This window comes from Trachurus japonicus, chromosome 4 (assembly GCF_045865225.1).
Source record: "Trachurus japonicus isolate A0001 chromosome 4, Traja_1.0".
Classification (NCBI taxonomy): domain Eukaryota; kingdom Metazoa; phylum Chordata; class Actinopteri; order Carangiformes; family Carangidae; genus Trachurus; species Trachurus japonicus.
In genome coordinates this window covers 14076008-14193741 of record NC_140910.1, presented here as the reverse complement: position 1 = coordinate 14193741, position 117734 = coordinate 14076008, and the positions used below count along the sequence as shown (strand labels likewise).

Genomic DNA, 117734 nt, shown 5'->3' with positions numbered 1-117734 from the left:
TGTTCATTTTAAGAACAATGTCACCAATAATACAGAGCCTGGAGGGCAGGTGGCATACGTATGCAGCTCTGGCAAGTCATACTTCTGTTTTGTTTGGATTTCAGCAGAGTCTTTCCCAAAGATGTATATGAACAATTCTTCACATGTTGACATGTGCTTCCTCCTCAGTGGGATTACATTTATCTCTGTCTCCCTCTGTTTAACCACCCTGCAGCAGTATGTAGTATTTGAGCATGTGAGGGTCACACGTGATTAATGGTCACAAATAAACAAGTCCGAGTAAAGACAACTGTGAGAAGTGCTTTATTTATTTTCAGCCCGGCTCTCCTCTTAAGATGTGCTGATGTGGAGCAGGCGGATCTGAAATAAACGCTCATGATGAGAGAAAGTGGCCCCCTCTCTGTGCAGGCCGCCATGTCAGCGCTCCACTACTCAGCTATGACCTCAGTTATTGTCCAAGTGGCAGACAGTGTGACAGAGTCAAGTAGTGGGAAATTTATCATGGAGACCCCTCAAACAAGTGGCACCGGGGCCCCTCCCTGCAGGCCAGAGGCAGACAGACCTTGGACAAGCAACTCTTTGTCCTCGGTCATGTTCTCCCCTCCTCTCCACTCCTCTTCTCACCACTCGGCGCTCACTTCTGTTACTGGGCAGCTCTGTTAGCGGCCCACTGTCCCTGTGCGCTCATTGTGTTTTCCATTCAGATTGGGCAGTTTGCACTGAGTGTCTTTGATCAGTGTGTGTTTTTAACACAGTTCCACGTTGTAAAACTCTGACACCTCTGCCCTTTCACCCTTGACCCTGGCTGCCATTCATCAAGAAGAGTCAATATTTCTTTGTTTTATGCATCTACACAACTTCAGTTCAGCCTCAGATGCTTTTTAATTCATGTAGGCATAGGGGAATAACACAATAGAACCATGTTGATGTAATCTAATCTTTTTATCCTTGCTGCTCTGTTTCTCCCCTTTGTGGCGCTTGCTCTGAGACAGGTGTGGGATTTCAGTTAGCGGTTTCATCTGCACTAATATGGCCACCTGTGGACTCAGGTACCAGCTTTAACCACACCTTGCAGAAGGCTTCTCTTTGAAGGAGCTTTTCACATTCTTGGCCGGTAAGAAGCCCGCTTATGAGCGGCTGGCCGCAGGAGATTCCTGGACTGGGGCCAGCGCTTACAGCATAGCGCACATATAGCTGGGGACGAAAGAAGACTTTAAAGTTAATGTTCTGTTAGGAGACCACAGAAACGCTCACTTGCAGAACGCACATCTGGGGAGGCATTAGAAAGAGAGAGACAGAAGGGGGGATGTAGGTATAGGAGAATGGAGAGGAGGTTGGTTGAAAGAAGAGGGTATTTTTGAAATGTTAAACAAAGTCTATCTGCAATATCGCCCTCCACCTCTTTCTCTGACTTTGCATATTTTTGCTTCAATGTGTCCATTATACAGAGTATGCATCCCTTACAGACAAGACAAAGGGCACAGAAAGAGAGGGTGCAATGGAAAAGAGAGAGTGAAGAGAGCTTGCTAATGTTTGTGGCCCCTGCAGCTCTGAGGATCCTGTGTCTACTTGTCCTTGTGGCTCCTTGTGCTTGTCTATCTGACGGTGTGCAGAAGTCCTGCCGCAAAACCCCAGCATTAACTCATAGCTGGTATCACCGGTATCATTACTTGTGAATCAGTATGTAATGACAGAGGTACTGCTTCTATTACAACTATTACCACTGCTACCGCACCACATGAAAAGGAAATATTCTTATACATCCACTGAGCTATTACTGTCAAGGGAAGGTAGTGGCTGGGGCTAGGAATACAATATGTGCATTTGTTTATTATGTACACAGGGACCCCTAGTGGTGTGAAGAAGAATTAAGATTATGCACGGTGTGGACAAAAGGTAAGAAGGGCTGAGAGAGATGGTTGACTTGAGGGCAGGAAGATAATGCTTCAAAGAAAATGTGAGTTTGATGGATATGAAGGAGTGGCTCATAGCTTCAGGCTGCCATACTTCACAGACGGACTGCGAAGGCCACTCTGAACGCTCTCCTTTCTCTATCTCTCCCTCTCTCTCACTCTCTTTCCCTGCCTCTGTCTGTTGTCTCTGCTCTCAGCTGGACTACACACACACACACACCCCCTCCACTATCTCCACCCGTCTCTTGTGCAGGCTCCAATATCCTTTGTCCCACTTTGAAGATATCGAGGAATAATATTGACTGAGTCTCTGGTGAAATGTTATTGTGGTTTCCCTTTCCGGATGTCCTGGGAAAAAAGAGGTAAAAGGAAAGTTTGGGAAGTGGTAGAGGAGGAGGAGGGGAAGGAGAATAATGATTGGAGGTGGAATATGTCAAAGAATGCCAGAATGGGGGGCCAACATGAATCTGTTAAACCCAGTCACATAAAACCACTGCAGATGGAACTGAGCTTTTCAGCCAGTGTTTTTTTGGGGAACACATGCACACTGATTTAAATGGTGTTTACTCACAACAACAGGTCTGTATTATTAAGTTCTCTTCTCCGTGGTCTCCACAGTGATGTCATCCCTGTGGCATGTCAACACACGCAGTGGATCGCTATCTGTCTATCTTCATCATCCAGAATGAGAAAAGCAAGTGGGGAAAGATGAGAGGAAGAGATAAAGTGACAGCGATAACAGTCAGGGTTTGTTTTTCTGGAAGCACCGTCTCATGGTGAGTTTTTTTTTTTTTTTGGCTGAACCACAACAACCCTATACTGCTGAATATCCAATTATGACTGAGTGATTTCCACATTTCCACCACTGGTCAGCCGAATGTCACGTGACTTAGCTGAAGTTTCCCCGTTTGATTTTACTCCTTCAAAATGAATTGGTGCTGGATTTTATTAGGGAGTGTTTACAGCCTGCACTGTGGCTAAATTAGAGAATTGTTGCTAAATTTATTGACGACATAAATACGTAGCACATGTTGTGTTAGATGCCTCGAATACTATAGCTGCACTGGGGGAAAAAGCCTCTGTTCTGAGCTAAAAAAAAAATCAAATACTTCTCAGTGAGCGATCATTTTACATTTACCATTATTTTGTTGATTTCGTCAGATGACAATGTGGTTATAAAATCATGATCAAATCAGATGCACTTTATTGTTTTTAAAGAGGAAAATTTTAACTGTTAAAGACAGCAATACATCCAGCCAATAATTTTGTCTGTGGAGTAGCAGCTGCAAGATTTTTATTGAGAACAAATTAAACAGCAGCAGGTGGTTTCTGAAGTCTTCCCATTTTAATGACATTATTTTCCCAGATACCCCAACCAGTTACTGTGTATTGCATACATGACATGTCTGTTAACCGTTATGGCAAAGTTGAAATGTCAATCGCACGGTTTGCTCAAGGGAGTAGAGTGTATTCATAATCCAGCTGTGTTCCATATAAAATGTAAAGGATTGGTGCGCCTTGGTCACCTGTCTGTGATCACAGCAGATCCCAGACAGGATGACAAATTAAGAAAATAGGTCGACATTTTGGGAAGCACACGTCATGAGTTATTTATTTATTTGATATATCAGCCACCTGTAGATTCAGACTTTCTATTTAAATATACAGGAAGCTCGTCTTGTTAGTCACAGATATACAGTCCTGATATGGGCTTTGTTTTGATGTGGTTTCTGTCCTGAGATTTTAGTCAAGCAACAATTTTGATCATAATGTTTATTTAGTTATTTTTGCCCAAATACACACATACTTACCGAGCCTCTTCACAGAGAGCCATGTTTGTTTTCTAGAGCCTATAATGCTCTCACATCAAAGGCTTGGCTGGCAGAGTCATCCCATGATACACCGTCCTCTCTCCTACTGATCATTGGCATTGCGAGTAATTGTATTATCCATATTGGGAATCCCCCTGCTATCTTCTCTCTCATTCTGCCCCATTTACCCCTGAGAGCCAAAGCAGGAGAGCTGGAGGAATGAAAAGGCATCTCCTGCTGTTAAGCAGATCTACCTTTTTGGCTATTCGAATGGTAAAAGAATAAGAAATGGAGAAATAATGATGTTTCCCCCTCTTGTCATTTCAACAACCACGGTGGTGCTGTTACAAATCTTAGCACTGGACAATGGATGTAATCACAGCATAATATTATGGAGATACAACAGATACATCTATACCTAATGTTAGTCTGTATAATACTGTTGATGTTCATTGTCAATCTCCTGTTTGTGGTCTATCCATGCAGGGGTTCAGCACAGACTGACAGTGCCAAATAAGGTCTTTTGCGCCGACTGGGGAACACGGCATAAACAGCATGAGTTATGATGATACCATTAAATCAAAGCCTCTGGTCTTCACTGGTGTGCAGGAACCACACATGAATTCCAGCCTCAAGGATCAGATGAGCTCTTCTTTAAGTCCACAAAAATTGGGATTTGGACTTGACCTTCTTTTGAAGACGGTCATCTGCTCTAATGAGGTTCTTTGAAGATTATCTTATTGTCCATGGCGGCTTTTATGCCACATGTATAGTAAATTCATGGCATCAAAGCTTGCCTTGGTAAAAAAGATATCATGCTTAAAGATCAACAGAGATGTGGAAGCATTTCTTTAACCACTGTCTGGCAACATTGTTTTCCTACACTGGTTCTGGCTTCTCTAATGTGAGTTTGTAGGACAGACTAGAGAAAGCAAAGTCTGGCCTCATGTCTGAGTCAGCCCAGACTCTGTTGGCTTGGATGTGTAGAGTTCACTTTGGTGACACTGAAACTTTAACTATGTTTATCCTGCGTTTGTCCGTTTATTTGATGAACGTCTAGCACATCATGTCTGTGGCGGTGTTGTACCTCAGCCTCTGTGGCGTTTGTTGGATCTAATTGTGTTTGAGGAGGCAGGTTTAGTCATCGGTTTGAGCTTTGCTTCACCCACATCTGTGAAGCCAGGTGTCCGAAATACCAAACATTGTGTACCTGTGTTTCACCACTAAAGATCGGCCGCAGTCTCTGGATTTAAATCAGCTGCTTTTTTGGAGAGACATGTGGCTTGAACATGTGTTTAGAAGTATAAAAACACTTGAGATGCCTGACCTGTTGATTGGTTTCCTTTGGGGTCACAGTGGAATCCAGTACTGTTGTTGAAACTCACAGAACGAGGCACAAAAGGGCAAAACATCTTGACTCAGCTGGCCTGTCAAAGAGAACCATATGATGAATTCGCTGATAAAAGCTCTTCGATCTCTGAGATTAATAAAACTGGACTTGAGCGGTGAGGTCAGAACCAGTGTAAAGCCGTGGGAGAGAGAGGGGCTGAATAATGCGAAAGCCTCCTTTTTCGCCCCCGACTATGCATGTACTGTTGTTTTGGTAACACAATATGACATTTCATGCTTCCTCTCCATCATCTGCTCTTTTCTGAGTCTCTGTGTCTTTTTCCTCCACATCGCCTTCGGTTTTCAGCTCTGTTTATTTTCAAGATCAATGTGCGGTTCTCTAACACTTGGCTGGTCTGCTCCCACAAAACCCAAAGACTCGAGTTCATGTGTCAGTGTGGATATACATTCATCTAAACATGAGACGTGCGGTGAGGTGGGGGGGCAGGACAGTGAGCAGAGAGAAGAGGGAAATTAAAAGAAACATAAAAGGAAAAGGTGGTGAGGGAAAGCACTTGACATGAACAGACATAGGAATGTCAGAGAGGGAGAAGATTAGGTTTGAGTAGTGAGTCTGACATAATTTATTGCTTTAAAGGGCGTTTTTCAAGTGTCTACAATTAATGGTTTGTAGACAAGGGGCACAGGAGGAAGCGGTACTGTAGAAGCTCTCAGGATCTGTCTCTGTAATAACAACCTGGCTGTGGAGTCTTATAAACACAGAGGGAAAGACAGTGATACACCCACACACACAGCTCTCTGGGCATTGTTCCTACAACTACTCTTCACTCACACATAGAGCTGTTCTCATGCTTGACAGGGAGCAGAGGAACTGTCAACAGGCCCAGAGGCTGTCAAGAAGCAGGCTGTGCTACCACGCTACACTGCTACACACACATGCACACACACTGATATAAACACAGATCTATCCATGCACACGCAGTTGAGACATGTCAAACATTATGGCCTCTATATGACAAAATACACACAAACATGCATAGTAGGTCAAGAGACACGCATTAAGCAGTACAGCTTGTATGACTGAGATGTAAAGCACTCACACACACACAAAGAGCAAAAACACATTAAACAGCATGACCTTTATGACTGAATACACAAACACACACACACACACACACACACACACACAGAGAGAGAGAGAGACAAATACACGAACACTCCACCAGGAAAGGTCTGAGAGGTAATTTTCTGCTTCTTCAGCTGATCCTGAACATGTGTCAGGGTTTATACTGTAATCTACTGTAAGGGACTGAGAAAAGAAAATACACTGACTCCGCCACTCCTTTCATTTCTAGATTTATTTATGCTCTTGCCTGGAGCTTGCTTGGGCTGCCACGAGACATGTGCGTGTGTATAATGATATCACTAACTACTTACGCTGGCATTAACTACTTCAGTCCGTCAGGCATGGTTTGACATTGTCTTAGGTTGGTTCTTGCGTAATTATTTAATGGAGCGAGCACTGGCCCGGTGTAAATGTGTTTTGTTTTAGCATACCAGGCTGAGAGTACAGCTCAGTTCCTTGTGGTTTGAGCGCAACCCATCAATAACATCACGATGACAGCCTCCAGTCTCCACCTGGCCTCATAGAAGATGAATTACAGCCTGAATCTGACTGAGCTCTGATGCTCAGGTCTGAGTTCAGGGTAAACTGGAGGCTTAATGCTTCACCAGGGAAGCCAAAAAATATGGGGGGGAGGCAGGGAGCAATACAGATGAATATACAAACTGTATCAGTAGACACATACACAGTGTAACCTGTGAGCATTTACCCGTATACATTTTTCACATATAGTACCAAAACATGAGTGCTGAAGTTTGAATAAATTGTGACAGCAAAATTGGCCATGATTCAGTGGTTCAATTGGAGCTGCTATAGTTCTTCAATGTCAGCTCTGAATCTAAAGTTTTTTTTCTAAATCCAAATATTATATAATTTCTTCAATATAGCAAGAGCAGTGACTCTAGTGTTTCTGTGTGGTGCACAAAAGCATATTGTGTGTTGAGCTCAGCGTTAAAATGAGCCGACATGACCTCATTGAAAATACTGATATGCTGATGTGCATGTTATGCGCAATCCATCCAATAGTTGTTGAAACATTTCACTCAACTACAAATGTGAACCTTGTGAAAAAGAAAAAAGTAGCAGGAGCACCAGAGTCAATAGGACACAATGTCTGGGAACCAGTGGTTGTTGACATATTTTAGTCTCTAACAAATATTTCCATCCCTAGAGCAATAAAAAGAAAATAATCCACTTATTTATATAAAAGCACTTCAGGGCATGTTTGTTTGAGACGCAATAGTTCATTCAGTCAATGAATCAGTCAAACAATGTGAATTTCTCTGCCACTGATAATTTAGTTTCCGTAGCTATATTTATTAAATACTCCAGAACTTAATATGTTTTATTTTTCTGAAAACAGAAGAGTACAGAATGTTAAAGTTCTTCCACTCAGCTGTGATCCATCTTTTGGCCACTGAAAACACCAGTCACGTACAGTACTGGCGTGAGGCCCGTGGTGGTGGTGACCCCTCTGACCACTGTGGCTGCAGAGGCCTGACGGGAGCAGCCTGGTCTGACTGCAGAGGGTTAAAGCATACATTACACTCCAGGGAGTTCAGATCTCTGCAGTCGACTAAGTGAGACAGTCAGTTGATTTATGAGCCGGAGCTGAGCCTAGCGCAGTCTACTGGGTCGAGGCACGCCACCATGATTGAAAGTCACATCCGAGCCAATGCAGCGGCCACTCACTCAACACGCTGCACACGCCCAGCGATGACTGTGTTCTGTTTTGATATCGGAGGCTCTCAAATGAAGTTGACAGAGTACCATTTACAAAGTAATTTGAGCACACAGGATACAGAGTCTACTGTTCTTGTGAAGTGGTGTTTGGATTTAGTCCCCAGTTAAGCCTCTCCTTCCCTTCTCCATGTTTGTGGCCATTTTATCTTTGACTCCCCCTCATCTATGCACCATCTCAACCATGCATCTACATATACTTACATGCATCTAGATATGAAGTGACTTTTCTGAGTATTCAAAATTTAATGATGGAGAGGTACCACTTACTAGGCACCTTCTTTATGATATCGTTAGATGGATTGGGCTCACACTGAAATCATATTTTCATATTGTTTTTTGGTTTGAAATCAAGACAGACATGCAGTGGTGTTTCGCTGCCAGTCTGAAACTCCTGGAGATCAGATATCCATATCAGACAATATGTCTTGATACCAACCCTCATCTCCCGGCCTCGTCTTGTGGAACATTGTGTTTGGATGTAGAGAGGGGGCAGGTCGTAACTGGAGTCCGCCAGCAGTGTGTTATCCAGCCATCTAGTTGCATAGAGTGATAATGTCTCAGAAGATGCTAAATGGGGCATGGCATGCTGTCAGCCGTGTGGTTTTGCAGACAGGGGAGGAAGATAACAATAGCTGGGTGATGCAGACTTGAGCAAACCACTTATTCTGCAAACGGACCGATCCAAAACCAAATATTTTGCAACACCAGTGACCAAAATGAGCCTCGTGCTGTTTAGTCAGTGGTTAGAACCCCACGACAGATATTGTAACTACAGTATAATTACTGTTTTGTGGCGATGTCTGATTCAATTCCAACGTTTTCACTGATTTTTTTTTCACTAAAGCAAGAATTACAGAACAATTTCCTGAATGAGGAGCTGATTAGAGATGACTGTTCAGCTGTGAGTTACAGACCGTTTACATGCAGAAAATCCATTTGGATAAACAACAATAAAACTCATTCACAAGGGAAAATATAATCACCATCATTAATCATTCTGTAGTCCAAAGTGTTGTGTTTTGTCTTCAGTTCCGCCCAATAAAAAAAATATCTGAAGGTAATTAAATACACTTTTGTCGACCAGCTGGCCTTCTTCTACAATAGCTATTTATTGCCTGTACTGGTACTAACTATTGTTTTCAAATATCATTTCACATTTTCCCCTCTGTTCTCACAGAGATCATTAGTTTTATCCTACTGTATCTTATACTACTACTTCCTTCTCTTAGGGATCATTCAGTGGAACATACAGCACATCTTTGCTTTTGCCTGTGCTCTTGCCTTTCACATCTTCTATGTGTTGTTACATCAAACGTTACACATAAAAGCCTCATGGCTGGAAAGAGTTTCTCCCCTGAAATGTGTTTCTCATTTCATGCTATTATCATATCACTGGACATGTCCACGTGCAACTTTTGTTTTGAAGACCGTGGATTCAGAGAGTAAATGAGCCACAGAGTCGGTAATTTGAGCTCTAATCCCGCCGTAAGCCCTGACGGAGACTCGACTGTTTAGTGGAAACATTTCCGAAGCCAGACATCATTCTGGGGGAAAGAAAGTGAAGAAGATATTGATAAAAAAGACTGAATGATCCTGGAGTTCCTGTTTGTCTTGGCTTTGTTGGTTGCCATGTGACTGTGTGAAAGAGAGAGAGAGATTCTGGTTTAAGAGGGAAGTGATAGCGTTAAAGAAATAAAGTTTGTTTATGCTTATGTTAGCTCCATTAAAATACTGGGGAAGGAAAAACTGCTTAAAAAATGGAAGGATGTGAGCATGACTCTACTATAGCAGGTTATTATAATTATACAGCACTATTTTAGACAAATATAAGGGCAACCAAAAAGATAGATACATATTTTCACATTCATCAAAAATAAAGTTAAGCAAATATGAAATAGGATATAATTATTTTACCAAATCTATTCTTTGAATTATGGTCACAAAATTCAAACATCCTTTTTTCAAACTAGCAGAAAAAGAAATGGAATTATTCACCAAATAACTGTAAATTACTGTAAGGGGTAAGCTCCATTTTGTCTTGATTAATGATTATGTATTTTAAACAGAGGTAAGAGACTAATGGAAACTTGCAAAGCTAATTTAGCTGCATTTGGATGCAATGCAAGTAATTCAGGCCATTGGCAGTTTGTCCTGTTTCAAAGGAAGCAAGATTTTAAGATTAAATATTACATTTGAAGAACTTGATGCTTTTTGGATTGCAGTATATCCTCAGAGACAACTTTCTATAAAAGGCTTCACTTCCTTTACAGATGAATGGAAAGGACTGACTGAGGCAGCAGGATTATAAAAATGAAGAAGTATTCTTTATGACGAAAGTAATGCGGTGGTTTTGAATTACTGCACACCAAATCATTTTTATGCAAAGAAGTAACTCCAGCTCCATCATCACGTAGCTATGGAGGAGCCCTAGGCTCAGACAAGGGCTTATGATTGCATGTTAATGGGTTTAGTGGGAACAGGGTGTCACAGAAAGTACTGGAGGATTAGTGATTAGAAAAATGTCTCCTCTGATCCAAAGATTTGGAGCAAGCCACTAATGTACCATTCAGTGAGGCAAACCTGAGTCCTCTCAGCCCAATTTAAATGGATGTTCTGTCAAACACACCAGAGCTGAGGTGCTGGAAAATGGACACCTGTTAATGAAATTACTATAAAAACTAAGTGGAGTCGCCAGGATGACATTTGCGTGTGTGAGTGTGTTTCACTATTAAATCCATTACGATGCAATTATAGGCATTTCTCTCCTTCCCTCCCTCTGTGTGCCTGTATGTATGTATGTGTGTGTGTGTGTGTGTGTGTCTGTTTGTTTTGCTGCCTCCTTTGCCACAGAGTTTCTCAGTGTTTTCCAGCAGGCCTGTTGGAGATTTGACTAGAGGCCGGTCTTGTGGCCTCCCCCAGCAGTGGCTGTGATTTATCAACTGGCCTGCCCTGATCTGTTCCTCTCAGGGATTCCCAGCCCTCCACAAACCTCCTTGAGTTTGTCTAAACCCAGGAGGCCATTCAGCTCTCAGGCAACAGGGCTGCATTGCGGTTAACCATCACGCTTTAAAACAAATCTCATAATGATCCATGCTGTGGCCACTACAGAGGCGGTGGATCTGGCTTAGGGCCACATCCCAAACTGGCCCTGTCCCAGTCCCAGGCACTCTGTTGAGTGTCTGACCCCTGGTCCAGGCCTGAGCCAAAAGCTACTGCCATCTACCATGCAAACAATGTAAGGAACCTACAGACATCCAAGTCTGAACAATTTCAACCTCCACTCCAGTGTCAAATTCCCATTCATATCCCACTTTTAACCATTGAGAAAGCCCACTCTGAAGCTCAGCTTTTTAAAATCGGTATCCTGTGATCTCGAGAAACTCTGCCAAATCATTACAGTCTTGCCCACCATACGAAACATGTTCAAACAATTACAAGAGGGGTTTAATTTTCTCAAAGAGCTCCATCGATCGCAACAATTGGTTGCCCGAACATCTCACAGACTGTACCGCTCTGGCACACTAGCGTACAACCACACATGGACACTATGAAGAGGCATAATGAAACCATCTATCTTCTTGACACTAAAGGCTAGCATACAGAAGGAGCTCACTGTCTTATAAATCTTTCTCATAACCTCAACTAGTTTGGCCTGTGCTGTTATTAGGATCCAGATAAACTGCACCATGCTCTCTTTCTCCTTGACTTTCTCCTTGCTTTTCCATGTTGAGCACAGAGGTCCAACTGAGAGATCTGGCAGGAGATGTAAGGGAGATGAGACAAAGACGTGCAGTGGACGAACAGGAGATGAAGTGTTTTGAAGTTGAACCTCCCATAGCGTCCCCCTCAGGAACTGACTCCATTTAACTGATAGAACTGGAGACCTCAAGTTCACTTGGTTAAGGATCAGCGAGCGCACAGAGGAGGCAGTGATGCTCACACAGATATGCTTTGTGTCAACCAAACCCAAGAAGAGCATAGTTTTCTTGATGGTGCGTGTGTGTGTGTGTGTATGGGAGAGAAAAAGACAGAGAGAAAAGATGGAGAGAGAGATGGATAGAAAGAGAAATGTAAAAAGAAACGGAGACCAAATTCATAAATAGCATTTATGTTTATGTGTGGTCATATGTTTTGCATCTCTGCGTTTGTGTGTGTGTGAGATCATGTTGACCACAGACATGTGTCCATGTGTATGTGCATGTGTGAAGCTATTTGTATTCATGTGTTTTTGTGCAGAACTGGGTTGACTAAACCCAAGACAGCACAAATAGAAAATCCATAAATAGCATTTACAAGTTTGTCGCATCTCACTGTGTGTGTGTGTGTGTGTGTGTGTGTGTGTGCATTCATACTGTATGGCTGTGCTGGAGAGTGTGAGATAGCATGGAGCACTCAGTGTTCGGCCAAGGACAACAAGAGGTTGCTTTTGGACAGAGGAGCCAGTCATGAATCAGGTGTGATACCTGCACTCAGCATCAGCAGAACGCCAAAACAAACACACCCAAAAGTGGAGCCACCAGCTCAACTTTTCTCTGTGTGGAAGTAATTTCTGAGGTGTTGAAGTTGTCACTTTTCCTTTGCTCTTAAAATCACATTAATTTGAACTCTCACACAGAAACACTTCTATTTCATGTAGGCATTTGCCCAGCTCACATGTGTGGAGCACTGAAAGTACATGTACATGTTTGGCCATTGATGATGGATACACAAGCTCCTCCCTGTTCAGATGACTTTGGTTCTTCGCATAATGTTTTAATTTTCTGGTTGTTCAAGTCACAGCAAACTTCTGGTCTCGCCTCTGCCAGCTGACAGCTGTTAAGCTTTATGATGAGAGGGTATGGCAGCTTCTCTAAGGGTTATAAAGTAGCTCAAATATTCAGCAAACAAGTTCAAATTAATCATTTCCCACATAATTTCCAGTCATATTGGAGCACTCCCAGCTGCTATAGTCATGACAATGAACTCACCATGTTACTAAAGAAAGACATTATCCTCAAATAATCTGTAATCATGACACGGAGGGTTTATATAAAAGGTAAAATCACTGGCTGCTATATCTATATAAAATCAAAGATTACTAAAAGACCGATAGGCATTTCAGCTCCTTTAGAAAGTCAGTCATGATATTAATATGAAACTGCAAAATTAGAACAATTCAAATGATAAACCAGAGAGATATTTCTGCCAACAGCCAAATGGACTCAAACTTTTTAAAAGTTTTGTGGATTGATCTACTGTACCACACCAACCAGTTACAGATCTACAGTACCAGTTATATTTTACAAAAGATGTGCCTTATTTGATGAGTACATATCAGATATCTTCAATGTTTGTGAATCATACATTGTCCGTATATCTACTTTAACTTATATCTCTAACAGATGAAGAGACCTGTTAAGTTCATTACTAGATGGAAATAATGTTACAGTAACCTGATCCATCCATGTTTTATTTAGCTGTGATTTCACATTGTCAGGACTGATTTGCAACTGGGGCTGTCTCCAGCTGGCATTTCAATGTGTGTCTGTGTGTAAGCAAATTCACTGATTAATGGGTCAGTCTGTGCATATAGGACCTATCTGACAGTTATTGGTTCAATGCAGATGTTAGCTGCTGGGTTTACAGGGCAGGGCAGGGCCAGCCAGGTGTGACCCACAGTGGGGCTGTGCGACTTAGGACAGGCCGCCCCACGGTCTCAATCAGGGGTGGCCTAACAGACACAGCCTTTTTACAGGAGAGGACCTAAGTGTTGGGTTTCAGTGTCACACAGGGGTAACTCTTGCAACTACACTTCTCAACCCCTGCCCTCCTCACCCTGCCTCCCTTAGCACCAGTATCCATTATGTCCCAATATACTCCTCACTCCCTTTCCCTCCCCCGTTGAGGTCTAGCTGCCATCTCATGGCCCAGTGCGCTCCCAGACTGTTCGTACTCTGTTTCACTGCTGTAAATGTCACCTGAGTTACACTCTCTCTGCTTTCCACAGACGGCCCTTTATTCGCCACCCTTTTAAAAAGACCCCTGCTCACATTTCATGTTTTCTCATTTTTACTGCGTGCCAGAGAACGCTTTTCCTCCCTGTTCACTCAGCCGTGCGATAACACTCATATTTTTCTGGGAATGCCAGAATGTCTTTCCATGCATCACAATTTTGTTTTTTACATTTCTGTTTGAGGCTTCGTATAGCTCTGGTCTTGTGTGTTTTTCAGTGAATACACTGGACAGCTAGGTTGAGTGCGTCTAAGATTTTCACAAGTCATAGTTGAGGCTAGCCGCTAGTTTATGGCTCTTTGATGCCATTACTAGGAAAGACAGTATTAAACAAGTATTCCCACTCATAAGACATTTTTGGCAGCCAGGTCTACTCATAATAACATGCAGTTGTCACAGTGAATGGTGCAGAAAGAAAAAAATAAAATATAAGAATGAACATATCAGTCCTTGAGCCATGTGATGATGTGGAATTTTACAGCTGTGTAACATGCCAAGGTGTCAGATCAGATCCAAGTCGATGTTCCTCTGTGAACGGTTTATGCTGGAGAGTTCACTTCCTCTTGTATCTCATAACACAAAATGCAAATCTCTCATGCGTGTTTAAACATATCTAACATTTAACATCACAGTATGTCTTTGAGTCCAGTAGGAATTTGGGCACAAGGCCCTCAGATCATTAAACACTTACGATCTTGGATCTTGACTGAACGCAATACATTCACACTTGTTCCATGATGCAAGGTCCATATTCTGCGGAGGCCATGAAAGGCCTGGTCTGACAGTGATGACAGCGTGATTAATGGCTACCTCCGTTCTCACTTACACACTAACTTCACACAGCAAGTCTAAGTGGTTTGAAGAAAAGCTGAGGAAAGCTGCCAACAGGGCCAACAAAAAGTAGCCAGTGTTCATCAGATGATAAGATACTGTTTGATGAGATACAGTTTGACTTGACAGAGGTCAATACTGAGAAAATGTAGGCAAGGTTTGGGTATCTTTATTATTATTATTTCTGTGATGATAAAGGAGCTATTTGTAAGTTTTAACAGCAGCATCCACGGCTGTTTATGTACCCATCTTGCCATGCGCTTCAGCATGTTGCATTTAAAGAGGTATTATGTCCTCTAAGCAGGGCTACTTCCTCAAGGTGTCCTGGGTGTTATACACTGACTTGTACTGTATAATGACAAGACAGGCTGAATAGACTGCTAGCTGGTTAGTGTCCTGATGTCAGTGCAAAAGAAGTGATAGAAGTACAAGCAAATAAGGGGGTTGTTTTCCACCATTGCTCTTGGTGAGTAAAGGATTGAAGTTTGATGGTAGGGGGAGGTTTGTGGAGGGCTAGACCACACAACCTTCTTGCTAGACCAATCATTAAACAGCTTTTAATACTAACATGTAGCAAAATGTACAGATTTAATAAAAATCACACTTTATGTCCTAATCAACCTCATTTCCTTCTTACTACAATCGGAGATTTCTTATGAATACCAATACCAATACAAATATACTTTATTAATCCCCAAAGGGAAATTAATTTGTCTTTCAGCTCATCTACCATTTGTCATTACTCCATTGTAGCACATCTTTGTTGTGATTTCCTAAATTGGTTGTCTCAGTTTCCAGAGATGTGAAACTTCTCAGAATAGGTAATCAGTCGACAATATATTATCTATCATGATGTGTTGTATAATACCAGAATTTTTATTTTATTTTTTGTATATTTTGGAGACTTTATTGAGACAGGAAATGGGGAGACAGAGAGAGGGGGAATGACATACAGTAAAGGGCCGCCCGATGCGGGATTCAAACCGGGGGCCAACTGCAGCGAGGACTATAGCCTCTGCATATGGGGCGCCTGCTCAACCCACTACTCCACACGGTGCCCCGATACCAGAAATGTTAAACTTGGCCTCTGAAAAAGAATCATAAAAGGGACCATCTATGTAGTGATGCAAAGGGATTGTGAATTTTGTAGCTCCATTCTGCTTGAGCTGGATTTAAGAGCTTGTTGCACAATTCATGCAATCTGGAAAATGTAATTTGTATTTGGTGTATTGGTGTATTTTGGTTTCTATAGGTTGCTGGAGAACTGACAACAAGTATCTCATCCTGACTTCATTGTCCACTGTTAGTTATTAAGTGAGAATGAACAAAATTATGTCAGGCAACAACAAAACCTGCCCAGACATGGAATCACCAAAAATCATTTTTCTACAGGACTTTGTGGTTGATTCATCCCTCAAGACTCAGCGTGAGCTGCATGCTGAAGAGATCCACTGATGCAAAGGAACTCCTCACCCCTGAAACCACCTTTGTTCACCTCCCCACCTCCATTAATCTTCCACATGGCTGCAATAAAGGAGCCTGTGTGGAGAATCCAGAGGTTGTCTGGATCCAGTGCAAGGGGCCAAATGGTCAGTCAGAGTAAGAGGAGACTCAGGTTGGCATGCTGATGCCAGTCCAGTCCAGCTTCATGCCAATACAAGCTATCAGGCCACATAGACAAGCCCCTTGACAAACTGCTCCCTATTGCCAGAGTATCTCTGCTCTGCCAAGTCTTACAGCAAAGTGAGGAGAGCTTAATGGAAACCATGGATTAAACCTGCACCTCTGTGTTTTTCTTTCTCCGTTTATAAATTTTATGTGATCACGATGTATGAAATCCCATAAAATTTAGACCAAGTGTCAGCACACCTTTTAGACCCTTCCAAAGTTCACATGCGTAAAACATTTCTACAATATTTTTATCATGAGAAAAGGTATTTTCCTTGTGTTTTACACCCATGTCATTAATTATGTTACAATGGCAGTATTTTTCCTTGATTCTTGATTTATTGGTAATTGACATCACACTTACTATGTACTCTAAAATGTGTCATTAATCACATAAGGATCCAGTGGGGAACTGTCAGGGTCATTGATCCCTTCAACATTATATCACGTTGGGCTCATCTTCTATCAAATTTGCTTCAAAAATAAATGGGTTATTGTTCCAAAAACCATAAAGATAATCAACTTTCACTGTGAGCTGGCTCACACGTGGGTTAGAACTTGATATAAGTTATAACTGAGACAGAAGGTCTGGTGACCCCACAATGACATGTGTTCATTTTTAGAGTGGCAAGAGAATCAACCAAATTACATTTTGATTTGAAGCAGATAGCAGAAATCACTGCCTTCACCTTCCCAAGGGCTGAGGCCCAAAGCTCTTTCACTGGGTTTGTCTATGACTTCACCCTGTCAGTCAGACAGCAGCCACAATACAGATGGCAAAATTTGCAATAGACTTCACATGACAAGATTCACATCTTGCAGTAGATTTATGAAAAATCTATTTGATTGATGGACCCTTAGAAACTAAAAGAATATAAATTATTCACGAATAGAATTACCGCCTCATTGTTGTATGCCTCTGCAAGCCAACCAACTTGGAAAAATATGATCCCAGTCTCTTCTTCTGTTCAAATACAATGTAGAGCAATGGACTTAAGTATTTTTGCAGAACCTTACAGCACATATGCATATGATGTGATAACCTTTTGTATCCAAAAGGTCAACTTCAACCTTCTGGATGATTACTGAAGTCCAGGAGCCTATTAGCCTATGTGTCATATGAATGATTTTGACCCTTGATTACCAAATTCCAATACTGCAAATTTTGTACTAATTCTGAAAGAATTAGCTTCACCACTGCGTATCACTTCAAATGTCATATATCTCAGTCAGCCATGAAATACTAAAAAAATGAAAGTTTATTGCTCATCTGTACCAATGCAAATACAGTCCTGTTATGTAATCTAAGGGTACAGTGCTTACTTAATCTTAATTTTGCTTTAATATTATGTGGAAATGATAAGGTCAACAGTGACAGTGATGCAAGACTTGATTTCTTTTTCCTTAGCATTATTTGTGCGTCATGTCTCACACAAAGAGTTTATTAAAGCATGCTGAGCAGTATGGTTTCCCTTTTTGCTCCTTGAAGATGCCTTGGCTGAGCTGCCGCAGACAGAAGGCGCACACAAAGTGCTCAGGGTGGAACTTGCGATCGAGAGCAGAGATGCAACGGCCCGTGATGGGCTCACCACAGCCGCCGCACAGAGTGCCCTGCCTGGAGTGGTAGTGCACTGAGCAGAGGGGTCGACCATCCAGCTCCATGAAACAGCCATCAGTGAAGGGCTTCAGACAGTCCTGGATATCAAGAGGAAGAAGGTGGAGAGTATGATGTGGGCAAAGTCGAAGGACAGGGAGAGGATAAAAGGATTTTAAAAAAAGGTTAGAGATGGTAACAGAGCAGGTAATAGTTTGTTTCCAAAAGACCAAACCAGTCATTTTCATGATATAGCCACATGCACTGTAATATTACTGTTTGTATTATATTTATATTCCAAAGCATACCATGGCTTTACCCAGTAAGTGGGCCTGTTTAACAGGGTTGTATCTGTAACCCTGTTCCCTGCAAAAAGGTCAGCAGTAATGTAAAGTATAGTTACATAATCTAAAGTAATGACGTGGACTTGTCTAAATATTTAACTAAAGGAAAACGATTTAAAGAAAATTGAAGTTATGTCTCTCTTAACAATCCATTGATAACTGCTAGAATAGAAACTAAATGGGTCTGTACAAGCGTGAAGCTGCATATGATTCTCTCTTGGCAGACATTTTGACTTATCAGAGCAACAGAAACACAGGTGTAACTCTTAACATGGGCTCTGTTCCGCTCATATGAGCCAGTAAGCCATGACAGTGAGCCAGCATGTTCAATACCACAGCCTTGGATTACCTGAATGGAACAATCCCTTAATTACATCAGTGTGTTCAACAAATCAAAAATGCTGCCAGTAAGAATTTAGGGCCTGTTTTGTTGAATTTTGGTGACAACTGTTTCTTAAAGTTTAACTTAGTTCAAACTATGATGAGTCAAAGTGGTTCAAAAGTCAAAGGTTTGATGAGAAGACCACTGCAGTCTGCAACAACTACTTCCACAGGAACTTCAGCTCATTTGGGGATTGTAGGAAGCTAATGACCCTCTTCTAAACCATGCTGGTTTAAGTGTGGTTTAGAAGAATAATCATATTGAAACATTTCACGGTATGGTTCTTCTGTTGACAAGACAAGGCCACAGAAGAGCTCATAGAGTGACCAAGAAGATCAAACAAGCAAGAGTTGTATGATCTGCCTCATTTATTTTAAGAAGGACAATGATTAAAAAGCCACTTTGGAGTGCCCACTTCTTTATGGAGAGTTTGACCTCCTGACCTTTGGAGATATATTTAGTTTGATGAGGACAATGGGGTTCTTGCTGTTAATGACTGCTCTATAAAACAATGTTAAGGTTCTGTGCTAATGGTTTGGCATATGACTATGCAGTAATGATTGTGTTAGGCTGTCATAGATGGATCTATTTCATTTCAGATTTATGTGCACTTTATTTCTGTGAAAATAACTTTTTAGGAATCATAATGGTAAACTGAAGTTGCTGCCCAATACCAGAACATATCATCTGAGTGCATCTGATGGTAACAATTGCACAAGTAAAGCAGAAGTAGAGCTGCACACTGAAACATTTTTGACCAGATGCTGCATACAGAAGTGGGTTTGAAGAGAATGTAACAGATCCCCACACTGAGGAATATGGTTTCCTTGATTTATTTGCATCATTTCAACCGCATCGTATTCATCAGGCATACGGTTTTCATCAGCCTTGTGGTCAAAATGTTGCAAATAAAGCAAATGTGTGGGTATCTTTCTCATTTATACTCAGGCTTGTATGCGAGCCAGAGGAGTGTGTGTGGTCTGAGGTAAGAGGCTTACTGCGCAGACGAAGCACTCTGTATGCCAGGTGCCATTGGCTGCAGTCAGGTAGTTCTCCTTCACTGACTCCCCACAGCCTGAGCACTTTGGAGCAAAAAGGTGGTAGAAGTCCTTGCAACAATATGGCTTCCCATCCTTCTCCAGGAAACCTAAGATATGGAGGAGACCATGGAAGTCACCGTTAAATAATTAGCACTTATTTTTTATTGAAGTTGTGGTTTCCAATGGAGAGACATTAATGCACAAGCCTGTCACCTTCTGGTCCAAACAGGCCTCCACAGTGTGTACAGAAGAAGTGCTCAGGGTGCCAGGTCTGGTCCAGGGCTGACAGAATGTTCTGGTAAAGTAGCCAGATATAGAAATATTACATCATGCTTTGAGGATTAGTAAGGTTTTTCTCATCTCACATGTTCAGATGTCAGGAAGCAAAAAAGTGAATCATGGGAGAAGCTGTATTAGTTTCTGATTAATGACTTGCTCTGCAGCATGTGGTAATCTCCGTCTGCAGAACTCCAGTATGGTTTTGTGTTTTACTTATTAGGATGACATGTAGGATATGTCTAGAGAAATTGCCTACATACTACTGTATGTCATCATCCAATCTTCAATGGATTATTGTGTAAATTAATGGAGGTAATAAATGACAGAACAAATTAGTGGATGAATCAAAAAACAAAAGGAAAACTTAAGTTAAACTGGTGAGGAGTTCAGGTATAGACATTCTTAATAGTATTTTGTTTTACCTAATATTTGCCTCGTTATACTTAGCATTCAGCAATTAAACGTTTTACTTAACATGATATTAACATTTTGTTTTTTATGTTAGTTCTGTCTCTCCATAACTGTGATATGATGATGTGATGCAAATGAATGGTTCCTTTCCCACCTGCAAAATGGGCCCCTTGCAATAAGCACAACGAGGGGAGAAGAGGTGATGGTAGTCTTTGTCACAGTACGGCCGGCCCTCTCTCTCAAAGAAGCCTGTGGTGCTCAGCTCATTCTTACAAACCACACACACAAAGTGTTCAGGGTGCCACACCTCACCCAGTGCTGTGATCATCTGGAGAACAGGAAGAAAAATGAAAGGAAGTGAGATAAGGTTTTACAAAAAACACAACACAAAAAACAAAACATAATTTTCTGTTGAGCAGATTTCTAAATTCATAACACATTCATATAAAATTCTTGCCTATTGGTTTATATGACTTACTGTACCTTTCCCACAATGACTTTGTTGCAGGAAGCACAGTGGCCCTTGGCTGTGGTGCGTACGCCAATTTTCTCCAAGTCAGAACTCAGCCCTCCGAGCAGGTCATCAATACTATCTGTTTTCTTGCTTGTAGCTGAGGCCTTTGCATCTGAACCTGCTGTGCTGCTGCTGCTGCTGCTGCTGTTGCTGCTCTTGTTCTCCGGTTGCCCTCCTTCTGTTTTCTTCTTCACAGACTGCTTTTGGGCAAGTGGCGGTGGGGTTGGTGCCGATGGTGGAATCTAAACAATGATACAAATAAGCTGAAGCAGTTATGGTTTTTATCTGACAAATTTGCGTTTCAAAGGTAGGTGCACAACAACACTCGTAGTGCACGAGGCTGCAATGTAGAGGTTAGTACAACAGTGCCCTCTGCTGCTGAAGCTGGTTTATGTCACTCATGTTTGAAACATTTCTGAATGACCATTTTCCTCAGGATTTCCTGAGAATTATCCCATAACATGCAGATATTTTATGAGAGATCACTGTGAGATTAGAGTTAACCACTAGTTTCAGTCATTTTGGGACAATGTACTAACCCCTTCTCCTTCTCCCAGTCCCATCAGATCTTGCAAGATGGAGTCCAGCTCCTTGGTGGGTGTGTCAGGGTCCGAGGAAGCAGCCACAGGAGCTGGCAGATCACTAAAACCCAGAAAAAAGCTAATTAGACATTAGCAAATCATCAAATCAGCCTGCATTAACAGTGGCTACCCCTGTGACTACTGTTAAGTCACATGTGCATGTATGGCATTGTTCAGTGTCTCTGAGCATAATCTATTACAATAACATTGTATAATTTGGTATACTACTTTTAGGGAAAACCATTCAAACTGTAATACAAATCTGCAAAGGCCATAAAAACTTGGTAAGTGGTGATGTGTCAAAAGCAGTTTTTAAAGCTGTTCTTATATCAGATCTGTCAAATATCTTGGTAAAAACAGTGAGTGCATAAGACTTTTCTGTATGCTAATTTCAGACATGTTTCTGTTTCCTCTACATTATTTACATATGGGTCACCTGTAGACATTTGAGCGGGCTGAGTTTTTTTCTTTCTTGATGAGTCCAGCATAGCTCGCTCCTGCTGCCTGTAGACATACAAGCAAAATGCAGTTTCAGTGATTGAAGTGCTAAATTATATTTGAGTTTAAACTGGAACTGAAATCATTCATGACCTATAGTAAATGTGCAGTGTTTATTTATAATGTTTGTGGTTTTGTGTTCACCTCTCCATCAGGTGCATCTCTGCTGCTTTCTGAACCTGCTGGATTCAGGGCAAGCTCTTCCAACAGCAAATCTGTGGCAGGATATAGGCCATAAATCTTCCAACCCCACATATAAACATAGATACAGGAATTTACATAAAGTATTTACATGACCACTAGACATTGTTCTCTTTACTGTATGTGTTAAACCAGGCCATGTTTAGCACAGTGCAGAGTGAAATATTTCCTGTAAACTATGGCAGAGTGCACCAGCACCTTAATACATCAAGGCTTGAGGTTGCTTCATGCAAGGCAGCTTCCTCAGGAAGTGATGGTGTGACATGTTGCAGAAGTGAAACTTGAAATAATGTTGTAACACTCAGAAGTGTGGACCCAGATTCAAGTCTTCTCCACACAATATAAACCCATACATACAAGAAAACGGGAAGATATTTGTGTGAATAAAGTATTTTCTGGGGAATCAGACAGTAGCCTATGACTGAACTTCTACACTATTCTTTTTACAAATCCAATTGGGTTTTTGTATCCCCCAAGTCTTCACATCTCAGAAAAACTTCCTCCTACAGAATTTTGTAATTAAAACAATTTTGTCTTGCAAGACAAGTTAGATTAGCAACAAGGTCCTATCTTTTATCTGATTTAATTAGTTTAAGCTTTACTTTGCCACATTAGTCTGTTCAGATCTAAAATGTCAATAGAGATTGTAAAGAAAAAAACAAAGTAAGAGATAATACATGTAATGAAAAATAATAATGAATTGCTTTCTGAATACAATCTACAACATGAAATACAATAATTTCTAGGAGACTCACAGAACACAGAAGGAATCGTTCAGTTCAATTTCACTTCTAGTTTTCTATGTCCGCTGTAAATTGTAGCACACTGGTGAAATTACACTGTACACAACAGTGTACAAACTCCAACTGATAGAAAGTTGTCTTACCGAGCTCTTCCATGCTGTCCTGGTCTCAGCACAAAACCTGCTTGAGTGACAGTGTGTGTGTTTTTTGTCGCTGGTTAGTTACTAAGGTAACAATTTCTCATCTTGTCAAGACGCCACTTCCTCTGACAAAGGTTGTGTTGCTTTGTCATTATAACATTTACATGTTTTTCAAAGGAAATGAAGCTCACTTCTGGTGAAGAGGAAATCAAGAGTGAGATGAGAGGATGGTTTTTTAAATCAGATAACAGATTACATAAGAGATAATTTTGTGCTCAAACAGTGCATCTGCATATTTACTGGTGTAGACTTGTGTAATACTTTTTAAAGCATTGTTATATGGTTGTAGAGAAATAGATATGTTGATAAGTGTGTGTGTGTGTGTGTGTGTGTGTGTGTGTGTGTGTGTGTGTGTGTGTGTGTGTGTGTGTGTCCCAGTCAGTAATCCAACCATGCCTTCATCTCAAATATTCCCCTATTTTAGGCCTAAATATAATTATTTGTCATTGCAGAATTAGAAGTGTCATTTAGACACCAGGGGTTAAGGGCTCAGACAAGTGTCTTTATCTTTTGTTTTGTTTGTTTCTCCATTTATCATGTTGCTGTAAAATACCTTCCTGTCACAGTGAGCACAGACAGACTGTCGGTGGGTTAACTTAGCCTGATCCGGACAGTTTCATTTCCATTTCAGCTCTGGGCTCGCACCACTTTGGTTGCAACCATTAGCTTTCAGAGCGGGGGTGGGGATGATATGGTTTTATAAGATTTTAAATGCAAAGTGGTGCCGCTTAATGTAACATGTCGTGTTCAAATGCATTAAAACTGGTATGTTGTAGCGATACTTTTCCAAACGTGTGAGCACATCAGCTTCAGTGGCTCGGTTTAAACTCCTTTTTAAGTAATGGTGTCCCCTACTTTGTGGTGTCGTCTCATACCGGAAAGGTCCGTGTTTACAGAACAGCTTTTGCTCCACGTTAGCTTCGTTGGTTTGACGAGCAGTGAATAGCATAAAAGTCGTGCATAACCTTTTCATAAATTCATTTTTTTTAACACTAGGTTCATTTGTGCCACTGTGCGATTAGCATGAGCGTTTGGAGGTGGAAGGGCGAGCGACAAGCCAAGCAATGACCAGGTGGCTAACGTAGCGCCGAGGTTAGCCATCCAGGCACCCAGCTGCAGCTAACTTGTCTCAAGGCGGCGGCACGTCCAGTCAGGCAAAACAGGTATTCACTGGTTATAAACTACCTCTTACAAATGCACGTGTAACAGCTTACGACCGTGGACCGCATTATACCACGGTTGGCTGTGTTTCACGTCCCTCCTCCTCCCCTGTCTCCCCGCAAACTGCCCCACAGGTCCAGAAACAAGCGCGGCCATGGGAGCGGAGAGCAGCGCGGTGCGGAGCTGCATCCTGGAGGAACCGCTCCTTACTTTGCCCTCCGGGCTAACTATGTACTCAGCGATGCTCCAGGATGGAAAGCCTGCTTCTGTGTTTGTACACAAGCGAGGGAATGAGGACAAAGTCAACAAAGCTGCGAAGGTAGTTATGCAAAAGCCTCTCCCTTTCAATCACATCACACTGGCCGGAGCTGCCTTACAGTAGTTATAGTAGTTGTGGTAGTAGCAGTAGTAGTGGATTTGTCTTTCATATTAGTGCCCTGTCCCAATGGACACCATCACACCACTCCAGAAGTAAAGCAATATTTATAAGGAGCATCTTACACTACATTGCAAACCAAGAGGCCGATCTTACTCATACAGGTGAGGCACTATAACAACAAAGTCGAGAGATAGAGATAGCTTCCTACTTTACAATGACTGGCACTGAAGCTGCATAATCAGTTTCTCTTCATGGAGCCTCCACCTACTGCCTAACATTCACCTCTGTACAAGTATGAAATGAATAAATGCTTTCCTTTCCTGCAGCACCTGAAGACCTTGAGGCACCCTTGTCTGCTACGATTCCTGTCGTGCTCGGTGCAGGACGGTGGCATCCACCTAGTGACAGAGCGTGTGCAGCCCCTGGAGCTGCTGCTTCACAGCCTCTCACCAGAGGAAATCTGTGCAGGCATCTACGATCTCTTGCAGGCACTTGTCTTTCTGCATGAGAGGGTGAGCAAAAAAAAAAAACACATGAAGCAGTAGCTTTGGTTGCTGAATGATTCTGCATGGTTAACCAGTGAATAAATGGTCAGAGAAACAATTAGCTGGCATTACAATGAAGTGACTGCTAAGATGTGCTGTTCATCTGATATGGCCTCTAACATGTCTTCCTCTTCCACCAGGGCAAATCAAGTCACAACAATGTCTGTATTTCATCTGTCTATGTCAGTGAGGATGGTCATTGGAAACTTGGGGGGATGGAGACTGTGTGCAAGTTCTCTGAAGCAACTCCAGAGGTAAAATATCAAATTAAAACATTTGCTAAGCATCTCTTTTTTTTTAATCCCCTTTTGCTTAAAAAAAAAACCTTTATTAAGCCACATATCAACGTTTTCTTTTCAGTTCCTCACAAGCATTCAGAGTGTGAGAGAGACCAGCTGTGTTCCTCCAGAAGAGCAGGTAAGCACAGAAGAAGTCAGGGTTGAAAAATGAAATTGCTTCCCCTTTAATTTTCATTACTCATGAAAATGTTGTTGATAGGTTGAGGGCTTTAAAATGCTTCTGGATAAACACGCTCACTCTCGGGACTGTTACTCTTTTGGAATGATGGTGGAGAGCCTTATCCCTCTCCTCGATGGCTATGGTGAGTAGAGATTATCTCTAATTTGCATTTTGTTAAATGTTGCCTGTGTGTGTGAACTGTACATCAGGCACATCTTTAAAACCAGGTACATCTTTCAGTGCTGTGGCAGATCGGTGTATTGTCTCAATTCTTCACATTCTCTTTCCTTTATTGTTTCCAGTATCCCAAGAGCTGGCTGACAGCCTGAAGAAGACTCTGCAGGCGGGCCTGCTGAACTCTGACCCTTTGTCTCGACCACCGCTGAGCTCCCTGCTGACACATGACTTTTTCAGGTTTGTGTGGTCATATTTACTGTTGTTGTTGCTGGTACATACTGAAAATGATTTGTTTTCAAACAGTGTTTTTCTTTGAACAGGAATGATTTCCTGGAAGTGATGAATTTTCTCAAGAGCCTGACATTGAAGACGGAAGAGGAAAAGAATGAATTCTTTAAGTAAGAGACAATTTCTTGTTGTTAGTGTGTTGTTTTCATGCAGAACATGGTATAATACACTACTCACAAAAAGTTAGGGATATTCGACTTTTGGGTGAAATTTATGGCAAATATAAAAAGTTTGTGCTACAGTGATATTATATCATGAAAGTAGGGCATTTACGTAGAATTATGGGATAGTAATTTCTTCATCTCAAGCAGTTTATTGAAACAAAGGCTCAATAACTTGTCATGTGTCCTTGAGTATCAATTACAGCTTGACAATGACGAGTAATGATGTTATTCAGATAGTATTAGCTTGTCAGTACCATTCACAAGGTGTTGGGCAGTTCTGTGTTGACTTGATGCACCTGCCCAGACTGTAACACCATTACCTCCAAAAGCTCGTCTGGTGACAGTGGCTGATGCATAGCGTTCTCCTTGACGTCTACAATAGCATTGGCGTCGCCCATCATCTCTGCTCAGCGTGAATCGACTTTTTATCAGAGAACAGCACTTAGGCTCACTGGTTCCTTGTCCAGCACAAGAACTCTCTGGCCCATTCAAGACGATGACACCTGTGCCTGGTGGTGTGGTCAGTCACCCTTGCAGGTCGTCTAACACATAGACCATGCTGAGGTAAGTGGTTTTGAATGGTCTGATGTGAGACTCGAGTACCTAAAAGTGGCGTTTGAAGCTTTGCGATGGCCAGGTACTGTTGATGAATTGTTAGGTGTCGTCTTAGTCTCATATGGTGTCAAAATGTGAACAGCATGATGAAGAGTACTGTTAAAATACAAACTGTCATTGAACCAGAACATTTAGCGGTCGATTCATGGATCAGATACTTGTGATTTTTGCGGTTAATCACCTTGTTGGAAAACAGCATGTTACATTATGTATTATTCATTATTATTAAAGCAGAAGTAAGTGATATATTTGTGTTAATATAAGTCTTAAATAGTTATATCTTCCGACAGCAATCACTTACATAGAGTGTTTGGTCTGAAACACGGGTCTCTCAGTCCCTCTGCTCTGCTCTGAGCCGAGGAGAAAACATTTATCGTATCCTACAGTTTTTATCCAATGAGGAGAGAGAACGGCATGCAGGGCTGTGTGTGCAGCCAAGGGACGCCGTGAATGTGGCGACGTAGGGACGAGGACTGTTATGGTGCGTTCAAGGAAACTCGTATTTTTCCGACCGTGAAGTGGTACCAGTTCGATCTGGTACGAGTTCACCGGTCGGAAGTTACGAGTGGCCGTTATAGTGACTTTCACCGGTAAAACAGGTCGGAAAAACACGAGTGGGTTGCCTGGAACGCTACAAAGTCGTAAGTTGTGACTTGAAGCTGTAATTTACGATTTCAAAAGCCTGCCTGGAACGCAGCATTAGCGAAAACGACCGGACCACTTACTTCTGCTTTAAGTACTGAAACATTGAACAGTTGGACATGTGCATTCAAAACTTTAGAAAATGTCAAAATAAGTTCACCTGTAATGGTTATATAGTGCATTTTAGGGGCATTCTGAAATTTCATCCAAAGGCTGAATATCCCTAACTTTTTGTGAGTAGTCTCATTTGTTTACCAAGGTAGTCCACAGTTACAGAAATATATATTCTAACCAGGTCTAAATGTAACAAGGATCCCTTAACATGCTGTTTGTGTATTGTTTGTGTAGGTTTCTTTTAGACCGGGTCCAGAGTCTTCCTGAGGAGCTGATAGCAGCACGCCTCGTCCCCAAACTCCTCAACTCTCTTGTTTTTGCAGAACCCATGGCTGTCAAAAGCTTTCTTCCTCATCTTCTAAGGCCAAAGAAGGGTAAGATGACATTTCATTCTCTTCTACTTCATGCTAACAACAACTAATGAGAAAGAGGTGTGTTGTGTAAAACTGAAAGTGGATGTTGCTTTTTATTTTATTTGTGTCAACAGATGGTGGTGGTGGTTGTAGTGGTGAAGAATGCCTGCTGTCTGTGACCCTATACCGTAAGCATGTGATCCCTCAGCTTCTCAAGCTCTTCAAGGTCAATGAGGAACACGTGCGGATCGTGCTACTGGCTCACATCCACATCTATGCGGAGTTCTTCTCCCAAGATGAGCTCAAAAACCAGATCCTGCCTCAGGTGGAGTGTTTTCAAAGCAGCACATCTATGAGTTTGATATCAGTGGTGAACACTTCGTTTAAAGGGGTTTGACATTTGGAAACTTGTTTATTCGCTTTATTTACTTGGATTAGACAGAGGATCGATACTACGCTCTGTGTCAACACTACACAAAAGCCTGAAGGAAATTAAGTCACGTTAGCACAAACCCTGAAAGCAGGGAGAAACCTGTAGCCCAGCACACAAGGATTTTGATCCATTGCTTCAATTTTTAGAAATCGGTGGTTTAGTATAAATCTGGGAATTTGCCAGCCAAAAAAAAAAAAGTAGGGTAGACAGTATTTTCTTCTAGTTGCATAATATCTTTTTTTTGTCTGTGGCTGCAGGTTTTATTGGGAATGAGAGACACCAATGATTCACTGGTTGCCATGACGCTGCAGAGTCTGGCGGTGTTGGTTCCTCTGCTCGGAGCTCAGGTGGTGGTCGGAGGAGAGAGAACCAAGGTCTTTAAACGCACCACGCCCAACTTCACCAAGTCTACAGAGGTCACGCCTGAAAGTGGGTAACTGTGTTACTTAAATATTGGTTTGGCAGTTTCATATTGTTATGCTGCCACAGCACATATTGCACTTATAAGCAATGTGTGCACTTTTCTTTTGCTCTTACACATGCTCTGCTACTGTTTTATGCAATGAAGGTTTAGGCCAGATGTTTTGTTCAGAGGCAGCTGCAGAGGCGGTGAGAGGATAACTTAATCATTTTCCCCACCCATGGTTTCCCAGCTGGTCTAGGGAGTTTAGACTGGCAACGAGAGGCCGACTAGTTATAGTACAGCGGTTAAGCCCTCAAATCAAGGGGAATTGTGCACTTTTTGAAAGAAACATGAAACTTCTACCATAGTTAGTTTATACCATGAGGTTTATTTTAAGATCGGGAGGGAAGTCAGATTTGACCTCTGAGGCCCGGGAGAGGTCAAATCCAAGATGGCCGCCAATAATATTCAAAAATGCCTATCGCTGGAACCAAACACAGTAGAAAAACACTTAAGGTGTGATTTCCCACTACCTTTTGGGTGCCCATTCTGTTGGTGATACCTTTGAGACCAATAGAATTCAAGAAAATGCATTTAGATCAATGTGGAGGTCAAATAATGCAGACATAGGGAGGTGAACGGTGCAAAAAGGTAGTTTATTTCCAAAATAATAGCCTAACAGTGATGATGATGTTAATAATGATGATAATAGTGCCAATAATAATAATCATTATCATAATAAGTTCTTTTTTTTAACTGATTTATTATTAACTCATTGGCTGCCAGCCATTTTCAGAGCAGAGAGCTGCATACTGCCAGCCGTTTTAGAGCATTTTTTACAGACCCTTTCAAGACCCACAGAATATTGTGTTCATGTAAACATGTAAACACCAAAACTACCAAGAGTAAGAGTAGACTCTCTTCTTTCATTAGGAAAAAAAAGTTTGTTTCTACCTTTTTCCATTCTTTAGTAAACGGCAGTAGAACATTGGCTGGTTTCGCCAAAAACACCTGTTTTTGACCAAAACACATTCAAGAAAATGCATTTATGTAAAGGTGCAAATCTGCAATTTAATAATACTGTCGCCCTCCTCTTTCCGCGGAGAGAGGGGTGGTGTCCGACTGCCAGCCGTTTTAGAGCATTTTTTACAGATCTTTCAAGACCCACAGAATATTGTGTTCATGTAAACACCAAAACTACCAAGAGAAAGAATAGACTCTATTCTTTCATTAGGAAAAAAAGTTTGTTTCTACCTTTTTCCATTCTTTAGTAAACGGCAGTAGAACATTGGCTGGTTTCGCCAAAAACACCTGTTTTTGACCAGAACACTGAGAAAACAAGCTTTTTGTGGAAAGAAACATGTCAAGCAGAACAGTGACTTTGAAGTTAATATACAACAGAAACAACATGTCTATAGACATCAATGGCAGCCAATGAGTTAAAGAGACACTAGCCATGTTTCCATCCAAAGTGATTCGAATTACTGGGAAATGCGCATTAAAAGAAATTCGAATCATGTGTGTTTCCATCTACGGACTTTGCACGCCCCCCCCCCCCTCCCGGCCGGCCGGCCGGACGGTCTGATTTGAACACATTAGCGCGATTTAGCGCATATGTTTATTACCGTCATAACGCGACCCGTGTGTGTGTGGGAGAGAGAGAGAGAGAGAGAGAGAGAGAGAGAGAGAGAGAGAGAGAGAGAGAGAGAGAGAGAGAGAGAGAGAGAGAGAGAGGAGAGAGAGAGAGAGAGAGAGAGAGAGGAGAGAGAGAGAGAGAGAGAGAGAGAGAGAGAGAGAGAGAGAGAGAGAGAGAGAGAGAGAGAGAGAGAGAGAGAGAGAGAGAGAGAGAGAGAGAGAGATGGAGAGAGAGAGAGAGAGAGAGAGAGAGAGAGAGAGAGAGAGAGAGAGAGAGAGAGAGAGAGAGAGAGAGAGAGAGAGAGAGAGAGAGAGAGAGAGAGAGAGAGAGTTGCGCCGCCCCATACTTTATTAATGATAAACGCTGGATTCGCTGGTTGATAAGTTTGGTTTTTACTGAGGAGGAACTATGAAGAACTGTGCAGTAATCACATATGAAGGTGTGTGGGGGCTTTTATTTTGCCGTGGCGATGCGCCACAATTAATTAATTGTTGTGTGACAGCGGAAACCCTGATGTTGTCTTGTGAGTGAACTGCAAACATGGGAGCAGATGGGGTGAAAGTGCGCTACATCACACTTGATTCGCATACAGCTGTTTCCATCCCATTCGAATCAACCAAAACCCGGCCATAGCGAGCGTATTTCATTTTGTGCGAATCAGAGGATTTTAATGCGAATCACGGCGTTTCCATCATCATTTTCCGATGCGATACATCTCGATGCGCATCTAAACAGCTGATGGAAACGCACCTACTGTCTCTCGGCTCTGTTCGTGGCACTAGTACACCACAGCCGCTTGTTACTCTCTCCCTGGCTCTCAGGCTCCGGTCCACTTGGTGCTCCTCCTCCTCTATCCTTGCCTGACTGAGGGCTGCCACCGTGCCCCTGGTCCACCGGTGAGGGATGAGGGGGACTGCCAACTGGGGGCCCACGCCCTCAGACCGACAAAAGCTTGGATCATGGGCTGACTTTCAAGAGATCGCAGCGAGGGAGCTGCTCTGCTACGTACAAAACCCTGACCCAGAATCAGGTTGTCTGCAAGTGATTTAGCACCAGGTTCTCCACAAACATGCGGTGCGAGATTGGAGAGGACCGGCGGACCACCATCCGGCCACGCGCCAACCCTGTCACCAATGGCTCTACTCGCTGTAATCAAAACCCGGTTGTCAGGGGGTTTCGCTAGATAGTAGGTAGGGACAGTGGGAATCTCGTTCATCCATTCATGTGTGTCACTAATTCGATGACGAGGCATTTGGCTACTGGGTCATACGGTTTTCCGTGTTTACCTGCACGTCAGGCGCCATCGTGAGTACTACGACATGATACAGCCCATACGGACCCATTTCTGCATCAGCAGCTGGTCCGCCACCTTCTATAATCATTACGAGCCCAAACTGCCCCCAGCTGACCGCCAGCCGGTGGGATGCAGCCAGGCGGGGTTCCCGTTATAGAGGGCCAGCCAGCGTCGTGTAGAGGTCCCCTCAGGGCACCAGCCACCCTTGCGGCCGTCCCTCATCCCTTTGAGGACCAGCTTGGCTCCTGGAGAGGGCCGTAGTCCTCAATCCTGGAACGGCCATACCTAAAACGTGACGTCAGCCGACTGCCTTCCACTGATTGGGCAGAGCGTTGTCACTGGAAGAGTCGTGAGCGCGATGTCCGACATGAGAATTCATCTGTACCGAGACCGTTGTTATTCCTTCACCCGAGTTAAATGATGCTGTGTGGAAAACCACGCTGTGGTCCGTAATCGAGGAACAGACAAGTGAGTTTGGAGCTGACGAGAAGATCGAAAATAGAGAGAGAAACAGTGTGGCCTTGCGATCCCCCCACCCCTGCTGAGGAGGAACTAGAGAACTCAGCTGTAATGGAAAAGCACCTTTACTGAGCCGTGCCGTGACTGTGTAGTGGAAAAGTGCCAATAGTTACTCCGTTTACCTGCACTTCATTAAATTTCTTCACTTTGACATTCAAAGTAGAGTTCTCAACGGGCCTGAAAATTACAACCCGACCTGACTCGGCCCGTGGGTTTTAAGCCCGGACCCGACAGAGCTCGATACACCAGCATTAGTTGTCTGGCCAAACCCAGCCCAGCCCAACAAAAAAAAAGAAAACTAAACTAAAAAAGTGAAATGCTTTCTTTGCAGCGAGAGCAGATGGTGCTGGTGACGCAGCAGCACCTTATCAGTGGGTGAAACTGATTCAATTTCGGCCACAAAAACATTGTGGTTTTTTGGAGATACACACAGCATCTCGTGCCAAACCAACCCGACCCATCGGCCTTACTCGGGTTTGGGTTGAAATTGAGAACTCTAATTCAGAGTACTGGGCGAAAGCACATTGTGTCAACTCCCCTCCATGGGCCTTCGCAATGCTTCCACACAGCGTCGGACACCACCCCTCTCTCCGCGGAAAGAGGAGGGCGACAGTATTATTAAATTGCAGATTTGCACCTTTACATAAATGCATTTTCTTGAATGTGTTTTGGTCAAAAACAGGTGTTTTTGGCGAAACCAGCCAATGTTCTACTGCCGTTTACTAAAGAATGGAAAAAGGTAGAAACAAACTTTTTTTTCCTAATGAAAGAAGAGAGTCTACTCTTAATCTTGGTAGTTTTGGTGTTTACATGTTTACATGAACACAATATTCTGTGGGTCTTGAAAGGGTCTGTAAAAAATGCTCTAAAACGGCTGGCAGTATGCAGCTCTCTGCTCTGAAAATGGCTGGCAGCCAATGAGTTAATAATAAATCAGTTAAAAAAAAGAACTTATTATGATAATGATTATTATTATTGGCACTATTATCATCATTATTAACATCATCATCACTGTTAGGCTATTATTTTGGAAATAAACTACCTTTTTGCACTGTTCACCTCCCTATGTCTGCATTATTTGACCTCCACATTGATCTAAATGCATTTTTTGGAATTCTATTGGTCTCAAAGGTATCACCAACAGAATGGGCACCCAAACATTAGTGGGAAATGACACCTTAAGTGTTTTTCTACCGTGTTTGGTTCCAGCGATAGGCATTTTTGAATATTATTGGCGGCCATCTTGGATTTGACCTCTCCCGGGCCTCAGAGGTCAAATCTGACTTCCCTCCCGATCTTAAAATAAACCTCATGGCATAAACTAACTATGGTAGAAGTTTCATGTTTCTTTCAAAAAGTGCACAATTTTCATGCTTAGCCGCTGTACTATTATAGCTGTGTGACCCAACAACTCAACCATGTACAGGGTGTTAAGAAAAGTTGGCAGTAGTCAAACTATCTATAGCAGTAGTATTTTGAATAAGTAAATATGTAAATGTAAATTCTACTCAAGTAGAAAATCTGGATTAGAAAAATTGGACATCACACATGAATAGGAGTAAGAGTGTTTCTGAAAAAGATATACATACTTGGCACATAATTAATGGACTGGGGAAAGTTTTTTCTACAGCAACATATGATCAACTCTGAACTTAAACTCTCTTTTTACCTTTTAGCTTCACCTGTCCATATTGTTGGAGGTTCCCACCCTCAGTTGGCCCAGCCTTCCAAAATCTTGAATTTATTCCCAAGACCCTCTGGGACTGAGGGTTTGGTCCTGGGTAATATGAATAGCTTAGCAGGGAGCAGGGAAACTCCAAAAAGTTACCATGTGGCACCAAAATCAGGTATGGCAACAGCCTTCATACTACTTTTAATTGAACAGTTTGGGCATTATTGTGTCTAAGACCATGTCTGTCTTCTCTGTTGTGTTTCAGACATGAGTAGACAGATGTCTCTTCCTTTGAACGGCCTTCATCAGGACAGTCAGATGGGCCCACTGACATACAGCCCAGGACAGCCAGACGGACTAGAAGGCCCAACGGAAGACTGGCCTGATTGGAGCGACTCTGAAGAAAACCAGAACAGAGACGGACAGTCAGTCCAGATCCACATTCAGGCCTCGGAGAGAGTCGATCCAGTCAGCAGCAGACGGCCAAACCTACAGCAGAACATGGAGGAGGAGCCGTGGGACGACTTTGAGGACACTGAACCTACCTCGGATCTCTCCCCTACTGCTCCTTTGCCAGACCGAGCTATACACACACCATCTAGAGGGGACATCACTACTTCACCTGTCACACATGCCCCCGAAGCGCTGAGATCAGGATCCTCCAAACCCCTGAAACTGACTTCAACACTGCGACAATCCACACACAGCAAGGTCACTTCCTCATGGGACAATGGCTGGGCTCAAGAGGAGAGGGACTCCGAGAAGTCACACAGTCCATTTGACCCCAATCCCAAACCTAGAGTGCCACAAAAGAATGGTGGGATAGGTTTAGGGGAGGAGTTCACCATTAAGGTGAAGAAAAAGGTAGAACAAGACCCAGAGCTGGATTTGTTTGCTGACATGGTGCCGGACATCAAGCTGTCTTCTCCAGCTCTGCTGCCACTGGAGGACAGCAGTGTGAGCGATGTAAACACTACATCTCTGCAGGTTGACTCATCCATCGATACTATCACACTCGCTGCCAAGTTCGCTGCTGCCAACCTGTCAGAGGTGAGTGTGTGTGATGTGGTCGGGTTTTGTTCTGTGGGATATTGAAGGGATCTGATTTTGAAGGTGGAAGAAGAGCGAATGAATGCATCTTAAAGTATTTACATACAATATAAGGAATCCTAAAACAAGAGGTTTTGGCATTTTCTTTCGTTCAGATCCTTAAATATGAAGCAGTGTCACCTTGCAACTGCTCAATCTAATTCAATTACATATCTAGGATAATCATCAGCATAGTGGAATTTTACCTTCATCTTATTCCCTAGCCCAGTTATAATCGTACAACCCAACTTGTTTGTTTGCTTAGTCAGGAAGAGCTCCTTTGTCTGAGTGTGATACCTTTGAGTATAAAAGGTGTGGTATAATAGATTTCCATTTTCAGATAAGATTTTCATTTTTAGATGTTTTATTAAAGAAAATGTTTGACATTCATTACCACAATAGTATGTCCTGTCATTGTGTTGGAATTAAATGAAAATAAATTCTTCCCTTTTGATGGGATGCTCATCAAGGACCCCATCCTGAGAACTTCTTCTGTAAATGACTGAATAGGCATCCAAGACCTCCCCCCTATTTACAAATTTACCTGATTGTTCTTTGTTGACTTGTCCCCCCTCTTTCTTTCAAAGATGGAAACAGATGGCTGGGGAGACGGAGATGACCTGAACTGGGAGGATGAGAACGCCTGGTGATGACAACCGATCCGTCTGGTTCATGTGGGACAATAGACTTGATCACTGGAAAAAATCTCCACCTCTGAAAGCTCGACATTAGAGCCAGCTGGTTGGTGCTCCAGTTCTCATTTTGCAACATGAGGCAGAACGAATAATAACAGGGATGTGCTAAAACATTTTAAATCCCATTCTCTCGGTCCGTGGACATTTCTAATCAGTATGTTCATACAGGTAACTGGAAGGACTGACTGCTTATAAGATAGTGACAGACTTTGATAAATGAAGTTGTTTTTAATCGTCTGCCAACTGATTTAAGTCGTCTCAAAATGAATGAGAATCTTAATCAGAGGTGAATGTCATCCTGTTTTCATCTGCTTTTCCAGTTTTTTTTTTTTTTGGGATGTGCCAACTTCACTACTGGCATTAAGATCAAGAGACACTTTTTGGTGAGATACAACTTGTCCAAAATGTGTTAAGTTTGATTTACAGAAGGTTTGCACTTTGAATGAATGTGGAATAGGAATGACATAATTTATTAGTAGCGTTTGGTTGCTGGTGAAATAAAGATTTTACTGTATCAAAAATTACCCTGTTCTATTGGTTGAGATTTTTCATAGCTATAAAACGATTTCATTTACCGGTAGTCGGTGCTACAGTACAGTAGTACCTTCTCAAGGTAGTTGGACCTCTGCAGTCTGACTTGGCATGGGTGCCAAACAGACATTTCCTACCCAAATTCTGCTGTAACACCCGCTGACCTATTCCCAGGAAGTGAACACAGTTAAACTTTCTTCCAAGTAAGAAATAAATCAATCCTTTGTATTCCAACAAGTTTAATAAACAGTTGCATAAATCAAGAGTGACAGTTAAAAAAGAAGTAAAAAAAACTATTTTCGGTAGCAGCAATGAGTATTACAGACTTCCACAATCCCAGACTGATTAAATAGGTTCATAGACAAAGTAAATCTGGGTCTGGAAAACAAACTGGGGCCACTAGAGTGAGTGTCTGGCCGTACAGATGTTGGTTATGAGGGTCTGCAGCTCATGCAGTCTGGACTCCAGCCACTGTGGTGGTGCTTTCGTGTGGGCTTCGCCCTCAGTGAGAGCCTGGAGGGCTTTTAAAGCACTCTCAGCTGTGTGGATGTAGCGGCTGTACTCCTCCTCTGCACTGGTCTCCTGCCGAGCTCTCTTTGGACATGGCTGAGAGGCAGGAAAATATCATATTTTTATGAATCAAATCCTCATTCACACAGCATACATTTTATTTTTCATAAAACTGCATATTTTACAATATTGTATGACTACTTTATAGTACTAATGTAATTGCTCAGTAAAGTTTTTACTGAGCTACTAAAATATTTTACATTGGGATCACAAACACAGACATCTCATCAACTGACATTAAAATATCACATCTTGTAAATGGAAACCTCCATTAAAGGGACAACGAGGAGTTTCTATTCGGTTGTAAAAAAGTCTCACGTTAATGTGGATGAATCTACGCTACCCACACTTGTTAATGGGCCCATTTTCGATAAATATATCGTTCTGTCTCTATCGTTATTTTGTTATTATTAGTGGTGGCGGAAATGCTGGTCGAACCGACCAGCGTTTCCTCCGTGGCGAGTCATGAGAATAACGCCGCAGAATCGCCGTTTATGGTCGGAACTACGACGGTATGTGAACCTCTTTGAACCTCTGACTTTAATTATTGATGAATGAAAACATGAGTCCGTCTTGCACCGGTCAAAGAATTTTGCGGTGCGCGCGGAGGCTCATCAATGTAGTGTGAAAACACTTCGCTTTTCCAAAACTCCTCGTTGTCCCTTTAAGTGGCTTCCAGCTGAGAGCCAGTGCAAATTTAAACCTCAGTAGTAACCATGATGAAGCCACTGTCAGATTTCACTTTTCACCTTCTTTAGTTATGTTTGTCAACTATCAAAATAACAGTGCACTACTCACCAAGACTCCAATTGGGTAGCTTTATCATACCAATACTTGACAGTTGTTTCTCATCAGCATACACATTTAAAAACCCTGTGAATGCATTTTAATTTAATGATGCGACTAACCTCTGAATCTGCCACCACTTCAGTCGGCTGTTCTGCCACCACTTCAGTCGGCTGTTCATTAGATACGTTTTCTGTGTTACTTTCCAGCTTGTCATTGTGTTGCTCTATCTCTGTTGTCTCCATCTTGAGCCTCTGTAGTCGTGACTCCACATCTTCCTTTACACTCACAGTCTACAACAAAACATAGTCTCATTCAACATGTATCCGTTTTATTTCAAATAGACTTTTAACACAATTATCATCACTTACCTTACTGAGATAACTGACCACCTTGGTCTTTGTTTCCTCGACACACAGGCTCTGGGAAATGACTTCCTCGTGGTTTGTAACCTTAAACACCAAAAGGACACATTAAACAGAATGCTTCAACAGTACCCAGCACTGCATCTGAAACAACAGTCGTAGTTGCTACCTCTGCAAAATGAGAGAAGGCTTCCAGGGCGTGCTGATGTAGCAGCCAGGATCTGTCATCAGCCAGCAGCTCCCCAAACAGGCTGCTCAGCCTCGGCAGAATCTGACTCTATTTGGACCAAAGGAGTTTGTATGGATGAGAAACTTTAAAAATATATTTACATTGTAGTCTTCTGATGTAAGCTCATTCATAGTACAAATCTTTTATGTACATTTGCAACTGATAATCATCGACTTTTTCATATAATAAGTTGTTCCTCTAGTCAATGAACTGTGAAGAATGACAGATGCACATCACTAGACGCTTGAACCCAAAGTGGTGTTTCAAGCTGCATACTTAACTCCATGAAGAAATGAACACAAACACACATTATTTAAGACCAAATGAGTGGTATTTTTGTTTGGCAAATAACGTTGAACAATCTGAGACATTTTAATTTACCTCTTAAAACCTGATTATTTATTTTTCAGATGGATAACAATGGTAAGAGCGACTTCCAGAAACAGCATAATAGTTTTCCAAGAGCAACTATTAGTAAGGTGTCAGGAACTAAGCAGTAAAATCCTCATTTGTGAAGTGTGATTTATGTACCTGGCTGTCAGGAGGGACAAAGATCTTCCCCAGAGAGGCCAGGAACTCCAAAGCAGCCAGCAGCAGCTGATCTGCACACTTCTGAGATACCAAAGCATCCACACAAAACAGAGCCTGAGACACACACACACACAGTCAGTCAACAGAAGTATTGTCCATTTTTCCATCTTTTTAAAGTCCGAGGAACAAACAGCAAACCTGGCAAATGACTTGAGGTTCCATGTTTTTCACTAATACGGCTGATAGGGACAGGAGCAGCTGCAGGGTACACTGGAGCACAGGGTGCTTCTCCGTCTGGAGGGTGACAGGTTACAACAATATCACTTTAACAGCATTAACATTACATCCTCTTGTGTGTGTGTGTGTGTGTGTGTGTGTCTGTGTCTGTGTCTGTGTGTTTTGGGGGCTTACCTGATCTGCAGTCATGCGTAACCACAGCTGCATGACTATCCTTGCTGCAGACAACACACACTGTTCTTCAGGAGACGACTTCCCTTGAACCACCACTAGGAGGGATAAGAGCACCACATTCTGGAGAGAAGGGGGAACTTTGTAAATACCGGTACAACATTTTTTGGCTGGTTTTAGATTTTCATTTCCCCCACCCTGTTCCCTTGCATTGCCAGTTTAACTGTGAAATACATTTGAACACCCTGAAGCTGGGACCTACAAGCCAGTGGGTTTTAGGGGTGAAATAAGATTTATTAACAGCTGGGTATAGCGTCAGATCATTTGTCATGTATAAATATAATAAGGACAATTAAAAGGCATATTCTATAACCAGCAGGTTAAACAAAAAGTCTGACTTTTATGGTAAACCAACTAAATATTCTGCACATACCTGCTCAAAACTACAGCTGGTCAATTTAAATAACACACTGAATATATTTTATATCTTCATTTTCAATTGCCAAATTTCTACTCATGTCTCTTGAGTAGCAATGTTTATCTTTTCTTTTTACTCAACCATTTTTACTCTTTACAGTGCACCAAAACACCAAGGCAAAAGTGTTTCTGATCTATAAACGCTGAACTGCTGCCCATTTGTAAAAGGTGAACAGAAATGCACATTGTGATAAAAAACAATTATGAACTGATGACTCTGCAATAGGTTTGTTACACAATGCGTAAGCAAAAAATGTTTCGGTGGGAAAGTGGCTCTCAGACACACCAGACAAGCAAATAACTAATAACAATCTTATCTGCTTTTAAATGTGGGCAAAGGTTATCGTACTCTTGACATCACTTGTAGTGGTCATTAGTCATCTTTCCACTTTCTCTTCAGTGCACATCGCCAGAAACTGCTAGCATGCACTTGATGTTTGTATTGCCTCTTTCTTCCATATATTCAATTTCATAGTCACTACACTTCTGCCGTTACATTCAGAGGTATAATAGAGGAAGATCAATATTTCATATCTGAAGTAGTCCTCACCACTTTGTCCACTTGTCCCAATTTGTACCCCCCATTCTGCCAGTCACTCAGAGCTTTCTGGGTAATGCCGATGATGTCTGACTCTACACGGTGACGGGCATCTAGAGAAAGAGCTCTGAGGAGGACATGGCGCCAGACTGGTAGATTTTCCACATAAGAGGGTGGGAAATGTGTCACTAGCTCCATCTGGTAAAACAAAGACTTTAGATTAGATGAATAAAAAATAGATTTAACCCATGGGGGTTATCATCTTTACAGTCCAGTGTTTCTTTTGTTTTTCTTCCAGGGTTAGACTTATACAGCAAAGATCGGGAACTGTAGTGTTTATTCCTATTACTGTCATTTAAAAAAAAAAAAAAGTATTTGTGCAAGAAAAACCATAAGCCCTAATATTAATGTTAACGTCATGCTTCCATATCCCCCTACTACTGCAGTCTGTAACATGAGTGACTGTACAGTTATTACAGGTGGCACTGTAATAATCAAGTTTACATTTGGAATCACAAATCTGGAAGAGTGTGGCCTAAAGTCGAAATTTCTTTCTTTGTGTCAATCTCTCAATTGAAGTGCATCCTTCCTAACTCAGCTGGTCTTCTACTCTAAATCATCATCATAAAACTCAATCAAGATCATCTATGGGTTTTGCCAATCTTAATTTAAGGAAATTAAAACACGTCAATCTGTTCTGATTTTACATTAGGATACCTAACCAACATATTGTTTGATTCTAGTGAAATCAAATACTGTATGTTGGGTATCAACAACATTTCTTGAGGCCCCCAAGTTTCATATAAACAGACTAGGAAGTGCTATATTTAAAAAGTGCATGGTTCGTCTCCAACTATAATCACGAATGTTCATGACTGAATAACTGATCACCTTTCCACCAGCTGAGTTGAAGTTTTGTCACCGGCAATAGCCTGCCACACTGCGAACTAACGTGACTAAACGCACTAAATGTGGTTTTGAAACTCTAGAGTAATTCATGAGGTCATTAAAACAATCATTTCTGTTCATGGGGTTTCTAACCTGGTGGTTTGGTGTCATAAGGAAGACCATGCGTTTGAGCAGCAGGCCCATGTGGAATAACTGGTAACTCTCACTGCTGCACGTCTTCACCTAAGGGAGAAGAGGGAGAAACAGAGGAGATAAGGGACATTGTATGTGTTGGTGTGAAGACTCGGGGGGAATAAAATCACCATGACATCATGACAGAAGAAAGGTGAAGATCTGAAGCAGAGGGAAGTGTATGGAAAACAGTGGGATCCAGGTTAATCTGGTTATGAGAAAACAAGTTACGGAGAGGTGTCATTCCCTAAGGGCCAACAACACCAATTGTCACCTCTGTTGGGGTGCCACACGAGACAGTGAGGCCACCATACTAATCCATAACCCTACAGAGAGGGATTAAGGATTCAGAGTTTGAGTTTAGAAACTGTTCAGGACGATGACAGTGATGTCAGCAACATGGGAAAATATCCAAGTTTTCCATGTTTATACTATCTACCCATGAGGATAGAAGCCAAGATTTAAAAAGTTGTGGTGTGATCATATAGCCCATCATTTACAGTTATGTTCATAATAATAGCAGTGTGTTTAAAAAGGTGAGTAAACCTCAAAATTCTTCATATAAATTGTATTTTAAGGAACACAACTGCATTGGGGACACTGCACATTCTATTTCAAACCAAGAAAATTGGAAAAAGTAATTTAATTTGATAATATTTTACAGAAAGTCAAGAAATATAATGTTCAAAAAAATAGCAGTGTTGACATCTTTTTTTACAGGCTTGCTGGTGTGTTTGGGGTCATTGTCTTGTTTGGGGTCATTTCCTCTTCAGTATACGGCAACATGACTACTTCCAGTATTCTGGTGTACTCAAACTGATCCATGATCCCTGGTATGCGATAAATAGGACCAACACCATAGTACGAGAAACATCCTCATATCATGATGCTTGCACCACCATGCTTCACCGTCTTCACTGTGTACTGTGGCTTGAATTCAGTGTTTGCAGGACGTCTGACAAACTGTCTGTGGCCCTTGGACCCAAAAAGAACAATCTTACTCTCATCAGTCCACAAAATATTACGCCATTTCTTTTTAGGCCAGTCAATGTGTTATTTGGCAAATTGTAACCGCTTCATTACATGTATTTTTTTTAACAATGGGACTTTGCGGGGGCTTCTTGGTGGTAGCTTGGCTTCACATAGACTTTGTCTGATTGTTACAGTACTCACAGGCAATCTTAGATCTTCTTTGATACTCCTGGAGCTGATCATTGGCTGAGCCTTTGCCATTTTGGTTATTCTCCGATCCCTTCAAATAGTCGTTTTTCTTTTTCTTCCTCGCCTTTCTGGTTTTGGCTGCCATTTTAAAGCGTTTGATATCATTTTAGCTGAACAGCCTATCATTTTCTGCACTTCTTTATAGGTTTTCCCCTCTTTTATTAATTTCTTAATCAAAGAATGCTCTTCTTCTTAACAGTGTCTTGAACAACCCATTTTACTCTGTTTTTCAAGGACAAATGCACAGCCAGCATATGCAGCATCAGTTGCCTTGATCCTTGAATAAGGGCCACCTGTTTAACACCTATTTTTTTTCACATAATCAATGACCTCAATAATTGAACCTGGCACTGCTATTTTTTTGAACACGCCCCTTTCAGTAAATGATTCAGTTTCACAGAATCAGCAGCATGCACGTCATGCCTGTTGGGTCTGTTGGTTTTCTATACCTTTACTAAACCTTCTAGAAAAAGTTGAAAAAAAAAAAAGTTGAAATTCTAACAAAATCAGTGATTTATCTTGCAAGTGATGTCGGACTGCTATTATTTTGAACACAACTGTATATTTAATATGAAGTTTTACTGAGCATCTTTAGAAAAGAAAATATGTTGATTAGTGCCATTTGCTGTCTCTTTCATGTTGAAAATAAAATGAGCCCGCAAAATACATTCTCTCATCTGCAATGTGTATGTATTTAATTTTACCAACCATCTGAGCAATGAGGAGGACATGATGTAGACAAAGTTCTGCTGATCCATATCTGTAAAAAAAAAAAAAAAAGATAAAACAAATGAAGTAGGGGATTCAGTACAGTACAGAAAAATGTGTTGAGATGCTTACAACCATACTTTTGCTAAGAAGGCTAAAGGGACCTGGCATGTAGACCTTGTGATGACACACTTGGGTGCCCAGAAGCATGCACAGATGAAAATATGATGTCCAAGTGTACACATTTATTTTGCGGACAAGTTATATATGTGACCCGGCTAAATGAACTGTCCAAAAAACACTGACCACTGATACTATTAAAAGCAAAATCCAGTTATAAATGGTCAATACTGCATTAATCCTCTGTCTCACCGTGCTGTAAAGCACCACACATCTGTTGCCAGTAAAGCTGTCTGTGTATCAGCCTGCAGGACAGCATCAACCAAACAACGCTCCTGAAAAAGAGAGATAACAGAGATGGGAAGTTATACATGAGAGGAGGGGGTACACAGAGGAAAGTACAGTTGCCAAAGAAAACCAGGCTCTACAAACAAGAAATTTAACAAAAAACAAAGAAAACAAAACTGAAAGAATAATTTGCCTTGAATGTTGGGAAATTCTCCACCAGAAAGCTAAAGCAAAGTCTAGTGTACTGTGTATAGTAGTATATTCTGCATATACACATAGAACAAGTATATATATATAGTGGCTGGACCACAACATATTTACAGCTACTGATGTACAGTGTTTCAGTATAACTGAATTCCCCAAAAAAGAGAAGATTTACATGTATTGTGACACAGCATGGTCCAAATTTAAGACATCAGTTCTGTTATCAACAGGGTAAAATTACTGTTTAGAGAGTTAGCTAACAGTTCGTTCACATCAATGCCAGCTGCTGTTTGGTTTGCAAGAGCTATGCCTACAGAGGGAAGGCTCCACCTGGCAACTGTCTTTATCACTAGATGCTTCAAAAAAGTTGGAAGAGTTGTTGTTTGTGTGCAAATATTCTTGATTATTTGAATGATGGCTTGCTAATCAGGTTCCTCTGACCACAAGATATGTCCCACTAATTGATAATTGTTGAGTTTTATCTACTCATACTATGTCTTTTAAAGAACATTTATTTCTGTAGGTGCTACTACAGGGTTCTGTCATCATTGTTTATCAATCAATCAAACTTTATTTCTACAGCACTTTTCATACAGTTAAAATGCAACACGAAGTGCTTTCCATAATAACAATGCCCTATCCCGCACACCACATTCATACACCATGGAATATATAAATGCACTGAACTGAACTGAGGAAATTACAATAATAACATTACTCAGAATTAAATAGTAGTGCGTGTGGACCTCACCAGCACAGGAAAGTACACTGGAGGAAGCGCAGCCACACTGGCACAGAGCTGCACACACATGTGGTGGTGGAGAGTGACCTGAACTTGGGCCTGACCCTTCATCATCACCCCTGGCAAGCGCACCGGCACCGTGCGCTCAGTATAGCAACGACGGAAACTAGTGAACAAGGCTTTGTAGAGAGGAAGCCTGGAGATAAAGGGGATGGAAAACAGTTTAAGAGATTAAGATAGTTAAAAATTGGCACACAACTTTTTTTTTTTACACATTACCTAAATAGGCGTTTACATGATATATAGTCCTTGGGCCAAGACCCAAAATTTCACATATCGGTATCACCTGGGAGGGCAAATTCTAGTTGTGATTTTTTTATTCCTACACACCCCTAGATTAAGTTTTGATATGATAGACCTTGCTGACTGGCAGCTTTATAGTATTTATCACCTCTTAAAGTAATAGACTGTTGCTGTTCAAAAACGAAAAAAGTGCTTTCCCTGGAACTCATCTTTCTTTCATCATATCCTCTCCTTTGGGTGTGTTTGAACTATTGGCCAGCCATAGAGACTTGTAATAAACCGTTAAGTAGTGTTTCAAGTAATTTATCTACAGTAATATAGGTGTAAATAAGCTTCAATTATTCGATGGTCAGGTCTAAATCATTGCAATGTATCTTCTAATTAAGGATACTTTTTGACAAATTTTATTTCTTCCCAATACCTTATTCCAGATAGATAGATAGATAGATAGATAGATAGATAGATAGATAGATAGATAGATAGATAGATAGATAGATAGATAGATAGATAGATAGATAGATAGATAGATAGATAGATAGATAGATAGATAGATAGATAGATAGATAGATAGATAGATAGATACCTTTATTGACAATGAAAAAACTATGCTGGGTGGGGTGGTGGTGGTGGTGCCAGCTCACAGAACAACCATGTGGTGTACTGTGTACATTAAAACATTGGATCAGTTCTTTATTTTGGTAACTGAACAATGATGAACGCAGATCAACAAAATGTGAACAAAAGGTGGTGGATGTGAAAGCCCTGTCAATTAAGCTTGAGGCAGCGGATAATCTAAGGTCCTTCCTTCAAGTTTCTCGGTCTGTTGCCTCACTGTACTGTACGAAGCTCAAGTTGCTCAGGCTCTCCCTCCAAGCACAGATATTCTGCTGTTCCAGGTAACAACATTGTGCACTCAGATCCATCATCTAAGATGGCATAGGTATCAAAGGTTTTGTCCTTGTTACTTTAACAACGTTAAATTCTCAATACCAAGAATGCAAAGAACAATGAATTTGGGAGATCACAGGTACACAGAATGCTGAGACGATGCGTTCTCTTGATCATAGTGATTGTAACATTCCCACCAATGATCTCACTCTGACTGCAAAATTCTGAAAGCCTGCATCATCTCCAGAAATTACTCTAGGAAGATTTAAAATGGTCTGCATCTCTCTCATGGCCAGCTGGTGTGGTTGACCATACTGTCACTCTAAGGCTGCTAATGCCATAGTGAATGGTTGTGGATCATGTGCATAGGAAAGGGCAATATGGCGGGCAGAGAGGAGCTGTAACTGATCTAATATGAAATTTTTACAGTTCAGGTTCCTCTGTTGGCAACAAGTAAGTCAGAGCCATCTTCAGCAGTACCCATGAGGGTCATCATGGCTGAAATATGGGAATGAAGATCCCTCTACTCATGTTGAAAACCTGGAGGCTATCATATTTTACTTATTACTTACTTATTACTTTACTTATATTGACCCTAAAAACAATTTAGTATAGGTAAGGTTTTGCCCACTTAAGTGATACCGATATCTGGTCTGGCCCAAGGACTAATATAGATCTTAATACATATTTCTCAGTCTGTATACTGCCATTTGTCATAAAATGATTAATTATTATGATTAAATAGTTAAACAATGGGCTATAATAAAGTATTAAATCAGGCTGGAGATGAATTTATTGTGTATGACACAAAAACTAAAATTTACACAGTGAATAAGAGTAAGAGAAAAAAATGTGTAATCCATCAACATCAACTGATGTCAGACAAAAGGTTTAACTGGTTGCCAGCTTGGCGACTGGTTTGAAGCACCAAACATTTAAAATATTTTGCGACACCAACCCAAAACAGCTTTTATTACCTGGGTGTCTCTTCTGAGAACTGGCTGCCGGTGTGCCAAAGCTGCTGCACTTCCTCTGGTTGGTTGGCCAGCTGACCCAGAACGCTCACCAGCAGAAGACACTGAGGAAGTTCATGCTCAGGACTTAACCCTGCAGACGAACAATACAAGGGTCATTTCAAGACTGTTCTGCATTATGTTGTTGCACACATGTCAGTCTGCAGCTGTCCACATTCTATTATGGAAAAACATGCAATCAACATTTTTCCAAAGATGCTACAATTACCTATAATGCAATATGCAGATGTCAGTCTGCATTAAATTGAAAATGTTCTGAATGCAATAGTGATGATACTGATCAAATGTAGTAGAATAAACCCAAGAACTAGAAACCCCAAAATAGATTTGATAAAATATAGACTAAAATCACTCTTTGGATGTGGCTTTGTTGGATGTGGCTTTGTTGGAAATTAACCTGGCAATTTCTATTTGTGTGCCAAGACACCTTATTTTAACAGTCACTCTAATAGGAGTCGACGTTAACACAGTGCTGTTTCCAACCCACAGGTTGATGAGATGACCTCAATTCCTCTCTGTTAACATAACAATAAACACCAATTTCTTGTTGTTTTTACATACTGTATACTTGATAGGATAAGCACGGGGAATAGAATTCGCATACAGTTGGCCACTGAGTTTATATAATTGATCCCCATCTCAAGGGAAACAGGAAAGCATCCATCAACCCAGGCACAGTATCTCAGGAAAGAGGGAAACAGAGGACAAGCTTCACACTCACGCATGTCCTGCTGGAGGACTACTTCAGCAAAGGGCCTTAGGGGCAACAGCTGGAGCAGCAGGGCATCCATGGGAACCAGAGCTGCTGCATTCAACTCCTCGGACAGAGCTGTGGTCAGTGTCGGAGCACACAAGCTGGGTGGGAATTTACTGGGGGGCAAAAGGCACAACAGATATTAGTTTATCATCTTTCAATATCATCAACTCAAATGATAAATTGTAGCCTAAAACCACAGCAAAACGACACATACCTGGTGACCTGGAGGTAGAGTTTGTGAAAGCAGCTACAATTCTTGGTGAGAAAAAATTTGAATTCCTGAGAATAGAATAAAGAATAAGGAGGTGTAAGTTACACTGCTTTGTATTTTGAAGTAGATCTTAATGGTTTTAGACTATAAAATGACACAGTGTTTTTGTCCCCAAGGGGCTGCAAGGAGATCCTAACTTGTACCTTTATGTAATGAACCAGTGTGTTGGCAAAAAATCTGCACATCTTTGCAGTTTTCTGGAACAACTTGTATTCGGGGCTTTGTGCTGCCTCCTTGAAAAGGGACAAAAGTACATTGACACAAAAGGTGAAAGGTGACAAAGATGAAGTCTTTAACCCTACATTGATAAACTCGAGACATTTTTTGTACAGCACAAAGGGGCAAAGCACAGGAAATATATACACCATTCATTCTATGAAGAGGATGAAATAAATCCTAACACAGAAATACCTCCCATTGTAGTGATACTAGCTGGAATCTGGTGAGTGAAGACCAAAGATATATTGTACTGTACATAGTTCATCACATTCACATGTATTTGTCATTTATTTTATTGCCTTGTAAAGCAATTTGTAACATTGTTGTGATAAGTGCTTTATAAATAAAAGCAATTCACATTCATCAGTAAAAACTAGACATGCCATGACGGATCAGTTAGCAAATCATTATCTCCCAATGTTCATTTAAGCAGCTTAGAGAAGCATTGTGTGCTGCATAGTGTAGTCCTACCTCCCACCTTTTTAATGCACCAGTATGTTCCATATCCCACAATTTTTTGGTCACGTGGACCTTTTACAAAGTGTGTGCGACTGATATTAAGTACTCAATCTGCAATGCATGACCACATCAGTCATTATAAATGATTATTGGGTGGGGGTGAAATGTAATCAGGACAATCAGGACATCCATGGTAAAAACCCTTTGACTGCTGTTACAGGAGCAACACACACTGTTTCATCAAACCAGAGCTTTCCTACCTGAAGACCACCATGTTTGATGTGTTCAGCCAGCTCCACACAGTTGTGGAAGGAGGTCAACAGATTTTCACAAAGGCTGGTGCTGATGTCACTGTGATGTAGATGTTCCTCCACCAGTGACTGGTACTTCAGACTCTGTCTGAAGTGAGTAATGACCATTTAAACAAGTCACGCTATTATCACAAATAACATGACATTTACAAAAGAATGGTGTTTTATCTACTGACTTGATGAGGAATTTCCATGTGTTTGCATGAAGTGCTATGTCCAAGTTGGAGATAATAGAGCTCATATCCAGTAGGCTGTGAATCACTGAGGAACATTAAAAATACATGTATTTAGTGAATTTCCAACTGCAAGAGAGATATAACTGTGCAATAAAAGAAAGGCTTGATGACAAAAGTGTGGCCTTTGTGCTATATAAAACAGGGAGGGACTCATGCACACACCTGTAACGATGTCAGAGACTTCCTCCTCTGAGGCGCTGCTGTCAAGGGAAATCCTGTCCAACAGCTCCAATAGACCCTTCTGGAGCGAATACGCTTCCTTGAAGAGTCCCTGAAGCAGGTCAGCAACCAGGGACATACGGCCACAGTAAAGCACCTCGCTCTCCTGTAGACAGCATGCAGAGTCTGCTTTACCTTGTTTTAACTGTTTTGGTTTTCACTAGAGATGCAGATCTGTTTAAACTGCATTGTGAGTGAATTTTCTGGTTCCTTTGCATCCCTAAGTGGTTTCCTGCTGCATTAAGATGCTTATCACACTAGCTTCCAGTCAGTGACGTCTTGTTTTACTCTGGATACCCCGGATCACAGTTTTTTAATATGGAAAAGACAAGAAAGGTAAAACAAAAAAACTGAACCATCACTTTGTAATTACTTTTTAGTAGTCAGAAATGTTTTATATATTATCAGATTATTGTTTTGAATCACTTCTCAAAATGATGAGTATCCAAAAACACCTCATCATTTAAGGTCATAGCTATATATGTAGCTGCATGTACCTTTGAATTTAATCAAATGGTGTAAATAATCACAAAAAATATACCGTTCATTTCATATATCATAGCGGCTTATCTAGGGATATGTGAATATTCTGGGTATCTTTTGAATTTATTCTGAAAAATAAACATTATCATCAAATCAAATAACAATATCAATCAAACCATTCAGCCATAATTACAAAAAATACTGCATGACATACAACACATTACAGCCACCATTGAAGTGAACAGACTGACCTTGCAGTGCTGAAAGGTTTCCCTCAGGATTTTCAGGATACAAGTAGGTATTGAGCGGATGGCAACCAGGTCAGGAGCTTCATCGAATGAGCCAGCGTGACGCACACAAGTGGAAAGTGCATCAATAATCTGCATCATTGCCTGAAGGAGGAGGTCAAAATATTGGTTATGGGCAGAGCAACACCAGTCTTTTTTTAGACAACATACTGAGTTTCATACTTAGATTAAACCTTTAAGGTACTAATTGTATCATTCTGAAATACACTTATATCATATAGACTTTTAGACCTTTATTGTCCCTCTAGGGAAAAATTTAGCAATAATGATAATAGTCACCTGCAGAATCTTCCTTATTAAGGCACGCAGCTCGGTGTTTTGACTAGACAGCCCTCCAACTTGGTCTGAGATTTCTTTCATCATGCTTTCAAACACCGTCACAGCCTGCAGATGTTTAAGCAAGAGGCAGGAATATTAACAAAGACATAGCTACAGATTTTAGACAAAAGTAATCAAATTAAATAGTAATTCCCAACAGTAATGCCTATTAAAAATCCTTGGAAAAGAAAAAGCGCAAATTTAGTGTGACTTGTTCTACAGAGAAGCCGCTGTCTGATAAATACTAGGGAAGGAATTCACATCATAGATAACTAAAGAAAAGCAATCATCCAGTTGTTTACCTTTGGCAAGATCTTGGAGAAGCACTCATCTTCCAGCTCAGACAGACCAATGTGAGGAAGGAACATGTCTGTAATTATCTTCAGTACACCTGTAGGCATAATTATGTTGTTGTTGTTTTTAAGACATGTCAGACTTTATCTCAAAGAATGTAGTTTGCAATGACAAACTGTGCAATCATGAAACTTACGTATATGATCATCCCAGCTCTCAGACTGGTGCTGCAGAGAGTACCAACTGTCAAGGAAAACTCTTTCACAGTAAACTCATTTTCAATTGTCAGGAGGGCCACAATAATGATACAAAAAATGTGGAAAGATGAGCGTGACAGCACAAGTTTTGTCCAGTTTTCATCAACAAATATTTAGGCTAAATCAAATGTTTAAGAAACTTGGGAGAGTTTCAGTATTTTGGTGGTCAACAAATAAATAAGTCAGCCAATCAGTCAGTCAGCAAATAAATAAATACATGGCAGACTGCTAGCACTTGCCTCATTAAATATAAAACTGTACAGATAATACACCATGTTATGTATTCAACTACTCGCTAAGATCATATCCGTGTATTTCCAATCTTTCTTAATTCAAAAATTTCACAAGAACGGGATAGCTCTGGACTTTCCTCATTAAGATGTTTTGTATGAAGCTATGAACCACCAGACAGGAATGAAGACAACAAAGTCGGCTCTGGGAGGATATAGTGAGTTTGGGCAGGACAGACTTCAGCTCCTGGCGACACGTTTCCTGACTCCACTGCACCACCTCGTCCAGGAGAGAAGTGTTGCTCTGGGACATGATGACAGCATCAGCCGGAGGAGGAGGACTGCTGCCTAAACGACTGAAAGTTTCACAAACAACATTGCCGTGTGTGTCTCTTACTTCAACGTTAATGCGATAGCTTCACAAGCTGGTGTTATTTAAAGAGTCGCTTCCAGTTTCGAGCCCCGGGAGCTGAGCTGAGACTGCCGTTAGCTTGTGTGTTTGCTACAACATTTAACGCTAACATGGTAGTTTAGTTTGGGATATCTTCTTACCATAAATGCAAGACGGCGCACAGAACATACCACAACGACCTTACGCGTTAACTTCTCCAAAATTCACCATTATTCACTTGTAAATGACTAAAATACAGGGAGGACGGCAGAGAGTTTACCTAACTGTGGAAAAACATACCGCGCGCCGTTGTTTGAGTCGGATGTGACGTTGGGACCAAACGTCTCATCAGCTCTTCCTCTGATTGGTTGAAACGTTAAAGTCTTCGGATTTGAACCAATAGGAGAACGTATTGATTGCAAAGCGCTGAAAATAACAACTGACAGGCTACTGGGCGCTAGAGGCACTCGACTGGGAGCCAATGAAAGATGGACAGGCTAAAGAACTAGGCTGCAGATTGTGTATGAAGCCTCCAGTGGTTACAAATAGGCTACTACTCTGTAAACAATATGGTTAGGACTATTTTGGGACATTTTAGTTTACCGGTGAAAAGAGGGTTTATATTTATCCATGCCCCATTTATTGAAAATTAAATTAAACACTGCTTTTAATTAGATGTATATTTGATTACTCTCATAGGGTATTCACATAACAAATATGATAATGATGATGAGGAAACAATTAAACTACAGGCCAAAGTCACAATACATTATGCTGCTGTCGGAATATTTTTTAACTACAATGGTGTTAAACACTATAAATATGTAGTGACTGGCCTCCATAAATGTGTGTGGAGCATATACGGTTTCATTAATAAACAAAGAGATTTATTCATGGGGGTTGAAGAGGGAAAAATGCACTTATACTCTGGTAATAACAATATGACATTTAATAAAATAAAGACAATTCTATATGCCTATAATGACATTAATATATAGCCACCTGAGGCTGAGGTTAATAGCCTTATTGCAAAGTTCTGCAGTTGGAAGTGTTTAAGCTTTTCTCAACTCATGCTCCCCCTTGGTGAGAAAAGCGCGTCTTTTACTGAGAAATTCCACACGAAGATGCTCATCCATTCTGACCAGATGACTCACACTGTCTTAAATCGATAAGAAGTGATCAAATGGATCATCATTTCCCAGTTCTATGGTTTGTACAATAGCTTGAAGTTAATCAAGCATATTCACTGTCAGACATGGAGAAAGAAAAGCTTCTGTCTTTTTCTGAGGTGTATGTTAACTTCTGATTGCATACCTTACAGTAAATGACTGAGATGTCAGGAATGTTTAGATGGTAAATAGAGAAGTTACGGGAAGGGGAATATCTGCAGTTTCTATTGACTGACCTGACCTACTCCATAAAGTGTCTGAGTCTATTCAGTATTGTTTTACTGATAAGATCTTGTGCACTGAAGTAAAGCATCACGCTTCTGCTACGGTGCCTTTGTTTTCCAACAGCTTTAGGTGTTAGCTGCTGCCGCTGCAGGAAACGACCAACTTCTTGTTTAGAAAACAGGACTCCACACTGATACTTATCTCTATTTAGATCCTTAAATATTTGTACTTGACAAAAAATACACAACACACTGTAAATTCTGGATTAAAGTTTTGTACAAATTAAAGACAAGGTTATTTGATAGACTATGATCGGAGGGATTGTAAAGTTTGCAGTGAAGGCCTCATTATGAAACAGACAAATGTTTGGTCATGGGCGCGTCTAATGTTTCTAATGAAAAAGATAGACATCATTAAGCACTAACTGTAAATGATGCACATTACAAGAAGTGGGTTGAGTCTAATACAGTTTAACACTTCTCCCCCTCCATGCTGACCTCACTGATTACAGATAATTAAAGGTTATCTGCTATCAGGAAACTGGCTCCGCACTTGGAGGAGGGAAAATGATTTCTGTTTTTTGCAGCTACAGAGTAACTGCCAAGTTTTCAGTCAGCAACAGTGTCTATGTTAAGTCTGCTGAGGAGGTCAAGGCTAACAGAGTTCTCCTGTGTGTCAGCGGCTGCAGCTAATTATGTTCCGTTTGCAGACGTGTGTGCCAGTCTTCCTCTAACCGTTTTCTTTGTAACTCATCAGGATGGTGAGTCAAAAGATAAAATGAAACTAAGAGCAAGTTTATTTAAAGAGTCAGCCTCAAGCGGGAAAATCCATAGGAAAAGGATGTAGATACTGTAGATACTTTCATGGGAATACTAGAACGCAACACACTGTGCAAGAGTTTTAGGATCTCAATGTAAAGCAATTCACTGATAATGTCCAAGTGTTAGGGTTTTTTTAATCATCAAACTTTATGCAAAGTGAAGTAAATAAATCAAGTCAGTTTTTGTTGTCACCACCCTGCTAATTTCTAACAGCACCATTTCTCCACTTTGGGACAGTTTTTAAAGGAATTTAGCAAGTTAGTTATTCATACAGTTCATTTTGCCTCAGTTCCTGTGTGGATTTAGACTGTTGTGATGTCTTCATGTAATCCCAGACTGACTCTTATAAAAGGAAGCAAATCACTGTCTGAGGTATCAGCATACTGACAACACAGATGACAGTGCAGTAGGGATGTCACGATTACTTGTTTTCACAATTAATCGCGGTATTAAACACCACAATTAATTAATTGTAAAGACTCATACCGTCACTTTCCAAAAATAATTGTGTTGGAACCATATCGGCAGTAAAGGTAAATGCACAGATACCAGTCCATTTACCTAACGTAACACTGAATTGGTAGGTATTTAAATGTTTGCGTGTCAGTTGTAATAAAAAAAAACCGATTAAAATAAAGTTCAACATTTGGTATAGATGACAATTAACGACTTGAATATTTCAAACACTTCCCCTTGGGGATTAATAATTGGTCCTATATTAAAACAAACAATACGTAAACAATACGACATCGCCATGGCAACATATTGTCACGTGTATTGTTTTGCCTCGTGCTGACGGACTACTTGTTTACATAGAGGCTTGTTTATGCCGTTATGTGCAGCAGCTGTTGTCCGTCTGCCGTCTGCCCAATTTCACATTCTGCTGCACGAAAAATATGATTGAGTTGCTTACGATATACAACCGCAACGCTAGATGGGAGTAATCCCTATACAATGTCCCTTTAATAGATAGGCTACTTAAATATTTTGTGTAAATATTTTGACTATATTTGATTTTACATATTCATAGTGTTGTGAAATTAATTGCATAACAATCATGATAATCGTAATACCGTGATTATTTCTCTGACAATAATCATACCAAGAAAATCTATAATCGTGACATCCCTACAGTGCAGGCTTTCTGATTTGTGATTATCACACTTTTGGAAAAAGTGAAAATATAGTGTGAATATGATCTTTCTCATGACATTTGCATTTTAGGAGAATTGATTATTCCATTCACTTCCCAATCCCAACAACTGTTATGGTATTAAATTACAGATAAATATTAATGGTGCCTAGAGGATGAATCCTACATTTGTTGCTTTGTCTTCTCCTCTGCAGACATTCATGGTTCCCATGTGACAGTTCTTAATAATTTTAGAGATACTTACTATACTCAAATGTCTCAAAAACAACTGCTAAATGCAAACATGTTTTCATGGTCAAAGCACCCAAGTACAGTCACATAAAGCCACAATATTGGCTTTGGCTTGTTTTCTCATGAGATAGTGAAAGTTCAGCATTTTTTTTTTTTTTTTGCGCTACATCTCACGTTCCAGGGGATTTTTATGCAGTACAAAAAATGGAAAGTTTGTTTCAACAGCCTGGAGCATTGTTTTAATTTCTACATTGGCCTTAATCATTCTGTAGCTAATATCGTTTTCATTATATTGTCTCTGATTTCAAGGTCCTTGGCTTTTATTTATTATTCTATCGTTTTTATCGGTGGAGAGCAGTGAAATTTTGTGAGTTTGTCGTGGAACAAGTGGAAGTCCTTATCAGTCTACATCCACAAGAGACTTTCCCTCATGGTAACAGGAAATGTTCATGATTCCAACTGACTCACCCGTTCCGGTATGGACTTTACGCTTGGCACTCGGCCGCTAATTCTTATAAAACCCATTTATAAAACTAAAAGTAAAACTGACTCATTCAGTCCCAAATTCAAGGAATCCAAACACAGAAAGTTAAATGCAGACTGGTGTATTTGAATGGTTGTACAGAGGCTGAGTCAAATAAGTCAAAACATTACTGTGTTTTTCTTATTGTTCTTTTTTAGAAGTGATAAATAACAGCAGGCATGATGCAGCTTTAAACTCTATTTTTTGTCATCAGAACAGGTGATTTCATAGTTGCTGTAGGCACTCTTCAACTTCTCTACAGACACAGAGTGGTCTGCTTTGCCAAAGCCCTGAAAATGAGGTAGAAACCATGAGTAGTGTATAATCACATACTTTTATCACTATTTTCATTTCTCTTAATGTCCTGCCAAAAAGGAATGCACTTACAGTTGACTCTCCAAACACCCTCAGTTTTTTCTCTTGGCTGTTGTGCTCTATCTTCCCACCTCCAAGACATTTACACTCCATCCCCAAAGCCTCCACAGCTGGGCTGACCTTCTCAAATATGTGATCTGCAGATAATTCAAGTCAGAAGATACAATCTTGTTTATTTTCAGTAGGACGGTTTTGTTCAAAGTTCAAAGTTACTTTGTCATCACAGCCTTCAGGGTTGTTTGGTTTTTTTTTAATGCAATGAGCAGATCAAGGAAGACATGAAGATTAGCAAGTCTTACATCTGCCTGGTCTGTGCAGCATTTATGGATGTTTGCAAGGAGCGCATATAAGTGGTTGGGTCAAATCAGCCCACACTGCTGCAGACTGCGCAAATATATAAGTTCTGGCTTGCACACTGAACTGACGCACCTGACGCTGCTCAGTAGCAAACTGCAGTTACAAACTTACTGTGATACTCTGCACTTTTTGTGCCTCGGACAATATCTTTGTGGGCATCGCCATCTTTCACTTTCACTCTGACCAGTATGTACTTAAATGTTCCCTCTGGATCAATCTCCACGTCGGGGATTTTTGCCAGAGCGTCTGCCATTGTAGCTTTAGTCAGCACACCGGAGACCGTCCGTCTGAGACCATAGACGGCTAGACGACCTGTACCGACGACAGACAACAACATGGTGCGATCAGGACGTCTATTTCCTGTCTTAAAGGGACAGATCATTTGCAGCTTGTTCGCACGCTCGCGTCTCCTAGTGGCAGCGACACGAAACTGTTTGAATTTGTCCTCAAACCCTGAAATATGCCTGAAATTAAGCAGTCGATTGCACTGCAGTTTATACCCAGTTTATGCAAAAGAGAGAAGAGACCAGCAATGTTGTCATATCATTTTTATTCAACTTTCAGAGTTTTTTTTTTATTCTTTTATTTGATTTGACATCTAGGCACGCAGAAAAACGGGTGTTTATAGGTCAGAGTTGGTTCTGACGCAGTTTTTAGTCCAACACTAGCCTACTTCAGAAGACAGCCGGATGGATGTTTTGCCGTAAGTGCTTGAACCCTTAGTCGCTGAATGATCTCTGGAGCCTGTAATCCTTCCTGCAGCCTTTAATGTGGAGCCAAAAAACATAACAAAAACCCTCCAAAGTTCACTGGATTGTCACAAACCACTCCACAGGAAAGAGTTTCTTCCTTTAAAATGGCAAATAAGACAGTGGAGACAGAGTTAGTGAATGGTTTATGATTGTAAATGGAAACAAACAGTGCTCAAACAGTGCTCATGCAAAAATGGATTAGCCTACCCAGTTTTTTATATTATTCTGTAGCCTACACAAATACTTTTTGTCTTGTCGTAATGTCATAGTTGTAGTAGCCTATCATCCATACTACTTCTGCAGATCTACCAATTGCTTAATTAATGTTAGGAGGAGGGTGTGGGTTAAATTCACTAAACCTGGAATTGAGTCTTTCCCTTGAGTCTTGTTCTGTACGAGTTAATTATAGAGTTTGTATTATTTTTCAGGGAAAGGGTGGAGGTTAAGAGGTGTCACACAGCAGCAGTTGTGTCTTGTGCTTGTGCAGGTCAAAAAGGAAGGATATGAACTATCACTTCTAGAAACTGATGCAGCCGGCAGGCGCCTCTGCTCTCGCACCACACATTTCCTGTCTCTGGACACTCATAAAAAAGACCAGTAAAAAATGTTGTTAGCAGCCTCAGCATTGTGTTTTTCCTACCTCTCGTCTTTTGATGAGCACATCCTTTGACACGACATGTCAATTGGTTTTATTTTTCAGAACTGTCAAAAGTAAGTTCCAGTCTTTTCATTGTCTGTTGGAACAACATGTACATCTAACACATCCAGACTGAATCATTCTCACTGAATCACACTCCAAATTAATTTACAGACACAATAGAGTCCCATTAGCTGTGAAAAAGAAAACACTCTGTAAGTTTAAAACCTAAATAGAGAGACACAGTGTGAATAATTTTGGAGGTAGTTCTCAAGCACTTTATCAGCTCACAGGATTTCACAGTTTCCAAGACTGCAACTTCCCCCCCTTAATTACTTTTCATTTGACACATATATGTGTGTTTTGTGATATGATCCTTCCCAGAAAATGTGAGCTCTTAATTGGGCATTTATTTATTTTGTCTGTGCTTCATGTGCTAAATTTTGCAGTAATAGACTGTCAGCACATTGCCATATTTGCCATGTATATTTTTTTGCCTAAGTAAAGGGACTAATTATAACTACCAGGAAAAAGTAATAGTAAATACATTGAACGTGTAGTGAAAGTATTAGCAGTAGCCAAAAAAAGAAATACTCAAGTAAAACTCAAAGTTTACTTAAATGCAGCACTCATTTTCCACTAGAGACAGTGATGATGATAATAGTATTATAAGCAGGAAATTCCATCTAAAACAAAGGATTATTGGCTTTATAGTAAGGACATCAAAACCAAGAGGGAAAGTGTCCAAGCCCCCCTTGTGGGGTGTAGGTGTAGTGAAGCGGCTGTGGGAATTTCCAAAGAAAAACCCTATTGTTATGTGAACCTCCCCTGCTCTCTGAGATGCTTTAAAAGTGGCTCCCTCAGCACACCAAGCTCAGAATTGTCTCATCCTCTGATACACGCAGACTATACTAAGATTCTTCTCTAGGTTATTACACAGACAACTAAAAATGGTGAGTATGAAGGCATCACTGTAAATGCAGTTGCATTTCATGTAAATTACTGTATTCTTTAGTTTTAGTCCATGATGATCAATGTATCAATTTATCCTTTTTCACATCATTTTTGTAGGAGTTCTGCTCTGGATTACCTCAGACCCGTGGATCTAAGAACTCATGGATCAACTTGACACTTCTTTTCTCAAGTATGTGACTGCAACGAGCCTTTAGTTTCCCACTTTAAAGATTTTCTTTATCAAATGTTACTTTTCCCAAACTCTTCCTTCCTCTTATATATATGATCTGTCCTCTATCCTCAGTGCTGTGCATGTGGACCAGTGTAGAGTGCTGGTCTTACTACAACTCTAGCAACACCATGACCTGGCAGGACGCTAGAGCCTGGTGCCAGAAGCACTACACGGACATGGTTGCCATCCAGAACCAGGATGAGATTCAGCATCTCAACACCTTTCTACTAAAGAAAGCCGGCTACTACTGGATCGGGATCCGCAAGATAAATAACATCTGGACCTGGGTCGGCACCAACAAGGCTCTGACAGCAGAAGCAACCAACTGGGCAAGGGGTGAACCAAACAATGGCAAGAATGGACAAAACACAGGAGTTAGTGAAGACTGCGTGGAAATGTACATCAAAAGGGATACGGAGCCTGGCAAGTGGAACGATGAATGGTGCAACAAGTTGAAGACAGCTCTCTGCTACACAGGTGAGCTAAAGTTTCAGCAGCTGCTGATTTAAGATGCCTTAGTTTTTAGAAGTCTTGCTCAGAATTAGGAAGTCCAGAGATTAAATTGTTTCAAATTATGTTCTAATGGTGTTCCTGAAAAGTTAGAAAGAAAGAATCTCTTCTTCTCTCCCCCAGCTGCCTGTAAGAGTGACTCATGCGTCTATGGAGAATGTGTCGAAACCATCAACAGCCACATGTGTTCTTGTTTTGAAGGCTTTTATGGAGAGAGGTGTGAGCATGGTAAGAAACGCTATGATCATTACTTGTTCACCTCACTGTAAGTCACATACAGACAGGACTTGACATCTAATCCTCTTGTTTTCTTTGCTTGCAGTTGTTAAGTGCGACAAAGATGAGGTGACTGAGCCAGTTAATGGAAATTTCACTTGCACTCATCAGTATGGTGATTTTTCCTACAACTCTTCGTGCAAGTATTCCTGTGAGAAAGGATACAAGCTGAGTGAGCCAACACCCCTGAGATGCACAGCCTCAAAAGAGTGGTCAGCACAGCCTCCCACATGTGAACGTGAGTTGAGACAAATTGAGAAACTTTGATTTCAAGTAGCTAAAATCAGAAGAACAGTTTTATGTTCTCAGTGATGGGACATACCTATAATGTGTTTTTGATGGTCCTTTCTTCCACAGTGGTTCAGTGTCCAGAGTTGTCACGTCCAGCAAGAGGATCCATGAACTCCACTGATCCTCTGGGTCCCTCCAGCTACCAGTCCACTCGTGTATTTTCTTGTGATGAAGGCTTTGAACTAACTGGGTCTCCATCTAACACTCTGCAATGTGAAGAGTCGGGGAGCTGGAATGCCCCACAGCCAACTTGTGTTGGTACGCACAAATGTTTTATGTTTTTACCTTGTAGCATCTTTGTCTACATTCCACTTCAGCTGTTGACCTCTACTGTTCCCCCTCTGTTTTGCAGCCGTCCAGTGCGCTCCTATTGAGGAACTAGAACATGGCTCTGTCAACTGCGGAGATGAGGGTATGAGGTTCATCTACGGAAACACCTGCAGCTTCAGCTGTGCCTCAGGCTACCGGCTGGTGGGAGAGAGCGATGTGACATGCACATCAGCAGCTGAGTGGAGTGGGAGAATGCCACACTGTGAAGGTGAGGGCAAACTTTAAATACAATGGAAACCATCTTTATGCCTATAAGGTTTTCTCATTCTGTGCCTTTCTGACAAACATGCTAAATGTTACTTGTTTTGTGTCCCCCCCCCCCCCCTGTGATAGCCATCACTTGCCAAAATCCAAAGGGAAATGCTTACCTGATCTCCAAGTGCAGCACATCATCTACTGATCATAGCCCAGGCTCCACCTGCAGCTTCAGCTGTGAAGCAGGTTTTGAACTGCAGGGAGAGCACACCATTCAGTGCTCTGAGGATGGGCAGTGGAATACATCCACACCTACCTGCAAAGGTATGCAAGCATATCACATGTATTCCAATGGTTTGATTTCAAGTAGCTAAATTCAGAGGAACAGTTTTATGTTCTCAGTGGTGGGACATACTTTAATGTGTTTTTGATGGTCCTTTCATCCACAGTGGTTCAGTGTCCAGAGTTGTCACGTCCAGCAAGAGGATCCATGGAGCCATCTGATCCTCTGGGTCCCTCCAGCTACCAGTCCACCCGTGTATTTTCTTGTGATGAAGGCTTTGAACTAACTGGGTCTCCATCTAACACTCTGCAATGTGAAGCATCAGGAAGCTGGAATGCCCCACAGCCAACTTGTGTTGGTACGCACAAATGTTTTATGTCTTTACCTTGCAGCATTTATAGTCCCCATTCCACTACAGGTGTTGACCTCTACTGTTCCCCCTCTATTTTGCAGCTGTCCAGTGCACTCCTATTGAGGTACTAGAACATGGTTCTGTCAACTGTGGAGATGAGGATATGAGGTTCATCTATGGAAACACCTGCAGCTTCAGCTGTGCCTCAGGCTACCGGCTGGTGGGAGAGAGCGATGTGACATGCACATCAGCAGCTGAGTGGAGTGGGAGAATGCCACACTGTGAAGGTGAGGGCACACTTTGAATATAATGAAAACCATCTTAATCCTTATAATACTTTTCTCATTCTGTGCTTTTGTGATAATACCACATTCTCACAAATCTGTAAATACAAAACTACATAATAGCTTTGTCATAGCCTATTCACACTCTGATTTTGTTTCTCATGATTTATATGTGATGTTTAAGATCTACATTCTTGCTCTCTTTTCAGCTGTACGTTGCCCATTGCTTGAAGCTCCTGAAAACGGTCACATCAACTGCTCAGACAATCAGCCAGAATTCAGCTCTCAGTGCTCCTTCACATGCAGTCAAGATTACTCATTAGATGGGCATGAGCTGCTGACTTGTGATCATCACGGCAACTGGACGGAAGAGAGACCCATCTGCCAAGGTAAAACAAAGAAAACAAGAAATGTTATAAGAAATTTGGATGATTCAAATATTTAAATGCAACTTTGCCTTTTAAGTGTCAAATAATTGACATTTGATTATGTTTCCACAGTGTCCCCGTCTGAGGCTACTGCCATCGTGTCTGGTGTGGCCACAGGAGGCGCTTTGTTAAGTGGTCTGTCTGTTGCCATGTGGGTCCTGAGAAAACTGAAGAACAAGGCAAACAAGTTTGAGCTGAATAGGTGAGATAAGCTTTCACTTTTCTTCAATCATAGATTATTTTGAAAAACATTTTGAATTTCAGTGCTCATTCTCTTTTTTTTCTTTCCTTACAGCAACTCTGACATAGAGGCTCCACCACAGGTCTACAAAAACAGCACTGACAGCCTCATATAAAACTGTGATAATCTCCAGAAGCAACTATATATAGTAAATCTAAAACATAAGTGTGTGGCTAGACAATGACTTCTTGTTGATAGGAAAACCCAGTATGTCAGCAATGTCAATGATGTAAGAAAATGTTTTCTTTTACACCTTTGCATTTAATGGCTGCATCATGCTTTTGTTGAATTTTCATCTAGAAATATCATTTATTTTCAGTTTAATGTTGTTCAAGCATATATATTTCCTCCCTGAGGGAGTTTGATATGGAACATATTGTTCAACAGGTTTATGAAAATGCTGGAAAGGTGCATGGCTCTATCCAATGTAAATACCGCATAATATTGTGGGTGGAAGCCATGTTATTGCAGAACTGTGAAAAAATTCAATATATTAATTTCTGTATTTATATGCTATTTATTTACTTGATGTTTAATGCATTTGAAATGTTCACTGGTATTTATGTATGTTTGAAGCAGTGCTGACGTTTATTCATAATAAAACTTCAAACCATCATTTGCTTTTGGTTGTTTCATGCATCTTCCAGTGTGATGACATATATATCCTGTTCAGAAAGATATATTTAAGATAGGTTATTGCTGTGTAACAATGCTGGTTCACAAAGGTCAAGCCATGAAGTCCACACACAATTCAAACAATGTTCTCACACTTTGAGCAGTGACATTAACCCTGATAATGCAGGGCATCATGTGTTTATTCAGGAGACCAGGAAGACCCATTTACAAATACAACACGACCTCTTGTCATTCCATTATAGGGCCCAGGACAGAGCAGAATAGTGCAAGATATGCAAGGCGTCAGATCATCACCATTGTTTGCCTCAATGAGTTTAGAGACTTCTGTGTCAGCACTTAAGTGAGAACAGAAATAAATCTGATATCTTACATCAGACTGGAGGCGACAGTGTGGGCCCTCTGTTTCTATGTTAACTTGGATTCATCACCGGTCCGGATGCAAAGTAGCTGTATCACTAAAAAACATCTGTGTAGGATACTGAAAATGCTCATTTCAGGGTTTTCTCCATCATTATAAGACTTTGGCTTGCTGCCTAAGTGTTTTTGCCCACTGCCAAAGCTGAATGAGTGGGAAGTATAGAAAAACAATCTCTCCTCCCCGATCCTTGAAGTGGCAATTATTGTGAATTTGGGTGATTTTGCACATCTACCTTCATATTCTTGACTGGCGACTGACTCCAGTCAGACCCACGTAGGCTATTCTAAAATTTGCACTCACACATCTGGACAGCTGTCTGCTACGAACACTTGGAGTTTAGCTGAGAGAGGAGTGACTGAGCCCAAGGTGAGCCAACCTGTTAGTGTGAATGCTGGAGGCATTCAACACACTAATTAAAACTTTATTCTTCTCTTTCATCATTCTGACGTACACTCTTTCAGAGTCTAACTACTTCTACATTCTTTGTATGATCAAAACAATTCATATCAAAACCTTATGATTATTTCATATTATATTATTAATTGTTACAATAGCCCCCATTTTCTGCATCTTTTTTTTTTTTTCTTTTTTTACAATAGATTCCAATGGAGAAGATGTTCAAACTTGTCAAAACTTAATCCTCCTGCAACTTCAACTAGGCTATACTTAAAAATTCAACTATTCATTTTCTGTTCAACTTTTTCATATCTTCTACCATTGTTTTTTTTTGTTTTTTTTTAATCATTGTTCAGTTCATAATCATTTCAGACAAATTTTGATTTCATAATGGACATTCTGTATTGGAGAATATTCGGGAGTGGGTGATATCATTGCTAGAGTACGAGAAAGTCTAAATCTTATCTGAAAAAAATCTCTGTAGCTCCTCCTTAACACCTCACAATACATTTCCCAGCAAAAAAAATCTGATTACCATGTGGACAATCTTATCGTCTCAGAAAATGTGCTTAAAAAAGCAGAGAGACTTACAGAATTTGAACTTTGAGCCTCTGGGTGATGCTACCGTAGTCCCACCCAGCTGCCCATTATTTTTAACTCGCTAACATTTCCACAATTTTCTTTTTTCGTCACTCTAGAAACACCAAAATGACATGTAGCCTACATGTTCAGTAAGGTCTACAGTTCCATATAAAGATTTTGCCAATATCAGGTACAGTTTTGTCTTAAATGGAAGGAGTTTGCAGGGTTGGTACAGTAGACCCCTTTCTCCCATACAAATGTATCCCTCATGTACAGTATGTCGCATAGTAAAAAACTAAGCACGGCCACGGTAACGTCAGTGGGCAGGCTGAGGTTTTGCAGGTAATTTGAAACATCTGAAACTAGGATGTTAGGATGTTTATTGTCAAAGTCCAACACACACACACACACACACACACACACTACACCACGTTACTGTAGATGACAGCTCATTAATCTAAGTGTCCAGAGAGAGATGATTATGTTTCTCTCTTTGTCTGCACAATTGTGAGTCTTGACCTGAAGGACTTGAATTTGATCCTGTAGCTATGACCAAGCGACAGGTTGAAGCCTCGGTTTTTTGTTCTCTTAGCTGTTCTTGTGTGTGTAAAGCAGCCCTTCATGTCATACATTTAAGAGGGTCTTTCCATAAATACATGTCAGTTCATTCACACAATGAGGATTTCAGGATTTTACAGGTCCTGTATTTTTCAAATTACAGTAATAAGAATAAAATAAGTTCCATCTAAATAGTTTTCTGGGTTTTTTTGGTTCATATTCCCTTTCATAGATATTTTTTTTTTCATGCATGAGTGAGTAATCTTTCCCTGATCCCACCTTTACCAAAAGAAAGTAGCATTTCCCCCAAAATTGGTTTCTGTATAATAACTCATTAAACCAGTCCTTCATCACATACATTCACTCTGTACAGTAAACATCCAGGGATTGTATGATAATGTGGGATTGTACCGCCAGAACAGAAATATAAAAGCCTGACACTGATCCCTGGTCGGGCCACTAACACTTTGTACCACTGTGGTGTAGTGATTTTCGTTTCTAATGAGAAAGATTATGTTAAATGTTTAGTAACATTTTGTTAACATATCAGGCTACAATATCAACCCTGTGTTCGTAAATCTTTTCTTATTCAATATTTTTTTACATTGTGGTATTCATTTTCTTTTTCTTTTTTCTTCAAGCAAACAACTGATATCTGTAGGTCACTGAAATGAAGTGGACACTATTCCTCCTCCTTGGTGAGTTTAAATTTTAATACTATGGCAGAATATAGAGTTGCTAAATTGGCATTAAGCCTTTCACTTCTGATGGTGAATTGTCATCTTGTTCCCCTCTCAGGTAGCTCACTGGTTGGAACTACTATGTGCTGGACATATCATTACTCAAATACAACTATGAACTGGACCAAGGCCAGGCAGTTTTGCCAGGACAATCACACAGACATGGTGGTAATCCAGAGCCAGTGCGAGAATGACGATCTGGTCAAATTCCTGCCGGAGAAAAACCAAAGTCCATATTATTGGATTGGAATCACCAAAAAACACAAGAATGAAACATGGACCTGGGTTGGGAATAACAGCACATGGGTTGGTAATGAGTCATGGGCAGAAAATGAGCCAAATAACAACGACATCACAGAGTTTTGTGTGGAAATCTATGTCAATGCAGGAAAAAACAGAGGGAAGTGGAATGATGAGAAATGTTCCAATAAAAAATACCCTGTTTGTTATGAAGGTAAGTTAAGCTGTTTTTAAAACTTGTTAGAGTTTAATGAACAATAGTGATTTCAGTACTATACTTTCTCTTGACAGCCCAATGTAATGCAACATCATGTGGCAGAGGAACATGCAAGGAGATCATAAATAACATAACATGTGACTGTGAAGATGGCTTCACGGGAGACAGATGCCAAATGGGTGAGACGAAAAATGAAAAAGCTTTTGGTGGCTGTGACTGTTTGCCATTTTAAAATACAATTATTTCAGAGTGCATAACTCTTTCAATGTATATGCATATAAAAAATGTTCTGAAATTATCTTTAAAAAATCTATAGCCTACCTATTTTAGAATAATCTTACTGCTACTACACCTGTCAAGCTTTCTTTTCTTGCACAGCAAAGATAATGATAATAATGGAAAATTTACATACTTAAACAACATCTACCAGTGCTAACATATTAAACCTTATATGTACATGCAACCATATGCGCTTGAACAATGAGCAAATAGTCAATTTCCTCCAAACTCAGCAAATCCTCTCAAATCTGCAGATTAATTAGTTAATCTCAGCTCTTAATTGTTGATGTTGTTTTTGTTGTTCCACTCGTGAGTTTCTGGACTGTTCTGTTTTTCATTTTGAAAGTTATTGTCTGCCTGAGTCCGCTGCCTCTGCCCCCTGTAGCCTCGCTCACTCACTGACTCACACTGCTCTTCTTCACTACATTACTTCTCATTACTTTGTTACTTATTTGGACTCACCCACTCTCCCTTCACCCCTCAGCTAAAAGATGTCCCACTCTGAACTCTACTGCCCATGGCTCCTTATTTTGCATTCATCCACATGGAGACTTCAGTGTTGGTTCCCGCTGCACGTCAACGTGCGAGGAGGGTTTTCTGCTGAAAGGGACAGCTGACACAGAGTGCACCTCTCAGGGCACATGGAGTGCAGGCCTCCCACACTGCTTGGGTAAAAGAAAAAAACATGTGTTTTTAGCACAGTCATAAGCAACTCCATCTGTTTCCTTTGTATCCCGAGGCCAGGATGAGGATCATGTTCAGAATACTGATCAAAATTACTTACCTCAGCTTTTATGTAGTCTAGAAAATGTGTCCTCTTCACAATAGAAAGTATATGTAAGACATTACATAACTGTACCCCTGTTAACCTCTAACCCTCTAACCTCCGTTAACTGTTTGTACCCACAGCTGTGGAATGCCCCCATCTGCCTCCGCCTGATAATGGAGACGTTAGCTGCTCTGGAAGAAAATTGGCATTTAACTCAACCTGCCAACTGAAATGCCACCAAGGCTTCCTGCTGATAGGCTCACAGAGTGTTACCTGTGGTCCCACTGGGGACTGGAGCGGCCCAAGACCCACTTGTACAAGTAAACATTTAAAGTTGTATGAAAGTTTGTTTCATGCTTTTTTTAAGGTAACCATTGCACTGTTATTGCTGCTTTTAATATTAAAATGGGCAACAGTAGCACTGGTACTGAGTTGTTTTAGAAAGAATTATTATTCCATTCAATTTGATTTGTACAGGGCCAAATCATAATACACATTATCCCCAGGCACTTTACAGGGTAAAACTTTACTTTTTGACTTTATGAAACCCAACAGTAAAATGTTAGATTAGATAAAATTAGATTAGATTATAATGTATTGCCATTTACAATACAAGTACACAACAAATAGTGTGTGTTTCCCTAAGTCAAAGAAGTCCTCTGAAAAAAAAGAAAATACAAAAGATAAAAGAAAGGACATGAGAGCCAGCCCAATCATACATACAGATTAAACAGGAGAGACAAGAGCAAGGAGGGGGGGGACTAAATAATAATTGGAGGGACTGCTTTTTATTTTTTTCTCAGGCTACAAACAGGCTCTGTTGGCCATGGCTGGGTGTGGGGCCTTGTCGACCTTCTGCTGCATCTGTTTTTGCTGGATGAAACGTAGAAAAAGTAACTATTTCTCAATTATGCCCCACAGAACCTAAAGATACAATGCAATCCTATTGCAACACTAGTGATCTCTTTGTCCGTTCATTTCTCACAGGAAAAAAACTTACACAAAGGTCAGTGTTGAAATTGCTTGTCCAAAGCACCTCCACCCATTTATGCAGCACAAGGGATCTTCAAGTTTTATGATGTTGACTTTAAAAAAAAAAGTGGAGTCAAAATGTCAGTTTCAAAATGCTTGTCTCTCACAGGGAGCCTGAAGAAGTGACGAGTCCATCCAGTGAGGTGAACGGATAAAGGAGGACTGGAACCTAATTTATGACTTATTAGAATAGATCTATATTTATCCAAATGTAGTTATTCATATTATTTGTAGTACACAGTCCATAAATAAACCTTTATAACTGCCTGCACAGTGCATATGCCAAGATGACATGTTAATCATTTCCTCTAATACATGTTGAAGTGTGTGTGTATGTTATGTATTATTATTAGAACATGTGCGTAATCTCAAAACACGCATTTACAGTAATTCTGCTACTTCTATATCAGAACAAAATTTAATAAATGTCATGGAATTATGCCTGTGTGTGTGTGTGTTTGTGTGTGTGTGTGTGTGTGTGTGTGTGTGTGTGTGTATGCATGTGCGGTAGTGGTGCCCTTCCTGAAAGGAAGTTATGGTAAGTGATATTACAAAATTAGTCATTAGCTTACAGTAAGCCACACTCATTGGAGGACAATTTATGCCGTTTTGCCATTCATCGCAAGCAAAGTGGAGTACATGCAACAACAGTGAGTGGCTGAAGACAGACCTAATGGTAAGCTGTAAACTTCGAGTGTAAAATCTGTGAATTCACATCCCTATACAATTATGTTTAAAAAATTAAAAAAATACATTTTTCATTTCAGATGTCTCAAGAATCAAGTTTGCATCACATGGTGCTGATAGTTGCGCTGATTGTTTTTACTCAAGGTAAGTCTTCTTAATCCATGAACAGCACATGCTTCACAAGTTCACTTTAAACTCATTGTCCTTAAATTTCATCTAAGACCTGAACTGTGGTGGAGGAGCAAAGGCATGGACCTACAACTACAGCACCAGCCCAAGACGAGAATGGTGTGATGCCCGTAAGTGGTGCCAGGAGCACTACACAGACATAGTGGCCATTCAGTCCCAGGAGGAGAATGACTTCATCGACAACCTGCTGCCACGTTATTCAAAATATTACTGGATAGGTTTTCACAGAGAGGCTGGAGTGTGGACCTGGGAAGGAACTAATAAGGTCGTGCCTAACGAATTTCAAAACTGGGCGACAGGCGAGCCAGATGACTTAGCAGATCGGGACTGTGTGGAGATTTACATTAAGAGGAACGAAGACAGAGCCAAGTGGAACAATGAGAAATGCCAAAGTAAAAAGGGAGCAATATGCTACTCTGGTAAAGCACTCACAATTTTGTTTTGTTTGGACATGCATACTCAGTCCTATAGTCTTATTCTAGCATTTAAAATCTCTGTCTGTATGTATGTAGAAACTTGCACAAAGGATTCCTGCAGTGTCCATGCAGACTGTGTGGAAACCGTGGGGAGCTATGCTTGTCAGTGTCATCCTGGTTTCTTTGGACAGCGCTGTGAGGAGGGTGAGTGAAACAGTCATCATTTTGTTGAGACCAGCCATGACCTCTGAAATGAGATTTTTAAAAAAACATGATTTTTGTGTTATTTATCTTTAGCAATCACATGCAATCCCTTGCCAGAACCAGAGAAAGGTTCTCATGACTGTTCCCATCCCCATGGGTCCTATCGTTTCAACTCTTCCTGTGGTTTCCACTGTGAACTTGGCTTTCGCTTGTTAGGCTCGCCCCAACTGTTGTGCCAGAGCAGTGGGCACTGGGACCACCCAGTTCCTCTGTGTCAAGGTATGGCCACTGTATAACAACACTGTGAAAATAATTGTTATTTCAGGTGACAAAGTTACAAGGAAAACATTATTTTTTATTTATTTATTCCTCTTGTAGTTGAACAGTGTCCAGCTCTGAAGCACACTAACATCAGTGGAGGTGCAATGAAATGCAGCCACCCCATTGCACCTTACAGCTACAACTCCACCTGTGAGATCAGGTGTGATGAAGGATATGAGCTGAGTGGAGAGAGCCAGATGCGTTGTGACAACACTGGGCAGTGGAGCGCCAGTGTCCCAGCATGTACATGTAAAGTGATCATCTTTACCTTGAAATAGGAAATTTTGACCAAAAAAACCTGATTAGAAATGTAAAATATTGAACATTCATATTTTTTGTGTATTGCTTGACGCCTGGTAATAGATTGTCACTGCTACCTTTTGCACATAATTTACTGAACTCAGAGTGCAGCTACATCCTGTCCAGACAGTACAGCAGATCAGAGGCAGGTCACACCTGTCACCACTTTACTTCACACCTATTTATGTCTGCGTTGGGGAAACAATATCATGTTTTAATGTAGGTTGGCAGTTCCTGTTTTCTCTGACTATAAATTATGTCAGCGTTATTATTCACACCAACACATGCTATGTGTTTGAAAGCAGACACAATGCACAGTGGTTCAAACTGGTATGTTACACAAGGATGTTGATTTGCATTGAGTGTGACTGTGTGATATCTGTCTCACACCACAGTGAAAAAGTGCTCCCCCATTCTCTTTCTTGATGCTGGCAACGTGACATGTGTGGACACTGTGGAGCCTTTCTCCTTTGGCTCCCGGTGTGACTTCACCTGTCAGGACGGCTACTACCTGACTGGGGACAGTACACTCACCTGTCTGGCTTCAGGGAAATGGAGCAAACCTTCACCTACATGCACAGGTTTGGGACTTATTTGTGATTCTCATGGTGACTGAGAATTCATTTGTTCCCTGAAAGCAACACAAGTTTTCTGAAAAAAAAAGACAAAACTACCCACTGCTCTGGTGAGTAATAGTGTTTCTTCTTACTTCAGTGGTACAATGCAACCGTCTAGAGGCCCCACCCCATGCCTCTGTGCAATGCCAAGGACCTTTGGGAGAGTACAACTATGGCTCAATATGCACTGTGCAATGTGAAAAAGGATTTGATGTGATCGGCACAAACATGACAAAATGTTCTTCACATGGCAACTGGAGTCATGCACTTCCTGTCTGCCAGGGTAGGGCCACTGATGACTAAATGATGAATTGTATTCCACACATTCTGTTCCCATCACTCACAATTTCTCTGAAATAAACACTTGTTTTTCAACAATTGTGTATATAAAATGTGCACCTTACTGGAATTTCCTCTTCTGTTGTCCCTCAAGCTAAGAGGTGCTATCCCATAGATTCTCCCCTTTATGGCTCCATATCCTGCTCTCGCCCGAATGGTCCCTTCAGTTTTGGTTCTCAGTGCACGTCAACCTGTGATGAGGGTTTCCTCTTGAATGGGACCATCACCACTGAGTGCACCTCTCTGGGCACCTGGAGCGCAAACATCTCACACTGCTTTGGTAAAGAAAAATGCAAAATTTTGGCATCCTGACTGTTAACTGTGATGTTAACTTAGATGCTGGCACCACTTAATCATATAACATAAGAATATCTTGTTGGACTCTTTCTGTTGCCCCTCAGCAAAAAGATGTCCCACTCTGAACTCTACTGCCCATGGCTCTTTATTTTGCGTCGATCCACATGGAGAGTTCAGTTTTCGTTCCCGGTGCACGTCAGCCTGTCAGGAGGGTTTTCTCCTGAATGGTACAGGTGACACTGACTGCACCTCTCTGGGCACGTGGAGTGCAGACATCCCACATTGTTTGGGTAAAAAATCAATAAAAAATCTTTGTATCGTAATTTGCTCATTAGATATCAACAGAACAGTTCTCAATGTAGTTGTTGTGATAGTATGACTACATTTGAATAAACTCTTTGTCTATTTGTTCCCCAGCTAAGAGATGCCCCACTCTCAACTCTCCCCGTCATGGCTCCTTTTCCTGCTCAGATCCGCATGGAAAGTTCAGCTTTGGTTCTCAGTGCACATCAACCTGTGATGAGGGTTTCCTGCTAAATGGGACAGCTGAGACAAACTGCACATCAGTGGGCAAATGGAGCAGAGATGTCCCACTTTGTTTGGGTAATAAATGATCATGGTCTAGGACATAATCAAGCAAATGTAACTGAAAGACCTTGTCATGTCCTCTTCTAGTTCACTTTGGCCACATGCAGCTCTAAAATGTCTGTCTTTCATGTCTATTCCAGCTAAGAGATGTCCTACCTGGAACACTCTCCCTCACGGTTCTTTATCCTGCCGTGGTCCTCATGGAAATTTCACTTTTGGTTCTCGGTGTACATCAACCTGTGAGGAGGGTTTTGTCCTGAAGGGCCCAGCTGACTCAGAGTGCACCTCTCAGGGCACATGGAGCACTGACACCCCACAGTGCTTGGGTAAAAAAAAAAAAAAACACAAAACAAAACATAGATCCCGGTTTTATTATTTGTTGATTAGAAATCAATATTAGAGCTCTTAAGATCATGGCTCAGATTCTGCATTCCAGTGTGTCCAATAAAGCCCTAATATATCTTGTTGATCTCTCCTTCTGTCTGTTGCAGCCAAGAGATGTCCTTCTCTGAGCTCTCCCCCGCACAGCTCTGTATCCTGTTCTGGCCCTCATGGAGAGTTCAGTTTCGGTTCTCGGTGCACGTTTACCTGTGCGGACGGTTTTGTCCTGAATGGTACAGGTGACACTGAATGCACCTCTGTAGGCACATGGAGCAGAGAAACAGCCCACTGTCTGGGTAATAAATCAAATTCTGAACAATTGGCATTTATTCCCTGCTGCATGCTTGTGTTTTAGGATGTGGGTTCCTATGTGCATTTATAGATGTATTTACATGCTGCAACAGAAAAGCTATGTCATTAACTTCCATTATGTGGAATTAGTGGTTAGGTCTGTAAAATATTCTTTGTTTGAGACAATGGGGTTTGTTCAGTGGCTGGTGGTTATGGTTTAATTTTATCTGCAGCACGTCCATGCCCCCTACTGGCCAAAGCTCCACAACAAGGAAGAATGAACTGTAGCCATCCACACTCTCCATTCAGCTATAACTCCCGCTGTGGTTTTGAATGTAATGAGGGTTTCTGGCTGAGGGGAACACCGACTGTGACATGCAACCACTCAGGCGACTGGAGTCAGGATCTACCCACTTGCCAGCGTGAGTGCTCAGCATTATCTTAAATGCACCACTTTGGTCTTGCTGTTCTGGTTTTCAAACAGCTGGTCTAATTACAGTTTCTGTCCTTTCCAGCGGTACAGTGTGAGGCCGTCCCTACCTTGTCTCTGCCCCTCTCTGTGAACTGCTCCCACCCTCTGGGGAATTTCAGCTTTGGCTCGGAGTGTCTTTTTACATGTACAGGTGGATTCTCCTTGAATGGCACTGAGGCACTGCTATGCTCCTCCTCTGGGCTTTGGAGTGATAGTCTGCCAAACTGCACAGGTAAAATGTTCATTAAAACTGATTCTCTGGGATAGGAGTGTATTGCCAGTGTTTGCTTGGTAGTTCTTTATTAACTGAAAGACTGACATCATAGACATCATAAAATAATTAAAGGTAAAGTGAGAACAAGACAGAAAAGTTTAAGACTCATATTAATGAACATTTCTCTGTTTCCTGTACAAGCTCTTCCAAGTGGGACTGCCATGCTGATGAATAGCCCAGTCGGGGTGGCCTCTGTTGTTGTGCCACTTGCCCTGATAGGACTGGCCGGTTTGGCTTTGTTTCTTTTGAAACGACCTAAAAATCGAGGTGAAAGCTACAATAATGCTGCACATACACATCATACTCACACAATTTGAAAACATTTTGTTGTGACACACACAGATTATTTTTCCCCATCCCATCTCTTGATCTTTACAGGAAAAGCGATTATATCGGATGTGGCATCATGGGAGGAAAGAGAGAATCCAGCATTTGAGTCTTGATCTTTTTTTCTTTGATCTCTTTTGAAGCTTTTGATTTTTGAAGCAACACATTTCAAAATACTGAAAGAAATTTGCTTGCTGTTATTAATGATATTATTATCTGAAGCTTGATAATTTGATACTGGTAACTGATAACTTTGTTCAAGTGTGATTTAAATTTGCAAGTGCCATACATTACAGAGTTTGTGTGCAGCTTTTACTTAATTGCCAGCTTGTGTCTTGTGTCTGCTTGTATCTTGTCACTTAAATTGCCAATAAATTTTAAAGATCCTTGAAATGTTGCATTTATTTATTCATTTTCTTAGCTGACTCACCCACTCCTTCACATTAAGCATTTGATCAGCGCTGGCATACTTTCAGCAATGTCCACTGTGATGTGGTACATTCCCTCCTTTGCAGCCTGGTTTACCCACATTTGACCTCCTCCATAGGATCCAATAATGTGGGGTCAGGTGGTGGAGGACCTATGAGGTTGCCAAACTGGCTCAAAGTGTCAATTTAGCACATTTAATGGCCAGAAAGCTCCTGTCACTGAGTGGCGAAGAGGTGATCTATTATCAGTCGCAGCTCAATGTGTCACACTGGGAATGGATCCAACATTGTGGGGCAACTTACTGCAATCAGAGTAGCTACAGAATACTGAACTGTCTTGATCCGAGACTGACATGATATAATATATCAGGGATGATACATATTTTCTACTACACATTTAGTCCTAAATTAATTATATGTATTGTATAATGTTAACTGTATACATTTAAGTTGCTGCTGTGCCAGAATTGCAGCAGAAATATGTGCAGCAAATGGCCAACGGAGCATCTTCAGCAAAGCGTGTGCATCTGTCTTGGCGCTGCAACAGCATGAAGCCAATTATAGCGGTTAAAAGACAGAGGGTTTGTGGCCTATGGCTGGCATTAGGGGTGCAATAAATAACCAAACTGTTGACAGGGAACTGTTTGGCTACCGTCAGAATAATAATGAGGTTATTGCTACCCGCTGCGACCGTATGATCACGTTTTGATTATTTTTCTCATCCCACCCACTGCTGCTGGCAGCCATATATATACATGCCAACTGTGCACAGACTCGCGCACAAGACGGGAAAAGGCCCTGCAGGTGACCACGTTGGCTTCATTCCCTGTTATTCAAGTCTGGCTTTTCTCTCCTCATCTACCTCTGAAGAAACAAGGAAATGCATTATGATACTTGGGTCCCTCCAACAAAGAGTGTTGTAGTCCTCCTAACACATGAGCACGCACACATGCACATGCCAGTGGACACTTAGAACAGATACAGACACAGATACAAAGACAGACTCAAAGAAACACACACACAGTATAGTCTGCTGCACACTTCTTTAGCTCTGGTTGGCAGTAGCATACCACGGTGACAGACAGTTAGATTGTTCCTGACCATTGACTTGCGCTCTCTGCTCTGCAAGGTCTGATTTCATAGTGGGATATATGAGATGGGTCCAGGAGCGGGTTCATGGCTGGGGCAAGGAGGCACTCCATACAGTGGGGCTTCATATCTCTGTGTCACCCTGGGCATTCTCCCCTGACACAGCTTTCAGCCCCTCCGTTGTCTGGAACCCCCTCCCTGGGTTTTCTCAACCTCTCTTTCCCCAGGATTGGTGCATTCCAGCTGGGCACAGTGCCTGGGTGGTCGCCTCCCCTCCACCCTTTCCCCTTCCAGTCCGCTTTGACTGGAGGAAGGAAAAGGCAGAAAAATGCAGCGAGGGCCTTTGACCGTGAGGAGCACAATGTGAGCGTTGATGATGGCGGCGTGGATGTGATGCTTACCTGCCACTGACCCATACTGCTGTCATAGCCCAGTATTTTACAATCTGATGATCCACCTAACAGCCAGGGGAAGATGCCTCGCTGACCTGTCACCTAGATCGGACCGATAAGCACTGAGGATGGACTGACCCGGCTCTAACCCTCAGCATGAATACCCCATCTTCATCCAAACAGATGAGCCTGTGCTTCATACTCACTGAGCCACACTTTGCACAGTATTTGAACATTATTTATTGATCATTGTTGGTTCATTCAAGGTGAACAGCATACACACATATTGTGAGAATAAATACAAATACACACCCAAAGAGCTATTTACATTAGTAGATACAGTTATAATCTCATAATCTAACATTCAAACATAGCAAGAGAGAGGTCTGACAGTGTCATGCATACACAGGAGAGTTTAAAGAGCCTGTTTTGTACAGTGGGATTGTAAAGCATAAGAGGCAGTTGTGGAATTATGTTTATATGGAGGTGTACACGATACTGTATATCCACTCTCTAATAGCCTGATAACCACTGATTTAGAGTATATTGCATGGTGTCACAGTGTACCCACGTCCCATTCGCGGTATTTTTTACGGCCACCTTCCTGTGCATTGTCCAGTGAGATAAATGATGAGACCAGAGAGCAATGCAGGATGAGGGAGACAAACTATTCTTTACTGAGTCCAATCTTCACTCTCAGGAGGTGAAGTAAGAGTCCTGCATGGAGTAGAGGCGATCAATGGGAGTAAGTAAAGAGGAATCACCCAGGGAGAGACAGTCGGTGTCGGCCACATGACACAGAGGGTCTCTGTCCACGTCACCATACAGGCCCTTAAAGCCTAAAAAAGAGACAACAGCACTTTTAAAAAAAATATAAACAACTTGTATATAATCTAATCATTTATTTGTCTTTTTTAGTTTTTTTCAGGATTGGAGGGGAGTTTGAAAGAATAACGCTAGTTCCCTTCACAATTATTATTGTTGTTTTGAGTGACAGCTCGACTCAGCAACATTCCCCAAGTCAACCAAGCATGTTTTTTTTCTCATGGAGTCCCTTCTTACTGAGGTGTGAAGGGTCTTCAAGTGTCCCATAGCTTTACTTTAACTCCAGTCGGCTAAACAAAAGCACCACTCTCTCTTATTTTTCAGAACAGTTGTTCTGAAAATTGCCTGAAAATTGCCTGAAAATTGCCTGACAAATTCATAAAAATGAAATATCTGCTATATCACAAATCTTAAAGTTGTAAAATATTTTTAGGAATGTTTGCTGCCGCCATTCAGAGCAAAATTAGATGCATGTAAACATGTAAAAATCAGTTAAAACACTGCCGTAAAAGTAGCAGTATGAGGATGAAGAGCAGCACATATTGCCACAATGCTGAAACTGACTGGGATCCAATCTTTCTTTAAAGGTATTATAAAAAATAAAGGGACTATTATGCATTTTTAAAATAAAACATCTCACGACCTGGGTCAGACTATTACAATAAAACCATGTGATTTTTTTTTTGTTTGGTTTCTCTTATCTCATTTATCAGTGCTGTGAATATGTAGCTCTCCGCTGACAGCAACATTAGAGGACTTTACCGTAGGGGTGCATGTGATCCCCTGGCATCTGAGGTGGGGTCAGACCCTGTCTGAAGGGGTCCATGTCATAATCCTGCTGCTCCAGTGTGGTGAGCCCCATCTGCTGCTGCTGCTGCTGCTGCTGAATGTGGGAATAAGAGGACCCCAGCCGCTCCATCTCAGAGGTCAAACCACCACGGGAGGGTGCTGTGGGACACACAAGCAGACAGGCCTACAGTTCACTGTTTGTAAGTCTATGACTTCTGATGAGCTTCTCCTGTCACTATCAATGAACTTTTGTGGCTTTAAGAGGTACTTGTCGGATGTCTGTCAGAAATCTTTTACAGCTTGTTTTATTGATTTTGTTACACACATAAAGAGCCTTTGTCATGGCTGCCCAAACCCTCTGGAAGGCCCTCCCTTAAAAATCCATAACTCAGACTCACTGACTCATTTAAAAATCAGCTCAAAACCCACATTTTCAAGAATTCTTACAAGTCCTGAGACATACTGCATCTCAATTGGAGTTATTTGTACTTATTATTTGTAAAAAAAAAATGTATTATGTAAAGCCTCTTTGAGTGCCTTAGAAAAACACTATATAAATCTTATCAAATGAATCTGTTACAAGAAAGACCACCTATATTATCTAATATCTTGAAACAATTTTAATGCCTATGTTGCATTTTTTTCACTTCATAAATCAATTCCTAAGCACTGAGAATGATGAAGTACATCAAGTGTAACTTTTTAACCTAACATTAACACTATCACAAATAATGTTTTGGTATTGAAACACATATTTCAGCAATTTAATACCTGTATGATGTGATGGGTGATCACGGTGTTCCTGAGTCTGCTGCTGCTCCTGTTGCTGCTGCTGTCTTCTGGCCAGTTTCTTCATCTAAAAACACGCATCATAGACATTACAGCTAACTGTGCAACCAGGTCTATTGTAAAATTCTCTCTCTCTCTCTGCAGTCCCTCTGCCACCCAGGCATACGAGTGTGTTCGCGCAATTGCAAAGTATTAACAGCGAGGTAAGAGACATCTTTCAGTGAAGGAGGGAAACCACACATGAGCCCACTTTGTGAGGAAATATGGGGTTTAATCTACAGCAATCTCGCAGTGAGATGTCATCAGTTTCCTGTATGAGGAGATAACCAGGCTGATTTCCAATCTGGCATACAAATACAGTGCAGAAAGAGTCCTTTTATTAGTAGCGCATATGACCGTGTGTGTGTGTGTGTCTGTGTGTGTGTGTCTGTGTGTGTACTTTGTATTACTTTGGCTCTTTGGTTCTGGAACCAGACCTGCACAACCCGGACACTCAGGCCGGTCTCTGCTGCCAAGGTCTCCCTTACCTTGGATTAAGATTCAGGGAGGGGGAGAGAGAAAGGAAGAGAAGATTTAAAAAGGAAAATAGAAAGAGAAAGGAGGTCAGTTGAAGGTTATAAACATCAGTATGACATCACCTGTCAACCATAAACAAGGATAAAACATTTAAAGGGACAACGAGGAGTTTTGGAAAAGCGAAGCGTTTTCACACTACATTTATGAGCCTCCGCGCGCACTGTGAAATTCTTTGACCGGCGCAAGACAGACTCATGTTTTCATTCATCAATAATTAAAGTCAGAGGTTCAAAGAGGTTCACATACCGTCGTAGTTCCGACCATAAACGGCGATTCAGCTGCGTTATTCTCATGACTCGCCACAAAACCGAAAGTAAAGAAACGCTGGTCGGCTCGACCAGCATTTCCACCACCACTAATAATAACAAAATAACGATAGAGACAAAACTATATATTTATCGAAAATGGGCCCATTAACAAGTGTGGGTAGCGGAGATTCATCCACATTAATGTGAGACTTTTTTATAACTGAATAGAAACTCCTTGTTGTCCCTTTAAGGAAATTTATTGTTTGAAAAAAAATGGGGTAACTTGTGCAATTTCTGAACTTCATAAAAATAGATGAATCAATAATTCTTGTTTAACTAAAAAAAAAGAAAAAAAAAGGACACCTCCTGTGAAGTTTCCATTCCTTCTATGCTCATTTCTAAGATTTGTCCACATTTTGCACTCAATAAAATCACAAATTTCTCTTTGAATCCACAGTAGCTCTAGATGCACTGGATAAACACAGAGTAATAACTTTACCTTTCGGCAAGGCTTAGATGACACCTCAAAAGAGGCTTTAAACGTCCGTCTTTGTTGAGTGGTCAAGATAGTGCGAGGTCTTTTAGGACGTTTGCTTTCCAGGTCTTCTGATCTAATTCGTCTGCCAGTAACTCTCCCAGTCTCCTCTTCCTCTTCTTCTTCTTCCTCCTCATCCTCACTTTTACCTAATGGAATCACATGATGAAGATGTTCATTTTACTACAAGTAAGTCACATTAAAAAAATACAAATATTGAGAGAGGTTTAAAGGAAATATAAGATGAACAATACATTATTAGCACACAAACCACGTTCACTATATTTTTCTATATATTTGCCTAATCTGTGCTTCAGTTGGTTTCCTACATTTCCTGGAGTAAATTCAATAACCTTGAATATCCTTAAACAAATTGCATTCTTAATAAATAGATAGGAAAATGCATAGTATTAGTTACAGTTTACAGTATTATTAAAAGCATATTCATATTTATATAAAGAGTCTTTAAATAGCACAAAAACTATGTATGTGTGTGTGTGTGTGTGTGTGTGTGTGTGTGTGTCGTGGTGCCCTTCCTGAAAGGAAGTTATATGGTAAGTGATAAAACAGTCTATTTACTTCATTTTACCTTTTTTACTTCACTGCCACACCATTTTAATTTAAATAATCCAAATGTAATATGAAAAAAACAACGGCAAGCACACATACTAACACTGCTACAATGAAAGCCATGGTCTTGCAAGTCTCCAATATTGTATTGGCACTGAATTTGTTCTGTATTGTACGTACGCACGCATACACACACACACACACAAACACACACAAACACATACTGCCTGTACCTGTGTCGGAGGAGGTTGGGCTGGCCAGACACTGGTGGTAGTCCTCTCTGGCACACAGTAACTGTCCCTCCCTGAGGACGCAGTGGTCTCCTGTCTGCAGGCGACAGGAACAAACACTGCAGGTGAAGCAGCGCAGGTGGAACACAGCGGCCCCTGCGCGCATCACCAGCTCAGCAGGCGAGATGGCCTCAGCGCAGCCCCCACAACGCACTGCAAACAGACTGGAGAGACGGGAAAGGGGGTGAGAGCGGGGGTGTAACTATTGGAGGAAACAGAGAGAACTGTGAGAGCTTGGTAAATAAGAGAGAGTGGTGCTTTTGTTTAGCCGACTGGAGTTAAAGTAAAGCTATGGGACACTTGAAGACCCTTCACACCTCAGTAAGAAGGGACTCCATGAGAAAAAAAACATGCTTGGTTGACTTGGGGAATGTTGCTGAGTCGAGCTGTCACTCAAAACAACTGCCAGGCTGACTTCTCCCCTCTCCCCTCTCCCCTTCCTCCCCCTGCCCCTGCCCCGGACACTCAGACACATACCCTTAGCATGGCGGGTGTGCATCTTAGCGCCTGGCAACCAGGACCAGTGAGCTTAGCCTCAGAGACTGTTGCCGTGGCTCCGGCTGCCATGTCCGAGGCTGTGCTCCTGGGGAGGCAAGAGAAAAGCACTCTGCAGGCCATGGCTCCAGGCTGAGGGGGGGAATCAGCTCTCCCGGTGGGAGAGGCTGAGCCGCCGGTCCCAGGAATTATCTGCGGAATTATCCCTAAGTCTGCTTAACCAGAGTGGGACAAAGACAGAGCCAGCCCCCAAGCAGCAGGACCATTGTCCTCTGGCTGGCACCGCCGCATTTTGGGTCTGTCACGCAGGATGATGCGTCATCATTCTGGAGCTGGCGTTTGTCTCCAGACCTGACTGGGTCACCAGACCAGTCAGCACAGAGGCATGAGAAAGTGACAGCTTTTTTTCTCCATGTTTTTGTTTTCAGTTGAAAATTCAAGAATTCAAGTTTTTTCTTGCTACTGCGTATTGGGAAAAAACTTGCAGCAGAGGTGATTAGTGTAGGCTAAAGAAAAATGAAGCCCAACTTAATGTGCAACTTCATGCAAATATCTAACATAAGGAATACAGTAATATCGGCCTATTATTTCTTTTAAAAGCCACCTATGGTCCACTTTAGATACAATGAACCACAGTTATTGTGAGTGAAAATATTCAAGTAAAAGAAAAACTTTGGAATAAACATATTAGCGAAACAGTTTCATGTTACATAAAACTAATATGGCATTTGACCTTCTTTTATCTAAAACTGGAATTCAGTGAGAAAACAAAGACTCAGACTACACATAAAGCAAACACCCAGGTTGAGACATCCCTGTCAAAAGCTCAGGAGCTGCAACATCCTGAAGCCAAACATTGCTGGGACCTCTTACTGTTGCTGTGGGGTCGCTAGGGAAACGGTAAAGCCCATTCCCAGAAGCTCAGGAGGGTCAGTCGGGCTGCTTGACCCATCCGAGCCGTCTGCCCCACGGCCTCAATGGTATGCACTTTAATATGGCCAACATACCGTCTGTGGTATGTGGATGCCTGTGGCAACAAAAGATGCAAGGAAATATTTTGTAAAGGAAGCGTGGCAGAGGAAACACTCAGAATATTTCTGAGTGACACTACTTGATTTAATTCCTCAATATGATGCTAATGGTGGATGTCAGCGAAGAAGAAGCTACGGGCATTAATGTTGTGAGATCATTGGTGTTTCGAGAATCGCTTTTCCATTATACTCCTTGACCAGTTTGTCTTATTATCCCTCCAACTTTTAAGCGTTGTTAATGCAAAGGTAAGAGTACCTCCAATACTTATGGAGCAGCTCAAGGTGTTTAATATTTCAGAGTTTCCGCTGACATGATTGGGCCAGAGGCCCTGCCAGCAGAGCGGGAACACTCAGTCACGCTGGATTTAGACACGGTAATTAGTGACAAGATCATTACAAAGAAGTCAGCAAAATCCTGTGCTTCTCCATACTGACACAGTCACTCTCAAGGTATATGCACTTCACAGCATGCTGAGTGTTTTCGCAGAAATACACACACACACAACACACAGACACTTTTCCTCAAAACGCTCCTCTCTCATTGTTCCTGCCTTGACTTCAGCACTGACCTTTGGCAGTCAGACACACAGACTGCTGGTCTGCTGGACAAGCAGAGCAACAGATCCTGTTTCTGGATCAGGTTAACCTGGATCCTTTGCTGAGCACACACGCCGACAGAAGCTGTGTATCAGATACAGATCCGCGGGTCAAGTGCACCGCCAGTCACACCGCTGATCTGACGACCAAGCTGCTGTCCAGTGCACCAGTCCACTGAACCGTTCAGCCAATCTGAATCCACTGACAGTCTAACCAACCTAAACATCACATTGTCGGACAGGAATTTGCATACTGCTTCATTAAATTACACTAATGGCTTGTGTACAGTACATATTATGTGTCCTGTGGGCTGCTACAGGTCAGACTAACTAACCATATAAATTATATGTACGACACAATGATGTCAGGGGGAAAATAGTGCCAGCAGTTAATTACAATAATCAGCAATCACCATCACTATCGGAACACAAATATTGAAAGACCTTTGTATTAAGTCACTAGAAAATAAATTTGCTCCAGTAGTTGTCCACAAACATCATGGTTTTAATTAAACTGTTGTCATCTATCACTGAGATTCATCTAATGTCAATAAATCATAAGTTCATATAATAATAATAATCATCATCATCATATAATCACAAGATCATAAAATAAGATTACAAGAGAATCTAAATTCTGCATTGTGATGTGGTCAAGAAAATCATTTACTTTGAATACCTGTACATATTCTATCAGTTGTTGGTGTTTATCTTTTAATACGTCAACTAAGTTTTTTTCCTTCCTGCCTTGACCATATCTTTTTGTTCTGGTAAAAATTAACACATTCACAATAAGTTGCAATAATAACAAATATGCACAAATGATTCCACATTCTGGTACTAATTTCCGCCTCTTGGCCTCAGCACTGAGGAAAATGCTGGAAGTAGGCTACTGTCTTTTGCTTCCATGAGGAAACAAAACCTGATGGTCTGTCTGGCACCGGACAGGAACAAACGATTCATAGAGAAGATGCAGCGTGGTGCTAAGAGACAAATGTTGTCACAGTATGGAATAATCATCAGTTTTGGGAGGAGCAGAACACAGTTTATCAACGTGAGAGAAAAACACAGCGATGCTTAAAAAACTGTGTATGTTGTAGGGTGCCATAACGTCAGGCAGGGGCAGTGAGGAGCGGGGTGGGGTGATGGAGACGTGAGACCACAGAGGTGGAGCTTTGGCACCCGGCCTCCTGCTAATTGGTCAGGTCAGATATCTCACGGTCGGTTGGGCGTCGTCCCATTGCTCGACACAGGGGCTGCTGTGAGCAGAGCTTTCCAGATGCCACGGCACATAACGCCAGGGCTCATGGAGCGCACCGTCCCCCAAAATAAGTTCACACCATCCCCGCTATCTCCCTTGTAAAGATGCGCCAGACCTTCTGACATATGGCTCTACTCTCCTAATTACCTTTCAGTCCTGCTTATCTCTCTGCGCTTTGGCCAAGAGTTATTATCTGATCATGCAATAAACAAAGTACATTTTGTCATATCAAAAGATTAAGGGACTAAAAACTGACAAAATTCAACCGGTCTGCCAACAAATACTGAATTTGCAGAAACACATGGGCCTGCAGCAACAATGCAATGTCATTTTATTTAACTGGGAATGTGACAGTGGCTTTTTTGGAACAGAGAGTGTACTAAAAAACTTCTTGTTTCCCTGCCGGCTTGGCAGAACCACCATCACTAAATTGTTCAGACATAGTGTGAGCTGCTGCCTTTTAGGTTGTACAGTTTTTGTCTTGGCTCTTGTTTAGGTGAGAGCATGTTTTGGAAGAAGGATGAGGGGATGAGGTGATGGGCTCATATGAGGGAGTGAGGCAATGGGTGATGGTTGGAGTTTTGGAGGAGTGGGAGGGTGTGTGTGTGTGTGAGTGTGTGTGGGGGGGGGCAACCTCGTGGACGAGACCATATGTTGTCCCCAGCTTGCAGTTGCCACGCCAGTGGGTCTCGAAATTTTAACACATTTTGACAATGTGTCAGTTGAGCTCTACCCCTAGTTGTGTGCTGTATGTGTGTGTGAAGGTGTGATTGTGTTGTTTTGTGAGCATGTGTGTGTGTGTGTGTGTGTGTGTGTATGGATGTACAGTATGCAATAGTGTTCTCACATTCCAGCTCCCTCGCCACCCCTTCCTCCTACAGTCACCTTGTTCTTAGCGCACTGTGCCAACTTCCCTGGAAGTCAGCTCATAATATACGCAGGCACACATACAATGACACAATACTTCCTTCGTACACAACAAGTACAACTACAAGATGTAGCCATACATGTATACAGTAGGCACCACAATGCAGAATACACATAAAGCTAATAAGAGAAATCACTCAACTCTCTGTTCTCTATCTCTGTCTCACTATCGCTCGCTCTCTCTCTCTCTCTCTCTCTCACACACACACACACACACACGCACACACGCACACACACGCACACACACACACACACGCACACACACACACACACACACACACACACACACACACACACACACACACACACACACACACACACATTCTTAGTCAAGGTCAGATGTGGACAAGGGTTCTGTTGTGAAAATTGCCTTAATATCACAGAATCACAGAATCATTTTGGACAGGAGGCCAAAAAATAAAATGAAACGAATAATACAAGACAAAACAAAATGGAAAATCCAGCCTATGAACAAAATGAAAAGCACCTCATTCCTATAAAATGGACAATGAAACAATATATTGTCCTATAGTCACTGCAGTGGAACATTTCTTACTTCAAATAGACTTTAATGCGAAAATGGTAAAATGTAAGTGGAGGATGTTGCTTGTTCTACTCTATGTAGGAAAAAAGTACCATTAGATGTTTATACCTGTGTAATATAGTATTATCTAACTGCACCAAATCCTGGTAAACTATATCTGGAATTTGTGAACCTCGAGTTTGAAAGAGGACATGGGATTATTGTGACATATTGTGGATATTGAATACATGCAGTATTGTCACAAACTATGATAAAAAAAAATGTACCAAGATAAAATTAATTGCATTAAAATGTCTTCATCACTTGCAATATAGCCACAACGTCACATGACTTTGGTGAATGTCCATTAAAACCACTACTCTGAAAGTTTTCGACCTTTAAACATATTTAGTTGGAGGTGAGCACTCACTCAGCATAGTCCCGTTTGCAGTAAAGTTTGCGGTCCCGCAGAAAACAGGAGTTCCTGAGCGCGTCCCCGCACGCTGCGCACCGCACACAGCCCTCATGCCAGAGGCCGTCAGTGACTCTGAGCAGGAATCTGTCTGTGATCAGTCGGTGGCATCCGGCGCACACTGCCCTCTGATCCATATCTGCAGTGATGGGAAATCCTCTCATTACAACACTTTTCCAATCAGCAGGATGAGGATGCGGACGAAATACAGTGCAGGCTAATTTGGGATGTGACAAACTGAATGAAAAGTTTAATGAAGACTCATCAAAACACGACTCCACCTCTTTAAAATGTTTAAATTACATTTCTGAAGAGTGTTACATATACTGAATCAATTATTTTAATCGTGATTTAAACTAATCAAAGATTGAATATGTGTGGTCACCATGAATGCCGCGAAAAATACAACATCTCGAGATTTAAAGTAAAAAAATAAAATAAAAAAAGTTTAAATAGCAGTCTAAGGGTGATATAATTATGTCATAAATTTACATCAATTTACCCTTCTATAACCGCTACACTCTGAGGAGATAGTGGTTTCAAGTTAACTCAAGTAAAATAAACATAATCCTGTTCAAACATGAAATTAAACCCAAGTTTAAAATAAATAAATAAATAAAATCTTACCTGTAAAATCCGGGTTTCCTGACGGCAGCCAAGTGTTTTAGATTTTAACTTCCAGTTGCTCTCAGAGCATCTCCGGCGTTCAAAGTCCCGCTGCAACTTGCTGCTCCGAGACTCAGAGAGCAGCGCATCAAAGTTTCTCCTCAGAGCTTCCGACGACCTCGCTCCAGTCCAGAGTTATTGACTATTTAGGGCTATCTATCAATTATCCTATTAGGAGTGGACGGGAAGGAGAGAGAGAGAGAGAGAGAGAGAGAGAGAGAGACTTCCTCCATGTGCAGGTGCAGGTTACCTCTCTTTCCCCCCTCCCTCTGTCACTCTCTCTCTCTCTGTCTGTCTCTGTCTCTCCCTCCCCTCCCCACGCTGAATGCCAGAGTTACCACAGACGCACACATGAAAGGATTTTTCTTTCTTCCCTTTAGAGAACAATGATAGTGTTCAAGAAATAAAGTGCAGGTTAAAGGGTCATATTCATCCTCATAGGTCTACAGTTAGGGCTCTGATTAGTCAGGCAACAGTGTCCTGTCTTGCTGCCACTCATCAGTCATGGTAAAAGTCTTGATAACATGGATGGATGGATGGATGGATGGATGGATGGATGGATGGATGGATGCCCAGCACAGGTGTTTAATGCTGAGCTATGTTGAAAGGCTTCAAAGCAAAAATGTAGCTAATGTCACAATGTTTTTTACAAATCAAGGTCAGTGCCTTTTATGAAACAAAAGACCGGGGGAGAGATAGCTAGTCTGTTTCAGGAGAAAAATAGAGACAGTGATATTCACAGAATGGGCTTTATTGTAGCTATCCTAACCAGTGCCCCATCCCAGAATAAGAAATGGAAGATGTGATGGTGGAAGTAGAAAAACAATAAGGCAATTAACCGAAAATGTACAAAAACTGATGTTTTTTTTTTTGTTTTTTTTACCTTAATCTTGCTTGTGTCAGTTAACGCTTCATGAACTCTTCCCTATAAGAAATTATTTGGTCACATTTGGTGTTGATTATTTTGTTCTTCGAGTCAATTAAAAACATTTTGCTGAAATGTTACAGAAGCAGTCTTTTATTTACTGTACTCTATTCTGACTTTGAGATGTTTTGTCAGAGGGCTCTTTAAAGCCTTCTGACTCTCTGTGAACCTGACCAATCAGAGTACAGCGTTCTGAGGCACTTCACTTTGGTTCAGCCCATCCTGTGGTGATGGCTGTTACAGTAGCCTGGTCCTGCTGTATCAGTGTGAGTCTGTGAAAAGAAGATGATTGACCTGTTCCAGTTTCATAAGCGAGACTGTTGCAGGAGACTACTGCCAGAAGTATTCAACTGAAGTCTGCAGTGGACTTCAGTTGAATATCCATGACTTTGGACTTCTTTTATGAAAAGACCTTTTTTGATTTGTGGACACTTACGGACTAAAGGAATACAAGTAGCCTAACTGAGGTACTGATTGTGGATCTCACTCTGAAACACTTGAAAGGTAGTGAGTTACCTGCCATCTGATTGTTGGTTATATTTTTAATTAGGCATAATTAATTTTCTTTTGAAATTAATAATTATACTTAAAGTTTGTGAACCAGCAGCCACAAAGTGGTAATTGGCACCTCCTTGACCATTACTGCCTGCACCCTCTAAAATGTGTTGAGTTGATCAGTTTTACCAAAAATGCAACCATAGCTCTGATGCCCACATTCCCCGAATTCATTTGTAAGATTCTTCTTCTCTTTTCATTGCTCCAACTCTCATTTGGTTCCATGTTCCATTCATCTTGCCATTTACCATTTCTTATTTGATTATACTTTTGACTTAAGTCTCTCCATGATTTCCTGCCATACTTAGCTCAGAGATTTGTTTTTCTTCTTCTTCATTTGACTTCCAGTTTCTTTCCTAAAAGGGAAACCTTTTTCCTGCCCTTTGTTTTAATTTGTTGTTTGCTGTGCAGGGAGTTTCTACCATGCAGGTGGGGGGCACTTGATGTCAAATGGTCGTAGGAGTAAGGCCTGAACACCCCCAATGAGAAAAGTGAAAGATAGCCTAACCCTTATCCTGAACCTGACAGATTAAACCTAAAACAAATCCTGTGTCTGTATTTTGACAAGGCTACATTTGAGTGAAATGGAAAAATATAATAATTACTTTTAAAAAGGAGCAAGTGCATGCCAATTGAGAAGAAACATTGATTTGACGAGACAGGGCTGCATCCACGGCAAGAGTCAATGCTGATGCAGAAACCAAGTGACAGGGCCATTGCATAGGGGTGAAAAGTGATGACAATTCTAGGGGGCACAGCCCAGTAGCCCCCCCCCCCCCCCCCCCCCCCAAAACCCCAGTAGCCTAATCTTTCTATGACTATTATTCTACACTGCAAAAACTCAAAATCTTTCCAAGAATCTCTAATCTCTTTCCACTTAAAATAAGACTCATCACCTAAAAATGAACTTGTTTTTAGATCATTTTCACTTGTTTCAAATTAATTTGTATTAGTGAGTAGAAATATCTACCAGTGGAAGCAGTTTTTTGAGTTTGTAATAAGAAAGAAAAACTTGCTCCACTATCAGATTTTTCAACTTAATTCAAGTGAAAATATGTTTGAAAAAAGTAAAAGTGCCTAAAAACAAGCTACTTTTTATGTGATGAGTCTTATTTTAAGTATAATGAGATTTGTTTTGACTAGAAATTACATTTTTGACTAGAATTAAAGGGACAACGAGGAGTTTATATTCGGTTATAAAAAAAGTCTCACGTTAATGTGGATGAATCTCCGCTACCCACACTTGTTAATGGGCCCATTTTCGATAAATATATCGTTCTGTCTCTATCGTTATTTTGTTATTATTAGTGGTGGCGGAAATGCTGGTTGAGCCGACCAGCGTTTCCTTACTTTCGGTTTTGTGGCGAGTCATGAGAATAACGCAGCTGAATCGCCGTTAATGGTCGGAACTACGACGGTATGTGAACCTCTTTGAACCTCTGACTTTAATTATTGATGAATGAAAACACGAGTCCATCTTGCGCCGGTCAAAGAATTTTACGGTGCGCGGAGGCTCATAAATGTAGTGTGAAAACTAGGGCTGTCAAACGATTAATTTTTCTAATCGCGATTAATCGCATTTTTTCCATAGTTAAAGCAGAAGTAAGTGATATATTTGTGTTAATATAAGTCCCTAAATAGTTATATCTTCCGACAGCAATCACTTACATAGAGTGTTTGGACTGAAACACGGGTCTGTCAGTCACTCTGCTCTGCTCTGAGCCGAGGAGAAAACATTTATCGTATCCTACAGTTTTTATCCAACGAGGAGAGAGAACGGCATGCAGGGCTGTGTGTGCAGCCAAGGGACGCCGTGAATGTGGCGACGTAGGGACGAGGACTGTTATGGTGCGTTCAAGGAAACTCGTATTTTTCCGACCGTGAAGTCATACCAGTTCGATCTGGTACGAGTTCACGGGTCAGAAGTTACGAGTGGCCGTTATAGTGACTTTCACCGGTAAAACAGGTCGGAAAAACACGAGTGGGATGCCTGAAACGCTACAAAGTCGTAAGTTGTGACTTGAAGCTGTAATTTACGATTTCAAAAGCCTGCCTGGAACGCAGCATTAGCGAAAACGACCGGACCACTTACTTCTGCTTTAACTCGCGATTAATCTCTATTAAAAATATTATATATGGCGCTTTGGACTTTCAACACTCCAAAGTGTTATAATCTTTAGACAAACAACTTTTAGACCGGACCTAGTAGGCCTACCTAATCATAACACATGATGAAAGAAACTCACACAGAATTGAAACGAATTGCATCCAGTGGAAATTGCCCTTTACTTTGCTACACCTCTGCCTGGCCATGTGCATTTGTTGACAACCGAGTCAAAAAAATCAATACATGGCCATGTGCATTTGTTTACAACAAAGCCATCAAAAAATCAATGGATGGAGCTGTGGATATATGTTAGACTGTGTATATTTGTGTAGCAACCAACTTGAAGGTGCCTTACCGCCACCTACTGGACTGGAGGTCCCACACTCCAGTCCTCCAGTCCAGCAGACAGAGGACAAAATGGGCCGCGATTAACAGCGATTAAAAAATTTAATCGTGTTAATTTTTTTAAATTAATCGCATGGCGCTTAACGCGTTAACTCTGACAGCCCTAGTGAAAACGCTTCGCTTTTCCAAAACTCCTTGTTGTCCCTTTAAGACAAATATTCTCTGTATCATTTGTCCAGGTCGTATTTGTCTAGGAAGATGTTTCACCTCTCATCCAAGAGGCTTAATCAGTTCTCCTAGACAAATAACTAAGTCCAGTTGCTTTCGTTTTAACCTCCTTTGAAATATTCTCTGTAAGATTTTGAGTTTTTGCAGTGTACATAACCCTGACTAATGATACTAGGCCCTAATGCTGCTCTATCAAAACAATGCCACAAAACAAGCAATATGCATGAAATGCACTTTATCTGCTAACGGCTAGCTTCTCTAGTTGTAGCAACTTTAGCAATGACCACACCATAACAAACACGCGCAAACCGCGATCAAGCCACTCAGCCACAAATAATGCTCAGAACAGCACCAAACGCCATCATGACAAACAGGGTCCACTCCCAGCACATAAAAATAGGCATCAATGTTAGCTTTGCCTGTTTTTTATTGAAAAGAGACGAAAACAACTCACCCACTCTCCTCCAGAGTCCAGTCCTACATTATGCAGCAACTCTCCGCGTCCAGCATAAAGTCCAAAAACACGTCCGAGGCCGACTATGTCTGCTTGTTACTGCTACAGGTAGCTAATCCGCTGCTTTGAGGCGATTACCGAGTGAGGGCTCTACCACAGCTCAAGGATGGACATTTGTGATTATTACTCCATGCAACGCAGTCAAAGTTCCTATGTATCTTGCCTATCAGTTTATAAAAGTTACTATCGAGTGTTCACAGGGAAATAGATATTTGCGGGAGAAAATCACGTAAACAAGCGCGAGATTAGACGTGACGTCACGCGCGAGATCAGGACGACGTTTGTTGCGGGAAGAGACTGACTGTAACATAGTGAAGCAGACAGCAACACAGCTGAATTTATGCAGTTTGAGAACAACTACGACTGGTTTCATTTCGATGGGCGCCCCTATCACTTTGAGACCGAGTTTACCGAAGACGAGCTGAAGGAAATTGAGGAGAAAAGTTAAATTGCCGGAGTCTATGTGCTGGGCCTGGGGGGTTCGAGCCACAGACATATGAAGAGTGTGGCCACAGCCTGCCAGTGGCTGCTGAATGTTTTGTGCTGCCAGTCGGACTCGGACGTGTTTTGCCAGTGCCTGGACTCTATGCTGGACGCGGAAAGTTGCTGCATAGCGTATAACTGGAGGAGAATGGGTGAGTTGTGTTGTGTGGTCTCTTTTCAACAGAAACCAGGCAAAGCTAACAGATGTTTTATGCCTCGTATTATGTGCGTGGAGAAATAGACGGCGCTGTTTGTTATGGTGCGGTCATTGCTAAAGTTGCTACTAGAGAAGCTATAGCGGTTAGCAGACTTAATCTCTGCAGGGGGGGGTCTAACTCTGTGTCACGGTGTTGGACCATGGGTTTAACTTACGCCGAAATATCCCTTTAAGATGTTCACAGGTAATGAACTATCCTTTTTACAAAATTATGTACAACCTGAAATTTTCTTAAGAAAAATATGTGCAATTTTAACAACTGGGTTGGACCCTCAGGCAGGCTGGGACATCCCTGGTTTAAATGGGATCATCCCAGGTCCTATGTTCCCCACTTTGTATGGGCAAAAAGGGTCCTATGTTCCCCGCTTTTCCCCAAAAGGACCCAGAGAACATGCAATTTTTGTACCCATACCTGGAAGTGAGTGACTTAGAGTGGCATATTTTGCCTACTTTTGAGTGAGAAGTTGAGTTGTGACTTTGAGTGAGAAGTCCCATTGGTTGGGTTTAGGCAGAAAGGAGTTGGTTAAGTTTAGTAAAAAAAGACCAGGTAGAGGCTAGACAGGCCAGATAGAGAGAGTCCAGAGAGTCCATCGACCAGCAACAGCGGGGAACATAGGACCATTTTTCAGAAAAAGGTTCCTATATTCCCCTGATCGGGGAACATAGATGCCCCCGTTTAGACCTTGTCCACAAGAAAAAAGGAGCTTCACCCAAAACTATCTTTTTCTTGTTCATTTTGAAAAAAATATGCGTAAACTGCTATCAAGAAATATACACACAGATCCACTGAAAACGACTCGAAACACTGTAGTATACCACGCCTGTGTGGAGCGTGTGGCACTGTAACGCTGCCACACAAACACCAAGAACAGATGGAAAGCTCCCCTGCTCAATTCAAATTCAACACAGTATAAGTCGATTAAATGTCAATGCAAATATGACGATTGGTGATGATTTAGCTGCAGTGTCCGAGGGAGCCGATGGTAGTCGGCCATTGTTTATGTTACGTCCATAGACTGGGGGGTATGACATCATCGTTTCAGAAAAAGTGGTGATGAAAAATCGGAGGGGGGCCACTTAGGTATTTTTTCCAGGGGCCCAGGATTTCTAGCAATGCCACTGAGGAGTGATACTGGAGGCTGCAGGACCAGTTTCCTGCTGGCAAATGGTAAAGTTGTTGGGCAACATGTGGATCAAGTGTTCAGGAGCAAGCAATTTGTCACTTCCTGATACCAGATTCAACAACTGAAGAGGAATATGTCATTACCTCCACCAGTAACCAGCATAGGACGACTGGCGATGACTGGCACAGCACAAGTAGATGCCAAAGACCTGCCTGTTGTGTACTTTACAGTAACAAAGGGAGCAGTGCATCTGGTGCTACACCAACTGAAGAGTCAGTTCGATCGCGAAGAAATAGGAGACCACCACAGGAGGTCACCAGACACAGAGATGATTGTTTACGTAAAGTAATGGGGTTGTTGTAAAGTAGATAACTTAAAGGGACAACGTGGAGTTTCTATTTGGTTATAAAAAAGTCTCACGTTAATGTGGATGAATCTACGCTACCCACACTTGTTAATGGGCCCATTTTCGATAAATATATCGTTCTGTCTCTATCGTTATTTTGTTATTATTAGTGGTGGCGGAAATGCTGGTCGAGCCGACCAGCGTTTCCTTAGTGGCGAGTCATGAGAATAACGCAGCAGAATCGCCGTTTATGATTGGAACTATGACGGTAACTGATCCTCTTTGAACCTCTGACTTTAATTATTGATGAATGAAAACATGAGTCTGTCTTGCGCCGGTCAAAGAATTTTACGGTGCGCGCGGAGGCTCATAAATGTAGTGTGAAAACGCTTCGCTTTTCCAAAACTCCTCGTTGTCCCTTTAACCTGGGAGGCATTTCTTTATCCATGCTTTGTGGGGGATTATACTGCTGTTAACATGATTTCATCAAATTTCTTTTTGCTTAATGTAAAAAGAAAAAAGGACAAAACAGTGTTGAAATTTATAGTGATTTTTTTGGTCTGTTTTGGAATATAATTAAGTGACTGTGACTGCATGCCATTTATCTGCAAAATCAATCACTGGCTGTTTGTTTAGTGGGATTAGGTTCAGTTATGTGCAGTGTGTACCACTCAGAAGAAGCTGCACCTCCATATTAGTCTGCTTAAAATGTTGCTACAATGTTTTAGGTAACAGTCATGCTTAAGACAAGTCACAGGGTTTTATAACGGGTACTAAGTATACTGAGAGATAATGTGTGATTAGTGTGTGTTGTGTTGTGTGCATGTATATATTTCTTTCTAAGGTTGTGGGGAAGAATTCCGATTTTAAACTTGGATTATTTTTGCAGATATTGTGATTGCAATCAATTAAGATTTCAATTGGAAATATTATTTTTTGCATTTCATATTCACAGAAAAAAAAGTAGGCCAGATTGTCTCTGCTGTCTCTGTTGCAACACATTTTACCTTTGACACATTTGGATATTGCAGTTTATTTGTAATGGCTATGTTAAGAGAAAAGAGGCAACAGAAAACAGTATGTCAAGCAGCGTGCTCACAGAATTAAACAAGAAATGGTGTCTGGCTGTGTATGCATATCATCATGTTTATGCCTCATGGATGCCATCTAGTGGCTAGCATGGAAATATAAGACATACATAGGAATAGTTTTTTTTTTTTAAGTGGGTAAAGTAGCAACCCACATTTTTTAAAATATTGGTGCTGCTGTGCAGTTTAAAAATATATTATATACAACAACAAAATATGACAAAATAAACACAGATTAAAAACTTAGACTAGTTTTTAAATAACTTTATTCAGTAAGAATTCTCGTGTGTTTTAAGAAATGTAGGGATATTTTTATTCACTTCCTCTTTGAATAAAATATTATTCTTTTTTTTTTTTAAATTGCATTGGGTTGTTTTTAAAACGGACACCAGAAATTATCTATTTACAAAAGAAATCTGTTAACATTTGCATTAGAATTCATTCTGACAGTGAACTCAATCCTCCATCTCACCCTCCCAACACCCTCAAAATACTTTTTAAAATTTTAATTACAATGTTTTGCTTGGTACAAAATATGCTGTTTTACAATTAAAATCAAGTCTTTTCTTTTTAATTCCATCTTCATATCGCTGACAATGTGGGAGTATATACAGGGGGAAGGAGAGGGGACTGGTGTCATGTGATTTGATGCGGAGCCTCCAGCATCTCCATCAGGAAGGTGTCGATAGGTGTGTCCCCGATCAGCTTGAAGAAGAACAGATGCTCCAGACATTTGAGGCCAATGGAGCGCAGGGCGGGCAGGCGGAGCAGCAGTTTGGCAAACCTGGGTAAGAGGGAAAATATCGTCATCATTCAAAGTCTTTATCTTCATCTTACATTCACTGGCACCTGTGGCTCTTATACAGCTCCCAACAGCAGAATGAAAATAATCAATTGGAACCATCATCACCACCACCACAAACCTACTGTATATCCTTTTCAACTGAATGCAGCAGGCACATCAAAGTGTTTTAGTTATGAATGAACTGTGCAGTACGTAATGTAATCTACAATCTTAATTGCTCCGAGCAAACCCAAGCAGCAATTATAACATTGGTGTTTTATATTGATCGATCCTGTATTGTGATGCATTTCCTACCTGCCGGGCTGGTCTGGGTATTTCTGTTTCGTGTATGATTCCAACGAAGCGTACACTTTTTCCCTCAGCCCCTCAACCTCCGGTGGGTTTGAAAGACCTTTTGCGTCTGAAACCAGTACAAAGTCACAGTCACACAAAACCACATAAAAACCCCTCCGATCCACAAAACATCCACCTCCACCACCTGCATACTGAGAACGCACAAATTGAAGCCACTGTGTCACTGTGGCTTGTCCTGGATAAAAATACACAGTACATTAAACACATCCTAATGCCTGGCTGGCATTAGGTTTGACCAATAATACTACTTGTGTTGCTTTCTAGCATGTGATGTAACTGACCTGGGTTAAACAGGACGATGGCTCGCAGGCAGCCAAGCTCCGTCTTATCCATCTGCATATCTTTCATTTTAGATACCAGCTCTGTTAGGACTCTGCCAGGAATAAAGAGAAGATAAAATTAGAAAGTTACCACATAGACTATAAATCAGTTGATTGGTTTGATGGTTAAAACAATTGCCTCAACATTTACTTAATCAGCTCTTGTGGAAGTGTATTTCAGTTGCACTTCCCTCTTCATCAAACCTTTATTAATGTTTTCGTAATGTAATGATGTCGAGATACAGAGAAATACACAACTCAAACAAGAGATTAAAAAGGAAGTAAAACAGTAGAAAAAAATACTCATTGCTCAGTAAAACAGTTGCACACTAAAGGGAGGTGGTTTGAGAGCCAAGTCCTGAAAAGTCCAGGAGAAGTGAGAGTGTCAATCTTGAGTATGTTTTAAAGGTAATTCCATCCGGTTGGTGCGCAAAAACTAAAAGCAGATGTTCCAAGTTCAGAATAAAAGCATGGGACTTGAGGCCTAAGACAGTTAGCAGAGCAGGTTTGCTAAGGTCCTGTGGTCCAGTCCAGCACGGGTGCTATAAAGTGGTGAAGGCTCTTACTAACAGGGGTTTGTACTACCAGCAATTAGCGATACAAGGCTGCTGTAATATTTGATCTAATGTTGTCAGGCCCATCGTGACCGAATGCACTACCTACCTATCAAAGATGGAGCCCACTCCAGCACTGTGGGCGCTGCTTCTGTGGACGTGGAGGCCCGTCGCCAACAGGATGCCATCTTTTACCGTGACTGAGCGATGCGAAAATGAGGCAATAAGCAGTTCATTCCAGCCTGGATGCAAAAAGAAAGCAGCTGTGACTTTCCCCATCTCTCTGTCATCCCTTTTCTTAAAGCTAAAATAATTCTTAGTATGTCTGTTTTTAGACTTCTTGACTCTCTCATTCAGACCTGTGTGTGAAATCTGTCACCAGCAGAGGTCAGCCCTGGTACAGTTGCAATCTGCACTGCTGGGACTTGGCAAATAGTCCAGTTATATTTGGTTTCACTGCTCCATTAAACTAGATGGCAAATTTGTGCTCAGCAAATGTGGAAGACTTAAATAGACCTTCTGCCTGGAGATGAATAACTTCTGGTATGTAGAAAAGATTGTTTGCTGTTTGGTGAGGTACCTTTGCGTATCTTCACACGCAGGTTTGTGAATGCATGGGGCTGCATGTGCGCCTACCTGCTCGTAGTAGGATGACCTGATCATCGAGCGGGAGTTCGGAGAAGTGCGGGATCCTTTTGGCCCATTCAACTAGTGTGAAGAGTTGCTTGTCTGCTGCTTGGCAAATATTGGTGACAGGGTCATTGGTCTGGAGAAGAACAAGTGCAAAATTGCAAAAAAAAACAATAAAGTCAATAATGTTGCTGGTGAGCTTCCTGCTAAATTTATCTAACAGCAGTTAGAGCAGCTGCAACTATATTGGGTGCTTTCTAAACCAACAAATTCCTCTCAAGACTTGTGAAAGTTTAAGAGGATGGTCTTTGAAATGATCACAGAGTTGAGTTACCAACGGCACACCGTCACCAGAGTTCAACATTATTAGATTTGGGTGGTAGGATTTATTGCAGGGCTGCATGAGATTGTACAGTGTCAGTGTCTACATTACTGTTAATTTGCTGACTTCTCAGAGCACAACAGACTTCAAAGTAGCTGTCAGCAGCTTGTCTGAAGAATGGAGTTATAGTAGAGCCTGGATTTAACACTATAAACTGCTCATCTTGTGTTAATGAGAACATTTGAGTTGTGGATCATGAACTGCTGTATCCGTGTTTTGGAGATCCCTTGCTGTTTTTATTTACCCTTGGGCTGATCATATTCCATCACTTCAGCTTAAAGATCACAAATATGTACATTTTGACAGACCACTACACATGAGGGCAACCTTTGCCGCATAGTAATCAGTCAGAGCTCACAGGTTTAGCCAAGTCCTGCTCACTGTGTGTGATTCTTACAGAGTTTCCGGGGCTGCCGTCGCTGTACGTCTCTGTTTTGGGTTCCACAGCGAGCTCAGCGTCCAGGATTTTGTCCACGGGCATCTCCTCATTGAAACTGCTGGTAGATTCCACCTCATTCTCCCCTCGCTCCTTTCCCCGCTGCCTCTCTTCCTGTACCGCTACAAAAACATACACATGTTCATTGATGCCACAATATACCATGCAAATATACAACATACTACTTTTGCATTTCAGTCAGATGTGGACCTTGAAAATATAGTTCTGCAGGGTTGAACAATTCATGTCTGTACAGCATGCAGCTGTAGTGATGTTATCTCCAGGGTTCGACAAGATTAAAGAACACAGACCTTTAGCTCACATCAAAACCCATCCCTATTCATCTTAAACATAAACACTCACACACACCTTCTCTCTTCATGCCCATGGCCAGGCACTTCTGGTAGCGACAGTACTGGCAGCGGTTTCGCTGGCGCTTGTCAATCAGGCACTCCTTGTTATCTCGACATGTGTATGTGAGGTCTTTTCGGACAGTCCTCTTGAAGAAGCCTTTGCATCCTTCACAGCTGTACACACCGTAGTGCTTTCCTGTGGAAGCAAAACTCACATCATCACACCAGCTTTGGCCCAACTATAACAAGGTGGACTGTAAACCTCACTATGGACATGTTTGGAATCAGGATAGGAAGCATGCTGCCATTTACTAAATAGTTAACTGCTACATTTAGTGAATTACAGTACAAATAAACATCTTAGCAGTAGGAAAAATAAACTGTTCTGACAAGATACCAACATGTCATCTTAAAAAACCCCATCTGTCTCTGCTACCTTTCCTCCAGTTATCTGTGTGGCAATGTTTGTGGGAAGTGGGAGTGTACATTTCTCTCCCCCTAACATTACCTGAGGAGCGGTCCCCACAAATGGCACAGATGTGCTTTGACATTCCCCCGGGGCTTGTACACTGGTAGTTGATGTTCCCGAGGTTCTGCAGGCCTGGTGGAGGCTTGATGTCCTCCGAGCTGCTGACACTGTTCATAGAGTTCATCTGAGGATGACAGGAAGACAGAAGAGAGAACAGAGACAGCGAGTCGAAGGTTAGGTGGCCAAGACTGATGAAAACTGAGCTAAGGAGGAAGCAGAGGAGAAACAAGAAAGTGTTAGCCAGTCTCATGACACTCTCTCTCTTCCTCTATTTTTTTTTTTTTACTTTGTTTTCCGTTCACCCATATTATTACTTTCTCTCCACCCACACACTTTATTGTGAAAGTGTCTCAGGGTGCGATCACATGCTCTGTCACTGGGAGGAGCTGAGCCTTCTGTCAGAGGCTTGTCATACAGGTTTTCTTTTTCTTTTTTTTTTTACTTGTTTGTTGACAGGGAGAGGCGTAGGAGTCACGTGTACAGACACTGCAGTTCTCAATCTTAAACAGCAGAGGGCGCTCCTGTGCAGGGTCTTCAAATTTCTTGGAATGAGTGAAATTTTATGATTAGTCTTATGATGTTGATGCCTCTAATCTCTGCACAATGTGTTTCTTCGGGTCAAATTTTAATTTTTGAGAATCAAAAGCTTCTTATTATGGTACCCCAGGTGGTTTCACAAACATTCAAACCTTACTCAATGAGACTGGGGACTCTCACTGCAGTAAGAGGCCTAATGTGACCTTAAGAAGTGCATTGAGGTTAAAAGACGTGAAGCTCTTGCTGTCCACAACACAACAGATATGTAATGAGCCCTAATTACGTAAATGAGGCAACGCAACAAGTCTGACTCCTATTTCATCTATCTCCCTCTCTTTCTCTTATCGTCTCTTTGCCCTTTGATCCTCTCCTGCTGACAAGAGCCAGGTAGGATGCATGTGCTGCACTTTTCTGTTTGTTTAGTTGTTTATCTGCAAACATCTGTAATCCAACTGGAAACAACAAGGTTGACCTACATATGCCCTCCTGTCCTATATCTTTGATGCAGTATGACATATAGGACAGCCTCCTCACAGTCACCTCAGGCTCTTCCTATCACTTATTTACGAGGTGCACTTTCATCCGAATAAACTCTACGGCTGGGACCTCACAGCAGAGAGAGTGTACGAGATCTTCTCTCTGTCCTTCAGTTTTCCAGAAGCGCGCTGGTTCTCTACACCTTCACTACCGCCTCGATTGTAGATGCCCCACAGGCACAGAGTCACACTTAAATGAGCATTCAGCCCCCCTATGTATTTGCTCATCGGTGAGTCAGTGGTACACAGATATTCCTCTTCTGCGCACTCTTCCACGCACTTTTCACAAATAATTAATTTTTACACACGTGTGGTTTGAAAAAAGAAGCCTTGCGGTGTATTCAAACAGTTGTTCAGACGCACATGCCGTTACAGACAGACAACATATTGGTGCAAAAAAGGGCTACAAGCGCTGCCCATGGATTATTGATTTCATCATACATTCTTTATATAACACATGGTATGAAGAACATACTGCATCATACATGTAAGTTTTACTTGGGCCTTTAATGGGCCAGACATATATACACTTTTCACCAAAAATCATGAATATCTAGAATAAACCTCTGAAATCTAAGAAAACTGATTCATTTTCAAATGGCAACTGTGCACATTCATTTTTTCATTCAGTTTTAAAGTCTCAAACAGTGATAAAAATGTGAATAGAAATGAAACCTCTCGTCAATTCATCAATAAATAGATCAATAGATAATTAGTCTGTCGAATCCCAAATCACTGTTTAAGTCTTCCATGATATTAAACTAAAGACAGTTTAAGACAGATGCTTTTAAAAGCAGTTAGTTTCGGGAGAATGTCATGAATCACACATTTATCAGCTAATTAAAAAAAAAAAAAACAGAAAAGAAAGATTTTTAGGTTACACTCTTTGATTATCTATGTAAAAATAACTAGTTTATATGATCACAAAATAATGTGACAGCATAAAATGTGAAAATAGATGTACAAGCATCATATTGAATTTTCTTGTGCTAAATGCTGTCAACCCTGAACTGCTCTTGAACTCCAGTTCACCAATGAAAACAGTATGAGATGTTACATGACACAATGACCTGACAGTGGCTTGGTCACTGGCTGTTGGCGAGCAGTGGAAAGATGGGTACACCATACAATCGTATTAACCCCTGACTGTCCCTAAAGGCACAGACCCATACTCTGATTGAAGCAACGTATACTATTGAATGCTGCACCCTGCAGCACTGGCCTGGATCCAGCCTCTGAAGCACAATGTGTGTGTATGCATGTGTTTATGCATGTGCAGTTGACAATCAAAGCTCTGGGCCTTGTGGGATTTGTAGTTCATTCAAAGGACCAGTGAAAAGAACGTACCAGCATTAGCTCTTATGCCAGAGAAAGAGGAGTCTTATGAGCGTGCTGTTTATTAAATCTGAAGAGATGCACCTCTCACAGAAGGGAGCTGTGTTTGCATCATAAAAGCTCTGATATATAAATGAAAATTGAACTGAAAAATGAGACCAAGGCCAATCAGAGATAAAGTTAGAAAAACACAAAATGCCCTGAAAAAAAATAAAACCAGGAAATATTGAGGCTACGCTCTCCCTCTGTCTTCTCCCTTTCTCCCTGTAATCCATTAAAGGGCTAATAGTTGGACTGGATCTTAAGTCCCCTCGCATGACAGAGGTAACACAGAACCCAGTGGTGACCTTTTGGGGGGCGAGACGTTTAAAGGTCAGTAGAAGGGTAGGGGAGAGAAGGAAAAGCTGAAGTGGGCCAGCCAAACACATTGGATATGGCTAACCTTCAACCTCCTTACCGCTGTCGGGGATTCCAAGAAGGAGAGCCACATGATCAACCAAGGAACAAGCTAGTTTCATGCAGACAAAGCTTGCCAAAAAAAAAGTCATTTGAAGAATATAAACCTCTGTTGATAAGAACACAGTGATGAATAGAAGTCCTTGTCTGCCTTAAACAACATCAAGTGGGTAACCCAAGAGGATGAATAACAATATTACATCTGGAATGCACTAGACTGAATGTATTGTTCATAAATCCTTTTAATTCTAAGAAGAAAGGTTATATTTACAGAAAAATATTTGGAATTTAACCCTCTCTGAAATAGGCATTTTATGACCATGTCCATCGCTACCATCTACTACTACCATCAAATCAGCCACACGTTTTCTCACCTGGGGACTGCCGAGTGGTCCAAAGTTCATGTTGGGCGTGGACGGCAGCGATATAGAGGGTGAGCCCAGTGATGATGTTATGACGGGGTAGGGTGAGGCCAGGCCATTCATCGGTGAACCCAAGGTGGACATGGGGGACGGCAGGGGCCTGGAAGTGCTGATGACTGACGGGTGGCCCACCATGCCACCCATGGGAGGCGGATGGGTGTGGGCCGCGCTCATTGGCCCTGTGGAGTCTGGGGAGAAAAAAAAGGTGTGTTTAAGAACAAAAAAGTGTACAACAGTGCTTTTTCTGTCTGAGGTTTGATACTGAGTAGGTATTACCCCCCCCCATCTGCTACAAACAGCTGCCTACTCTGAGTGCAAACAACACTAATGAGAGTGATGGGAGTGAACCAGGGGCATTAAACCAAAACCAAAACCAAAACAATGAGTTGGAAGACACAAAAACTCCCTGTAGAGCTCTTTGGGAAACTGCGATGACTCTCAGCACCTTTGACATTACACAGTTATTTGATGCATTACTGAAATAAACTAATTAACTATGACAGCTTTAAGATCCCACAGGAGTAAATACAACACAAAATCAGCCTTTAATATGTGTGGAGCAGCAGCTGACAAAAGCTTTTGCAAATTTCACCTCAATGATTATCCTACAAGCATAAAACAGACTGTGCATGGGGAAATGACAGTACCGTAGATGCACACATTGCTACAGTATGTTCATGTCCACATGAAAGGATCAAACGCTTTAGAATATTGTTGACCGACAGTGCAATATGTCTTCATGCAGTCAGTGATGTGTAAATATGGCTACGCAGAATGAAGTCCGTCTGATTTTGGTCACAGCGTGCTGATTTTGCTTTGCATCCATTGATGTAAACTGACAGGCTGGCATTTACATAGATGACCTACTTAGAAAAGCTGTCAGTCAACTGGGTAGCAGGGTGTGGTGTGGACCAACCAACATACACATAGTATGTACATAGAAAGACCAACATGTGCTGTAACCATAATTAATGATTATGTAATACATAGAAGAAATGAATACATATACAGGCTGTCAAAGCGTGTTCTGGTACAGGCGGATAAACAATAAACAGGAGCCCTCTGGGCTAATAAGTGAGGGTTGTTGATTTTTTTGAAGGAAAATGTTACTGATGAAGAGTGACATACAGTACCACCCTAAGCACACGTGGATGTTTGGATTAATGTGAACGGCCAGAAAACACATAAGCTACTTCTTGTCAGTGCACCATCCCCCCCATCCACCTTTACACACACATACACACACACACACACACACACACACACACAGTGTGATACTGGGCCCAATGCCACTGTTCTTAGTTAAATGTCACATTCCTTTGTTCGTGTGTGATTATGTGCATGTGTGTAAAGGTGGGCGTGGGTTTGATACACCAACACACAATGCAGAGCACCTGTGTTTTGGTCCCAGTTCCATTTAAAACATCTACTCCATCATCTTGACCTCATCAACTTTAGTTTAATTTTAACATTTCCAAAGATGATTTTGTAAGACAGTTCAATTTGTCAGGAAAAAACATTTTCCAACAGGCACTAATGCAATCCCTTGTCCCTTGAAAATATTAGGAAAGAGTTGTTGTGCCTTCTCAAAGCCAAAGACTGAGCTTCTGTACAATGTTGCTTCCCTATTTCTGCACCAGGGTAAATGTAAAAGAGACACTCTCCAGCGTTGTATGGCAGCCATACTTTGCACAGAAGAACCCCCCAGAGAGCTGCAATGTTTAACAAATTAATGAAGCAGGTATCAATAAGTAGTCATCATCAGCTATCAGTCCTTTTCTCTGGAACTGCTGTTTCCCGCTTTGTGACTGTGTTAGTCACAAATGAATAAATATTTTACAGTTGAAGATACAAAAGACTACATTGTCTCATTTCATCTAAGGGAAATGCTTAGTGCTGACACCATGAGAAAGATTGCTAAAAAATGTAACAGTTCTTCTTGCTCTCAGGCAGTAGATTTCAGCTCCCGTGTACACAAATATTTGCTTCTGTTTTTTGTTTTTTTGCCTCGTTCTGAGAAATAATTGCTTATGTTCACAATGTTTGGACTGTTCCTACCTGTCAAGTTTGCTGAAGTACCTTTAGTTCGCCGGCTTTTTGGAAGTTAAACAGAACTACTTGCTAAATACTTTGCAATGCTTTTGAAATATTGCTCTGATACTTAACCTCTGGCAGTGATTAAACGCACATTGGTTTCTTCTCCACTGGATGCACGAAGAATAAACTCTAGTTAAAAGAAGTGGAAACTCTGAGTAATGTAAGACAGTTGCTTTCAGATGTCAAGGATTTGGGAAATAGAGAGGAATGTCACATTGTCTGCCTGGATGTAGCACGTTGTGCATGAAGACACACTCTGCAACACACAGCTGGCCATTCAGTCCCTCTCTGTATGCCAAGGAACAGATGTTGTGCAACTTCCTGTTTAGCAGTGAGGCTATAGCCTCCACCCCCTTTCTCACTCGCCCACTTTCTCCAGCCCTCCATGAGTGATCCCTGGCAGGCAAATATGTATTGGGGCCTCCCTCTCTCTCCCACGGAGCTAACTGGATACAAGAGATAAACTGCAGTACTGCACACTTTACAAGCAGTGCACTCTTTGTAGCGTATGCCGTGGCCTGCAATGAAATGAACTACCTACATTTACAGTAAATGCTACAGCGGCGGGTGTGTATTCCCAACTTTTTGAAGTGCATTTTCATCTAATCAACAAGCTTACGTAATGGATGAGCACAGGATGAGTACAGCATGTACTGTCTCAGTTTGTGCACTGACCCCTCTCTTTATGTACATGGCAAATTCCCTTCGTGGCTCATAAAGTTCTATTCTATTCTAGAAGTGCTGAGTACGAGATATAGTAACAGGGCGACCGTCGCTTCAGCCAACATGCCCTCATAGACACCACACCAACAAGTATCCAGATGTAAAACATGACAGGACAGAGGGTGCTCTATGGATGTTGGAACAGCAAAGCAACTTCAGGGCAATTTTTACATTATTTACAACATGAATTCTCCCGGCTTGAGTCAAGTCAAACCCCACACCAAGAAAATGTCCGATAAGTTTGAAATCAGAAATTTACATCCGGGGGCGGTATTTAGCTCAGTTGGTAGAGCACTCGCCCCATGTGTTGAGGCTACAGTCCTCACAGCAGGCGGCCCCCGGTTCGAATCCTGCGTCAAGCGGCCCTATCCTGCGTGTCATCCCCCCCTCTCTGCCTCCCATTTCCTGTCTCTCTCTCAACTGTCCTGTCCATTACTGTAAAGGCCAAAAAGCCCCAAAAATATACTTTAAAAAGAAAAAAAAGAAATTCACATCCGTGTTTATAATCAATACTGTACACACATCAAAAATATAGAGGTGTTAGATTTAGGGATGCTGAAAAGGCCATAAGTTGTTCTGTTACCTGTATTTATTTCAAGGTGCTAGCAGCATTGATTGATTGATTTATTGATTGATTGATTAGTGTATTATTTTAACACTAATCAATTAATCAATAAATCAAGCCAGGTCAAGCAAAAAAAAATGCTTGACCTGGCTTTGTTTTCAGGTTTCCAAATGTGACAACTTATGGCTGCTTTACTGTAAAGAGAACATATTTAGGTTTAAAATGTTATATGCACAAAGCAAGCAACTTGACAACATCATTGTGTGTGTGTGTGTGTGTGTGTGTGTGTGTGTGTGTGTGTGTGTGTGTGTGTGTGTGTGTGTGTGTGTGTGTGTGTGTGTGTGTGTGTGTGTGTGGAAGGAGGCCAAAATGTGCAGCAGAGGAAGCATAAATCGGCCCAGAGCGGCTCAAAGGGGCCTATCCTCGAATGACCCAACTCCGCCGGCTGTTCCATCTCCATTCTATGTAAATCACCTCCATACAAAGAAGCTTCTGGAATGCGCGTCGCTATCTGCTATCACATGTTACACATGGAGCAGAAAGAGGGACGCAGGCGCCACGAGGCTGCTCAGAAAGGCAACGTTCGCCATAAGAAACAAGCTGGATTCACACTGATTTAGCTCCAGTGCTTCCTGTCAGTCTCTGTTTAAGAGCATCTGTATGAGAGCAAACAAACAGACAGAGCAGCGAAGGGCACCTTTGACCGCTGGCGTCGCAAATCAAAGGTCGTCTGTTGCCAAACTTCTGAACCAAGTTTAAAAGAGTTTCCAGCACAGTCGCACCGATCATTCCCAGAAATGACTGCGGCAAGTGGACACAAAGCTTTCAGAATTATCCACAACTCACATTAAGATTACATCTGAATTACAAATGGTCATAATGATCTCACACTGTGACAAGCTGTCATTTCAATAACAATAAATGTGGCAATTACTAACATAAACAATGTCTTCAGAAAACCTTGTCAAATATAGATGATTGATTGTTTAAGTATTTTCTTAATCATACTACAAACTGTTCTCTGAAGATAAGGCCATACTATAATGCGGCTTACAACTCCTGATATAAACTGCTCATATGTATCACTGTGTGCATTCAAAAGGCAGTTCATAAAACACAACTAGGCTACATTATGTTTTTAACATGACACTGGAATCACACTGGGTCAGTGTGTTTTTATACCACAGTGTGAACAAGTCATCTGAAACAGAGCTACAGTTAAACTATTTCAAACCCCGTTTGTCAAGAGATCCAAGGCCATATCATCATCATCATCATCACCACCAATCAGCTGCTGTATCGCTTCACATGATTATTTATTTGTAGTCTAGAAGAGAATAGCCAAAGCCACAAATATAGCCACAGATGTATCAACACTGATCTAATGATCAACAGGTTTAAAGAAACATCACAGACCACAAACCTTCTAAATCCCTCACTGTTAATTACTGGGTAGTGGCTGGATGGAGCACTCCACTGTGTGGTAATTCAATAAGCCCATGGCCCACTAACTAATAATATCTCCTGTCCGAAGAGCAGACCAGCCCTGGGTGTGTGTGTAGTGGAGGAGGGGAGTGGGCAGCGAGGGATAAGGGGGGAGTGGTGGGAGCAGCAGATCCACTCCTGAACAACAACACAAGCCTCAATGTCTACAAGATTAGCTCCGACGAAGAAGGATCCTCAGCATGTGCAGTGATCTGTTAAATGCCTTTAATGCCTTTTTTTCATATGCCTGCATGTGTCTCGCTTGTGTGTGTACGTACTGTACAGCACGGCTCCATGCTCGTGTCTGTGGCTGACAGTGCTGTGACCAAATGACAGAGAGCAGAACGCATCCTAAAGTAATCAGACGGACAGCCTGCGGAGCTCATTAGATACAGCGCACATGTAATTAAGAAATCTCTTCACTGCCAATCCGGCTCACTAGTGCTGGCCATGAACCCTGACACACACACACACAGCCACATACACACACTCTCTCTCTTTGCGTTGCACACACATTCGTTGTTGCGCGTTAAGAGAGAAAAAGCATGCTAAATTTTCCATGCACACTCGCACAAAATCACCACCCTTTAAACATTCATTTCATCGCTAAATGAGGTTGATGTCTGATCAATTGTGTCAGTAAATCCTCTTATCCCTGGTAAGTATCTACAGCTCAGCAGGCCAGCTGTCAAGAAGGTGGGAGGCCGAGGAGGAGGGGACGGAGCCAGATTGGAAGGAAGGGAGCAATGGATGGATAGATGGATGGATGGATGGATGGGAGGATGGATGGGGGAGGGCACCGTGGCGCTGGCAGGATGCCTCACCAACGCTCACATGATCCCACCACCACATACACCTAATCTCTCCGCCTGGCTGAGAACATTTAAATCATCAGTTGAAAAAAAAGGGGCTTTTTTTTCTCTGCACAGCAGAGATTTAGGAAATAGAAATAGTTAATGGCCAGAGAAAATGAAGGTATTCTGTTACTGTTACATAAGCAACAAACTATCCTTAGCTGCCAAGGGACACCTGTTCCATTTTCTGAATACTTTGTTGGACACACACATCTAAAATAAAGGTGTAAAGCCCAAAATATCAATGCTACAAGAATAGCACGTCTGTATCACTGCTCTCATGTTGAAATCTTCAGGAAACAGAAACATGTTTTCCCCATTAAGCCATACGGCTGTGACAACATAACCACTTCAGCTAGTGAAGTTCTCTGACCCTAAATTCTGCCCTGTAGTGAACTCCCTGTTGAACTCAAACACACTATCCCTCAAAAGAAGATAAGTGAACTCTGCTTCCTTTCTTTCTCTCCCTCCCTCTTAAACTCTAGTTTCCCCGCTAGCCTAGCATTAATAAACAAAATAACCTGTCAGTCAAGCTAATGAACAAACACAACATACTGTATTTCACATTATGTAGGCCATAGTAGCCAGGTTGCGATCCACAAACCTGCCAGTGTAACAACTTTTTTTACACAGAGGCAGAGAGGATCGATGAGGAGGCCAGGACTGAGACAGTCAGGGACAGGACAAAGATTGTTTTGCAAGTGATGAAAAAAAAGTTCAAATCCTAAACAAGAAGAGCTAACACGGGTCTGCTTACAAAGAGCAGAACAGAGCAGGCTGAACAAGCAGTAAATAAACATACAAGTGAACCAACACACACGCACACACACACACACACACACACACAGGCCACATGCAAATAGGAGCATCCACCATTGTGGCTCTGTTTGGTGAGTCAACTTAGATTACAGATGCATCTCAATACATTAGAATACCATGGAAAAGTTTATTTATGTCAGTAATTCAATTCAAAACTGAAACTAATAAATTATGTAGATCCATTACACACAGAATGAAGCATTTCAAGTCTTTATCTATTTAATGTCTTTTAATTGTAATGATTATGGCTAAAATGCATATTCAAAACATTTGAATATTATAAAAGATCAATTAAAAAAGGCAAGCATTTTTAATATGGAAATGTTGACATTCTGAAAAGTATGTCCATGTATATGCACTCACTACTTGGTGGGAGCTAGTTGACTTGAACTACTGGAAATTGACTAATTTACTGAGATGCACTTGTAATTCCTGGAAGTCTCTCGCTGCTTTAAAGGACTATGGAGTTGTGTATATAGTGTCAATGGACACAGATAATACACACTAAACCACTGATCTCTTACTGTGACCCAGTGAGTGTGACCAGGGCGACCTGACCTCTGGTCTTGTGACCAGATCCTGGAAAGACAGCCAGACTCAACATCCCGCTTGTTGGCAACACTTAACCTGAGGTTAGACATGGAGTAACAGAGCATCTCAAAAAGAAAAAGAAAAACCTGAGGAAAAATATGTTCTGCATGGCCAGATGTAGACGACAGATGTTAGAAAACAGTTAACCAGCGGATGGTAAGGACTAAGCGACAATGCCTGCAGTAGTAATGGGACTAATGCATTGTAGTAATGGGACAGAAGGTTGTAGCAATTCCACATGTTTAAGCCTTTTTAACTTTAAACTGTATATAGGTCTACTGATTTTATACTGTAGCTCAACATCGTTTCCTAATGAATGTTATTGTTCTAAACTGGTTTTTCACAACATGTGAAAATCAAACCACAGAGAATCAAGATTTGCTTGAAACAAATTGCATTAATTGCTTGTTGTTTAGCTCTGTACTTTGAACTACAATGGCTTCACTTTGAGAATCAGCCTCGTGTAAATTGTACCCAATGTGTACTACGTAAATGGCTGCATGACCACGTTCATACTTTTCACTAAGGAGGAACTACAGTCGTAAGCAGCAGCGTCACATGCTTCTTTCAAGGACACTAGAGAAAAGAATTGGTGCTGTACTACCCACACATTATCCATACACACGTATACACAGTTAATAGGCCCAACTACAGCATGTATGTGAGCGCATATCAACACCTCCCACGTCTCCTCTTACACAGGAAGGAGGACAAGAAAAATAACTCATCAGAGCGAGCGTTGATGGAAGGATGCAGGGTGACAGACAGCAGACACAAACAGAGAGAGAAAGGAGAATGGAGAGGGCTAATAGGAAGGGACAAGTGTTGAGGGATAAACAGATAGTGAAGGACGAGGCAAAGAGAGCTGGAGGCATCCTTTTAAGTTGAGTGGCATCCCCGCTGACAACATCTGAAACCTCAACTGAGACACAAGGTCTCGATTGTAACCCGCAACAGCATGGCCTGGTACCTGACACAACTGGTTAAAATAACCCAATCATTTCAAAGATAGAATCTGAGCCGTTGGGGAGGACAATAAGATCATGAAATCTGAATTTACATGCACAATCCCTGTCAAAATAAAGTCCTCAAAGCGCTGTAAGAATTTCATAACAATCTAGATCAAATTGTATATTATTAAATGGAAGTGTAAACGCAAAAATAAGTTCCACAGATGACTTTGTCCTGCTCGTGCCGACAAATTAAATAAAATAACTTGTTCAAAGAGTACACAGGGATTAGAGGCATTACCGTAATGCATCTGTGCAATGTTAGCTTTTAGTGCACCAGCCTCACTTGTGAAAAACTGTGGAGCAACAGTGGTGCACACAGGTAACATCTTGCACCGATAGCAATCCCAGATTCTGAATAGTGCGTTTCCAACAATAGCCATACACACACACACAAACACACACATACACACAAGCTGAACAAAACTACTCACAGTGACCATAACCTATCTCCCTCCCTGGGCTTCCTCCAGTTGCAGGTGATGCCACCGGGTGCCACATGCCTTGAGGTGCAAGTGTGGCACTGGCAGGATGCCAGTCACTCAGGACCAGGACTCAGACTCGAGTGTTGGCTCGGTGACAAGCTGAAAAATGACAAGTATAGTCAGCGAACGGAAGGGTCGGCGTGGAGAAGGGTGGTGGTGGTGGTGGTGGGAGGGGGGGGGGGCATCAGTGAAGAGCAAAAGAGGCGGAGTCCACCAGCGCCGGTTATAGGATTACCCAGATTATCCTTCCCCAGAGATCAATCCCACAGGAACTGTTTGCTGCCTGACTGTCGCACAAATCAGCTCTTCTACCACCCACTCATCTCGTGTCTCTCTCCCTCTGACTGTCGGTAAAATTATCCGTGCAGAGACACCTGTTGTAGTGGCAGAACAGGGTGACTGGCACAGCGAGGGAGTCACACTCAAGAGTACAGTATAACCAGAAGTTTCCAATTACTCTGCCTAAAAAGGATCAGGACTGTGAGCATATGAAGACAGGGCAACACTGATGTTGCTCTTGTCTACAGAGGTTGTTAAGTGTCAATGACATTTCTTCATTTTGTTCCCCTTTTTTTCTGAATATTAGTCATGGTCACTGTGTATAACATGTTGGTGGCACAAATGGGTTGAGAGTGGTGAGAAAGGAAGTGACAAGAAGTGGCTGGAGGCTAACGAATTCTCTTTTGTATCTCCATGAAACCTCTATAATTCGGCCTGACGCCAAGAAATAGCTGTGCCAGCATGCATGTTTAATGGTACCGTTATGACATGTGGAGTTGCTTGTGTGCTCATTGTCAGTGAGTTTGTGTGTTTAACAAGTGTTATAGCATTCCAGGAAGTCAGGAATTGTCTTTCTCAATGCTCTATGATGGCCAAGCAAACACACGGCAAAGCGAATACCCAGATGGAAACACAGGCCAAAAATATACCTTAAAAGCAGTGAGGAACAATACATGACAAACCCTCAGGGAATCCAAATAAACTGCAAAATGCATGCCGGGACAGTTTCAATCTTAAATCTTTGTTAGACTACAGTAATAGAATAGTTTTAATCAATCAAATAGCACTAGATGAGTCTGCACGCAGTAGGAGTTAAGCTTGTTCAACAAAAACTGAGGCACACACATTCTTGACCATAGAACCATGCCATATCATGATCACCAGAAAATAGCTCTTGCCAATAAATGTGACATTGGCACTGATTTAAGTCTGCAGCTGCTCCTTTTCATTTATCCTGCCATCCTATCAAATGTTCACCCTGCCTTGTTTCAAACATTAGTGTTGAGAGATAACATTGAAAACTTTGGAGGCCTTTGCCAGTCTGTGAGTGTGACTATTTTACTTACATGACTTAAGAGAGTTTGCTTGTGCAGTGCACCTGTATATGACTGGATCAAATGTCTATACAGTCAGTGCTCAAAGGATAGCCACTGGTAACCAGATCCCCTCTGTGACATTGACCTGGCTAGAGACTCTGACTTGGTTGGACATAAGAAAAGCAGACAAGGAGAAGAGACACTTGCTTCTCTTTCAGACTTAACAAATCCCACAGGGAGAAGCTAAAATAATACAGTCCTTCTTAAATGCATGCTGTTATAATAGTGCATCGTGGCCCACATAACAACTGTCAAATTAACCCTGAGAGCCATAATTAGCATTCATAGATGTATCACAGACTGTATCAAGACGGGGGTCGGGGGGTGACGGTTAACCCCCATTTTAGAGTAAACTCCTTATTGTTTAATTCTGAACTTTAGAAAAAAAAGTATACCTGTGTCTACAAATAGTAAATCTTTAAAAACAAACCACAATCTGAGTGTGTGTGTGTGTTATTAAGTGCATGCTTTTGTGCCTGTGAGATGGGACTTGTACACCAAAATGGCACTCTGAGCACTCAAAATAGCTTAGTGAGGTTTGCAGCATGTTATTCATGTCTCTCAATGGAGAGGTTTAATGAGATCTAATGTGCTTAGCTATTACCTGTTGCTGCCATTTGTGCTCCCGTGGGGCACACAGTGCCATGAAGAACACTTTGTCTGGTCAGTCAAATCAACTTCAACTGAGTCATAAATTTCCCCTCATCAATCCCAGGCCTGTTAATGGTAATAATGAGCTCAGTGGAGCTTAAACTTTCTAATCATTGGGGCTGACTCTGGGGTACAGGGGCTGCAACAAATGTTTCCCTTATTGATAAATCCATTGATTTGTTTTATGAGGAAGTGGCTAATGGTTTAAAATAGTGAAAAAGACCCATCACAAGATCCCTGAGCACATGCCGATGTCTTCAAATTGTGTTTCTTGTCCGGCCAACAGCATAAATACTCTACTTTAAACTGATGAAAAACTGAGAAATGCAGAGAAGCATTAGAAGCTGAAACCTGAGAATATTATATATATATATATATATATATATATATATATATATATATATATATATATATATATATATATATATATATATTATAGATAATTATTAATCAATAACCAAAACTATTGATTTATTAGATCAAAATCATGTCAGCATTATCTAGGTACATCAAAGACCACTATTTAACTATAAGTGGTTGTGTAAAGCTAACTAAAACTCAAAACTATAGTTTATACTATCACATTTACTTAAGAATTGAGCTTTAGTACAATTTAGATTAGTTTCTGCGACTGTACTCTACATTTGACAGTTGTAAATACATGGTTGCCCATAAATTTGGAATAAAATTTACCTCTTCTTATGCAATGATTGTGACAATGTGATTTATTCTTGATAGATACAGTTTATGTCTTCTCAAAACTTTACTGATTAATCTCTTCCAACATATCAATGTGAATATTAAACCACAATTAAACTTTATAATAAGAATACAGAGAGGCATGTGTCTGAAACAAAATGATTCCAACTTTATGGGTAACCGTGAATATTATTGAATGTTATACAAATTAATTCATAAACTGCCCATGAGGAGAAGCAGTTAAATTTAGCTGCAACTAAACCAACAATGACATGTAAGCACCTTTTTTTAAAGCAGCAATAATAACAATTCAATAACATAACAGGAGCCAGTCTACATAAGAACTTTTACTTCTGATACTTGTTAACATTAACACGAATTAATGAATTAATGAATGGAGGACCTGCACTCAAACTTCATGTCAAACGCTATATCAAAGACCATACTCATACTCTTAACTCTTAATTTGCAGCAGTGATGGCTGGTAATCTTGGTTTTACACATCAGCACCATGTGTGGGTGCAGGTACAAACTATCGCCTTTACTATGTCTGCACTCAGATAAACTTATGTTTTCAGTATTTTATGTAAAATGTAGCCCATCCTCAGATGTTACGCTTTGCATTTGCTGAATTAATTGAAAGCAAACATTCAACAGATCAGATGGTTAGAGTCAGAGGGATGAGTAATACACCCGTATATGTTCAGTGCATGAAAAAAAACGAGAGTTGGTGTGCGTCCATGTGTGATAGGTATGTTGTTATTGCATAATTAGGAAAGAAATAGCTTACTACATCTCATAACCAAACACTGCTGCAGCCTGCAGGCCTTTCAAGGTTCTCTGCTTGATTAAAGATGGAATTAAATCAAGGCTTTGACCTTCTTCACTAATGACTAATTAATGGCAATTAGCCCAGAGAATGGCCTCCTTACGCCCCTTCTTTTCCCTTCATCCTGTTCTCACAATTAGCACCCACTCACACACACCGAAGGCAAGCAGAGTCTTTTACGCTGCCACATAAATACACACACTCAATCAAAAGTGCCCAGGAATAAGCCCATGGTGTGCATTGTGTGCTAATGAATGTGACAGCACTGAAGCATTGCAGGTCTCTGGCTATTGAATCCTTGAGCAAATACCTGCAGATTGCCCCACCCTCTCCACCTGTGTGGTTCATTTAACTCTGAGGGAGTGGGTGGGTAATGCTCTGTGCAGGGATCGGCTGTCTCAGAGCAGGTTTTAATGCTGCCAGGACTCCACAGTCAGATACCAACACCAACATTCTTTAAGTCACATGATATCATGGTCACATTTTGCTGCACAATAAGCTGTGCATATAGGAAGTTCTGCATGTTTGCAGCCATGGAAGTCTAAGTATGAGTGTGTGTTTCTCTTTCTGCCTTCATTTGTGTGAGTGTGTGTGTGTCCAGGGAGGTGAATCATTGACCTCTGGCAAGTGATGAGAGTTCACATCAACTGGGGTGACCTCTTTCTACACCTCCCCAACCCCCCCTCTACCCTTCACTTCCCCTTTTATTTTGCTCCATTCACTCTCCCATCCCGTTCTTCTTTCTGCCTCCACTTCCCTGATTGAGCTAAATTAAGTTCTCACTGTCAAAACTTGGGAGCGGGTGCTTGTCAGCGTGTCTAGAATCACTTCCACTGACGGAAAAATAAAAAATGCTGAGCGCGAAAAAATGCTGACTTTACTTAATGCCCGGGGCATGCCTGCATCAAACCTGCTGAAACACAACATGTCTGGGAAAGGCTGAGTGGATCGCGAAACAATCCGCACATAATCACCAGAATGTTTTTTTGACTTCACACTGCTTTGCCTTCGCTTCACACTCCCGACAGATTCCAAAGGGGGATCATCTCTCATTCAAGAAATGACTACTGTTTATGGCCTTGTTTTCATATCTGTTTGGGTGTGTGGGCAGTTTGTGCAAAAATGCACGATAAATCATACTTGTGAGCCAAAACAGTGACAATACAAGACTTGGAATGATCTCTCAGTGGTTGTGGGTTTCACTGAGGAACAGATAAGTATCTTTCTGACAACTTTTTTTAAAAATGTTAATTACACTTACACTATGAACCATCCTCATCTCGGGCTCCGCTATTGAATGGTGGCCAGTAGGTCTTAGAAGTTATGTGTTCATAGTTCATACTTTCTCTATACCAAAACTGCTATGGGATAATAGGGGTGCAACAACTTTAAGCAGCTATAGTGAGAAAAACTCCACTGAAGCTGTGATCTATGACATTCTTGTGTTTATATGGCAGACTGGAACTTTCAATGAGAAATATGTCGGTCACAACCAATGGTAATCATTTGGGGTTCATGTAAAATGTGCCAAAAAAAAATGATATTTACAATTTAATGGCGCTACAGAGATAAATAAAAACCAGGGGATAATAAGGGGAGAAACATGGCTGACCAATAGATCAATAACAGATGAACATATCTGCACTAAACCACACTGGTGTCCTAATCTGCATAAATCTTGGGATGCCTTCACTCTCTGATCAAAGTGAAGTCTTAAAAGACAGACAACAAAGACTGCATGGCCCAGGGGGGGCTGCTCTGTTACTTCTGTACACTTTGGGCTTCCCTCTACATGCTCTCCCATCCAGATGTCTCACTCATTCCCCTGGGAGCCACATTCATTATGGAAACAATTTTCAGCCCCTCCAAATGGTGCCGAGATATCTGTGATAACATAAAGGGGCTGCCTGATTTTCGTCTTCAAAGACTGCTTGTATTTGTTTCCTTGTAACGCCACATTATTATCTTTCATTTTAAACCCCCCACACAATGGACAAAGATTTAGAAGGCCCATGCCATATTTCTACTGCAGTGGTTTGACAGTGAGTGTGTCATTCAGGGAGAAAAAAAACATCACATGATAAATGATGCATGTAGCCTAGTGTGTAACTCAGTGAAGGTTGAAACGCCTGAGATCCTCTCTCTCTTTCTCTCTCAACATGGAGTCTAATCTGAATATGTTCAGCTGATAAAAACACAGATGTAACACTTATTTGCTCTATACTGTAAGCAGACTGTACAGGCTAGAGTGTGTATGGGCTCCATATGTTGCAAACTCCAAAGTAGAAACAGAGCCAATCCCATTTCCTTGTCTCTGTGGATTTTAGGTTGTCGCAAGAAAGTCCTGATAATAGAAAAAGAGCCATCAGCTGGGTCAAGGGCAAAGTCACAGGGTGAGATCAGAGTTCAGCTTTACGGTGCAAAATCACAACACGCTGTCATTCAGCTGAATAAAGCCACAGCGCTGACCAGGGCGCGTCTTCCACTACTGAGCTGCACTCCTGTTTACCACAAAAGTAGAAGTTTGTTTATCGGGAGTAATCCGCCGCTCCTTCGACGCTGTTACATGCATTTCTCTGTAGATCTGACGACCATCCCAGACCAATAAATTGTGTTTCTGTCTCAAACAGTTTAGCAAGAGACGCGCGACAAGCGCCATAAATTACATAAGCGCAATTAAAGTGCCAACCTCTGACCTTGCCTGACCGGCGCAACCGCGATCACCTGACTTTTGCAGTGGTCGCGGCTTTCGTTTCAGTTGCCTCACTTGCAAAAAAAAAAACCAAACGATTATTAACAAAGAGAGTAGCAGCGCAGCCAGATTCATAATCGGGAGTGGGTCGTTTAAAGTCCGCGGACGCTTTTCGCGCACGGCTCGCAGGCTGGAAAGAAGACGCCATGAAACAAACGCACCCCCTCTAAGTCAAAACGAAACGCAGCAGCTTCGTGTGGATCGCTACAGTCACACCGGGCTCTAGATACATCGTTGAGGCGTACTTACTGAGGTGCAAATACGGATCATTACTGTCCATACTGTGCGAGTTGTTGCGTCGATTTCCTACAGTCGGTGCCGCTCCACATCCCAGCGCATTCCTCTCCCAGCGCGACTGAACTCTGCAAGGCGGCTCTACGCGGGGGCCCAGCGAGGGAGGGGGGGCGGCAAAACAGGGCTTCTCCCAATGACAGCCGTGGTCGATATCAGGATCCAACACGATCATGACGAAACGTCTCCCCCCTCAGTGACACCGTGTTGCAATATTATACACAGTAAAATGTTACTTTAATAACAGAAAGAAAATATGTCTTTCAACACAGTCTGCCCCCCTTTTTTCCCCCCTGGTCGCCCCTTTCCACACAATCTCTCCCAATTCTACTAATAACTGCAGCCAGTCAGTCTAATTACGTTAACAACATATTACTGATACCAGGAGATGATGATAGCACATGGCTACCAATTTTAGTTAAGATTAAACTGGTAACCAATATAAGCATTTTATTTGTATTTATTTGTGGATATGTTTACAGGCTTGTGCATACTTTACACTGACAGATGAGATGACCCACTATGCAGTCTACTCTGTGATATTTACATTTGTTGTAAATGTCTTGCAGTTTAACAAACATAAAGCAATCCAGCTCCCAAATGG

General features: G+C 41.4%; 9 protein-coding genes across 14 annotated transcripts; 4 read left to right on the top strand and 5 right to left on the bottom strand.

The window, feature by feature from the left end:
• Window positions 1-17671: 17671 nt before the first annotated feature.
• On the bottom strand, window positions 17672-23399 carry lpxn (leupaxin). 2 transcript variants are annotated; one of them, XM_085774169.1, is made up of 9 exons: window positions 23161-23399; window positions 22218-22288; window positions 22012-22079; window positions 21534-21636; window positions 20964-21236; window positions 20635-20808; window positions 20004-20085; window positions 19749-19897; window positions 17672-18125 (listed from the first exon to the last, which is right to left on the bottom strand). In XM_085774169.1, exons 1-9 carry the CDS (start codon window positions 23171-23173, stop codon window positions 17859-17861), a joined length of 1200 nt encoding a protein of 399 aa, XP_085630295.1. In that variant the 5' UTR covers window positions 23174-23399; the 3' UTR covers window positions 17672-17858. The 2 variants fall into 2 exon arrangements, with proteins under 2 accessions (XP_085630295.1, XP_085630296.1); XM_085774170.1 differs by lacking the exon at window positions 23161-23399 and adding an exon at window positions 22580-22656.
• Window positions 23400-24105: 706 nt separating this feature from the next.
• Window positions 24106-36376, top strand: scyl3 (SCY1-like, kinase-like 3). Its single transcript, XM_085774172.1, has 14 exons — window positions 24106-24380; window positions 24513-24697; window positions 25084-25269; window positions 25443-25556; window positions 25663-25719; window positions 25801-25903; window positions 26064-26175; window positions 26259-26336; window positions 27996-28135; window positions 28249-28439; window positions 28805-28976; window positions 34076-34246; window positions 34337-35121; window positions 35748-36376. The coding sequence occupies exons 2-14, from the start codon at window positions 24533-24535 to the stop codon at window positions 35808-35810; spliced, it is 2337 nt and encodes a 778-aa protein (XP_085630298.1). The 5' UTR covers window positions 24106-24380; window positions 24513-24532; the 3' UTR covers window positions 35811-36376.
• A 259-nt stretch (window positions 36377-36635) lies between these two features.
• On the bottom strand, window positions 36636-52051 carry firrm (fignl1 interacting regulator of recombination and mitosis). Its single transcript, XM_085774173.1, has 25 exons — window positions 51932-52051; window positions 51458-51596; window positions 50950-50989; window positions 50762-50850; window positions 50421-50525; window positions 50085-50225; window positions 49294-49456; window positions 49072-49156; window positions 48845-48983; window positions 48050-48139; window positions 47850-47914; window positions 47600-47748; window positions 46822-46951; window positions 44663-44849; window positions 43672-43754; window positions 43300-43351; window positions 41332-41421; window positions 40303-40488; window positions 39279-39398; window positions 39066-39161; window positions 38868-38981; window positions 38277-38384; window positions 38114-38194; window positions 37865-38035; window positions 36636-36992 (listed from the first exon to the last, which is right to left on the bottom strand). The coding sequence occupies exons 2-25, from the start codon at window positions 51551-51553 to the stop codon at window positions 36786-36788; spliced, it is 2787 nt and encodes a 928-aa protein (XP_085630299.1). The 5' UTR covers window positions 51554-51596; window positions 51932-52051; the 3' UTR covers window positions 36636-36785.
• Window positions 52052-55819: 3768 nt separating this feature from the next.
• Window positions 55820-56827, bottom strand: LOC146988628 (14 kDa phosphohistidine phosphatase). The gene is made up of 3 exons (XM_085774168.1): window positions 56597-56827; window positions 56141-56265; window positions 55820-56043 (listed from the first exon to the last, which is right to left on the bottom strand). Exons 1-3 carry the CDS (start codon window positions 56820-56822, stop codon window positions 55951-55953), a joined length of 444 nt encoding a protein of 147 aa, XP_085630294.1. The 5' UTR covers window positions 56823-56827; the 3' UTR covers window positions 55820-55950.
• Window positions 56828-58756: 1929 nt separating this feature from the next.
• LOC146988627 (E-selectin-like) lies at window positions 58757-62866 on the top strand. 3 transcript variants are annotated; one of them, XM_085774163.1, is made up of 13 exons: window positions 58757-58827; window positions 58946-59018; window positions 59133-59537; window positions 59694-59798; window positions 59893-60084; window positions 60204-60395; window positions 60490-60675; window positions 60801-60986; window positions 61112-61303; window positions 61399-61584; window positions 61791-61970; window positions 62082-62211; window positions 62305-62866. In XM_085774163.1, exons 1-13 carry the CDS (start codon window positions 58825-58827, stop codon window positions 62363-62365), a joined length of 2091 nt encoding a protein of 696 aa, XP_085630289.1. In that variant the 5' UTR covers window positions 58757-58824; the 3' UTR covers window positions 62366-62866. The 3 variants fall into 3 exon arrangements, with proteins under 3 accessions (XP_085630289.1, XP_085630290.1, XP_085630291.1); XM_085774164.1 differs by having other exon boundaries at window positions 58757-58831; window positions 58949-59018; XM_085774165.1 differs by lacking the exon at window positions 60801-60986.
• Window positions 62867-65357: 2491 nt separating this feature from the next.
• Window positions 65358-68072, top strand: LOC146988626 (L-selectin-like). Its single transcript, XM_085774166.1, has 6 exons — window positions 65358-65538; window positions 65639-66034; window positions 66112-66216; window positions 66801-66986; window positions 67226-67405; window positions 67889-68072. The coding sequence occupies exons 1-6, from the start codon at window positions 65511-65513 to the stop codon at window positions 68011-68013; spliced, it is 1020 nt and encodes a 339-aa protein (XP_085630292.1). The 5' UTR covers window positions 65358-65510; the 3' UTR covers window positions 68014-68072.
• A 626-nt stretch (window positions 68073-68698) lies between these two features.
• On the top strand, window positions 68699-74177 carry selp (selectin P). 2 transcript variants are annotated; one of them, XM_085774161.1, is made up of 17 exons: window positions 68699-68793; window positions 68885-68948; window positions 69026-69412; window positions 69506-69613; window positions 69707-69892; window positions 69992-70183; window positions 70630-70815; window positions 70949-71134; window positions 71285-71470; window positions 71592-71777; window positions 71905-72090; window positions 72216-72401; window positions 72567-72752; window positions 72981-73169; window positions 73263-73451; window positions 73635-73760; window positions 73872-74177. In XM_085774161.1, the coding sequence occupies exons 1-17, from the start codon at window positions 68719-68721 to the stop codon at window positions 73934-73936; spliced, it is 2883 nt and encodes a 960-aa protein (XP_085630287.1). In that variant the 5' UTR covers window positions 68699-68718; the 3' UTR covers window positions 73937-74177. The 2 variants fall into 2 exon arrangements, with proteins under 2 accessions (XP_085630287.1, XP_085630288.1); XM_085774162.1 differs by lacking the exons at window positions 71285-71470; window positions 71592-71777; window positions 71905-72090.
• A 1779-nt stretch (window positions 74178-75956) lies between these two features.
• Window positions 75957-85847, bottom strand: lmx1a (LIM homeobox transcription factor 1, alpha). Its single transcript, XM_085774160.1, has 7 exons — window positions 85615-85847; window positions 80295-80515; window positions 79456-79640; window positions 78582-78659; window positions 78115-78199; window positions 77317-77502; window positions 75957-76568 (listed from the first exon to the last, which is right to left on the bottom strand). Exons 1-7 carry the CDS (start codon window positions 85818-85820, stop codon window positions 76426-76428), a joined length of 1104 nt encoding a protein of 367 aa, XP_085630286.1. The 5' UTR covers window positions 85821-85847; the 3' UTR covers window positions 75957-76425.
• An 8659-nt stretch (window positions 85848-94506) lies between these two features.
• On the bottom strand, window positions 94507-117346 carry rxrgb (retinoid X receptor, gamma b). 2 transcript variants are annotated; one of them, XM_085774159.1, is made up of 11 exons: window positions 117089-117196; window positions 110482-110631; window positions 101856-102091; window positions 98597-98741; window positions 98105-98284; window positions 97697-97857; window positions 96924-97053; window positions 96397-96529; window positions 95695-95786; window positions 95354-95459; window positions 94507-95038 (listed from the first exon to the last, which is right to left on the bottom strand). In XM_085774159.1, exons 2-11 carry the CDS (start codon window positions 110546-110548, stop codon window positions 94891-94893), a joined length of 1398 nt encoding a protein of 465 aa, XP_085630285.1. In that variant the 5' UTR covers window positions 110549-110631; window positions 117089-117196; the 3' UTR covers window positions 94507-94890. The 2 variants fall into 2 exon arrangements, with proteins under 2 accessions (XP_085630285.1, XP_085630284.1); XM_085774158.1 differs by lacking the exon at window positions 110482-110631 and having other exon boundaries at window positions 117089-117346.
• Between the last annotated feature and the right edge of the window lie 388 nt (window positions 117347-117734).

What these genes read in the sequence shown, in the direction of transcription:
- lpxn (XM_085774169.1), bottom strand. An exon ending in GCCCGCTCAAATGTCTACAG is followed by an intron (nt 21,637 to 22,011) that starts GTGACCCATATG and finishes TCTGGGTTTTAG; the next exon opens with TGATCTGCCAGCTCCTGTGG. An exon ending in GCAAGGGGCCCATTTTGCAG is followed by an intron (nt 20,086 to 20,634) that starts GTGGGAAAGGAA and finishes CTACTTTACCAG; the next exon opens with AACATTCTGTCAGCCCTGGA.
- scyl3 (XM_085774172.1), top strand. Translation starts at nt 24,533, where the DNA reads ATGGGAGCGGAGAGCAGCGCGGTGCGGAGCTGCATCCTGGAGGAACCG. An exon ending in TCTTCTAAGGCCAAAGAAGG is followed by an intron (nt 28,136 to 28,248) that starts GTAAGATGACAT and finishes TTGTGTCAACAG; the next exon opens with ATGGTGGTGGTGGTTGTAGT. An exon ending in TACAGAGGTCACGCCTGAAA is followed by an intron (nt 28,977 to 34,075) that starts GTGGGTAACTGT and finishes TTTACCTTTTAG; the next exon opens with CTTCACCTGTCCATATTGTT.
- firrm (XM_085774173.1), bottom strand. Translation starts at nt 51,553, where the DNA reads ATGTCCCAGAGCAACACTTCTCTCCTGGACGAGGTGGTGCAGTGGAGT. An exon ending in AGTCCTCCAGCAGGACATGC is followed by an intron (nt 46,952 to 47,599) that starts GTGAGTGTGAAG and finishes GTTCGTCTGCAG; the next exon opens with GGTTAAGTCCTGAGCATGAA. An exon ending in TGGGACAAGTGGACAAAGTG is followed by an intron (nt 39,399 to 40,302) that starts GTGAGGACTACT and finishes CCTTCTCTCCAG; the next exon opens with AATGTGGTGCTCTTATCCCT.
- LOC146988628 (XM_085774168.1), bottom strand. Translation starts at nt 56,822, where the DNA reads ATGTTGTTGTCTGTCGTCGGTACAGGTCGTCTAGCCGTCTATGGTCTC. An exon ending in AAAAAGTGCAGAGTATCACA is followed by an intron (nt 56,266 to 56,596) that starts GTAAGTTTGTAA and finishes AATTATCTGCAG; the next exon opens with ATCACATATTTGAGAAGGTC. An exon ending in GGGTGTTTGGAGAGTCAACT is followed by an intron (nt 56,044 to 56,140) that starts GTAAGTGCATTC and finishes CCTCATTTTCAG; the next exon opens with GGCTTTGGCAAAGCAGACCA.
- LOC146988627 (XM_085774163.1), top strand. An exon ending in CCCACAGCCAACTTGTGTTG is followed by an intron (nt 60,396 to 60,489) that starts GTACGCACAAAT and finishes TCTGTTTTGCAG; the next exon opens with CCGTCCAGTGCGCTCCTATT. An exon ending in AGAGAGACCCATCTGCCAAG is followed by an intron (nt 61,971 to 62,081) that starts GTAAAACAAAGA and finishes ATGTTTCCACAG; the next exon opens with TGTCCCCGTCTGAGGCTACT.
- LOC146988626 (XM_085774166.1), top strand. Translation starts at nt 65,511, where the DNA reads ATGAAGTGGACACTATTCCTCCTCCTTG. An exon ending in AGGCCTCCCACACTGCTTGG is followed by an intron (nt 66,987 to 67,225) that starts GTAAAAGAAAAA and finishes TTGTACCCACAG; the next exon opens with CTGTGGAATGCCCCCATCTG. An exon ending in CCCAAGACCCACTTGTACAA is followed by an intron (nt 67,406 to 67,888) that starts GTAAACATTTAA and finishes TTTTTTTCTCAG; the next exon opens with GCTACAAACAGGCTCTGTTG.
- selp (XM_085774161.1), top strand. Translation starts at nt 68,719, where the DNA reads ATGCCGTTTTGCCATTCATCGCAAGCAAAGTGGAGTACATGCAACAAC. An exon ending in GGGAGCAATATGCTACTCTG is followed by an intron (nt 69,413 to 69,505) that starts GTAAAGCACTCA and finishes GTATGTATGTAG; the next exon opens with AAACTTGCACAAAGGATTCC. An exon ending in GAAACGACCTAAAAATCGAG is followed by an intron (nt 73,761 to 73,871) that starts GTGAAAGCTACA and finishes TGATCTTTACAG; the next exon opens with GAAAAGCGATTATATCGGAT.
- lmx1a (XM_085774160.1), bottom strand. Translation starts at nt 85,820, where the DNA reads ATGAGAGGATTTCCCATCACTGCAGATATGGATCAGAGGGCAGTGTGC. An exon ending in CCCAACCTCCTCCGACACAG is followed by an intron (nt 79,641 to 80,294) that starts GTACAGGCAGTA and finishes TGATTCCATTAG; the next exon opens with GTAAAAGTGAGGATGAGGAG. An exon ending in TCACCCATCACATCATACAG is followed by an intron (nt 77,503 to 78,114) that starts GTATTAAATTGC and finishes TGTGTCCCACAG; the next exon opens with CACCCTCCCGTGGTGGTTTG.
- rxrgb (XM_085774158.1), bottom strand. Translation starts at nt 117,305, where the DNA reads ATGATCGTGTTGGATCCTGATATCGACCACGGCTGTCATTGGGAGAAG. An exon ending in CATGGGCATGAAGAGAGAAG is followed by an intron (nt 97,858 to 98,104) that starts GTGTGTGTGAGT and finishes ATGTTTTTGTAG; the next exon opens with CGGTACAGGAAGAGAGGCAG. An exon ending in GGTCATCCTACTACGAGCAG is followed by an intron (nt 96,530 to 96,923) that starts GTAGGCGCACAT and finishes TTTTGCATCCAG; the next exon opens with GCTGGAATGAACTGCTTATT.